At 38.1% G+C, this 144,179-nt stretch overlaps 1 protein-coding gene across 2 annotated transcripts; it reads right to left on the reverse strand.

Annotated features, from left to right (window-relative positions):
* Positions 1–14,733: 14,733 nt before the first annotated feature.
* On the reverse strand, positions 14,734–104,606 carry RSPO3 (R-spondin 3). 2 transcript variants are annotated; one of them, XM_080805676.1, is made up of 6 exons: positions 103,989–104,603; positions 70,506–70,697; positions 68,796–68,942; positions 63,186–63,383; positions 16,621–16,790; positions 14,734–15,244 (listed from the first exon to the last, which is right to left on the reverse strand). In XM_080805676.1, exons 1-6 carry the CDS (start codon positions 104,083–104,085, stop codon positions 15,209–15,211), a joined length of 840 nt encoding a protein of 279 aa, XP_080661802.1. In that variant the 5' UTR covers positions 104,086–104,603; the 3' UTR covers positions 14,734–15,208. The 2 variants fall into 2 exon arrangements, with proteins under 2 accessions (XP_080661802.1, XP_080661803.1); XM_080805677.1 differs by lacking the exon at positions 14,734–15,244 and having other exon boundaries at positions 15,586–16,790; positions 103,989–104,606.
* Between the last annotated feature and the right edge of the window lie 39,573 nt (positions 104,607–144,179).

Genomic DNA, 144,179 nt, shown 5'->3' on the forward strand with positions numbered 1-144,179 from the left:
AAATCCCACCTCTTATGCCGGGATTCCCTGGCCTCACATTTCCCAATAAAGCTCAGGGTTAAACTTGAGCAGGCAGTGGCCTGAGGATATAAGTAAACTGTCACTTTTCAAGATTCCAAACTAACTGTTAAAGGGATGTTATCATGGGCCTGTGAGAAAATGCCCAGACACTCAAATTAGCTTGTTCCCAGGACCTGAGCCTAAGGTGAAAAGAGCAGCCTTGAGGGACTGGCAAGCTGTCTACAGGACCTGGCCTCATGAGCTCCTTTAAGCTCCTTATCAGATACTCAGCTCCCATTCAGCTTGCGATCAAGTGAAACTTTCAGGGGCTGATATTTTCCCCCCCATGCCAATAGCCATTATTTCCCTAGTTACTGGGTAGTTCCTAAAACTTTAATGTGGACGGATGCTTTCTTTTCTTATTGATTCTATCATTTTGGTCCCAGTCTATCATTCTAGACTGTTTGGCTGTTTTCCATTTTTAAATGTTCTCATCCAAAGTATCAGCTGTTTCTCCTAGTACTGTCTTGTATTTTTTTTTTTTTTAAAGATTTTTTTGTTCATTTGAGACAGAGACAGAAAGAGAGCTTGCGTAAGTTGGGGGGGGGGTTGTGGAACAGAAGGACAAGCAGACTAGCTGCCTACTGTGCAGAGCCCTATGGGGCTGGATGGTAGGACCTGGAGACCATGACCTGAGCCCAAGGCAGACACTTAACCATCTGAGCCATTGAGGCGCCCCATTACTCTTATTTTTTTCAAATTTAGGTAAGTGCGCTTTCCTTAGCTTCATCTAAGCTACTGAGATGAAGTAACAGTGAAGAATAAAGGACAAAGACTTTGGTGCCCCTTTATAGAACTTGTGGGTGACATAGAAAATTTGATCACTGTTCCTTACGCAGTTGCTCAGCCAGATACAGAGACATCTCATTGTAGCTTCTTTTGTAAATCTTAATCATAAAAATATTCAGAGAAACTCTATCAAATCCCTTGTTAAATTCAAGATGTGGTCTATGAAATGTCCCTAATTTATTACTTTAAAAACTCTTAAAAAAAAAACAACAAACACCTCCCAAACCAACCAACCAAACAAATGAATAAACATGATAGGAAAAGTGCAATTTTGAAGGCAGAGCCTGATCTCTGAGACCTGTGGACATTCCAGGCGGCCTGTAGAGTCTCCTTTGACTAAAGTCTGGCCTTGCAACTGTATCAACAGCTTAATACTAGCTTTAGAATTTTGTCAGATATAAACATACAAATTTAGAGCAGTCTTCAGAATCTACCTTCGTTTACCAGGGTAGGCCCTGTTATTCAGGAGAAAAAAAAAAAAAAGTTTTGAAATTAAGGGAATTAAAAAAAAAGAGCAGTTTTGAGATAGTGATAAAAGGTAATTCATTGCTTTAAAAATGTACAATAAATATGGGAAAATTGCTTGATTTTCTGATCCTTGTATACCTGATTTTACAATTTGGGATCTGACCTGAAAGCAAGTACTTCCTTCTTTTTTATTTAGGAGGAACTGTGAAGATAGGAGATTTTTACTGGTTATCTGAGCTTCTATTGGGCAGGAAACTTCTATATTTATCATTGGATCTATACTATATGCATTACGTTAAGTTTCTGTTTGTAGACATTAAATAAGTTAAAGGAGATAATTTAGCCCTATTTTTGCTGAATATGCTAAGCACAAGTTGCTTCCTGTCAGCAACTAAACACATTAATAAAACATCTAATTTTTAATAGCAGAGCTGAACATGTGCCAATAGGTAGAAGATGGAGTTATAAACTGTAACAAAACATAACTGGTTTCATTTAATAGGACTGCATATAGGGGTGTGCCACTGCATGTGTTTGAAAACAGAAAAGCAAATATAAAAAAAAAGAAAAAAAGAAAAAAAAATTATGCTTAATATGAAATAATACTTCATAGACCTTAATCTTTCCTAGGAAAATTTTTTTTCTACCAGGTCGTCATAAATTGCCGTAAATGGTTTTCCTTCTTGTCAATGATTTGTATGCATGATTCAAACACTGGTTTACAACTTGATTGAGGAGGAGATAAGGCATCCTCAAATTGATATTAGTAATATTATTATACTTTATATTTTTATACTTTATATTAAATATGTATTTGATGTATTTTATTATGGTACTTTGTATTTTACATTTTTAAAAGGGCAATTACACCCATTTTCATTTTATCTGTAATTTATTTCTAAAGTAACATATACAAAAGTGGAGATTCATTAAGTACAGGTACGTTCTGGGCAAAAAGTTGAGTAGGCAATATTGCCGAAAAGTTGAGAAGGTTAATCTAGGTGTTAAGGAGTGCAGGAATGTAGATTGATTTCAGATAGGCCAGTTATGATGAATTCGCATGACTGAATTCATTTTAATAGAAAAGAAGACAGCGAGATAAAGGAAAAGGTAAAACCAAATTATCTTGTTGGGAATTATGAAGGGATACAGGCATTTGAGAGAGAACTGGAAGATGTGTTGGGAGAAACAGGTTAGAATGGCAATTGTTTAAATCGGTATTTGTTCACCGTGCTTAATATGGTTTTTTTAGTTACACTTTGAGTTTATTACCAGTTTACATGATTGTACGCCTGACAAGCTGGGAAATTCCTTTTTCTCCTTTGTGGGTTAGCATGCTCTCGTTTAATTTCTTTCTTCATAAAGCCGACCCACGTCAATCACGCCTTGACTGTGGGCGGCTCTGGGCGCCCCTCCCCTTGCACCTGCCAGAAGGGCGCGCTGCTCTGCGGTGTGCGACGTGTTCCGCCTGGGCAGCTCCCTCTCTCCCATTCTGTTCTCTGCGTGGTGGGTTGAACGCTGTCCTCACAGCTTTTTGGAAACAAGCTCTGAAAGAGGACCAGATTGGCAAATCCCGGGAACACAGGGTTTTTAGATCGATTGATTTCGTTGTGGCATTTGGTATAATCACTCATTTGAATTCCCAAGGCCTGCATTTACGTGTTATCACTTTCTCTCTTCTTTATTTATGTCCCAGTCTGTCTCTGTTTCCTTCCTCACTTCCTTGTCCTCCGCTCTCGGGTTAAATGTTGTCAGTTGTGTTCAGTCTCCTCTCCTTAACGGCATTCTCCCCAGGCCCTCTCACTCGTTTCCTCAGATTTATTTATTAGATGATTATTCTTCAGTTGGTATCCCCACAATGCATACATTTTAATCAAGACCTATATTTCAGACTCCCTTGAGTTCATCTCTGCTGATAAATATAAATATAAATCTCACACATCTTAAAAAGAACAAAGCAACAAGCAGTGGAGTCTCTGGGTTGTGACCCCGTCCTCCTCAGACCCACCAAACATGGGATTCGCTTCACTCACCTGCTTCCTCCTACCGGTCACCACGTTTTGTGGCTACTGCCTCCAGATGACGTCTATCCCCTCCTCTCCTTCGCCTCTTTCTCTGAATTAATTCATGCTCTATTTATTTTGAAATTGAATAATATAATTTTATACCCAATATACTTAAAAGTGCTGCTCATCTGAATCTTTTCTTTATTCTTTAAAAAATTGCATCCTTTCATTACCACTTATCACTGTCTTCAGGATAAAGTGCCAAGTTCTTGTGCATAGCATAGGAGGCCATTTGACATCTGTGCCCAATCCACACACCTCCCAAATCTCTTGCCAGAGAACACAAAATCTACTTAGAGTTCCCCAAACAGCGTATGCTCTTTCCACACCAGACTCTTCTCATGGCCGGTGATGCCATGAATCTTCTCCTACTTTGTTTCACTGGCAAAGAACTACTCATATTTGAGGAATTGGGTTATATAGTCTGTAATAATATTCATTTTATATAAGAGGTTACCAAGATTCAAAGAACTTAAATTATTTTTCTAAGGTCGTTGTACAGTTAGTGTATGGTGGAAGGATTTATTTTTATTTTGGGGGGATCTGGTGGTACTGTGCCTTTATTCTACATGTTCAGAATTTTCTGAAATAAAGTTTTGCTTTTTAATGGCTCCCCCATCCAACCTCTGACTGTTGGACACATACTGGAATCATGGGGCAGACACGGAAGCAGGAAAATACTGACCATCATCTAGGAGGGAGAGGATGGTGAGGCAGGAAGGAACAACAAATGTCCCCATCTCCTTCTGGCAGGCGCTAGGACTGGGCTGTATTTCCCAGGTTTGGAAGATGGGAAGAATCCCTACTAGATTCCATCAGGTGTCTAAGCCCAGAAAGCCAAGCTAGGGCACATGGGTCAGTTCAGTGTTCAAATCCTGGCTCTGTACATGAAGCTGAGTGTAGTCTTGGGCTAGCTTCTCCAGCCACAATTTTGGGCCTCAGCTGTCTCCTCTGGAATATGGGAGCACTTGGTGGGTTTCAGGGAGGGGAGAATACAGAGCTCACTGCATATAGCACAGCAAATGAGCCACACGTTTCTTAATATCACATCATCATCGGGACCACCTTGGAGGGGGGGACACCTGCAAGGGGGTGCTGCCTTGTTACCCCATTTTATAGAATGACATCCCTTCTTGTTTGGTCACTGTGAGGAACCAGGGAGGTGGCCCCCAGCAGACAGGCCCACGGAGGAACAGTGAGGAAGAGGCTTCAGGCACCAAGTCTCAGGGATCCCACTCACCCTCCAGCAAGCTCATTGTGGCTTTAGTCCTTTGGTGGTCTTGCTCTGAGAGGCTGGCAGATGAGCTCCTTTTGTGGTCCCAGATGCCACAGGGCCCCTTCCTCTGCCAAGAGGCTGGAGTGGCCAGCTGGCTATGGGACCCTCCCGACCAACCCATTGGGGCCCCAGCAGAGAGCCAGTGCTGACCCACCTCCCCACCCATCTGTGGTGGAAGGACTTATGAGTCTTCCGTGGTGCCTGGGTGGCTCAGTTGGTTGACCATCTGCTTTTGGCTCAGGTCATGATCCCAGATCCCTGGGATGGAGCCCCATGTTGGGCTCAGCGGGGAGCCTGTTTCTCCCTCGCCTTCTGCCCCCCGCCCCCTGCTTGTTCTCTCCCTCAAATAAATAGAAAGTCTTCCTATCTCCAAAGCCTGGGCTTTTTTCACTACCTTTCATTCAATAAGGCAACCCCAGTGGTGCCTGGGTGGCTCAGTCGGTTAATTAAGTGTCTGCCTTCTGCTCTGGTCATGATCCCAGGGTCCTGGGATCAAGTCCCACATTGCGTTCCTTGCTCAGCAGGGAGCCTGCTTCTCCCCTGCCTGTCATTCCCCCTGCTTGTGCTTGCTCTCTTGCTCTTGCTCTCTCTGTGTCAAATAAATAAATAAAATTTTTTTAAAAAGTAAGGCAACCCCAGATACATTTCCTAGTGTTTTCAGTGTTTCCATTTATTCAACTTGTTACAAACTGTAGCCTTGGTAAATTTGACCTACCTCCAACCTTTGCAAAACTGTATCTGATAAAAGACAGACTAGAATTTAGAAAAACCTTTAACAACTGGCATCTGGGTTAATCAGAAAAAGAAAGAAAAAAATACATAATGAAATGTTTGTTATTTTCTTTTTAAGATTTTATTTATTTGACAGACAGAGATCACAAGTAGTCAGAGAGGCAGGCAGAGAGAGAGAGGAAGAAGCAGGCTCCCTGCAGAGCAGAGAGCCTGATGCGGGGCTCAATCCCAGGACCCTGAGATCATGACCTGAGCCAAAGGCAGAGGCTCAACCAACTGAGCCACCCAGGCACCCCAGCCCGTTAATTTTCAAAAGATAAATTTTTAAAAGGAAAAGTTCCCCATTTTGCTGGTATACTGTAGGTCATATGTAAGAAATACAATGAATATGTGTCATCTGGAGCAGACTGTTAGCAGATGATATTGTATCTCGGACCATGTCTCATCATTTTCCTCTGCCAAATACTACTGCTTATGGAAAGAGAAATAAGTACACTTTTTAAAACTGCTTATATGAGATTGAATATTCTTACATACTTACTTGACTAAATGAGGAATATTTATTGTCCCACTAGTTATTACCAGGTTTGTTTCATTTGTTAAAAATCACTATGTATAAGCTGGGAACAAGAAATAATAGAGTATGTAAGTTTGGAATAATTTAGCTGATTATTATTATTATTTACTATAAATTAGGCATAAAGACTTTTTAGGAGGCATTACAATTGACTCACAAATGACATAAGTTTCTAATGCTTTTTTTTTTTTTTTAAGATTTATTTATTTATTTGAGAGAGAGAGCAAGCGAGCACAAGCAGAGGGAAGAGGCAGAGGGAAACGGAGAAGCAGGCTCCCTGCTCAGCAGGGACATGGGGACTTGATCCCAGGACTCCGGGATCATGACCTGAGGCAAAGGCAGACGCTTAACCGATTGAGCCACCCAGGTGCCCCGTTACTGCTTTTGTTTCTTTGGCATTGGGCATGCAACACTTACTATGTGACCTACAAACATTTTATCAGAACATTACAGAAAATAAGCAAAGTGACTCTTAGGCAAGTACCTATCTAAAAATCCTTAAATTTATTAGGAGAAGTTCAAGCATTCCATGTAATTATTTTACACAGGAAGAGGGCCTGATCGGTTGCTGTAAAGTCTCCGTAAACAATTGAATGGGATCACCACATCAAGTTGGATTTATATTAGAAGCACATGAAACATAGTCTTTTTCCTTGTCATTGGAATGAATAGCAATTAAACATAATCATTACAATAATATTCTTTTACAATAGAAGTGTTTCATTTTTCTACTATATTACATGGGAGGTTTTCCAATGCAAAAAGATGGTAGTTTTCTTGTTTGCCAGTATCAATAATAATTAGGGCTAAAAGTGAACCATTTTCATGTTAAATGTACTGGCTTGGTAACTGAGTACTTATCATCTTAGTTTCAAATAGAAAAAAAGGAATTAAAATATTGTGAAAATTAGCACAAGATTTCAACTTGTGAAAAGATGTTATGGACAGAAAGTATTACATTCTTTGGGATTTCAAATAGAAATCAGTAGGTCCTTGGTTTGTGTTTGGTTAATAATGGAAAGCACCTCTTAACTTTAAGAAAAAATGAAATCTATATTTTATTACTAGAACGAAGAAAAATTAGCATCTGTCTCATTCTACCCCATCCAAAGCTTGGGGTCCAGATGTCATTTTGTTATTTATTTTGCAATGTTTATTGTGATAGTCCAAGACCTTTATGTTTTCAAGAGACACAGACAGTTTCTTGAAGCAAAAACAACTTTTTTCCTTTGGGTTTGGGTGAAGCTACATAAGACTAGGAAGAATGTGTGTGTCTGGGTTTCTCTAGTGTGTTCTCTGTGATTCCTTTTAATTCCTTTCATTATGAGGACCCTTTTTCCTTTTCTTTTTCCTTTACTCTGACAGGGTTTTACATGACTTACCCTGTGAGAGAGAGTTGAGTTCCTGGAGCTATTACCCTACACAGGAATGAAGGAAACACAAGGTGGACTGGGTGGCTGGGCCTCTCATATGTTTGCTTACAAACCAGCCTCCTGTTAAAGGTGAAAGGAGATTTTCCCAAGGCTCCCAGGATACTGAGAAGTTAGTTGAGTTTTGATAGAATCACTGGTGTATCTTAAACCAGGCTGAGTACTGGCTGTTGGGCAAGGGGAGGGCAGGATATTAGGTGTTTGTCAAGGTCTTGGAGGCCGCCCTCCCCACTGAAAGATTCTGTTATCCTTTTCCTTTATGTGTTGCAAAATAAAACAATATTAAACTGTAACACCAGTATGAGAAAGTTCAACAAAGTTCTCATTTTTCCCATTGTGACTAATTCAATAACACTTTGGTAATATTGAATAGCATTTTTTTTTTCAAAAATTGTTTTGTAATAGAAAAACAGCAACCGCCCCCCCCCCCCAACCAAACACACACACCAAATTGTTTCCTTACCTCTGCTTTGTGGAGTCCCTTAGAGCGAGCTTAGTCTTCCTGTTGGGAAATCCAGCACTGAGTCTGTGGTAGTCCAGGCTGGGGACCTTGCAAAACAGAAGCTGGGAAAGTGGTATCCAGTGAAGGCTGGGCAAGCACTGGGGACAGTTTTGGATTACGGCTGATGTGGCATCTTTAGAACCATATGTGTAGCACTTTCCTGTGAGATTAAAGCCTCTCTTGCAAATTGAAACCTTTAAGTAGGGATTCCTGGGTGGCTCAGTTGGTTAAGCATCTGTCTTTGGCTCAGGCCCTGATTCCAGGGTCCTGGGATCCAGCCCTGCTGTGGGAATCCCTGCTCAGTGAGGGATCTGCTTCTCCTTCTCCCTCTGCTCTATCCCTCTCCTCATGCTCTCTCTCTCACATAAATAAATAAAATCTTTAAAAAAAAATAGAGGATTTCACTTTTAATTATTTTCTTCTCCTTTAGTATTATTTTTCTTTCTACATTTTAAGAAGTGATTTGGGAATGAATTTGTTTCCTGAAGCATTCTTCTCAATTCACTTTTAACTTTGTGATTGAGTTTTGTATAGTTTTGCTGGCTAGTTCCATGGTTCAGTCATGATTGCCTTTACAGATAAAGATGTTTTTCTTCAAACTGATAGTTAAATCACTTTATTTCTGCAAAGTTAGACTTCTGCAATTTCACATTTTCTCATTATTTTTGACCTCAAAACTAATAAAGTTCCATAATTACAAATGCAATACTATTGTTTTCTCATAATTTGTACAGACTGGAAAACATTAATATTTACTATGGATGCAAGGGTTGGCAAAGTGATTATTACAAAACAACACAAGGCCTTTAACCTCTACCTAGAAAACTGATACAGGATTTTAGGAAAGTGCTTGTGGAGTGTATATATATGAAAATACTAAGTCTAATTGGGTAGCTCTGTTGCTATTTAGCTATACAAGAAGGATGGCAGAATCTATACTTTGATTATTTATTTATTTAGATGATAGCTCACTAATGGATGGTGCTATGGTCTAAATGTGTCCCCTCAAAATTTGTATGTTGAAATCCTAATGCCCATTGAGGAATATTAGGAAGTAAGGTCTTTGGGAGGTGTGTAGATCACGAGGTTGGAGCCCTCATGAATGGGACCAGTGCCTTTATAAAAGAGGCTCCAGAAAGATCCCCAGCTCCTTGCACCATGCAAGGACACAGAGAGGTCCCGTCTGTGAGCCAGAAAGTGAGCCCTCATTGGATACCAGCTCTGCCAGCACCTTGATCTTGGACTTCCAGGGACATAAGTGCTGTCTACAAACTAGCCAGTCTCTGGTATTTTGTTGTAGGAGCCTAAACAGACTAAGATAGGGAGGAAATACTTCTCCTGACTGGTTTTATATTCATTTCCCAAAGTGATTTAGTCCCCAAAACATTAAACTGAAACAAATAATGCTCTTCTATAGTAATTTCTCTTTAAGTTTATTCATTTTTCATTATTCTTTGTCAATTTGGTCTTTACTTTTGATCTAATTGACTGGTTGCTTTGGAGAGTGGAAGAGTAGAGGCAAGGAAGTTCATACTGGGCCAGAATTGCAAATTGCTATGGATTGCAAGGCTACCTATGACCAAACAATCTATTTTCATGATTGCAGAAAGGACAATTTTCGTAATAAATTTGGAAATCTGGAGACCTAGAACAGCACTTTCTAATGATCTCTCTTTTCTATAAATAATACTGTTCTAAATTTGATTGGATCATATGGATATACAAATTAAGCTCTATTCTCTTGGCCCTTTCCCAAGTTGCATATTAAGCTATGCTTTAAATATTCCACAATCAACAAGTGGAATCTTGGTTTACTCCAATACTTCATTTCTCCCTCTCCCATTCTAAAAACTCCAACATTTAAAGGGGTGCTAGGATGGCAACCAAGAAAACTAGAATTCATGTGCATGAAAATGACTCCCTTTCCTAAGTGGATTCTGCTTGTCTATGTCTTTTTGGAATCATAAATTATTATCACTGCTGGTTTGGATAAAACTAAAATCTATTTTCCTGTAGTATTTGGTGTGAATGATAACCATTTTTTTGTACTATGGGAGAAAGATCAGTAGGAGCAAACTTAGTGAACTGCTTCTAAAAAGTTACCATACAAGGAAACGTCCTTGGATGTCAAATACCAAGTGCTTTTATTTGTTTGTTTGTTTTCTTAGTTTCCTTTTGTTTCATTTTTAAAAATTATTTTTATTAACATATAATGTATTATTTGTCACAGGTGTATAGGTCTGTGAATCATTAGACTTACTCACGTACTCACCATAGCACATACCCTCCCCAATGTCCATATATTTCGGTTTTTTTTCAAAACTACTGCTTTAAGAAGTGTAAATAATATTGTTTCCTTAGTTTGATATTAAGAGTAGAGGAATTTACTAAATTATTTCCCTTCCAACTTATTCTTAGATTAATTTTTAAATCATTAGGTATTATTTTTTCTTCTCAAACTAGTCAGCCAAAAAACATAAATAAGCAAAGTACAGGGCCAAAGTAGGGAGAGAGGCCAAAGGCTAGGTTGACATTGCCACCGGGGAAAACCCAGCCCCTGCCCACCCTAAAGGCTAGGAGCATGGCTTCCCCCCCCCCGCCTTTGGCAGAGCATTCTAGGGGAGAGGCAGTGAATGGTTATCACAGGCTAGCTAAAAGGATAAAAGTAAGGGCCCCCATTCTTCTCAGGATCAGAAATTTTTCTCTTCTTCTTCTTTTTTTTTTTCTTCCCCCCAATCTTGAGACTGTCATGGCCAGATGGTTGACTGGGCTGTTACAGAGCTTCCTCTCTCTTGGGAGCTTGGGACCACCAAGGGTATGCATGATCTGGGCAGAGAGAGCATGCATAGTAGCATCAACAGATTCGAAAATGTCCCTGATATAGATTCAAAATTTAGTAGTAGCTTATGTTATTATGTCTGGGCACGACAAAATTTACAAAGTGAAGTGGTGTCTCCTGCCTTATTTTTGATGTAGCTCCAATGATAACAGCCAAAGAAAATTATGCCAGAAGGAAAGGCTGCATGCTGCATTCTTATACGTGGTTACCTCAAGCATTAGGGCTTTTATTAACTCCTTCTTTGGAAAGGTATGTATAATTTTCTTTAAGAATAAAGTTTCCATTGAGATCAACAGTATGAGAAATGAGGAAAGGCCATCTGCTCGTCATTGGACAAAAACAATAGTGGCTTATAGTATTTATTGTGTTTACAATTTCATAGCACTTATAAATGTATTTATTATTTTGATTTTATTATAGAGGCAGATGCTCCTGTATAATTTTTACTGAGTTATTAAACCGGCTGAAAAAATCTATCTCTTGATTAAAATCTATTTGTGATGGAAATTTGATAGGGATAACTAAAATAGTAACTGGTATTGACAGTATAAAATATAGTATATCAATGAAACCTCAATTAGCAAGAAAACTTTGGTAATTAAATTAATTATTCATCTTTGCTTACACTTTTTTCTACTATGTATCTGCCAGTTCTTTATTTTTAAAAGTAAAACATAATCTTTAGTAGATGATTCAGTATCTTGGATTGCCTCAACATGGTTTTCAATAATATTTTTCATTGCATACCGCTGTAGCTATAAAAGCACAAGATCATTTTTCACGCTGTTGATATATCAGATTATTGTATGGTCAGGTAATTCTGTCTTCTAAAATTATCATGTACCAATTTTCCAGCTAATGAAATATTTTTACTAGTTGAGGTTTTCTTACAACTATATTTTAATGACTGTGAATAAAAGTGGTTACTATTTTTTGCTTTTTTCCTTCCCTCCCTCCCTCCTTTCTCTTCCTTTCCTTTTTCCTTTCCTTTTCTTCCTTTTTTTTTTTTTAACCTGTTAATATGATGGATATGTGGATCTCTAAAATGCTTAAGAGACAGGATGGGCAAGAAGAGGTTTGTGACAATTAAAATATTGATACTGAATGTTTGAAGTAGCTGGGAGAAAATGAAGCATAATATTGTTGATGTTTCTTCCTATATCGTTTTAATTCTGACCAAGGACTCAAGGGCAAGGTGGTCCTGTTGGTAAATACCTTGCTTACGCTGAGAAAGAACTAAGCCGAGCACCAGTCCACAGTAGCAATCCAGGACTTTCCCAAGGAGCCATGCCTGCTGTTCCCCTTCTGTTTAACGTTGGTTTTCTGCTGATGGCACATAATTCTCATTTCTCCTTTACCCTCTGAACACACTTGCCTCCTCCTATCCACTGCCCCACCAGTCAGTCCACAGGATGGACTGGTGCTCACACACAGCTATGGAGAACAGATGCAGGTACACACACACATTTACACACACATTCAGAGTTGAGTCTTATCCTGGGTTAAGGCCTCCGTGATTGGACTTCCTAGCTTCTTTTTCATGTGGTGCTAATTCGGATCATAGGAAAATACTTCCATAATGTGTGTCATGGACATTCTTGGAATTAGTAATAAATTTGATTTTAAAGGGATATGATGTAGGGGAGAAAGCATGGGCTTTGGAGGCAGCCAGAGCTGAGAGGGACCTTCAGCCCTACTGGTTGCTACTTGTGTAACATTGGGCACTTCCCTGTGCCCTAATTTCCTAATTTTTAAAATGAGGAGATCTGTAATTCTCTCAGACTGCTTTTAGGAGAATTACACAATATAACTTAGCCAAATTGTGAGTGGATAGCAGAAAGGAGGTACAATTTTCTCTTGTTTCCTTTTTTTTCCCAATTTAGAAAATTGGTGAGATGAAGTGTTATGCTTGCAATGGGAAAAGTCTCAACTGATCTGACCATCAGCTTTATTTAATTTTATTCTTTCAGTGGAGGATAGATTTGGCTTCCAGATGAACTGTGAAGTAACATATCAGCCTTAGAAAGAGGACTTTCCCCTCCTAATTTGCAGACAGTATTTGCCATTGTTTTGAGAAAGAGTCTAGTTAGTTCCTCTGCTATTAAAATATATCCATGGGAAAGATAGAGTATTTTTCTTTATGTTCATTGGTAAAATGCATATGTATACTTTAAAGAATGAGTAATTTCTCAATTGTAAGAGGATTTAAGACAAAACTAGTGTTTACATTTTAGTTACTATTATTGATTTCATTTTGGTGATTCTCACTATATACCTTGAATTTATTACATGTGTAAAATTATAAGGATATTTTCACTTATCATTACTCAAGAGATAAAATTGATTTATATATGTGACTCGTGAAAAGATTCATTACTTTTTAGTGATACTTATTTGTATACAGAATAATCACTTATAATGAGTGATGAGCCTTTCAATTCTCCTAATAACTTTCCAAGGTAGGCGTTGCCATTTCCATCTTGCAGGGGAGGAATGGAGGCTCTGAGAGACCACACAACTGGTTCAAAGTCACACAGGTTATGACATTTAAGTAACACAACTGGGATGTTAACCCAGACTGCCTAACTTTAGCTATAGAGAACTTCTGGTTTTCTTTGAGGTCTCCCTTTGTGAGGATATTCTGAAACCTTCCTGGCATTAGATGCATTTACATATTCCTTTTTTCCTTCTCAGTGCTATTTGTTTCAATATTTTAATAACCACTAATGTGAACAACTTTTAATTCAGTAACATCAGAGTTCAATCTGTATCCTTTATGAACTTATACATTTTCACGTTTGGAAAAAAGCAGGGTTGAGGAGCCCAGAGGACACTGCCGCTGATGAGAACTCTGTAGGGGCATCACCCTGAACTAACAGAGAGGTCACATGCTCCCCTGCCAGTAATTATCTTCAGCCCACCTTTCTCATGTTGCACTTAAGAAAATGGGAACCCATGGGGCACTTGGGTGGCTCAGTCGGTTAAGCGTTTGCCTTCCGCTCAGGGTTCAGGTCATGACTGCAGGATCCTGGGCTGGAGTCTGGAGTCTCCAGTCTTGCATAGGGCTCCTTGCTCACTGGGGAGTCTGCCTCTCCCTCTTCCTCTGCCTCTTCCCCCGGCTTGTGCTTGAGCTCGCTTGCTCTCTTTCCCTCCCTCCCTCTTATTCATTCTCTCAAATAAATAAACAAAATTAAAGAAAAAAATGGGAACATAGAGAACCCAGGTGATTTGCCAGTGGTTAATATCTGGGACTAGAACCTTACTTTGACTATGGAAGACAGACCTCCCCTTAGTTATAAAGCAGAATTTGAAGACGAGGAGTGTGGATTAGACATAGATTTCTGTTGCTGCAGTCTTTTGACTCTCTTTGAATCAAGAATTTACCAGCCACTCATTACCGTCAATAGTTCACCAGATCCTAGAGACATAATCATAGCAGAGAGTTAATGCCTTCTGTGACTACTGTGGGAAATTTACCAGAGTTGATAATGAGATTTTGCTCAAAGTTGAGTAGGCTGCCAGTTTCAACATCATAATGTTTCCACATGCCTCAAGATCTATTACAGGAACATTTAAAATTGATGTTATCTGTGTCTTCACTTATGTTTCACTCAAAGTATGAATATTAATGCTAATTGTCATTTTTTTCCTTTGTAATAATTCTACTTTTATTTTAAGTGCTGCATCAAGGATTTAGATTATCTGCTGTTTTCTGGAAGATCTCAGGGTAAAAGTCTTCAGTCAAAACACCTGGGAAGACATGACAGTCATTGCCACAGCTGTTGTGTCCTGGCTGATTTAACCATTTTTCAGCACTGCATTTGCACGCCTAGACCCTCCCAGTAACTGGCTTTTTGGAAGAATGGAGACAATGACCAACACAGAAAGAGACAAATAATTTGGCTGCTACTGCTGGACTAGATAAGATTGAGGACAAAGATAAGTCTGAAACCATCCAAAAGTCCTAGAGCATGGGAATATACTTCCACTTAATATAGTTTTGTAGGAAAAGGTTTATTTCTCCTTGATGATATAAGCTGTAGTTGAAAATAGAATTATTTTCGTACATGGGGAATAGATCTAGTTAGTTGAAACACTTATCTCATGCAGACTAGGGAAGAAAACACCAAAGTAAGAAACAGAAATGCATCATTCAAAAATTTCATATCTTGGAAGACAACAAGAGAAGTGAAAAACGAATTAAGCCAAGCAGTCCACATGAACAGTACAGTTGGAGGAAAAAAAGTGACCAGAGATAGGCAGCCAGAAGCCAGACTCAATTGCCAATTCTTCCGAAAGCACTGATCTTTAGAGGGCCAGGAAGTGTGTGGTGGGCAGAGCAGCCTTGCATCCGGCCATTACGACAGGAAGGCTAAGGTGGGCTGCGAGATTCTGTGGGCTTGCTCAAAGATGCCTCCTTCTGTCCTGGGCTGGCTGTGTCCTCTGTGAAACACTGGTAAGGCCTTCAGCTAGGTTGACTTCAATCCCCAAAAGAGATCCACAGACTGAGAAAACATGGAGAAGAAAAGGCCAAATGTTCAAAATGCAGGAGGAACTGACACACAAGGAAAGATGCTAGTTTCTAAGCAGTGAAGGGGGAGCTGTGAAATCATTTCGGGAGGCCTATGCATCTAGAATTAGAACTTTGTTGATTAAGGGAAAAGCTGAATAAATATCACCTAATATGCTATAAGTAAATCTCTATCTACTTACAAAAGGTGGATTCCAAAAGCAAACATCAAGAAATGTGGTATGTTCAGATTACATAGGATACAGAATCCCCTTTCTTAATTCATGAGTCTGTAAGAGTAACAATTTTCCAATAAAACAAAATGAACAAAACGTTAAAAACTATCAACAAATATATTTATTGTGGTGGCTTTCCCCCCTACTAGATACACCTTGTTAGAAAGTAGTATCCCCTTTTAGTTCCAGGTGGTAATAAAATTGTTTTTCCTGCAGAAAACACATGACTTTGCAAACATGTTCTAGTCTCCTTGCTCTAGTTTTTGTTTTTCTGTGAAATCAGAATTTTCTTCTAATAAGTATGATTTTGCTTTTGGAACTTACAAGTACATGTTTACAGACTTATATAACCCAAGGGGTAGCAGAGGCTGAACCACACAGTGCTGACATCGATTAGAGACCTGTTCCAGGTAATCACAACCCTTCACAGTTTTGTAAAGCACAGAAGTCATCTCCAACGCTATGGTTTCTTCCACATTTTGCCTTTTTCCAATCCCACACAGTATGCTTAACTCTGGTGTACACTCTCGTGTTTCTTGCCGAAGGACAGGGTGAAGGCAATAGAACCAATCTGAAAACGGTCGTTTCGGTGGTGATAATTCCTATGATTCCAAATGCCGGGCCCTAATGTCTGAGCACTCTCTAAATCTCCTGGACAAAACAACACTGTTCTTTGAAAGATGTTTCTCTTCCCTGATCTCTTATTGACTTTGAAGGGATATTGCCTCTTCGAATTTGCAGAACTATCTTTCGCTTCTTAAAGCAATAGCTTGAAAAATTATTTTTATAGGGAAAAGATGTCGCTCTCCAGATGTCATCATTATGTTGTTACATCTTATAGCCTATTGATAATTATATACAAAATTTCTTGTCTCTTAGAAATGCACAGAAGCGTGTTAGATAACCATTTGAAAACATCCCTTCTTTGAACTTTTGGCTCTTTGTTGTTAGCTATGCTTGTACAAAGAATATAGCAACTATCTGGAATGTTGTTGAGACAGAGCAGTAACTGACACGTTGTCCATTTGTGGTCCTAATGGCTAGAGCACCTGTCCTGGGCATCTGGTTAAGATAGCAGCATCATGAGTTTACAACGATCTCATGGGACCCTCTAATGTACAGTGCTGACCGATACCGATTTCTGTTGTTTATCTTGGACCTTTCGCTTCTTCTGCTGCTGTTTGTCTTTGTTTTCTCGTTGTTCTGGAATTTCTCTGCTGGGTTCCAGACCTTTGTTATCAGGTATGGCATCCTTAATTTCTTCTTTATTAGGTTTTTTCCTTTTCCTCTCCCTTCCTTTTTTTCCTGAAATGAAAGAACACCTTTTAAAAATACGTTCAATCATGTTCTATTTGGTTATTCTAAGTTTTAAACAATGAGTTAAATTTCTCTTAGGTTGCATATCAGACCACAGATACCAAGTGTCTACTCTTTAAATCATTCACTCAGATACTTTTGATTAGATCTGTACCATATTTCAAGAAATGTGAACACGGAGCGTAAAATATAACAAAGCAATTAACATATGGTAGTTTTGGACAGTAGAGAGTTCTATAGTTATAAGAACTTATATAGTTATAAGTTTGAGAATTAATTTACATCATGGTTACTTGAGAATATTTAATACAAAGTTTTGAATAGATTTTGTGCCATATAAGACATTCCTAATCTGTTTATGTTATCTAACTCCTACTGAAGGCACTCCTTTGTATTCAAATTTTTCCAAGTAACAGTTAGATATTTGCAATGTCCTGCTATAACTGCATGCCATATACTAAAAGAGACTTGATTTACATAACACATATGCAAATACCAGGAGAAATGTACTTTATTTCAACACAAATGTTTGTATGTTGAAATCGATTTTCTTTGCAATCCCCAGCCAGGTGCTAACCATAACTTATCAATAACCCTATGGTATCAACTATACAGGCAGGAACATTGTGTCTCTCTCACCCAAATGAGCAAATATTTATTGGATATACACTGGATTCCATGGAGGTCCCTGATCTTGAACTGGGTTTGAAGCACAGATTTAGTTCAGATTCACAGTATGGGGTATTTTTAAAAAGTGGAATCAATAGGACCTTAAAGGTTTTGATGTGGAAAGGCATTCTGCAAGGTAGACTGGAGCCAGGGAGAAGAACTGAGTTTCCTTCTGTTGGCATTGGAAAATTGCTAAGAGTTTTAGCGGAAGAGAGTAATTTGAGCAAAGTAGCAAAGTGCATGAGGCTTGCACCAAATTGGATGGGCTGTTTTTATTTATTTAGTTAGTTAGTTAGTTAGTGAGTTTTTTTATTTCTATACAGTGAATTATCTAGGTATTTTATTATCATGTAAACTATATATATATGTGTGTGTATATATATACACACACACACATATATATATATTTGGTCTACAGTGCAAAATAATTTCTGAGGGCATGGTTTTAGTAACATCCATGATTATATATATCCCAATGAGAAATTACTGAATTTAATCAGCATCATAGGAAATGAAAACTAGGACTTACTACTTCTTGGTGTGGGACAAATTCTGATAATGTGCATCCCCAGAAACTAAGCCATGTAAAATTTGAAATTAGTATCTGTCTACAAAAAAATCATTTTAGACAAAGTATTTTGGAGAATTTATCTGTATGAGAGAACCAAAATATTTTATGTCCTGAAATAGGCTGCAAATATTGAATTCAGTGGTTTGGCTTTCTTCTTCTTGAGCTCTGGTTACAGACTCCTAGGGAGCAATATTATTAATACTGCATATGTATCCTGGGCCAACAAAGTCTCCTTGGATTAATGATTTTATGCCACAACTAGCTTGTCTGAGACTATATTTATAAAATCTTCCAACTACTTTACGAAAACTTGCCTTTTTGGGCTAAACATAATGCACCTCCAAAATCTGGACTCTAAAAAGACAGTTAATAAAAATAAGAATTCAGGCCACTGTAAGACAAGTATCAGTCAAATTGTTTTGGATATGTAGTGATGAACAAAAAAACATGTTAGGAGTGACTGTTATGCCTAGAGCTGAACTAGTTGTATACTGACTGACCGATTCTATAACTCTTTGTACTTGAAAGAATTTGCTGGATAGATAAAATTTCTGAGGAAGGAATCCAGGTTTTGTTTTTTTCTCATTCTGGCTTTAATTATTACACATTTGAAGTGTTGACTTGAATTTGGTAATTAAAGAGAGAAAACTGAAGAGTATATTTACCTTTCTGAATATGCAGCACAATTTAATTTTCATGAAACTGTACAAAGTAAAAGAGATAAATGCTGGTTTTCATGATATGTGCTTGGTTTTCAGAGGGACCTGGCCGTAAATGTTAGATTACATAGTATTTCCATTTTGAGGAGCATTTTGGAGGTGTTCGTGTTCAATTCTAAAAAAACTGTCAGTGAAAATTATTCCAAAGTTCCATAAAAACTACTGACCCCAAACAAAATGTTATTTTTATGGAAATTATCCAAAAGTTCAGTGTTTGACATTGTTCTTCTGATGATGGTCCAACATCTTACAGATGTGATCTTAACATTCTGAACACATAAGAAATATATTGTTTCTTTCTTGGCCACAGATTGATTTATATGTTTTTTTAGCCACAAGTGACAACATACTCAACTTATAGTGCATTTCTGTTTATTAGAAAACTGATATAATTATTTCTTAAGACAGGCAGAAACATTTTTGGAAGTAGCATGAAACTCAGTATTATAGTTTTATTATCCAAGGAGTAACTATTTAGTCTGGGCGGTGAGTGTAAGGGGAGGCTCTAGTAAAGTAACAGGAAACTAGCACATTGTACATGATTGTTGCCCAACAGAGGGCTATTGCACAATAGAAAAATGGGATTATTATCTTTTACACACCATGTGTTAGTGGTTGGAAACACTAACTACCCTTTTGCATAAATAATATATTTTCCTCTCGTCCAAGAAATAAAATAGAAATGCAGGGGAGTGGCTGAGGTCCACTAAAAATCACGTGCAATTTGGGAAACCCTGTAAGGTTTTCATTAAAGGGGACTTCTTTTTTCTATTCTGATGACTTTTTATTGATGTGGTCAATAGTTGTTTTATACTTTGGTAAGTTTGCAAACTAAGCAAACTTACCACAATCTTACATACACGTCTGCGTTTCAACATTCACTGATTATGCATGTGTATATGTGCACCAGAAGTGAGCGGTAAAGTGTCCTAATGATCGTCAAACCCTGATGTTCCAGGTACGAGATTGATGTTGGATAGAGACCATCCGAGAGAAATTACTATTAGCAATCAAGTATGACCTGAGCCTTTATGGTGCAACATTTGTTTAAGATTGCTGTTTTTAGAATCAGAAAAACACAGTGCTCAAATTCTAGGTCTGCCAACAACTTGTTGTGTAACTTTTGGCAATTTGTTGGCATCTCTCAGGATTAGCTGGTATTTAACATGTGGATAATCATTACTACTTGCTAAATGTTGTAAAGATTACACGAGATGCTTGTAAAGCACTTAGCATAGTGCCTGGCACACATTAATCATGGAAGAAATTAAAGTTAATGTTATTAACTCATTACAAAAACATGAATTCAGCTTCTACTCTATGCCAAAAAGTGTGCTAAAACTTGGGGATACAAATGAGACATGGAGACAGGCACAATAATTATAGTTACAAGCTAATGCTAAAATGGAGAGAGGCATGTGCAAGCTCCTAATGGGAGCACAGCAAGGAAAGCACTGACCTCTGCCAATGGAAATGAAAAAGGACTCCCCAGATGGGGTGATGTTTTTAAGCCTTAAAGAATGAATGAGCTTTTGCCAGGCCAAAGAGGGCAAAAGGGGATGTCAGGCAGTGAACAGTTATGTCAATGAAGGCACGCAAGGACATGGTCAATCTGGGGAACTGAAAAAGTAGACTTCCTTGGTTTGATCAGAGTCTAAATATAGGACATTACTCAGAGAAGCTGGAATCATGTACAGGACTCAATTGCCATGTTGGGAGTTTGTCCTGAGGATCAGTGATATTGAAAACCGGAAAAGGGCAAGTATCAGAATCTGACAGCAGGGCAGAGTTTGGACGTGTCTGTGACTAGTTTAGAAAAGGCCAATAGGATATGCTGACATGTGATCTTATTTCTGATTTCAGGAGCACTTTTGTAATTAGAATCCATAAAGGGAGTGTATGCAGTGATAGGTATTTATTTTTGAGCCTTAACTTTTTAAAAAACTTAAATTCAATGAACATATAATGTATTGTTGGTTTCAGAGGTAGAGGTCAGGGATTCATCTGTCTTATATAATGCCCAGTGTTGAGCCTTAACTTTTAAAAGGGTAGCTGAAATTTTTGTGCTGATCGGTCTAGTCACATTATTTAAGATTTCATTGCAAACCAGAATCACATAATTGAATAGGTGGTATTTTTGAGATATTGAAATTATTTCCTATTAATACAGAAACATAGTCCTTTATCTAAGTACCCCCTAGGGTCTTCTGCAGGCAGGTTTCCAAACATAGGTGACTTTGAGAAATACATATTCCTAGGCCCCACCCCTGGAGCTTATGATTCAGTAGGTCTTACGAGTGGCCCAGGAACCTGTAGTTAACAAGTTCACCCCGAGTTCTATCAAAGAATAAGAACCATAGCTGTAGACCGATAGAAAATCCAACTTCTTTAAATGTATACTCTCAAAGTTTATTTCACATCATATAGTTTCTTATTCAATTTCTTTATATATACAAAGTATGTTTTTTGATGTACCGTAGCTACTAATGTTTAAGTCAAGTTTTCTGACTAGGTGCATTTGAAACAGACAGCTAGATACAAAATGAAAATCAGTTGCAGGCTGTCTTTTTAAAACTTGTTCAAATAGAAATATGAACTAAAAGGAATAAACATGTAAAAATGAACAAAGAGAGAAGGAAGCAGTCCTGAATTATTTTTCCTAAATTATGTATTATTTAAATTCCAAGTGAAAAATGAAAACTATAGAAAATGTTAAGTTAGATTTTAAAATGTAAGAGAGTTATAAAAAAAGTTGCTTCCATAGAATCACAGATAGGATTTATTTGTTGGGAATTACTCAAATTGTGAATATCAGTTCACAATTTTGTGAATGTTTAGCAATGTTTGTGCGGAGGTCTTTATGGACTTCCTGGTGAATTTCTTTCATGCCACCACTAAGAGGAGCCATTGAGCTTTCAGTAGGTCCACTTCCAAGACAAGCGGTTTGAATTTTTCTCAAAAAGCTAAAATGTATCCCACACTCTAGATGGAAGACTAAATATTATTGAATCTATAACTAAGACCAATTAAATAAATATTCCATTAAAATGCAAAATGTATGGCTAGGTGTTTTCTCTTTATTGGTTGTGGAATGAAGTTCAATTGGAAACGCATGGCTTTATACCTTCAAAAAAGCACAAATCATGAGAAAATGGGGTTAATCTAATGATTTTTAAACCTAGAACTGACCTGACTTTAATGTATAGAGGATGAAAATTCCAAATTTTATTCCTTTTAGTTAATATATCACTTGGGAAATTTTGCAGAGGAGGGGAAATTGCTACAGTCTAACTTCTTCAGCAACTATGATCTGGTACATAGATACATATAATATATAAAGGCTTTTGAATTGTGGGCTATACAAACACAGAACAGCCTGACCCAATGGTAAAGAACACAGCTGAAAGTCGGAAAGGCCAAATTTCTTTTCAGCTGTATTATTACCATGTAGAATCAGGAATGCATTCAAACCTTTTTTGTTTTTTAAAAATAAAATAGAAATAGAGCTGCCTGGGTGGCTCAGTTGATTAAGTGTCTGTCTTCCACTCAGGTCATGATCTGGGGGTCTTGTGATCGAGCCCTCCGTCAGGCTCTCCGCTCAAGGGGAAGCCTGCTTCTTCACCCTCTCCCTCTGCTTGTGCTCTCTTTCTCACTCTCTTTCTCTGTCAAATAAATAAATAAAATTGTTAAAGAAATAAAAATACTTATTTCCTTGATATTACTCTGACCTAGGGATTTATAATAAATATAGTGAAAATATGAAGAAACGGATTTGTAAATAGACACTTAATTTCTCTAAAGTTTAAAACTATCTGAATTATTTATTCTGTAGTTTAATACCTGAATTGATTTAATTGTATTTCTATTTAACTTCCAAGATGCTTCTGATTAATTATTCACAGAAAAATAATTTGGCATAACATTACACACTCTATGCCAAATGCTGTTAATTTGGGAAAGTACCTTGAACCATTTTTGCAAAGATAGCTCTGATCATTAAAACATATTAAGATCAAAATAGCATTTTCCCATCAGTTGAAAAGGACTAATATAAGAGATGCAATCTATTTGTGTCACATTCTTTTGGGAATTCAGAAACAAGACTGTCCTGACTGTAAGACACTGAGTGTAAATTTTAGAAGGTGAAAGCAGATATACCCAAGTGTCTTAACATGGCACTCAGGGTCCTGGTCCTCTGTCCAGCCCCTGCTCACTTTGTCACTCCCTTCAATGGCCTCACACTTTTCTTTCTAGTCACCCCTGCACTTCATTCACCACAGCCCACCACGTTTACTGAGTCCATGTGTTTGATACATTCACTAGAATGCGTTCTCTCACATCCCTTGCTCTAATGCAGACTTTGTGTTTAAATCTCTGCCACATGTCACTCCTTCAGGGGGGACCTTCCTCACTTGCTCACCTTTTCCTAGATTAGGTTACTTATATTTTCTATCCTCTTTGCTCAGTAAGTTCCCAGTTAGTAGCCTGTTGCAGTAATCCTGGTGAAGATGACTAGGGCGGTCTGTTTCTAAAAACAGTAAGACTAATGGTAATTAAAGGTTAATGGACACTTAGGTATACCAGTCATACTACTACTTTTTTTTTTTTTTAAGATTTATTTATTTGAGAGAGAGAGAGAGAGCTTGAGCGAGCAAGTGTGGGGAGGGGTAGGGACAGAGGGAGAGTGAAAGAATCTCAAGCCCACCCCTGGCTGAGCGCAGAGTCCGATGAGGGGCTGGATCCCACAACCTGGAAATCATGACCTGAGATGAACGGAGAGTCGCCCACTCAAATGACTGCACCGGGCAGGCGCCCCTGTAACAGGTATGCTGCCAAGTGAGAGTGCCAGGTCTACAAGCTCTACTATACCCTCCACCTAACACTGGGGAAAGGAGGCTCTCAACCACATTATGCCCTTCTGCCTCTGCGTCGCATCTCAATAGAGCACACTGTTGTAGCGCATCCTTGTTTGAGTTCACGTTGAAGATACTTAGTCAAAAGAGGGGGGCAAGGAAAGTGCATGGACTTACCTAATAGCACAGAGAGTTTTCTAAAAATTATGGTTTAGAATATACTTTCTTAACCTCTTGGAATTTGAATTTTTGTTTTATTTTATTTTTTAAAGATTTTATTTATTTATGTGACAGAGAGAGAGATCCCAAGTAGGCAGAGAGGCAGGGGGAAGCAGGCTCCCTGCAGAGCAGAGAGCAGAGAGCCAGGTGTGGGGCTGGATCCCAGGACCTTGACCCCAGGACCCTGGGATCATGACCTGAGCTGAAGGCAGAGGCTTAACCCACTGAGCCACCCAAGCGCCCCTGGAATTTGAATTCTGAGCAGCAAGTGGCTCCTCAGATCCTAACAGTATTTTGAAAGAGATGTTTTGTGTCAGGACCAGCCCGGTCACTTCATTCTTTCTTCTTTCTTATTGCTGCAGTCCATGTATTCTTCAGTATTTCCATTCCCTTCCCAGTTGTAAAGAGGTAGAATGTAGTATACGTGAATTTTGGAAATTATTTACCTATTGTGTCATTTATATATAATTTAGAAACTTTGTTTTACTTTAAACTACCACTGCTACATTTCTGAAATCCTCATAAAATTATCAGAGATTTTTATTTTTTGTTACACTTCACATCCAAAGAGAGAAAAAAACTGCACTGATTTAGATTTAAAAATCCCAGTGAGTCATGAATGCAGTCCTATTATACATCATTTCATTTTATAGCAAACATCATAAACATCAACAATGACCAATTTTTAGAACATCTATTTTCATAATCTGCTTTTGCATAATAAACTTTCTTTTGTCAGGTCAAATACTTTCCTTATGGATTACTTTCAGTTCACCTTGACAGACTTTTTCCTCTGTTGTTTAAATAATTTCATCACTCACTGAAGATTCAGGATCTGAAATTCTGAATTTTAGTTCTGTGCTGACAGAAATTTCCATGGCCCTTTCACCCAAGGTAACCCTATTCCATCTCACTGCTTCTGCTGCCCAGAATCTTAGCCTGGACTCTGCACTCAAGAGGGACTTTAGTTAGAGTCCAGAAGAAACTGTTAAAGATGCTGGATATTGAGTACTGGCATACTAACATGCCTTCCTGTTGTAAATTATCAGTGTTAAAAGAATAGTTAAAAGCACAAAGGAGAAAGTGCCCAAAGATTTTTTTTACTATTTGCAATATTTACAACCTACTCATTATAAAAGTAAAGGGTATCCTGTATTTTATAATATTTTAAAAACACAGCAGGGCATTACAATTTAGATAGTTATTTTATATAGGTAACCATTTTAAGTTTAGTATTCTTTAATGTAAACTTATTTCTCTTGAATCAACTACATTTTGATAAAAGTTCATTTGAAATTAGTAATTTCAGTGTTTTGTTTGAGTGCAAAATCTCTTGACTTTGAAGTTCTATCTACCACATTAGGTTAGATTACAAAACCCTTGGAAACTTAATCATGCACATTAATTTATATGTGGAAAATTTCTTGGTCTAAGCATGTTTGCATAATGTGTTTTGAACTAGATCTTGGGTCTTACACAATTGTATCTACTGGATTAGCTTGTAAACTTGTTCTGATTTTTACTTGTCAATGGGTATGCTGGTAAATTTCACCTACTAAATCCAGTCAAATTTAGTACATTACTTCTGCCATGAAGTTTGTAGCTAGTTTGTGAAATGAGTATTAACTGCTCTCTCAAGGAAAAAATGACTCTGCATATGATATTCTGATTGTTTTATATACTATTTATGAACTTATACTAGGGGGATTTATGTGTATATGGCTTTTCTTTAGAAATTTAGATAATGGCGGGGCTGGCTCCATTATTTCAAAAATCACCGAAGCCTGCCTAGTTGCACTGCTACTTGTCCTCCCTGAAGTTTTCAGTTTAGATCAATCTCCTCAAAGTATTAAGACTATTTAAAAAATGAACTGATGTGTTTATCTTTTTTTATAACACCATACTCTTTTTATTGCCCATCTCAGGCTCATGCTGGCTGCTGCTATAGACCATCAGCTTATATCTCAAGGTACAAAATATGTGTGTGTGTGTGAGTCTGTGAAATGTTTATGTCAAGTATTTCTTTGACATCATCCTTAAAAAAATCTATTGTAGTACACAATAGCTAAAATATGGAAAGAGCTCAGATGCCCATTGACAGATGAATGGGCAAAAAAGATGTGGTGTGTATATACAATGGACTATTACTCAGCCATAAAAAAGAATGAAATCTTGCCCTCTGCAACGATGTGTAAGGAATTAGAGGGTATTATGCTAAGCAAAACTTATGTCAGTCTGAGAAAGACAAAAACCACCCGAATTCACTCGTATGTGGAATTTAAGAAAACAGATGAACGTAAGGGAAGAGAAGGAAAAATAAAACAAGATGAAAACAGAGAGGGAGACAAACCTACATAAGAGACTCTTAACCTCAGGAAACAAATTGAGGGTTGCTGGAGTAGAGGGGGGTGGTCAAAGGGATGAGGTGGCTGGGTGATGGATACTGGGGAGGGTATGTGCTATGGTGAGTGCTGTGAATTGTGTAAGACTGATGATTGACAGACCTGTACCCCTGGGGCAAATAATACATTATATGTTAATTAAAAAAAAAAAAAGAAAATTCCTATCCTACACATATTGCCAGATTCAAAGTACGTAAATAGTATCATGAAGAGGTTTTCTTATAGCGTTATTTTAAAGGAGAATACATAATTGTCATTCAGACTACCTATTTTTTTTTAAAGATCTTATTTATTTATTTGACAGACAGAGATCACAAGTAGGCAGAGAGGCAGGCAGAGAGAGAGAGAGATGGGGAAGCAGGTTCCATGATGAGCAGAGAGCCCGATTTGGGGCTCAATCCCAGGACCCTGGGATTATGACCTGAGCTGAAGGCAGAGGCTTTAACCCACTGAGCCACCCGGGGAACTCCCAGACTACCTATTGAGTGATTCCCTTAAGAAGTCTGGAAACAGTATTTCTTTAGTATTACATTATAATTAATTCCTTTTTAAAATTTTTCATGTTCTTGTGATAAATCAGGTTGCCTAATTCTGCATCAATTTAAATTTCAAATGTGTATTTAACATATCACTAACCAGCAATTAAGTTGAAAGTACTGCCTAAAGTGTAGGTTGGTTTGAAAATCTGAGTCTTAAATATTTTTTCCTGGTTAACTTTATTTTCTTGCTCTAAATCTTTCTGAGTTGATAATCATGTTATCCCTGTCCTCAAAACACATTTTAAAGTAACACAATAAAGAATGCTTAAATCTGTGGCTTACCCAATTAATTTACCTTGGAAAACCATAACCCTCAGTTGTATCAATATTTGATTCTGAAAGTTAGTGTTCTTCAACTTTTTTTTCCGTCCTTACATATTCCTCTCAGGAGGGAGCACAGTATAATAGCAAGTTTTCATGCAGAGCTTAGAATAACATTGGTATTTGAATTTCCCCATTTTTCTTTAGTTAGGTATATAGGCTCACAGTTCAGTCCTTCACACTTAAAATGCATGTTCTGGAATTTGTTTAGGTTAAATATCCACCAAATGTCTTTTTTTTTTTCCTTTTTAAAGAGAATCACTAAGCCAAGAGCACTGTCTTTATCTTTGATGAAATATAGCTTTCCAATTAACAGGAAAGTCCTTCATTTCAAAAGGCTGAACAAAATGCTACTTGAAAATTCATTCCAGCTGGTTAAGTCGAAGAACTGAAAGAATTCCAGAGAAAGAATATTCTCTTGGCATTTATCATTTGATTTTCATTTGGATAAATTTCTGTTTGTTCCAAGAACTTGCCTCAGAATTTTGTTCTTCTGAGACAGAAAGAGAAGTGTTGATAGCCATGTTTGACTGGGCTCTACTTCCTCCCTTACTCAAATTGTCTACTCGGTTTTATTGACAGAAGGGGATGGCCTCATATACTTGCTGACACATTTGCAGTGATTGATTATACCAGAAATGTTGATATTATTCTAATCTCTTTTATCATTTCATGCACTAGTTGATCCTGATGTCTAATTCTCATTCTATCACAGCGCACTCTTCCTTTCTTTGAAGCTTTTTACTGTTCTGTGGGGGGAAAAAATGAAACTCTAATCTGGAATTATATCACAGAGGGAAAAACAACTACCAAGTCTATTTAGCATGTGCTACTCCGGGATATTTTTAGTAGAGATGTCACAAACATTTATAGCTGTAATTTAATTTTTTCAGCTATTAATTGATTACCTATGTAAAGTTCACTTTTTTAATGGACCTTCAGTACATTCTCAAATGTTTTCACCTTGGTTCAGTATTTAAACAATTTTTTGAGTTACACACGCTATCTCAAACTGTTGATTTCTTAAACAAGGATGGAAAACAGAAAAATCTCATTTAGCCTCTACTATATTAAAATTTGCAATAAATACATTTCATTCATAATGATAATAAGATCATAAGTGGCATATTTCACTTGTGGCAGATGACGCAAAATGTTTTAGGTACTTTTTATCCTGCTTTCTTGGTGCAAATATCTGTTCTTTTATTAGAAATACTTTCCACATGCATTTTCCAAAACCAGCAAGATAGCTCCTTATAATTATGTCATCCATACTGGTTACATATACTTGAGTGGAATACAACAGGTTTAATTTCTTTAAAATATATTGTCAATTGAATGTTTGTTAACCTAAAAATACTGGTTGTATAATTAAGCGAGATTAGTGAGATCTGAGCGTATCTCATTTTATGGCTTTCACTGTCCTCCTTTTGTCATTGCACTCATGCGCATTAGGGTGGGAGAGGAGAGTCAGGAGGGTAGGCACATGTGTAGCAAATGTGTGTGCATGCTTGTGTGTGTATATATAATTATATACACACATATATGTCTTTATAGGTTCCTTCCCACCATAAGTGGAAAAGTTCTATTTTTCTGGTGGATTTAAAATATAAGCTCAAAGACAGAAAGCTTGTTTTGCCATTCAATTTTCAACCAGTCTTACAAGGAAATTCATCCTCTTAGGAATGTTCTTCAGAAGACTGATCCTTTAAAATTAACAGACTCTGCCAGGCTGCATGACTTCTAACTTTCTCTCATCAAAGGTTATTTCCCATATGTCAAATTAACACTGGCATCCTTTTTTTCCTGACGAACTTTCAAAATGTTGTGAGGAAAATGAAATATAGGTCCTCTAATAGGCATCTGATTAATGCAGAAGAAATTAAAGAATTACTCTCATTCTTCAGATACACAATCTTCTTTCTGTATGTGGACTTTCTCTCTCAACACTGACATGATCATTAGAAGCCCAATTTCCCACCTTTTTCTTCTAGTTCATTTCCTACCTAGTTCATTTCCTTCCATTGTTTTTTGACCGGGTCCCTAAATGTATCATAATATATTATCACTGAATTTTTAGCTATATTCCTAGCCATTTTTATAAAATGTCAAGGTGATACTGAACTATACTATTTTTTGTAATATTAGGAGGAATATGTAGTAATAATTGCAAAAATGATGAGTTATTTTTGTAGAAACACAACCTTAATCTTGATTCCCTATAAAAATATTTCAGGATGAAACATAGTTCACAGAACATGTTATTTTGGTGGTAGGTAGATAATACTGGGGCTTCTAGCAGTGGGTTTCAGATTCATTTGCATCATTTTGTACACAGAGAACCTTGAGGTGTATGAGGCCCACACACCAGTACACAGGGAAGCATCACTACCATTGCTCCAAAGAGTGTGGTAGGTTTGCCTTTTTTTGTTTTGTTTTGTTTTGTTTTGTTTTGTTTTGTTTTGGGCAAGAACCTGTATGCAGTAGCTATTAAGTAAATATTTGTTGAAAAACTTAAATGGAAGATAAGTAATACTCTCTTTCCCTGATTTTATGGCCATCATTTTATTTGAGGGAAGGTTGGGGAAGGACAGTTATATGGAAGGATGCTTCTGATGTTATTCTCACATACGCAAATATGCCATGATTTCTCACTATTTCAATCAAACAACTTGTTTTTTTTTTCTGAGAGAGAGAGATTGGGGTGGGGGTGATGGGGAGAGAGACAGAGGGGGAGAGAGAGAGAGAGAGAGAGAGAGAGAGAATCCTAAGCAAGCTCCAAGCCCAGTGCAGACTCTGACACAGGGCTCAATCTCATGGCCCTAAGATCATGAACCAAGTCAAAATTAAGAGTTGGATGCTTAACCAACTGAGCCACCCAAGTGCCCCTCAAACAACTTGTGTTAACAGGTTCCATTTATTATTGTGCAGTACTCAGCCAGTAAGTCACTTCTGTTCCAGTATCGGCTTCAAGGGGCAAGAGCCCACTCCAGAGAGCTACACCATGCTCTCAGGGAAATAATCTTGACTGACCATGCTCTAGAAGATCATCTTTAGGACCAAACCAATGATGAATAACTAGAATATCCCTAAGGCTGCTTCAGGAAGGGGCCTTAGAAGCCCAGATTGCAACAGGGAGGTATCCTACTCCCTTCTATTTTGAGAAGGAATTTAAACTCTAGGACAGTTTCAGAGATTTGAAGGTTCTAACGTTTCCCTGAGGTGGGAAATGTGGACCATCTCCCAGCTCCAAACTGGGAAACAGCGACCTAATAAAAAGTTTCTGAGACTGGAGAATAAGTAGTCAGGAAGAGAGAGGGAAAGGAGAAGTGGAGGAAGAGAGGAAGGGACTTTGGATGACTGTGAAAAGTTGAAAGACGGCAAATTAACCTTTTCTTCCTTCAATTATCTTGTATAGCAGGCATAAATGATGCTTTATTTGGAGGAGTTGGGAATGTAGTCTTCTTTTAAAATAATGAAATATGATCCTGGCTCATCTTGACCCAATCTTGGGGCTTTTGAAGTGGAACTCCACAGTCTCAGAAGCCTGATTTTCCCCTTGATTTTGAGTGACTGTGGCTTTTGTTGTAATTTATTGAATTTTGCTTTCAGTGGAATTCCACCCAAATGAAGTGCCCTTGGATAGTATGATGAAACTTTCAATTTAAGAGGGTGTAGCAAGGGCAGCAAATGGTATGTGTAATGCAGTTAATGGAGAGAGAAAGTTCTAGGGAAGACTTAAACAAGTGAGCTAAAAATTAAAGAAATTGTGACACTTCCTGAAGGAATGAACTCTGTCTTACTCAATCTCCTTGAAAATGAGTACTTATTTGAACAGTTAAGAACCAAGTAAGATGATCTTTGAAATAAAAAGGTCAATGGAAATAGAAAGAGTTTTAAAGGAATATTTTTTGATAACCCATGTTTTTGGTGTTTATTTTCTGAGCAAAGTGAACAGTCTTCCTGTGTGCCAGAAGACATACTGAGGTAGAAAGGGGAACATGTAATCACTGACTGTGTATAAATCCTTCTCCTATCTTCAGGGACTTTTTAAGAAAAGGGGTAGTAGTCAGGAGGTGATGAAAAATACTGAGCTGTAGAAATACTGAAGGAAGGCAGAAGAAAGATCAGCAGGTTTGCCTTTCTGCTGTTCTGAGGGTTAGGAGGGTGGATAAGAAGGAGACTCTTCTCCCTTACACCTGAGTCACCCTTAACCAAACGCATTTTGGGGCCTTGCAAACTCCATTGGTACTTTTTAACTGTAGCAGAACCTTGAGGAGTTCAGCACACAATGTCTCCTGGTCAGCTTTCCTTGACTATGAACACGTCTGGGTATGGGTGTGCGATTCTGTCCAAACAGAATATGATACCTGTGATTTCTAAAAATCATCAAATAATTCAGAGATCACTCAAATCAGAGGTGATTTTCACTATTGCTTACAACACATAGTAAGCAGTTGCATTCTTTCTGTGTGTGTATTTGACATTTTTGATTCATACATGAATTGATACATTAACCCACTGCACCGTACTTGCAGTGTTAGTGTTTTGAAAATCCCTCCTTGCTTGTATATATCCTTCAAGATACATTTTGAAGGCTGCTTTCTCTATGAAGTCTTCCCCAATAATTCTCCAGCAGGTAAGGTGGGAAGCAGTAAGTATAGCTTCTGTGACCTTGGACTTCGAAGGTGGATCTGAGTCTGATTCTCTGTCAAACCACAGAGCCACTGTCTATTCTTGACTGATGTTATTTAAACTCTCATTTTTTTAAACGTGTGCTTAAAAATATGTGTGGCATTAAATTAAATATAAAAAACAAAAAATATAAAATATAAATTAAATATAAAAATCTGAAATAGGTATCAGAAAATGTGCATTTTAGATAGATTTAGCCATATTACTTTTCAGCTATGTGACATTAAATGAAGTACTTTCGGTGTTTCAGTTACTTCTAACTTATACATTAGAGAGGATCTTTCCTATTACTCTGTTTGCGGTAGGCATGGGGAATAAATGATACATAAGTACTTAGAAAGTGGAAAAGATTTATGAAGTTGTAACTCCTAAAATAATGATGATGATTTCTGTGAAAATACAAAACAGCTGAGTGAATCAACTCACCTTCAAAAATAAAACAGCCTTAATCTGACTAGGGTAAAACCTTAAGGGAATTGAATTCTTTTAAGACTTTTCGTGGCCGTCCTTAACCCACTCAAATCCATCTGCTTTAGTAAAATTGTGAAAATTTTACCTCTCACAAATGTGCTCTTTTCATTCTCATTTAGTTCTAGCCTCTTATCCTCTCTAGAATGTATTTTTGCAAAACTAGGGACATTGCTTTTCTTTGCTTCCAGATACTTTGCACCGTGCTGACAGGCTGTCTTCTTATACCACAGGGTGCTGGTCTGTTGTTCCTGATAGTCTCTTGCTTTTAAATCTCCCTAGTGCCTGTACTCCAAAATTTTATAGAGCATTATTTATTTCCCTATTTACTATTGCTTCAGCCACACTATATATCTCATGATTAGTTGGTCACATCATGCTCTTTCTTGCTTTGGTGCCTTAGATGTTCCTCTTCAATGGATAGCTTCTCTAGCTGGAAAAATTCTAATTGTTCTGCAACAGCCAATAACACTTTACTTTCTTCATTCCCAGAACATAAGGCCCATCTGTCTATTTTGCCATTGCTTGCTTATAATTAACTTTACCATTAGATTATGAACTCTCAAATGAGTCTCATACATACTTGTATATCTTCCTTAGCATTTTTGCTTCAAGCATCTAGCACAGGTCCTGTCATATAGTAGTTACTTAATATATAAAATCAAGTGAAAGGATGAATAGACAGAATGTTCAGAGCCAGAATCATTCAAAACAAGATGAGTGGTGACATCGTAAGGCTTAAACTGAGGAGTTTAATGACCATTTTATTCATAAACACTAGTTTTCTAGTAGGACAAGGTATTTTATTAGACTTACTTTTCCCATGTCACGATTATATTGCTTTTTCAGTTTCTTTATGCTATTTTCAGTAAAGAAATCTTTTCTTTCTGCTGATGCTGTGATCTAATAAATAAAATCGCCCTATATGAGTCATGGTATCATTGCATCACTCCAGCTGGGAGCAGTGAGGATACAAGACTTACAGTACCCCTGCAGGCAGCTTCCAAACTCTGGGCTCCAATTGTCCTGATTAATATGCAAACACAATCATGCTGAGCAAGAGGGTCACAGATTTAGTCATAGGTTTCTACAGTCTGTTTAAGAGAAGGATTAACTTCCTCTTTAAATCAGTGGAAGATAGTCAGAGGGGACACACAGACAGAATAATGAAAGAACTGGGCAGACTTAGCTGAATCTGTCAACAATTTCTCATGAAGGAAATCATCACTATTGAGTGTTCGCTTCATAAGGATGAGCAAGGCCAGTTTGTCGTTGGCTTGGTGACCACTTACCTAGAGTCCATTAAGAGAGTATTATGCAAATTGGGGGCCCTTCAGAAGTATGACCTGTTTGACCGTAACAGCCTTGTGGTATCATTCTGTAGGCAGAATAGCTTTGAGAAGATGTCCATGTCCTAATCCTGGAAGCTGTGAATATGTTACTTTACATGGCAAAAGGGAATTAAGATTGCAGATGGAATTAAGGTTGCTAATCAGCTGACTTTCAGAGAGTTTATCTGGGACCATCCAGGTGGGTGCAATCCTTAAAAGTGGAAGAAGAAGCAAAAGGGAGGGTCAGAGAAATGCTATGTGAGAAGGACTTAATCTGCTAGTTTTTTACTTTGAAGATGGAGGAAGTGGCCTTGGGCAAAGAAATGTGGGCAGCTTTTACAAACTGGAAAAGACAAGGAAATAAATTCTTACCTAGAGGCTCCAGGAAGAAACACAGTCAGGTGGTCACCTTGGTTTAGCCTGATTAAGCCTGTGTTCGAACTATAGTTCCACCTATGGAACTGTAAGATGATACATTTGTGCTGTTTAAGACGCTAAATATTTGGTAACTTATGGCAGCAAGAGAAAACTAATACAGGCCCAAACTTTGTAATGGTTTTCTTATATTTAGTTCATAAATATATGCCAAAGACATTTTTAAAGACTGCTGGCCTACTATTCAAACGCTCTAGGTCACCTGAATGGATCATCTTGGTTATGAACAGCACCTAACTTGTCTACACAGACCATTAGAAAGCACAAGTACCTTAAATTCCTTTCTGGAAACTCTAATCTAGGAGATTTGGAGAAATTGAATTTATTGATAATAGATACAAAATAATAAATTAGTCAAAGGCAGCCAAGGATCAAAAAGAAACTAATTTTTTTAAAGTTCGTACCTCCTCTCTTTATCCAACCCATATGAGAACCAAAAGTGTATTTTTCCTAAAAACTATCTGATAAATTGCAAGCGAAATTGTGAAACAAGATGGGTCCTTACCATTTTATTATGTACATATAAAGGGAATGCATTTTCAGTGTTAATTTGTGAACAAGAGTTCCTATGAAGCAGAAATCCATCTGGACTGTATCATCTGCAGGATCAGCTTTAACAGAAATGAAAGAATGTGAAAACAGGGAGATTCTTTGAGAATGAAATTATGCCTTCCTCCGTGCACCCACACCAATGTGGTTACAGAACTTTGGGGAATTTATTCCAATGTTTTCTGTACTCTTGGTGTTCGCTGCTTCAGTTCTTCCTATCAGAAACTCCTGAGGTCAGAAAGTTTTGCCCTTTTCAGAGACTTTTTTCAGCTGGTGAAGGTTTCTGAGCTCCCCAGAAATCAAAATGGGATGCTGCACTATGTCAGAACTGCATGTTTAGTCTGCCTTCCTAAAAAATAATCAAGAAAAGTTATATGTGAAAAGACACAGATGCTTCTTTCTCAGCAATATTTTCATACTTTTGAAGTATAATGTGAAAAAAATCTAGTTGAAATCTAGGATAATATGTATTTTATTTATCCACATATTTTATTGATTTCATTTATAAAAGTTCACAAAGGATAAACATCCTTTGGAAATGCTGAAAATTATATAAAATGTAATATAACATTATGTTATATATAATATGTAATAGAAAGCAATAAATATTGTATCATGTGGATGTTGACTCTTAGCCCAGCATGTTTTTCTTTGAAAATTCCTAAGAAACCGATATTCTACACTACTAATTCTGACTTATAACCGAACATATTTATAACATGTTTTTATTTAGCAGGCTTTCAATCATTTTAGGGAAATATTTGAAGGGATACCTAAAACTAAGTTGCTCCCAGTTTAATCATATTAGTTATCTTTTACTTTTATGACTATGTGAAAAAATAGGGCTCAAATTAAAAGTGTTTTAAGGCATACATTTTGTTATGAGGTTAGTAATTAAGAAGCTTGTGTATATATCTCAGGGAGACTTGTCTGTAACTCTTGAAGTTGTTGTTCAGTCCAAATTCTATAAAGTGTCTCCATTTGTCAACTATAATATATAATCTATTGTTTAAAATCTATATAGTGAAATAGAATTTAGCAGTTTAAAATCTGAATTTAAGATAACTATAAAGATCTTCTCATAGGACGAGCAGTCCTGGGAGAGCAGCTAAGTAAATATTTACTAATATTAAATGAATATCAGGTTTATGTCACACTTCATTGTTATTTCTGAAATGAGTCAAAGGATTGTATCCCACAGATTATGAGACTGATACTAGTGTGATCAAATTTATTATTTTATTCCATGAAACAAACAAACAACAACAGAACCCCAATAACAAAACCAAAAGACCACTGTTTGGCTCTCTCTGACTTCTTTTCCTGGACAGCCATTAAATAATTGACTTTTGAGGAAAAAACAAACACATCTGTAACAAGTTTGGCTTCTTGTGAGTCTGTCCTCTCTTTGTTTTCAAGTTATAAAAAGAGAGAAAGTGGATGCAAATCTTTTCAATTTAGAATTCTTAAAACTTTTGGGTTTGTTTCATCATTTCAGTTTTTACAACTTGCTCTTATTACTCATTCCTAGAGTGTGTTGTATACTATATTCACACCTTATCACTAATTTTAATGGAATACAGAGTCAAGTTCCTGGGACAAGCACTTATTACTGCCATGGACCATTTGGTGTCAACCTCAAATCAATTCTAGATTATATCTGTATCCACATCCTCTTTTTGACAGGGTACTACTCTGTGGTTTTGAGACCAATATGTGTCTCCCGCCTGTAATGGCCAGCTGGGTTTAGGCGGTAGAGCCTCACAGCTGACATCTACTAGATGAATGTGCTCCTTCTGTACAGCTGAGATATGGAATTGTCACTGGTGAGCACTTAGGACAATTTGGTAGCTGGAAGGCTGAGAATTCACATTTGTGATATTTAAGATTCTAGTCTCATTGGCTTAGTCCCAAGAATTAGGTAACATGTTATAGTTTTTGATGATTTGTTGGTTATTTGTTATTCTTTTAAATTCCCAAGAAATGAGCAAAATATCCAGTGGGAACACTGATGTGAGCAATCGACTTAGCAGTCACTTTTTCATAAGCTAACAGCCATGGCAATCACATAAAACCCCCAGTGGCAGGCCAATTTTGGGTCAGGATTCTTCCCAGTTGGAGAAAGATTCTACCATTAAGGAAAGACCAAGTTCAAAAGAAGTCTTGGCTTATAATGTAAGATTTGAGAATAGTTGTGGATTGGTGGGGGGTGGCAAGTATTGTTTACTGAAAATAAAAATCTGCTGTCTTTGGGAATCATAGGGATTATCAAGAGTATAGTAATTTAGTTACAAGGAATTCATATTTTGCAACAGGTGTCACCTGAGCTAATTTAAGATGAATTTCTACTTTTATTTTAAAATAAATATTTAAACCCTGGTGCAGAATATTTCTTCTTATACTGTGTCTTGAGCTTTCTCATTGTCCAAACCGTGGGTTATTATAAATTTATCCTAAAATACTTTTTGGTGACTCCTGAGATAAGATGCCTTCTTTTCTTTCTCGACAGTAAAACACACTGTGCTCTTTTAAATAAAGCTTGTTTTTTTCCACGTGTTTGATCATATCAGTAATGGTCATGACAAATAGCTAACCTAAATTTAGGACCCAAAGAAGCTGATAGGAAGGAGGAACTACAGAACACTCCTAAAAGAAATTGAAGAAGACACAAAAAGATGGAAGACCATTCCATGCTCTTGGATGGGAAGAATAAACATCGTTAAAATGTCTATACTGCCCAGAGCAATCTATACTTTTAATGCCATTCCAATCAAAATTCCACCAGTATTTTTCAAAGAGCTGGAGCAAATAATACTAAAATTTGTATGGAATCAGAAGAGACCCCGAATTGCTAAGGAAATGTTGAAAAACAAAAATAAAACTGGTGGCATCACGTTACCTGATTTCAAGCTTTACTACAAAGCTGTGATCACCAAGACAGCATGGTACTGGCATAAAAACAGACACATGGACCAGTGGAACAGAGTAGAGAGCCCAGATATGGACCCTCAACTCTATGGTCAAATAATCTTTGACAAAACAGGAAAAAATATCCAGTGGAAAAAAGACAGTCTCTTCAATAAATGGTGCTGGGAAAACTGGACAGCTATATGTAGAAGAATGAAACTTGACCATTCTCTTACACCGTACACAAAGATAAACTCGAAATGGATAAAAGACCTCAACGTGAGACAGGAATCCATCAGAATCCTCGAGGAGAACATAGGGAGTAACCTCTTTGATATCAGCCATAGCAACTTCTTTCAAGATATGTCTCCAAAGGCGAAGGAAACAAAGGCAAAGATGAACTTCTGGGACTTCATCAAGATAAAAAGCTTCTGCACAGCAAAAGAAACAGTCATCAAAACAAAGAGGCAACCCACGGAATGGGAGAAGATATTTGCAAATGACAGTACAGATAAAAGGTTGATATCCAGGATCTATAAAGAACTCCTCAAACTCAACACACACAAAACAGATAATCATATTAAAAAATGGGCAGAAGATATGAACAGACACTTCTCCAAGGAAGACATACAAATGGCTACCAGACACATGAAAAAATGTTCATCATCACTAGCCATCAGGGAGATTCAAATCAAAACCACATTGAGATACCACCTTACACCAGTTAGAATGGCCAAAATTAGCAAGACAGGAAACAACGTGTGTTGGAGAGGATGTGGAGAAAGGGGAACCCTCTTACACTGTTGGTGGGAATGCAAACTGGTGCAGCCACTTTGGAGAACAGTGTGGAGATTCCTCAGGAAATTAAAAATAGATCTTCCCTATGACCCTGCAATTGCACTGCTGGGTATTTACCCCAAAGATACAGATGTAGTGAAAAGAAGGGCCATCTGTACCCCAATGTTTATAGCAGCAATGGCCACGGTCGCCAAACTGTGGAAAGAACCAAGATGCCCTTCAACGGATGAATGGATAAGGAAGATGTGGTCCATATACACTATGGAGTATTATGCCTCCATCAGAAAGGACGAATACCCAACTTTTGTAGCAACATGGACAGGACTGGAAGAGATTATGCTGAGTGAAATAAGTCAAACAGAGAAAGTCAAGTATCATATGGTTTCACTTATTGGTGGAGCATAACAAATAATATAGAGGACAAGGGTAGATGGAGAGGAGAAGGGAGTTGAGGGAAATTGGAAGGGGAGGTGAACCATGAGAGACTATGGACTCTGAAAAACAACCTGAGGGTTTTGAAGGGGCGGGGTGGGAGGGTGGGGGAACCAGGTGGTGGGTATTAGGGAGGGCACAGATTGCATGGAGCACTGGGTGTGGTGAAAAAACAATGAATACTGTTACGCTGAAAATAAATAAAAAATTAAAAAAAAAAAAAAAGGAAGGAGTAAATATTTTAGGTCTATTCACAAAAAAGGAAACAAATTTCTTGATACTGGAGTTTCCAGCCTTTTTCTTACAGGCTTGGACCTCAGCTTCCTTTTCTGCTTAGTCATCACTTTAACTCCCACTCTGAGATTAATTGCATGACCCTTAGAGATGAATGATCTTCCACTTAATCTTAGCCAATGCAATCTGGACAAGCTCAGGGTTGGTAAGGCTCCTCTTGGGTGGTTTTCATTTGTTTTAAGAACATTACAGTATCTCATAAATCTGCATTTATTATATTGGTGAGTAATCTACTATAATTAAATATGAAATGCTCAAGACAATGTCAAGGTAACATTGGGGTCACAAAACTTTTTTTTAATGGTGGTTTCACGGCTGCAAAAATACTCTGGAATTTACTTTTGTCTTTATGTCTGCATCTGTTTAACATTACGAAGAATCCAAGAGCATATCATCTTCAGATGGGTACTTTATAAGTGTTTTAAAATAATAGTGATGATTTTTGATGATAAATATGCAATAGTTTTAAGGAAATAATTTAAGATGAATTTTGGAAAGAATATGGTTAAAAATACCCTCATTCAATGTAATGTTTTCTCACCATTATTAGCCAATTTGGTGAGCCAATCTTAAAGAATACAGTGTTTAGATATTTAAGATACTTAAGAATATCCAGAATTGATACTAAATCTATTCTTAGTAGTTTTCAGACTGAAACTAATATGGAGATGTAGAAATCAGTTTAAGTTCATGAATTTGGAGACTATGATTTGGACTAGACTGTGATGTGTGTGGTGTTAACCTTTGCAGTACTGTCAGGGAGAAGAAAGGCTTGTTAAGCAATTCACTATTGAACCAAATAGTTGTTTAAATTATCAGAAAGCATAAAGTCTTCCAGCACTTTGTACTCATTAACAAAAATAATCATTGTTCTCAAAAAAGTATTATTTGATAACTGAAGCAAACATCTAACCAAGCTCCAATTGGCAGCAAGAGATTAACCATATGCAATTTAAGAGAGTAACACAGCTGAATGTCTTTCAAACATATTCTTTAATTCCCATGAGCAAAGCTCCTACTTCTTTGAATTTCTGGAGTTTTTAATATTCAGGAAGATACATAGTCTCCCTTGCCCAGAAAAAAACTAAATAATGTGTTTTGGAACTTTGATAAAGGTCCTTCAATAAAGGATCTCTATTTTTATTTCTAAGCTAGAAAAATAAACAAAATAAATGGGAATAGTTAAAGATAAGAAACACAAATATAGGGCTAAAACCACAAATCAATAGATGACCACAGATCAACAAATAAGCCTAATACTTGGAAAATGTATATTTTAAAGGACAAATAAATTATAGAATATAAAGAGAGTGAGGTGAGCATCGATTGCTTTCAATAAGCTAGGGAAATCACTTCTCTTCATGTTGAAATGGGCACTAAAAAGTTTTTAAGATTAAATAAATTTTCATGCATCTGTGGTTCGAGTCAGGAATATAAATGAATGAAGTTTAACAGTTCCTTACTCATATGATGTTGTGGCTAGTTTAAAGAGCAAGATAAAGCTGCCCCAAAATAGAAAGCTTCTCCATAAATCTAAGCACTATTTCTATCAGACTTTCTTGCAAACTGGCCTAAGACAATTTTACTGAGTACTTCAAATGGAAATCTATTGTATGCTTGAGAATAAATACAAATAGATCATAAAACAGGCTTTGTTTAAGAAATGTGTTGGTGACTATGTTTCCAGTTCTCTGACTCCATACACACTCTTTTAAATTACTGCGCAGCACACACATATTTAAACTTTGAGAAAAATGAAGACTAGTTCCATCCTAATGGTTCTAGAGAATATGGTGGCAGTGCAGTCAACCGGAAAAGCCACAGGACGTCTTCCCATAAGGACAACAGCAACAAAAGAAAATCCAGCATAGAAGCAGTTTCATATGTTTATCTATTGCTCTCATTTATTAACATTTCATGTTTCCTTTGCCCTCTTCACACCTCTTGGTCTATTCCTGATGGAAGCATATCCACTATTCCAAGACTAGGCTAAATGAAATGTTTGTAAAAATGCACAAGCAATGCCAAAATGGCAACCACCAATTTGTTCTTACTTCCATTAGGACATCCTTGAGTTTGAAAATCTCTAATTATGTTTCTGGTTCTTTAGATGGCTTAATAGACCACTAGTAGGTTTTTACCACATCTTAATTCCAAAAATCTGTATATAATTTAAAGGAGACATATCCATGTGTTTCTGACTAGATTGCCATTAAGCTTATTTTGTGAGTTCAATTTCATGTCTAAGAAATATTTAATAGCCTCTCTGAATTTTTAAGCCTTTGCAAAAGCAAGGTATCACAAACACACCATTAGAAATGGGCTGTTCTTTGACAGCCCAAACTAAAGGCTATAAATAACTATTAATAATACTACTGGAGGAAATAAGTGCTCCCATCCTTTTACAAACAAATAGCTTACTGTGCTCTGCTGGCCTGCATGGGTGAGTATGCTATATATTTATAATGCAAACATGAAATTCTCATTCTATTGACAACGAGTGTCCAAAATTAAGTTATCATATTCTAGAAAAAACCTTGCACCACTTCCTGAGCCTAATCTCACGTGCTTTCAGCAGATGTCTAGTGCAAGTGAGAACAGCACGTGATTTTCCCATATAGTCGTGAGTTCTCAAGGAACAACCCAAAAGTCATGCTGCATCTACTTTATTCAAACATGCACATCGTGTTCTGTCTTGGAACTCTATCTACTTAGATCTTGCTTCAGGCTTGGAAGCCTCCTGGGGTGGGAACTTTGCTCCATGTCTGGCATATCCACTGATTCACACAACACTTGGGAGACCATACATACTTTGTAAATTGAGTCAAAAATCTAAACCTTTGAAATACATTTTTTAGTGAATCTCATTTTATGTTTTCAATGCTCTTTTAGTGTATTTGAATGCGGTATTGATATTCATAACGTTTTAAAAAGCCAAATGAGGGTCTTTATTAGGATCCATATTTAAACATAACCCTGTGAATGGCACAAAGCTCTTAGAGCCTGAATGTTACTGCCACTACTGACTGACAGAGTCTTTGTTTAGACAACATGATGCTGCTCACATAACCATTTACTGCATTTGGGTATGATGTTGACAATTTGTGAAAGCCATTTGGCTTTAAAACATTAGTGTGATTTGAAGCAAAAGGGGAATCATTGGCCAATTTCCTCATCAAGTTCAAGCTTGTTCTTTGAACAACCGAATGTTTGTAAAACAGAAAGACTTAGCAAATTTGGTGGTAGAGATAGAACATTCTCAATTTTATCAGCAACAAAATGACAATAATAAGAAATAATGGCTAATGCCAACCACATGTGTGGTGGGTATAATTAGAAAAGGTCAGACAGATAGAGATAAATGATCATCTTAAACATGTGGGCAGGAGTGTTCGAAAGGGACAGCATGGAATGCAGGTTGGATTAAGAGACAAAAGATCCATGTCCTAATCCTGATTCCCTTACTTACTAGCTAACACTCTGAAGGTAGTTATCAACAGTTTTTACCTCAGTACCTTGAACTCTCACTAGACTTGTCATCAGGTCTGGGTTTGAGTCTTATGTTTCCAATTACTATGTGTGATTTTAAGTCAACTACTCATACTCAGATCCTCAACTTCCTCATTTTAAAAATGGAGTTGATAACAATGCAGAGATGCCTAGAATATTTAAAGGACTACATGAGCTAATTATGCAAAACTGCCGAGGTTTAGACAAATCATTACTAAGTACAGCCCAACTGGAAAGAACCTATGTCAATGGATTTGGCTATGGGATTTGAGTAAGGACTACAATTTAAGCAAATTATTTTCCTGTCTTCTGCCTTTCTGTAACAGGATTTCTGGTCCATTGTAATTCCCGTGGAAAGCCATTTTTACTTATTCTTCAAACTAAAAGTCTCATCTCTATTTTAATCATCTTATCAGGTTCCCAAATAACATAACTAGATAACTGAACTGTTGTGGCCTCTTTAGCCTCCAGAGGTGAATAAATTCTCTTCCAGTTGTCATATTATTTAATGAGGCTTCACGGAATATAAAGATTTAAGCCAACTCAGAATTTTGATATTACTTTTTTAAAAACTTCTGATTTAAGAGCACCACACGTTAAATGATTTTGTTTTGGGTAGCGAGATTGATAGTTAAGAACATATTAATGATTCATAAGCATCCTTTCCAGAGAAATGTTTGTGAAACAGGCATTTATATGTAAAGGAATAGAGTTTCATAGCAAACCAATGCTTAATCTGATGAACTAAGAATATTTTTATGTTTCCTATGAAATCTTGTGTGTTTGTAGTTAGAGAATTCTGGATCACATGTTGGTAGTTTTATTCTTTTCATTATTCCAAATATATGTATGTGTGTATGTATATTCAAGTCCTTTGGGTCTTAAACTAACTTATTTTTTAAAAGTTCAGTATTGCACACACAATTTTAGTTAAGCAATAAACATCTGTCATCTGCCATTTATTAATATTAATTATAAATGGTCAGTGGCTCATGGGATCCAAGTACAGCAGCTGAGATTTTTCTAAAGTTGACCTCCTTAGAGTTTATATAAAAAGTGTTCCTAAGCTCCTAAGCTCGTAGCCAAGTTTAGGCTGACATGCAACCTAGTATTTTAGATTATGCATTTAGCAATCAAAAAGGGAGAGATAAATGACAGAAATCCTGAAAAAAACATTGTGCCAGGGGATTGGGTGGGACCAATAATAAGGAAAGATGTCCAAAATGATCCACTGCCATACACTTATTACAAGTTAAAGGTTATGTGTTCAAGTGTATGTATTAGGAATGTCTCTTTTTCCACAGTTTTGCTGCTTCAGAGGGAAGCTACACTTCTATATGGAATTTGGAAGCTTACACTTCTATAACTTAGTAAAAGTGAATACAAATTTGAGGAAAACCCCAAAAAACAGACAAATACAAAGCCCCTCCTTCATGTTATATTTATATATCATATTTCCTGAAAGAGCTAGTGCTTGTAGCTACTTATCTCTTGTCACCCTACAACATTTTACAGCTACAGCATAATATATATTAAGATGTGTGACATAACCTCTGCATGATATATGCTGGGGGGAACACTGACGTACTTTTCCCTTCTGAGAGACAAGCAATTTTCCTAAGAATAAATACTATGCTTAATAAAGTGTCCATAGCAATGTCAAGTTCAGATTTTACCTAAATCTAATTGGAAAACATAAAAGAGATTTCATAAACCATCTTGTTACTGACCTCATATAGAGTACTCTAGCACATGGCTATTGGTTAGTTAGTCCTACTTCAATACAAGCACTTCTGTATTTTTTAGTTATCTTACATTGCCATAAAATGCACTAATGTAATATTTACCATCTTAATCATGTTTAAGTGCATAGATCAGTGGCATTAGGTACATTCACACTTGTGCAACCATCACCGCCACCCATTTCCAGAAATCTTTTTGTCTTGAAAAACTGAAATTCTGAACCCATTAAATAATAATTCTCCATTCTCCATTACCCCAGCTCCCTGGCAACCACCATTCTACTTCCTGTCTCAATGAATCGGACTACTCTGGGTACCTCATATAAGTAGACTCATACATTTGTGACTCGCTTATTTCACTTGGCACTGGGTCCTCAAGGTTCATCCATGTTGTAGAATGTGACAATTTCCTTCCTTTAAATTTCTTTTTAATTGAGTTACAACTGACACATTACATTGGTTTCAGGTGTACAACATAACAACTTGATATTTGTATACATTGTGAAATGATCATCACAACAAGCCTAGCTATCATCTGTCACCATACAAAGCGAACTTCTTGGATTTACTTTCTTGGCAACTTTCAAGTATGCTCTCAAATATTAATGAAGTCACCATGCTGTACATTACATCTTCAGGACGTATTTATTTTATAACTGGAATTTTGTACCTATTAATCCCTTTCACCTGTCTTGCCTACTCCCCAAACCCCACCCCTCTGGCAACCACCATTCTGTTCTCTGTTATCTGTGATTTTTGTTGTTTGGTTTGGTTGGTTGCTTTTAGATTCCACATATAAATTAAATCATATGGTATTTGTCTTTCTCTGTCAGACTTATTTCACTTAGTATAATTCCCTCACATTCCATCCATCATCCATGTTGTTGCAAATGACACAATTTCATTCTTTTCTTGTGGCTGAGTAGTATTCCACTGTGTGTGTGTGTATGTGTGTTTGTGTGTTGTAAATAATGCTGCAATAAACACGGGGGTGCATATATCTTTTCGTGTTAGTGTTTTCATTTTCTTAAGATAAATACCCAGAAGTGGAATTGCTGGATCATGATAGTTCTATTTTTAGTTTTTTTTTGAGGAACCTCTATACTGTTTTCCATAGTGGCTATACCAATTTACATTCCCACCAACAGTGCATGAGGGTCCCCTTTTCTCCACATCCTTGCCAATACTTGTTATTTCTTGTTATCTTGATAGCCATTCTAATAGTGATGTTGAGCATCTTTTCATGTGCCTCTTAACTATCTGTATATCTTCTTTGGAAGAATGTCTATTCAGATCCCCTGAAGAGGGCTGTAGGAGTTTTTTATACATTGAGTTGTATGAGATCCTTACACATTTTAGATATGAATCCCTTATCAGATATATGATTTGAAAATATTTTCTCCCATTCAGTAGATTGCCTTTTAGATTGATGGTTTCCATTGCTGTGCAGAAGTTTTTTAGTTTGATGTAATCCCACTTGTTTATTTTTGCTTTTGTTGTCTTTGCTTTTGGAGTCATATACAAAAATTTATTGCCCTGACTGATGTCAGCTAGTTTACCAACTATATTTTCCTCTAGGGGTGTCATGTATTACATTCAAGTCTTTAATCTATTTTGAGTTAGTTTTTCTGTGTGGTATAGGACAGTTGTCTCATTTCATTCTTTTGCATGTGGCTGTCCAGTTTTCCCAACACCATTTAATTGACAAGACCATCCTTTCCCCACTCTATATTCTTGCATCCTTTGTTATAAATTAATTGACCACATATGTGTGTGGATTTATTTCTGGGTTCTCTATTCTGTTGCATTGACCTATGTGTCTGTTTTTAATACCAATACCATATTCTTGATTACTATAGCTTTATAATAAGTTTGCAATCAGGGAGCCTGATCCCTACATATTCGTTCTTTCTCAAGATTGCTTTGGCTAGTCAGGGTCATTTGTGGTTCCATATACATTTTAGGAATAGTTTATTTTTGTGAAAAAATCAATGGAATTTTTACAGGGATTGCACTGAATATATAGATCGCTTTTGGTAATGTGGACATTTTAACAATATTAATTCTTCCAATCCATGAGCATGAAATATCTTTCCATTTCTCTGTCTTCAATTTCTTTCATCAATAACTTAGTTTTCAGTGTGTAAGTCTTTGACCTCCTTGGTTAAATTTATTCCTAGGCATTTTATTCTTTTTGATGCAATTGTAAATGGATTATTTTTAAATTTCTTTTTCTGATAGCTCATTGTTGGCGTATAGAGATGCAACCAAATTTTGTATACTGATTTTGTACTCTGCTACTTTACTGAATTCATTTATCAGTTCTAGCAGTTTTTTTGGTGTAGTCATTAAAATTTTCCATATATAAAATGATCCTATCCACAAATAGTGACAGTTTTCTTTCTTTCTTTCTTTCCAATTTAGATGCTTTTTATTTCTTTTTATTGCCTAACTGCTCTGGTAAGTACTTCCAATACTATAACAAATAGTATTTGGGAACAGTGGGCATCCTTGTCTTTTTCCTGACCCTAGAGGAAAAGCTTTCAGATTTTCACTGTGGAGTTTGAGTTTTAGCTGTGGGCTTGTCATATATGGCCTTAATTAGGTATACCCTCTATACCCACTCTGTTGAGAGGTTTTATCATAAACAGATATTGAATTTTGTCAAATGCTTCTTTTGCGTCTACTAAGGTGATCATATGATTTTTATCCCTTATCTCATTAATGCTGTACATCACATTAATGAATTTGCAGATGTTGAACCACTCTTTCATTCCCTGGAGAATTTTCTTCCTTTTTAAGGCTGAATAATATTCTACTCTATATGTATACATCACATTTTGTTTATCCATTCATCTGTTGATGGACACTTGGGTTGCTTCTACCTTTTGGCTATTGTGAATAATGCTGCTCTAAACATGGGTGTACCAATATATCTTTGAGATCCAACTTTCAATTATTTGGGGTGTATACCTAGATGTGGAGTTGGTGGATCATTTAGTAATTCTATTCTTAGTTTCTGCAGAACCACCATGCTGTTTTCCATAGTGGCTCTACCGTTTTACATTTTTACCAACAGGGCACAAAGGTTCCAATTTCTCCATATCTTCACTAACAACAAGCACTTGTATTTTTATCTATTTTATATACTGGAATGTGCATAAGATTTCATTAAAGCAGAGGGTTCTGTTACTAAACTCCATTTTAAAACTACTTTTCTGGGGCACCTGGGTGGCTCAGTTAGTTGGGCGTCTGCCTTTGGCTCAGGTTATGATGCTGGGGTCCTGGGATAGAGTCCCACATTGGGCTCCCTGATCAGCCAGGGAATCTGCTTCTCCCTCTGCCTCTGCCCTCCCCCTGTTGTGTTCTCCTTCTGTCAAATAAATAAATAAAATGTTTAAAAAAATAAATAAAACTACTTTTCTAATCCAGTCTTCTCATTTTGGAAGCATCTATAAATAGCCCAGCAATCTATTACAAGGAGCAAAACAAGACTCAGTAAAATGCTCATTAAAAAGGCCACTCTTCTCCCTATGAGATACCTATTAGAAGCCTCCTTATTTTTTTTTTCCTTTGGTCCCTTTTGGTGACCCTTCCCACACCACATTTCCAAGGACAACTCAGTTCAGTGTTCAAATCTACTTTCCAGAATATCTTGGTCCTCAGTTACCTCAGGCAATGAGAATAAACTCACTGAGAAATACGTATTTCATTAGAGAGAGTCTCTTTCCACTGTAGCAACTAAGTAGGTGGCTTCTTTGGTTATTTAAAAATAGTGCTGATAAGAAGTGATTCAAACAAGGAGAAGCAGGTAAAGTCAGTGCAGTGATACATTATTAAATATCTATATAGTTCCACAAATGGGGTTAATAACATCAACACAGTTGTTAATGGAAAGTAATAAAATAATACTACAGATAAATACTGTGTTGATAAAGCAGCATGATATAGTGAAAAGTGCAATGTACTGGGATTCCCATTCCTCTTCTATCATCACCAGCCTTGTGACATCACTTGGGCAAAGCCACTTACCCTCTTTAGGTCTTGGTGTCATTTATTGCCAAAAAAGGACTGACAAACCATTCATCTCTAAGGTGTCTTTTGGCTCTCTCATTCTCTTGTTTCATATGATACTGCTCTTAACAAGGGGAATAAGACTAGTTCTAATATACACATCCGTTTAATGAATTGCCAGAGGCAAAAGTGAGTTTATGAGGGACAAGGGTGAGAGAGCTTACATGTATATTTATGATTCACCATATGTATACCCTAACACATTACACTAGTGTTTCTAGCAATGTGTCGCACACAACTGCTGCCCAGCAAATGTTTATTGAATACCCACACATTTAAGATTACAGTATCTAACAAGTTTTTAAAACATCAGCAACCCAGAAGGAAAAGTTGTAATTATTTAAAATATAAGAAAACATACTATAAACAGTCAAATAAATAATAGGGTAAGAAAAATATTTGCTATACACCTGACAAAAGGTTAGTATCTCTACTGTACAAAGAGTTCCTACAACTGACTCAGAAATTACTAGGAAAATGGGCAAAACATACAGATAGGTGCCTACAGAAATCCAAATAAATTAATGTCTATAATAAAACAAGAGGATTTCATTTTTAATCCATCAGATTGGCAAGAGTTTGGAGGACTAATGACATCCACTTATGGCAAGGATAACAAAAATAGGTATTTCTGATGTACTGCAAATCTGAACTGTTAAAACCTTTTTGAAAAATAACCTGGGAGAGTAAATTAATATTTAAAATGTGAAATCCTTTGACTTATCCATCCAGTGTTTGGAACTCCATCGTACGTTGGGCCTCACAATTACTGAGTGCTTACCGTGTGCCAGATACAAGTCTAAGAATTTTTTACACACTCACTAACTCCTCACTATAACTTTGCGATATGGTTAGTTATCATCCCCATTTTCCTCATCTGGAAAACAGGGTATACAAAGTCTAAATAATTAGCTTAACATTATAGAGTTAGTTAAAAACACCACTGAGATTTGAAAACAATTTCTGTGGTTTCAGAGCCTATATTTTAAATACTAGGATGTATCCTTCCTCTTTTACCTTTGACGGAAAGTGAGTGCATCAGTTCATTAACATTACAGAGATTTTTATTATAGTAGTAAGGGTAAACAGGAACAAATTTTACTACTACACCATTATGGTATGTTGGTATATATGCCATTATTGTATGTATACATAATGTAGCATGTATACCATTACTGGTATAAAAAAAAAACATGCTTTTGTGAAAAATAAACAAAAACGCAAATAAACAGCAAGTCCAGAGTTGCATTGAGATGGTTCTGCCTTCCTGATGACTCCACCAAGTTGACACCACAAATATTCAATATTATATTCTGAATTCTATGAACATGAAAAGAAACAATTGGAAAGTTGAGGAAGTCTGCAGGGAGGAAAGGATGATAAGGCAGGGGGAAGGGCACTAAAGGAATCAAACATGGTAGGAAGCCAAAGGATGGAGGGAGAGAAATTAAATATAAAAACTCCCCTTTCCTACACAATTCAAAACAAAATTTGACAAATTGGACAAGTGTGAATCCACCAAAGGTTTGCCCATGAAATCCTTTAGTAAGCTATGTTTTAGCTATTGAAACAAACAAGATTTGAAAGAAAACAAATCCCTTTATGATTCTGGTGTTGGTTGGAGATAACATGCATCGTATCAGATGTTTACAATATGTATTTATTATTCTGAGTGATAAAAAAGATATTTAACTATCATATATACATATTTCATAAAATAATTGGCTATCCAATTAGTATTCTGCTAATTGCATTGTGGAAAACTAGGTTATTATGTCTATAAATTAGGATAATAAAGTTGCAATTAATGAGATATTAACTATTGATTCTAAGTATGCATATATTTTATGTCTTCTTTTTGAAATTATTTGCAATTATTCCTGTTTCCCAAGTGTGGGTTTAGTATGTCAATATTTTCTTGTCTAAAATGTGATATTATTCAAAATATCAGTGAAAAATAAGTAGCATTATGCCTATAGACATTAAATGTCATGTAATAAAAAAATAAAAGAATATCTTATTTAAAAGTGTACATGTTTTGCATGGAGATATAAAATGTAACTGGACTCTATTCAGAAACTCTTTCCTAAATCTTATCCTTTTCAAAAATAAGAAAAGCAAGCTTCTCCAGCAGAAACAACAAATAAACAAAACAACCATTTACAAGGCATTATGGCAGTCTGGGCTCACAGAGCCTGGAGTTATGACCGGGTGGTGTACACACAGTATAAACACAAGAGTTCAGTAATTAGGTTTGAGTTAATTTTAAAGTTCCAGTGACCTGGTCCATAATCAAGCAAAAGGTCATTACCCACACTGGTACATTTCACACAGAACACTCAGCAACTAGAAATGGAAATGGACACATCTTTACTTAAGCTTGCATAAATCAATCCCAGGAACCACTCATACGAGTTGTGGCTTCATTTTCTATTCATTTCAGAGCTACTTTACTCACACAAAACTGGAGAAATGGTTTTCAGAAAACCAGAGAAATCAGAAAAAAAATTAGTTAAATTAAAATATTATTAACATTACGCTGATCATGCTTCTCTAGCCTAAAATAGAGGAAGAAAACTAAAATAAAGGGAGAACTTACTCTTCTTCACTTAAATTCCCCCGTCCCCCATGAATAATATTGGGCAATATACAAGCGTATAAACTCAATTTTTAAAATTTTGAATTTTTTTTTTTGGAAGGAGGTAATTTGTATCTGTTGTTTTGTCAGCCCAGCATCCTTATTTCTAGGTAGAACCATCACTCAAAATAGCCCACATGTCCCTTAGTTTCAAGGATGGTCATGCAGCTCAGGCAGACCAATCACAGGACTCCAGTTCCCTCGCCAGTGATTGGTTCACAAGGATGGGATATGCGACCCAAGCAGGGTCAACTTGAGTCCCTTAGTGAGAATGCATGAATGAACACCAAAAGGGAGAACACATTATGCTTTTGGATTGAGAGCAACATGGATATAGAATTAGGACTGCCCAGAGCCAGCTTTCCCCCTGAGTGGAGAGAAGTGTTGCAGCAGAGGAGGGAAAGGCCAATAAGCAGAGGGAAACAGAAGCAGGATGAGTTGAAATGATGAGAAAGACCCAAATGATATTGTTTCAGCACTTAGAGCAAACTGTGCCTAAAACCAATAGTTTTTCTTTTTGCTTAATTTGAAATCTGTCATTTTTAACTAAAATGTCCTGATGAATACAGATGGGATAACAGTGAGCTTTGTGAAAAAGGATTTATCAATGGGGGATATATACTGATATATTTTTTTTTCTGTTAGATAAATAATTCCTATATTAGCAAATAACGGTTTTGAAGAAACTGAAAGAAAGAACAAAAACATAGAAAACCATTTTCAATGTCGGATATGAGAAATGGGGTACTTTACACAAAAAGCAAAAGGCACTGAAGGTTAAATGGAAAGAGAGATATACATGGAAGGGAGCAGAAACATAGAGGATTAAGATGTTTTGATGACTCTGCCATTTACAGCCATTTTATACATGTCAATAATACCAGCCCACTGGTGCCAGGCACTGTGCTAGAAACTTCAGGCTTGGATTTGCTCAGCATTAAAAATTAAACCTCGTCCTATTTGGGGTCTGATTTGACAACAATGTGTAAAGATCAAACTATTTGAGTGGTGCATTTCCATTCATGATGCTAAACATGATATGGTTCTAATGTAAACAAGTTTGAGAATGTTTCTGTTTCAGTGATGTCACAGAACTTAATTGTAATCTGGTCGTATTTGCCTGATCACACCCCTTGGGAGGCCTGAGTCCTTTCTGCAAGGCTACAACAATCTACAAAGTTATTCTGTAATGCTTCCATGAAGAAGTTGCTGGAGTAGATAAAAAAAGGACAAGATAATGATCTACAGAAAGAATAATTCTTTTGTGCCTTCAAATGTCGGATGTCTTCTCTGCCAAAGAGGTTTCAGCAACAACAGCAGTTTCAAGGAGTGTCTGTATTAGGGAGGTGGGAAGGAGGACAGAAGCATGAAAGGAGAAGTGTCTTTTTGCTGGAGAAATGTTTACTTTGTAATTAGCAAAGGACAAGAAAGCTCTTTTGGAAACTATACTGGGGGGGGGGGTCCAGAATTTAAATTTATGCTGATGCTCTCCGAGTTCTCTCTCTAGGGAACCCTCCATAACTGGCAGGGATCTCCTTTGGCTAGAACAGGCTGCAAAGGAAGCCAAGGTCTTGGGGTCATTTCTCCAAAGGGTCCATTAACTCAGCTCTGTTCCATAGCCACAAGTTGTACCTTTAACCCTACTAAGCCATCTTACGAACACATATTAGCACATCAGTATGGTGGTCACGGAAGAAAGTCATATATTTGCCTTGAGACCACACCAAAATCAGGCAGAGATATTTCATTTTTGCCAGCATAAGCGAATGTCTTTGTGACTGTTTCAGCGAACTCCAGTTAAGACTGCAGCTACTGATGGGGCAAAGCTCGAAGATGAAAACTCAACACAGTTAAATGCTACAAGTGGGCTGATCATTGGCTGTAGCTACCTTGTGAAATGACACATTACGATGCCAGCATCTAGAATAAGAGATCCGTGATGGGAAGGGCTTTTGCCTTTCTTGCTTACTGCTATATCCTCAGCCTAGCACATACTTGGTGCTTTAGTCAATGATCTGTTGAGTGTATGAAGGTACTTTGGCCTGGACTTTCATTTATTCTTCCTATTCTTCCCATTACAAATTAGAAAGTACAATAGAAATACTGTAGATGCAGAAACCACTGAGTGTGTTTTTACAAGGGAAGAGACAGTACCTTAGATAGTAAAAAATAAAAATAAAAATAAAAATAAAAATTGGATGTATGAACAATCACACTCACCTAACTGCAAACAAAAGAAAAACCTTGTAAATGGCAAAAATGGTTGATGCTCTCCAAACATCCCTGTGTATGCACACCACCTTGCCAAATAACTCTGCAGCTTCTCCCACCAAAAGGTGAAGTCTATTTCTCCAACTCTTGAATCAGGGATGGCCTTATGACTTGCATAGGTTAAAAGAATGTAGTGAAAGTGGAACTGTGCCACTTCCGAACCTAGCTTCAAAGGAATTCCTTCTATTCTCCCTCTTGGAACCCTGTTGACCCCCTAGCCACCTTACTGATGATAGAGACCTAGCACAAGTTCCTCAGTCCCCTGACCAGCCATGAGCTGCGCAGTGGATCTCAGCCTCAATTGCCCACTCATATTTATTGTTAAATAGACAGCTGTTGTTTTAAGCTTCTATGTTTTGGGGTTAATTTGTCATGTAGCAAAAGCTAACTGAAACTACGTCACCCTTGTGCACAGGATCTAAACAATGGCAAGACCACTGCTTGCTTAGGGACTGAGGAGTGCTTTGTATAGTACAGTTACTACTCAATTCAATAAACTGACCAGTACGTGCTATGTTACACGTACCAATGGGTTAAAAAGCATTTGTTATTTATAAACATCTCAAAAAATACAGACATTTGCAAGGATAACTTATTATAAAGACTTCTTTAGAACAGTGATCACTGAGGTACACACCAACACAGCAGAGAAGCCTAAAAATGATGCTATCACCATAGCAAGGGACTACACAGATAATGCTAACACTTAACTATTTCCCCCATAAATATGTCCACATCAATTTGACCACCATGAATAATGTCTCAAACATCTTAGACAGCCTACAAAAATGGAGTGATATAAACTTGGCATTATAAAGAGTTCATGACTTCTGGTTGAATAAAAATAGTACAGTGCCTAGGATCGCTAGGCACGAACTAAAAGGTTTCTCATTTTCTGCAGAGATTTTCCTTTAACACTGAGAAGTTTAAGAACATACAATGGGATTACAAAATGTGTCAGAGGCATGAAACCTAGTAACTGTCATTTCATTTTTTTTTCAACCTCTAGCTAGGTGCTGGCTGTGATCTTTCTGCTGCATTAATTACAGAAGGGAATAAACTGTGCATACAGAGGATAGTGGCATGGTCTTCAAACCACGTACCTGGGCAGCAGAGGATCCTCACAAAGATCCTGCCATTGTAATGTCAATGTCAGAAGAAGCAGTGAAAAAGGTTGGGGCCTATAACAGCAGCTGCAACTGTCTTTTATCTGGATGGATAACCAGTTCTGACACTTATCCACTGAGTTTTCAAACTGATCTGATGCTTCAAGGGTTCAGTGGGAGTTGGTGGGAAAGATGACGGAATAAAAGTTAGGTAATAGAGCTAAGGAGAAGAAAAAATAATCAAATAAATTAAGGGAAGAGGCCACGAGTGACCATGACTGAAAGGTTCTGAAGATGAACTGTGCATTTATGGGAGTCTTGAGAGATGAACAGTAGTGTTTATAGCCTCCAAAAACAGTAGTACACCTGTACTATTTTTAAAAGCCTAATCTTTGAATTAGGTTGAGGTATACACAGACTGTAATCTTTCAATCAGTAACAACGACACTCTGGGTCTGGTTCTTTAGAGAGATAAAATTCTGAAGTATTAGGTTGAACCATATGAAATTGCTAATATTTGGCCGAATTTATGACCTAGAAAAGTGGCAGTTTCATATAGTTCAACATGATAGGAGAGGGCTTAAAGCAAGAGATGGCTATAGCCACATGTTTAGTTTTGGTGAAAAGATGGGAAAATCATGGTTAAACAACTGCCAGCCTTCTCCATTGAGGACCTTAAATGAAAAATTTGCCTTAGCTTTTAAGAGGAGGTATATACATTTATACTAATAAACATCTCTCTGAGAGTGAAGGATGTTATTTACTGCAATGGACTACTTTTCTTGGAAGTTTTAAATATACCTGAATATTTCTGTGCTGCAATATTTAAAATTAAACAATATTAATTTTTGATAAAGTTGGTTATTCCCTTTATATTGGGGAGGAAAATTCCCCCTCTGTTCCACCATCTGGTCCTTACCAAGGATTCATACCTTTTGAGTGTTTTCATTGGTGGCAACTGGTCCGCCCCGGAATTTGAACAAACAACCCATTTCAGTAGGGGCTGGGTAGGTCCCAAGAAGGGATTAATAGAGAGATACTGTTGAGTTCTGCTTGCACTATTAGCAGATAGTTTTTGTTGTCTGCAGCTGCCCTGTGCAAGGTCGTGTATTCAGCAGCACCCCTGCCCTACCTAGATGCCTGTAGTATTCCCCTCCCCCCCAAGTTGTGATATTCAGAAATGTCCCCTGGGGAACAAAATCACACTAGTGGAGAACAACCATCTCTAATGCCATTATTATTTCTGCTCTGTATTTTCTCAAAATTTCTCTGACCTATCTCAAAGGGCTAGTCTATAAATTGGGTGTAGGGAAGGAGCAGAAAGCTCGCATCCTCCAGGGCTCACACAGGATGAGTGTCTGTAGGCCAGCTGGTCTTCCTCCATGAAGTGAAGGTGGGGAGAGGACATCCAGCCAACTGGCATACGGCAAATTTGAGCTAATGAATCCATCTCTCTGGATTCAGAGGAACTGTTCTGGGAATCTTTGCTAAATGTCTTATTTTCAATTTGAATGAATATCTAATATAAATCTTTCCTGTAGAAAACTGGACAATCCTTTACTGGAATAGTTGTTATAAAGATTTTAAGAAGTAAACTAAAGGAGAAACAAGCCTAGGAACAAAGCAGACTTCATCATTTTTTAGTTGCTTGATTTTTAAAAAAACTGATAATGCTGTAATTTTAAATAGAGTGCTATTTCTCAAATACCAGTATTTGAGAAAATGATTCATAGTGATTATTAATTAACATATAATTCTTTTCCTTATGTGAAACCAAGATAAATTTTACAACTTTGCCTTTAATTTGGGGAAAGCACATAATGTGACCTATAATATATTCCAATAATGCAGTAATTTCCACATTTATCTCTTCCCTAGAAATATTTCTGGACATTTTATTTACAATCAAACCTCACTTTATTGCACTTTTCCTAGTTATCTTCACAGATACTATGTTTTTGTGTTTGTTTTTTATAAATTGAAGGTTTGTGCCAACCCCGCATCCAACAAGTCTACTGGCACCATTTTCCCAAAAACATTTACTCACTTTGTGCCTCTGTATCCTATTTATCCCTGTGATATTTCAATTTTTGTCATTATTGTTGTGTTTTTTTTATGGTGATTTGTGGTGAGTAACCTTTGAGGTTACTATTGTAATTGTTTTGGGACACCCACACAAGATGGTGAACTTGATGGATAAATGTATGTATTCTCACTGCTCCAATGACTGATTGTTCCCCCATCTCTCTCTCTCTTCTTGGGCCTCCTTATACCCTGGGATACAACAGTATTGAAATCGGGCCAGTTAATAGCCCTACAATGGCCTCTAAGCATTCAGGTGAAAGGAAGAGTCACACATCTCTCACTTTAAATCAAAACCCAGATATGATAAAGCTTAGTGAGGAAAGCATTTTGAAAGCCAAAATACACGGAAAGCCAGGCTTCTCGTGCCAGGTAGCCAAGTTGTGAATGCAAAGGAAAAGTTACTGAAGGACACTGAAAGTACTACTCCACTGAACAAATGAATAATAAGAAAGCAAAACAGCCTTATTGCCAATACAAAGTTTTATTGGTCTGGACAGAAAACCCAAATCCACCAGAACATTCCCTTAAGCCAAAGCCTAATATAGAGCGAGGCCCTAACTTTACTCAGTTCTGAGAAGGGTGAGAGAGGTGGGGAAGCTGCCGAGGAAGAGTCTGAAGCTAGCCGAGGTTGGTTCAGAGGTTTAGGGAAAGCTGCCGTCTCTGTAACAGAAAAGGGCAAGATGAAGCAGCAAGTGTGGACGCAGACGCTGCAGCAAGTTCTCCAGAAGGCCTAGAGAAGATCATCAAGGAAGGTGACTACACAGAAAACAGACTTGCAATGCAGACCAAACGGCCTTATCCTGGAGGATGATGGCACCGGGCTTTCAGAGCTACAGATGAGAAATGAAACCTGAAAATGTGACTGAGTTGCTGCAATCTCATGATTGGACTTGAACGGACAAGTTGCTTCTAATGGATGATCCAAGAAAGTGGTGTTTTGAGAGGGAATCTACTTCTGGTGAACAGTCTGAAGACTGTTGACCCGACAGCAAAAAGGACTTAGGTTAGTACGCAAACGTAGTCGATCAAACAGCAGCAGAGTTTGAGAGGACGGACTCCAGTGCTGAAGGAATTCTAATGTGCAAGGCTATCAAAGAGCACTGCAAACTACAGAGAAATCATTTGTGGAAGGAAGAGCTGATCAATGTGGCAAACTTCATTTGTGTCTTAGTTTAAGAAATTGCCATAACTGTCCCAGCCTTCAGCAACCACTGCCCTACTCAGTCAGCAGCCCATCAACATCGAGGCAAGACCCTCCACCAGCAAAAAGATAAGAACTAGCTCATGACGATGGTCAGCATTTTTTAGCAATGAAGTATTTTAGAATTAAGGTATGTACATTAATTTTTCAGACATAATGCTGTTGCACACTTAGTAGTCTACAGTGTAGTGTAAACATAACTTTCATATGTCCTGGGAAATCAAAAAATTAATTTGACTCATTTTATTGCAATATTTGCTGTATTATGGAGGTCTGGAACCAAACCCTCAGTATCTCTGAGGTATGCCTGTATTTATATTCTAATGGATCCTTTTCTCTTTCTGCTTGGAGGGATACTATTTCTTCTTGAATCAAGAAAGTAGACCCTGCCCCATTTCTTCCATGACTCTGCTCTGCTTTCTCCTTTCTATCCCAAGATCACGCACTACATGTAATTAATTAGTATGTTCTTCACGCAATTAGCTAAAGAACATCATTTCTTTCATTCTTTGTGAATTTCCTCAAAACCCAATAGCCACAAGAAATTCTCTTCAGTTAAAGAAATGTACAAATGAATAAGAAACATATTCAGTGGTTCTCCTTCCTCTGACCCCCTGTACCTCTACACATATAGTATCAACCTTTTGTATCAAATACAGGCACATATATATTTCCTTGTCCTGTTTCACACTCCTTTTATAAGATGGTGATGTCCAGTATATCAAAGGAATCAATAAATATAAGTTGAAAACTGTTGAACATGCATTTTTCTCCTTGTTTACTTCCATTTCAATATTCTGTTTTAATGCCCATGTGAGACTACTCTATATGTTAGCCTTTATACTCTCTTAAAATATATGTTATATGTTGGACATCTCAGATATATAGTTCTACTAAGATAGGCTCAAGTTAGAAAATACTGCAATAGTACTAATTTCTTATTCAAACTGGCAATTGAGGGAGCAATTAAGACTGATTAAACGGTAAGGGAAAAAAATCTAAAATATGCAAACAAATAGGACCTCAAATAAAAATGTAGGGGGCTACAAAAATTACATTTATAACCTCGTATTCATCTACTCTATTCTACATGAGAAGGATGTTAGTAAAAAAAAGTGCATGTTTATAAGATTTTGCGACCAATTTTTTCAACATATTTATTAAAATACATCTCACGACTTGAAGAACTCATTCTGTTACTAAAAACTACTTCCATCAATTCAGCTTCTTCTTTGTGTATATTTTGGAAAGTCACTTCTGGATCTTATCATTCTTCCCTGGAGACCTTGCCTTTGGCAATTACAACACAGCAGAAAAAAAATCCTGAACACATGCGCCATACCTTTTCCAAATATGAGTTATCTACCTCTGTCTTTTGTGAGCCTCTTAGACAGGGATGATATACTTAAGTTTAAATTCAAGATTTTCAGGCTAAATTTTATTTTAAAAACATAATCTTTTAGCTCATTCTTCTAGAAATGCTGAAACCATGAGCCTGAAAGATCTTATGAGTCTATAAGCATTTAGGAACCACTTGTGTGACGGCTATTCCAGTGGTAGGAGAAATCAAGCTTTTATCACTTTATTGTATTTATCATGATACATCTCCATGAATGTTTATGATATATATCTCACAATCTAAATGAAAAGACTCCAGGTAGCATTATTATTTTGATATGATGTTTGATATAGTGGCCTGTCCAGAGTTCATTATTATTTTTCTATTTGGTTTCTTTGTGTTCAGATAGCATGTCTGGTAAGTTATCATCAAGAGAAGTTAAGAAAAATATTAAGTTAGGGAAGTAAGAAATGAAGGGAGAAGTGGTTTCCTTCCTATGTTAAATTTCTGGGCCACTTGAGAAAAACTTTTTGAGACATATACAAAGATGAATAAAGATTAAATAAAAGTGGAACTAATCTGGAATTATAAATGTGATCTACCTAAATTTTTCCAGTTGGATGAAGTTCTTTTAGTAAATGTAAATGTCACTATATCCTACTCAGAGAGGACGAAAAAACACCAGAAGAAACTTTTAAGCCAAGTTTATGTCACAGGTTATTATTTTAAACTTCTTGTGGCATTATTTATCTTATCTATAGCTAGTTTTAAAAACTGACATTTTCAATGTTAATATTTAAGTCAAGTCCTAGCAAAATATACTAGAAGACAACATTCTCAAGTGAAATACTAGTATCATAATTTAATTTTTCTATTGGATAAGGTTTTCTTCACTTATATTTTAAAAGTCAAGTATGCTGAATACCGATTAGTAATGTAGAATCTTTGTGAAAGAATAACATGAGCAAGGACCACCTGTAAGTCATTAAATTTCAAGAAAATGTAGCAAACATAAGTAAATGTACGGCTATGGGAGTTTACCAACAAGTCGAGTGATGAAATATTTGATTTCCAAATCCAACTTTTAAAATTTAAGATGTTTTAAATTAATTGGTAACAAATGCCAGAAAGACCTTTTCCACTAGCCAATTTTCATTCCTTAAACCTAATTTTAATGAAAACCTCTTATAAATTTATGAAAGCTTGAAGGTCCCTTTAAAATCATCCATGTCTTCAAAAATTTTATCACATTAACTATTTGATTACTAATAGCAACAGCAGGCTGGATACATTCTGATAATGGCCAATTCTTCTGGTATAGTGGAAGACATTTTGCAAAGTACCAGTGATCCACATTCTTTCTTAAATGATCCATGTTCATGTTCGCACAACACTCTCCTCCCTGTTCCCACTAAGTTTTGTTCAAGTATCTATAATCTTCCTTTCCTATATGATATTGTGATTATCTATATAAATATCTCAACCTTCTACTGGATCCTAATTATACCTTCAGGATAGGGGTAGTACCCTATTCAGTTGTGAATCCCCAAGACTTAGCAGTGTGTGTGGCCACAAAGTAAAAATTCAATAAAACCATGCTGAATGAACGCATGAATTAAATACAGCACAGGAAGTTCAACTACAGAGGCACCCAAACTCCTTTCAAGCTGCAACTCATTGAGAGGATCATTTATTGACTCAACAGAACTACCAATAGGTACGTAAAGCTACATAACTTTCTTTGTAGGCAGTGGAGTAGAGGACATTAGTGAGGAAGATGGAAAATTATGTTTTAAAGGACAACAATTGCAGGTCTCCTAAATGGAAACTTAATTACTCTAAAACACCATATTAAATGGTATATTTCTTGGCAATCATAAGACTTCAGAACAAGCTCTAACACAGAGTTATTAATTTTTAAAAATATTTTATTTATTTATTTGAGACAGAGAGCACAAGCAGGGAGAGCGGTGGAGGGAGAGGGAGGAGGCGGCTTCCTGCTGAGCAGGGATCTCAAGATGGGGCTCGATCCCAGGACCCCAGGATCATGACCTAAGCCGAAGGCAGATGCTTAACCAACTGAGCCACCCAGGTGCCCCTCTAACAGAGTTATTTATTATTGATCTAATAGGTTCTATAATCTGGTTTATAAAGTTAGTGTAAAAGTAAAATAATCTGGGGATCAAATGTCATTAATGCTTGAATTATATGTATAAAATATAGCCTTAATTATTTACTTCAAATGTGAAATCAGCATTAGAAACATATATTGGGGAGCCTGGGTGGCTCAGTCAGGTAAGCGTCTGACTCTTGGCTCCAGCTCAGGTCATGATACTGTGGTCATGGGATCAAGCCCTGCACTGGGCTCTGTGCTCAGTAGAGAGTCTGCTTCAGATTCTCTCCCCCTCTCCCTCCCACTCTCTCTCTCTCTCTCAAATAAATAAGTAACATCTTTAAAAAAATACTGTAGAAACACATATCCATTTAAATATTTTAAAAAATGCTATGTAACCTTTAAAATAGCTTTAGCTACAAAAGCTCACAACCTAATTGTACTATTTTGATTTGTAGGCAGTGAAAAAAAAAATAAGTTTACAGCTGGTGTCACTTCACTACGATCTTGTACCACATGGTATGAGATCTCATGTTTATGAGGCTTCTCAAAAGCTTTTTAGGTACTGGAAAGGATAAGAAAGATAATGACCCGAAGGACAAATATAGGCCTAAAATCTATAATGCATCATTTTCCCATCAAGATCAAATTAACACACATCTATAGCAGTTTATAGTTTTGATATCAGACTCTATTTTTAAAAACTGCACATCTAGAGTGCTGTGAAATGTGTAAACCAGACGATTCACAGACCTGTACCCCTGGGGATAAAAATACATTATATGTTTATTAAAATAAAAAAATTAAAAAAAAAAAACAAAAAACAAAAAAACTGCACATCTATAGTAAATGGAATTGATTCTTTAATTTCCCTTTCTATATTTTCATTGCTAGTGTATAAGAAAACAACTGATTTCTGTGCACTCATTTTGTATCCTGTCACATTACTGAATGGCTGTATGAGTTCTAGTAGTTTGGGGGTGGAGTCTTTTGGGTTTTCCATATAAAGTATCATGTCATCTGCAAAGAGAGAGAGTCTGACTTCCTCTTTGCCAATCTGAATACCTTTTATTTCTTTTTGTTGTCTGATTGCTGTTGCTAGGACTGCTAGTGCTATGTTGAACAAGAGGGGCAAGAATGGACATCCTTGTCGTGTTCCTGATCTCAATGGGAAGGCTGTCAGTTTTTCCCTATTGAGAATATTTGCTGTGGGTTTTTCATAGATAGATTTTATGAAGTTGAGGAATGTTCCCTCTATCCTTATACTTTGAGTTTTAATCAGGAACGGATGCTGTATTTTGTCAAATGCTTTTTCTGCATCAATTGACGGGACCATGTGGTTCTTCTCTCTTCTTTTATTGATTTGTTCTATCACATTGATTGACTTGCAAATGTTGAACCACCCTTGCATCCCAGGGATAAATCCCACCTGGTAATGGTGGATAATCTTTTTAATGTACTGTTGGATCCTATTAGCTAGGATCTTGTAAAGAATCTTGGCATCCATATTCATCAGGGACATTGGTCTGAAATTCTCTTTTTTGATGGGGTCTTTGCCTGGTTTGGGGATCAAGGTTTTGTAGCAACATGGATGGGACTGGAGGAGATTATGCTGAGTGAAATAAGTCAAACAGAGAAAGTCAATTATCATATGGTTTCACTTGTGGAGCAGAAGAAATAACATGGAGGACATTAGGAGAAGGAAAGGAAAAGTGAATTGGGGTAAATCGGAGGGGGAGATGAAAGATGAGAGACTGTGGATTCTGAGAAACAAACTGAGGGTTATGGAGGGGAGGGAAGAGGGGTGGGTGGGTGAGCCTGGTGGTTGGTATTAAGGAGGGCACTTATCGTGTGGAGCACTGGGTGTGGTGCATAAACAATGAATCTTGGAACATGAAAAAAAGAAAATAAAATTAAGATGTTAAAAAAAAACCCTGCACATCTATATTCTGTGATTTATAGCCAACATACAGTTTGGCTGGTATACCTTTCAGGATGTTAGATACAAGCAATAGTATTAAATATTTCCTAAGAAATAAGTGAAATAATTTGCATCAAATTGTGAGAATTCAAATAAGCACATTTTGCTAGTATGATTGTACCTCGTTCTCCCTTCTGACACTTCTTTCTTTGCACTGTACACTTTCTTGTCTCACTGGTGGGGGGACACAGGTTACCCTTTGCTGACGGATGCTGTGTTATTTCTCGGACCCGTGTTTCAGTCCCTCTTTTGAAACCACACGTTTTTCCTTTCTTCATGCATGGACTCCAAGGACTCCATTCACTGGCCTCACAGTGCACTGAAACAGAACAGCAAAGCAGGCTCAGTGGGCTCACAGATATTTTCACAATTGTTCAAGAAACAAAAATATTTGCTTCTATCAATACTTGTTCAAATTCTGAGAAATCCTGTAGAACAAACGTGTGCAAGATGACTTAAAGAAAACAAAGAGAAAGGGAAAGGTAGAAATATAATATTCTCATGCTTATAAATATCAGGTAAACTCATTCTTGCATTAGGTTTACTTTTCACTCTAGATTTATAAACCTGGGCACTAATATAATTACTCGCAACTGACCAAGGCTTTATTGATTGATCCTGACCATAACTTGATAGACCAGTCATTATTATGTGCTACAGATCTGCTTCTCAAACTTCAGTGTGCAATAGAATCACCTGGAGGGCTTGCTGAAGCACAGACCATCGGATCCCACCCCTGGAGTTTTTCATTCAGTTGTCTGGGACCAGGCCTGAGAATTTTTATTTTTAACAATACATACGGTGCTGATTTGCATGTACAAAGAACACCCTTGGAGAACTTCTGTGCTAGAGAATGGTTAAGCAAAAAAGGTGTCCACAGGACACCTAGGTGGCTCAGCTGGTTCTGCCTTCGGCTCACGTCATGATCCCAGGGTCCCAGGATGGAGCCCTGCGATGGGCTCCCTGCTCAGCGGGGAGCCTGCTTCTCCTTCTCCCTCTGCTGCTCCCCCTCCTCTCTCTCTGCGCCAAATAAATAAAATCTTAAAAGAAAAAAAAAAAGGCATCCAGGTCATTGACCTGAATTCACTGCTTTTTCCACTTCATGTGCAGTTGAATACTTAAATATTATTTATTAACAGGAATGCTTCAGGCATAGTGGCATCTATTTTAAGTGTATTCTGGGTCAATTTCAGCTGAGAAACTGCTTCTAGAATCAACGTGAAGAAACGATTTCTTAGGTGAACAGATGTAATTTTTCTAAAGCTTCTTCTGTAGATGTTCCCCCCTTTTCTATGTGTATTAATCTCTTCTTTTCAATCATGGCTTTCCAGAGTCTTATAACAGATTTCTGCACTTCTAACAAAAATAAGTATCTGCAAGATGCTATTATTCTATTTTTGTTCATACAACTTCCTAATTTACAGTAACTGAAACAGCTTGCAGCAATAATTCTTAAATGATATAAGATTCTTTCCACAAAACATGTTTCCATTAACCTTTCTTGCTGCCTACTGATTTAAAGGATCTTTATTTTAGAGCAAAATTCTTTCATGAACCTCAAAAAATATAACCTAAATGTTTTAGAAACTTAAATTCTTTTGCCACACATTCTTTCACATGCTTTTATAGTTACCCTCGGGTATCTGAATGTAACACAGAGTTAAATGCTAATGACTAAATTAGTGAATTTAAGTTTCTGTAACTTAAATGAACCTTACTGAGCCACTCTTAGTTTTCATGTTCAGTTCTAACATAATGATGTTAGTCAAAGAACAGAGCAACAGGGGTGCCTTGGTAGCTCAGTCAGTTAAGCATCTGCCTTCAGCTCAAAGCATGATCCCAAAGGCCTGGGATCAAGCCCCCACAGTGGGCTCCCTGTTCAGCAGGGAGTCTTCTCCTCACCCTGCTCTCATACTCTCTCTCAGTCTCTCTCAAATAAATAAATAAATAAATAAATAAAATAAAATAAAATAAAATAAGTAAAATCTTTTTTTTTTTTAAAGAATAGAGCACAAAGTCACTTAATGATATTGTATCTTTTGCCAATTAAGGACATATCTTCCAACCTGATATTAATGATACAAAAGCAGTGGGTTTTTTGCACAAACAAATAAAGCCATCTCCAAGAAAGCAAATGGAAAAATAAAAATCAAATTTGGCAAGCTGTCACTTCATCTAATATTCATTTATTGCCCGAACCAAGAGGACTAAATTAGAAAAAAAAAATTATGTGATGTGAAAATGACCAGAACATTGGTGTTTTTTCACAATTGCAAAGGTGGTCTAGGCAAATGTATATTTAGACTTTAGAAGAAAAGATTTTTAAAATTACAGCTAGGAGTCCTTAGTCATATGATAAATGGTTCTAAAAATGAAATTCTTTTTATTTATTTATTTATTTTTTAAGTAGGCTCCATAGCCAGCATGGAGCCCAACGTGGGGCTTGAACTCAAAACCCTGAGGTCAAGACCTGGGCTAAGATCAAGAGTTGGATGCTTAACTGACTGAGCCACCTAGGTGCCCCGAAAAATGAAATTCTTTTTTTTTTTTAAGATTTTATTTATTTATTTGACAGACAGAGATCACAAGTAGGCAGAGAGGCAGGCAGAGAGAGAGGAAGGGAAGCAGGCTCCCCGCTGAGCAGAGAACCCGATGCAGGGCTCGATCCCAGGACCTTGGGATCATGACCTGAGCCAAAGGCAGAGGCTTTAACCCACTGAGCCACCCAGGCACCCGAAAAATGAAATTCTAATGACAATCTTTATAATTCCATTGAGGAAGAAGGAGGGAAAATACTGAAAACTTATGAGTTCAGATATTAAAAAGCTCTAAAAAAAAAAAAAAAAAGGATAGTTAAAAAAAGCCTTGAGAGGAAGAGAGTTTTTCATAGAGAAATACTGTAGAATGAATCTATAATATTAGTTTCTAAAAGTATTTCTGGAAAATTGGAAACTTTGGAAAACATGTAAAGATAATAAAAAGGATTATAATTTAAGTTACATTCAGGTCATTAAATGAACGATACAGAACTGGAGCATCATTTGGTTAAGGGGTAACTAAGAAAAAAACCAAAATTACTCATTTTCTCTGTTTCTTCTATTTTCTGTATTAAAAACAGTATTAACAATGGAAATCTGTAACTACTCACTAATGAAGAAAGTGTTTCAAAGAAGTCATTAGCTTCCTGTCCCTGGAAGTGGTCATTTTGTGATAGTCTTAAATGCTCTAAGAGGGATTCTTCAATTGGGAGAAAAGCTGAACTAGATGTTCCCACCAGTACTGACCTTATAACACCATTACTCGTTTGCTCTCATTCTTGTTGACCAATTGCATGGTTCCATTAAGAACATAGCAAAGGGCATGTTCCTTGCTACTCACTGTTTCAAGTTGGGTATCTTCCTCTGTGAATACTTGAACAAGGCCAACTCTCCAAGAGGAGCAAAAAGGATGACATGATGACAGTGCAGAAAGGACGCAAGTATCTAGAGCATGAAATAGAACTACATTCTCCTAAAAAATGGGTTCAATGGACATTTATGCCTAATTTGACAACAAACCACGAGGAGTGGGTATGTTGAAACTTAAGTTTTTCCCCCTAGCTTTCTATCAGGGTGGCATTTTCTCTGTACATGACCTTTCCTCTAAATAATAATCTGGGTAAGAAACAAGTGACACAATGTCGATTTCAGCAAAGGGAGGGACACCTTCTTCAGTATCTTTGGTGAGCACCAGAGAGCTAAAGTCAAGATACTAATAATAGCACTGACAATAACTCACACTGTGTCCTTGGAATCATTATTTCAAGCTCTCGGTCGTAGTTTCATCTCTGTTAAAGGAATAAGCTTTAATGTTTCTTTGTGCCAAGCAAGCAGGTCATCATTTTTCATGAAATTCTGGGGCAAGCTCAGTCATGGTTCACCTACTGCTTGTTGGCTAGAGAGCACATGACGGGAGGCATCCGTTACGGCAAGTGACAAGAGAGAGCCCTGAACAAAAGTCATGGATTTGCACTATTACCATGTCCTAGGTCACTTACACCTAACTGTTCAATGAGCCAGATTCACTAAATGGCTTTTAGATTGCTAACCCCTGTTCTTAAACATATAAATTACTTAAATTTAACTGTGTTAAGAGATAGTTTTTGTCTAAATAGTAGGATAAATTACCAGTCAGCTTTACTAGTTAATCCAACAATGCCAGGTGCTAAATGCTGTCTATGATAGAAAAATATTAGTACATTTATGATAAACAGCCTTTCGAGGACTGAATGCTACACTTTCAACAGCAAAGATAATCTAAACATGTGCTCCTTTTTCTGGGTTGATAAAGACCACAAACTTTCTGCAACTCATCCTGAATTTCTGTCCTTGAGTACTCCACAGAACTGTTTCCTATTTCTTCCACAGTTTGGAACTTATTACCTTTAATCATCAGCCCTCAGGACTTACAACGAGATGGACTTGAAGTGCTTTCTCATGTATGTTTTTCCCTATTTCTAAGTTGTTTCTCTGTGTCTTTACTGACTAGAGGGGGAAAAAAAGACTAAACCAAAATGAGCCATGAACTGTTTCATGCTTGCTGTTTTCCAGATGCTTCTGAAATTATCTTTAAAATATCATCTATTCGTTTCATTCTTCTACAAAGTTTGTTTAGAACTAAGTGTTTCTTGTGGACCTGAAACAGGTGAACCACCATGTTAGAGTTATTATTCTACACTTTTGATTCTAATAGATCTATCTTTGGGGACCCCAGGGAAGTCCTGGAGACTATCTTGTACTGAATCAGGAGAATATTTGCGTGCATATGCCAATATCAGTGCAGCATCAAAGCTTCTTGTAGCTCTTGCCCAGGGGATTTTGAGATTTAGTATGCTGTTTTCCCTTTTGACTTAGCATCTGCTCCCCAACTGTTCATCAAACTCCTAACTGTAGTAGCTGTGCAACACTCAAAAGAGGGAAAATAGAGCCTGACAGTGGTTCATTATTTAGACAAACAACTGGTCTGAGGGACGTCACTCCTAGGAAATTCAGCCTGCATTTAATCAGACCCTGTGACTTGTGTCCTCCTGTCAGTTTGATTCCCAAGTCCTCTCCTTGTTTCTGAATACCTGTGCAAGTAGGGCATTTCAGCAAAGCAGTGCAAGAGAAAAAAGTCATATTTTCAACTACATCAACTCCAGTTCTGTAGATCTTTGGCTCATCTACTGAGTGTCAACGGGCCATACCCAGAGAGTGATTTCTCCTCTTGGAAAACAACATTACTCATGCTTGACATCAGACCTAGGTGTTTTGTGAAACTCTTGTCCTAATGTGGAAATTTAGTTTAAGACCAAATATATACGTGTGTGTGTGTGTGTGTGTGTGTGTGTGTGTATGTGTATGTATTATATAAGACATATGCAAGTATGTCTATAATAAATTAAGTAGAACTTCACTGTATCATAATGATATAAAATAAATATGTAATGATCAGAATAGCTAAAACAGTTGCCAACAGTCTCTCAGAAATAATGGGGCACCCATGGGGTGTTAAATTATACTGTGATACATGCTGGGTAAGGCTGTGGGAACTCTGCTAAGATGGTATCTTTGTAAGGAAGGATGAAGAAAGCCTCTTGGAAATAGTGTCTCAGGTAGTTGTGAAATAAGACTTTAAGCAGCACTTCCATGGAGACTGACATTATCATCTGAGGGGTTTCTCCTCCCCTATAAACCTTAGAGTTCCTTCTCACCAATACTGACGCACTCCATGGTATGGTTGTTGGCTTCCAACCCTTCTGGGCAATTGTCAAGGCACTTTCCAAGGTGTAAGTAAAATCCACTTTTACACTTTGTGCAGAAATTTTTGTTGAAACAGGTATCACAGTCAGCTTTGCATTCTGAAATAGAAAAAAGGGAAAGAAATATGCTTTCACTATCTTCACTTATCTATTGCTGGTCCGGGTCTGTATGCTTATGTTATAGGCACAGGAGACTTTTGTGTCAAACACGCTTAGGATTCAAAATTAATTTGCCAGGCTGAATTATGGATTCTTCCACAGTCATTCAGTTGATATACATCAGCCATTGATTTTGAAATTATTGTATCGATAGCCCTATGAAAAGCTTTTGGCAATGTGTCTATTGCCAAAAATGTTTATAAGACCAAGTATTTATTTATATTAAATGAGTAAAAAGTGTTTCATCAGAGCTTTAACGAAATATACTAGATACTGCTTTTGGGCTGTTTTGGCAGTCTATTCATTTGTTCAATAAATATTTGATTGTCCACTATGTGCCTAGCACTATTCTAGATATTGCTTGACAGCAGAGCATACAAGAGAGATAAGGACTTCACAGAGCTTACACTTTAGGAGGGGAGACACAATAAATAATAACAACATCTGACCCTTATACAGTGATTACTGTAAGTCAGATACTGCTGCGAGTATTTTATAATATTAAGTCACTTAAGAGGTTTAAGTTGTGGAGGTTATTGTGAGGACAATAACCCAGTGAGACAGCTCCTATTATAATTTCCATTTTATAGATAAGGAAACCAAGGCTCAGAGAGATTATGTAACTAACCCAGGACCACAGAGTAAAGTGGTTCCAGAATGGTAAGTGCTCTGGAAAGAATAACTATGGCAAATGACTGATAAGGGGAAAAGGTCGATTATTGTGAGTAAGCAGGTCATGGAATGCTTCCCTGAGAAGGTGACATATGAGCAGAATCTTGAATGAAAGAAGAGAGCCAACAAGCAAAAATGTAGGTAGACAAAGAGCTTTCTAAACCGTCAGAACAGTGAGTGTAGAATAGTAACTGCAAAGCCTTGAGGTGGGAAGATCTTGCAAGAAGACCAGTGATGTCAGTGGAAAATGGCTGAGATGCATTCACAGGAGAGGAGCTGGAGAGAAAGGCAGGGCTACGTGTGGTGTATGACAGAGGAATGATATTTCTGAATTTAGATTCTAAAAAGTTACTGGGTCTACAGTGGGGAGAGTAGACTTTCAGGGTCCAGAGGAAAGGGGATAATGACAGCGTTTTCAACATTCATTTCCAACAGATAGATAAATGTTTCACTGGCTATACTGGAATCCTTCTTGAAGCAAAAACAGCTGAATTTATTCTTTAAGTCATTAAATACTTGGATGTTATGATCATAATGGGAACTCAGATGGCATTAATGGTTACTGTACTTTTCTATACGTTCCATGAGTAATAACCAGGTTCTCAGTTTTTGCTTTTATAATGTAAAACAACAATAACACAAAACTTGAGTGCTTTTTACAAGAGGTGAAAATTTTCCTGCTCTGATGGCTAAGTCCAAGGATGGTTTAGCCTAATTATCAGGTAAATATCATTATTTCCTGAACACTGAATATCACAAATACTCTAGAGGCCAGTAAATCTGGGAAGTCCCCAAGGATGAGATAAAAACATAATGCCGTGTAGCACTTACTTGTACACTTATTTATATCTGGATATCGAGTTCCATAATATCCACTTGGACATGAAGAGAGACACACTCCAATCTGCTTCATGCCAATTCTTTCCAGAACAAAAAATAGTCTGGGCTTACATGACAAACATCCATTGTAATCTGAACACGTTGCACAGCCTCCTTGGCAGCCTTGACTGACGTTAGGATGCACTGAAGGGACAAATGCAGAAAGATAAAAACAAATATTAAATTATAAATACAGAAGTTCAATGGCATTCTCTAGGCAGACGGTACACTTTGTTTCATTAGGTTTCAATTGGTGATAATGGGTGAATGAGTTGGAATTTTCATTTCCCTTTTCTATGATCTACTATTTCCCTTTAATACATACATAGTTTTTAATAAAAAGTTCTCAGAATTTGGGAATTTGGAAACTAAGAATATACTGCCTTAAACTATTTATAGATCACACACACACACACACACACACCCGTAATGAAAATATTCTCATTGAACCAGGATCCTGGAAGATTGGAGACTGGGTAATTTTGCACTGAAATCAATGCGCATTAGTTTGCTTGTCATTTATGTGGTGGATGAAAAGCATGCATCTAATTTCTTCAAGCAAGGATGACAACATAGATGAAGGTTTAACTTGAGCAAGGATGCTTCCTTTTAGGATATCTTTTTTCAACTGTGGTCTATTAGCGAACACAGTTTTACCCTTTGTTCCCGTGTAAATTGATTGTGAAACTATGTAGTTCCTTGGAATCCATTCTCCCATGCTTTCTTAAAACATTTCCTTTCACAGGAGTTTTATATGTATCAGTTCAAATTGATACAATGAAGAAAATGTGATATTTATTTTACCAGAATTTCCACATGACCATATGTGGTTATTTACATTACTAATTATAATTCATAATATTTATAATGTTCAACATTTTATCTTTGGGGAGAGAATTCTTTTTTTTTTTTTTTAAGATTTTATTTGTTTGACAGAGAGAGAGGCAGCGAGAGAGGGAACACAAGCAGAGGGAGTGAGAGAGCGAGTAGCAGGTTCCCTGCTGAGCAGGGAGCCCAACATGGGGCCCTGGGACCATGACCTGAGCTGAAGGCAGATGCTTAATGACTGAGCCACCCAGGCACCCTTAGGGGAGAGAATTCTTATAGTTCTTTTGTCTTCATCTTCCATCTACTCAAGTAAAATATGTATTTAGTGAGGACATGACACTAAAGACTAGAGCTACACATATTCCTGTGGTGGTGAGATTATTCATTAGCAAGTCTGAACAGATATAAACAAACATGTGCAAGATTCGTGTTTAAAGATCTTCACAACTTTAAACCTTCTTATGACCATTAACTGGTCATCAGCACATACATACGAGCTGAGGGAAAAGGGCTGACTGAAGTACATCTCTCATGTATCTGGTGCTTGGGATTTTTCTTCTCATGTACTCTGTGTTCAAATACAATATAAGTAGCTTTACTGTCCTTCTAGGAATCTGGAAGGGAAAAATTGTGACCTTTCTGAGAAACAAAGGTTGATGCACAGGAGTGTAAATGTATCCCAATGTATTCTGACTTCTTTTGTTGGTGGTGGTGGGATTGGGCTCTGATGAGCCTTGCCATTATCAGTTCTGACTTCAGAGTGATGTTTGGTTCTTGCTAAGTTCTTTACCACAAAAACAAATCCCACCAGGCTTAGTTAGAAGGGGGTACCCATAAGCCCAATCAGCCTTACCACAGGGGTGTAAGGGTTAGCTACAGAGAGGTCATTTGGTTGACCAGCATCCTCTGCCTAGAGGAAACCATCCCTGAATCAGCCACAGGAACCACAAGCAGCTCATTCTCATTCCAAGACGTTTTGTAAATAAACTGAGGAAATATGTGGGGGAAGGGAAGTTTGCTTTTCCTGTACATGCTCCTCTATGGGGTGGGACGGACATATAAAATGGCACAGGAGGTTTAGACATTACAGGACCTGGGGGACTCGTAAGTGAAAACTGTTTTCCAAGTAACAGGATCATTTTTCATGCCAGTAAGTCAGCATTGGAGACTTACAGAAAACGTGTACATATATTTTAAGTAGGGAAAGACCCTAAAAAAGAAAAGGGATGAAGAAAGCGTCCTGTGCTCAGAAGCTGGTTTGGCCCATTTTAAGACACCAGAGATATAGGTAAAACCTTCTCATAAGAACTGTCTATGGAGAAGTGGACCTCACTTTGAAAGAAAATCACTTCAATCCCAGGGCAGTAAGTGACTCTGAGTTTGAATGCAGATGGGTTTGACTGGTCCACAACAACCTATCTCTAGCTCTGAAATGCAGCTGCTCAAAGGAAACAGAATTGTAATTTCAAGCACCTCAAAACTTCTCTCAACTATGATATAACTTTAAATCAGTTATGAAAAGGAACATGATTTAGAGGTGCAAAGCCTCAAAAAGGATATACCTTAAAATACATTTCATTTTAAATTTTGGGTTTAGGGTGTTTGGAAACTTCTCCAGGAAAAAGCCCCATAAAAGGATCCATAGTTGGTAACAGTTCCCACCAAAATTATGAGATGTGTCAAGGTACTTTGCTCAATTCTTTAAAACTTTCACTGAAGAAATCTAACAATCAACTCATAATGTTGGGCTATATACTTCTTGCTTGTTTTTTTTTTTCATATTTTGCCTTTTTAGAAAAAAGTGTTTGGCAAAGTAGATTTTTGAAAAAGTAAAGAAGACATAATTGCCCTAATTGGCAAAGAAAATTTCTATTTGTGTTTAATCAGGAAGTTCCAGTTATGGGCAGGCACAAATAATGGCAAACTTTATTTCTTCAGGAAAGTTTCAGTGTTATGCTGTGGGAAGTGGGAAAAATTGAGACTGTGAAGCTCAGATTCTATGATTCTAGGTTTTTTTTTTTCACAGTTGAGTAGTAACTGTTCTTTGAATGCTGTATATGGGTCACTCAAATTATACAGTCAGTATTACACAACTAGGTATAAATTTCCCAAACTTCATCTTAAGGCAAGTTTTTACTTTTTATATGGAAACCACAGAAAACTTTGGTCTGGATTGACTGTAACTCTTTCAGCCTTAAAATCTTCTGATTCTAAACTTAGAAAATTAAATTCTATTTTTTAAAAAGATTTTATTTATTTATTTGATGGTGGGGAGCAGGAGCAGGGGCAGAGGGAGAAGCAGACTCCCCGTTGAGCAAGGAACCCGATGCAGGACTCAACCCCAGGACCCTGGGATCAAGACCTGAGCCAAAGGCAGATGCTTAACCGACTGAGCCACCCAGGTGCCCCTTAAATTCTATTTTTTTCACACTTCTTCTTTTCCATTCTAATAATAACTTCATTTTGTATTTCTGAATCACCTTTTTTTTCAAACAGCATTTGGACTATTACTTCATATGAGCAATGGAGGTGTTAGTAGTGATGAGGTTTCATAGAATACTTAAGGTTTAAACCCAATCTTAGAAAACAAGTTGAACAAAACTAAAAGGCAACCTACAGACTGGGAGAAGATATTTGCAAATGACCTATCAGATAAGGGGCTACTATCCAAGATCTATAAAGAACTTATCAGGGGCGCCTGGGTGGCTCAGTGGGTTAAAGCCTCTGCCTTCGGCTCAGGTCATGCTCCCAGGGTCCTGGGATAGAGCCCTGAACCGGGCTCTCTGCTCAGCAGGGAGCCTGCTTCCCCACCCCCTCTCCGGCCTACCTTTCCGCCTACTTGTGATCTGTCAAATAAATAAAAAAAATCCTTAAAAAAAAAAAAGAACTTATCAAACTTAACACCCCCAAAACAAATAATCCAGTCAAGAAATGGACAGAAGACATGAACAGACATTTCTCCAAAGACATACAAATGGCCAACAGACACATGAAAAAAATACTCCACACCACTTGGCATCAGGGAACTACAAATCAAAACCACAATGAGATACCACCTCACACCAGTCAAAATGGCTAAAACAAACAAGTCAGGAAACAACAAATGTTGGCAAGGATGTGGAGAAAGGGGAACCCTCTTACACTGTTGGTGGAAATGCAACCTGGTACAGCCACTCTGGAAAACAGTATGGAGGTTCCTCAAGAAGTTAAAAATAGAGCTACCCTGTGACCCAGCAATTGCATTACTAGGTATTTACTCCAAGGATACAAATGTATTGATCTGAAGGGGCATCTGAACCCCTAATATTTATGGCAGCAATGTCCACTATAGCCAAAGTGTGGGAAGAGCTGAGATGTCCATCGACAGATGAATGGATAAAGAAGATGTGGAGTGTATATATATATATATGTGTGTGTGTGTGTATATATATATACACATATGTATATATACATATACATATATATATACATATATATGTGTATATATATACATGTGTATATATATATACACACACACACATATATATACACACACACACACACAATGGAATATTACTCAGCTATCAAAAGACGAATACTTACATTTACATTGACATGGATGGAACTGGAGGGTATCGTGCTGAGTGAAATAAGTCAATCAGAGAAAGACAATTATCATTTGGTTTCACACATATGTGGAATATAAGAGACAGTGCACAGGACCATAGGGGGAAGAGAGGGAAACTGAATGGGAAGTCATCAGAGAGTGAGAGAAACCATAAGAGACTCTCAACTATAGGAAACATACTGAGGGTTGCTGGAGGGGAGGGGTAGATGGGATGGGGTAACTGGGTGGTGGGCATTAGGGAGAGCAGGTGATGTGATGAGCACTGGGTGTTATATGCAAATGATGAATTGTTGAATTCTACATCTGAAACTAATGATGAACTATATGTTGGCTAACTGAATTTAAATAAAAATAAGAAAATAAGTTGAAGTTATCAGTATTTAAGTGGCCATGGTGGGGCTAGAGGAGGGGACACTCCAATTATCCACATCAGGAAGGAGATGGCATGAGTTCAGTGCAACTGATGCCTAAATAGTGGTTAATGGAAAAATGATGAATATAAAAAGATTGGAAGCGCAGGACAGATCTAGATTGCGGAACACTTTGTGGGCTGTGCCAAGGAAATTGTTCTGTTCATATGGGGGATTTCAATCTGGTGAGTGATGTGATCACATTTGTATTAGAATGTAATACTAATGTAATGGTAATGTAATGGTAATTTCTCTAGCAGTATGAAAGGCACAGAAACTGGAAGACTAATGTCGCAATCAAGGTAAAAGACCGATGAGAGCTTAAAATATAGTAAAGGCAGTGAATGTGTTCGGGAAGGTATGAATACTCCCAAGGACATTTAGGAGGTAGACTCAATCGAAATGGTGAGTAACAAAATGTGGACTGAACAAGAAAGAGGATTTGAGAAGGTGTGTTTTGAGCTTCTGTCAGTGAACAGAAAAGGTGAGGGGACAGATGGGGGGAGTGAAAGCCTACGGTTAGAGTGGTAGGGCCAGTACATAGAATAAAAAAGTCTAAAAATAGAAACATGGCTTGGGATCACTGCTTTTGCAGATTTTATTAAATATCCAGAAGTGATGCTTAATAGATGGAACTTAATATTATAATGGTTGCCAGAGATGTAAATGAGAGTCCCTGGCTATAGCTACTTAATTAGAGAAGACACCTTGAAAGAGGAGATGAAGAATGCCAGAAGAAGGAAACACAGTCCAAAATAAGGGACATTTGGTAAGAGAAAAAGACATATTTTCAGCTGATTTTTAACGATACTTTGTATTTCTACACCACTTTTGCTTTCAAAGCATGCATCTCACAAGAAGCTAAATTAACTATAGTAACTATTGTTAGTAAACATAGAAGCCATCACAATTATTTATTTCGAAACCTCAAACTAGGACTCAAAGAAAGGCTAAAACTGTAAGGCAAATAGCAAGTTTACATCAAAGGTTAGAATCTAGATCTTTGTTATCTGGTAACAATTTCTTTACCAAGGATAAATATGAGTGGAACAATGGAACATTCATGGAAACTTTAAGTTAGAACTTCCTTTTTTATAAAAATGTGTCAAATACATGGTAAAATTAGTGTCTCTTTCCCTAAAATTGGGAAATAGGAAAGCATCTTTTCCTAACTGGTATACAAAGGTTAAGTATGAAAAGAGTATATATTAATGCATAATTTAAACCAATTTTCAGTGTCAGAACTGTCAATACTCCCTGAGTGACTTCAATTTCTCGAGCTGTTGAGCCTTCCTCCTATTTCTCTATTTGATAATCTTGTGATGCATAACTGATGCAACATAAAGGCTACAGTCATGAGAGTTAATCCATTTTTTAAAAAGGTTTATTTATTTATTTTAGAGAGTGAAAGAGCCGTGTCGGGGGAAGGGGCAGAGAGAGAGGGAGAGAGAATCTCAAGCACACTCCCTGCTGAGTTAGGAGCTAAAGGCGGAAGGGGGTTCGACCTTGTTCCACATGGGACTTGATCTCATGACCCTGAGATTATGACCTGAGCCAAAATCAAGAGTTGGGGGTTGCCTGGGCAGTGGGTTAAAGCCTCTGCCTTCAGCTCAGGTCATGATCCCAGGGTCCTGGGATCGAGCCCCGCATTGGGCTCTCTGCTCGGTGGGGAGCCTGCTTCTTCCTCTCTCTCTCTCTGCCTGCCTCTCTGCCTACTTGTGATCTCTGTCTGTCAAATAAATAAAATCTTAAAAAAAAAAATCAAAAGTTGGACACTTAACTGACTGAGCTACCCAGGTGCACCTCAACTAACTTCTTTGATATAACATCCAGAACATAGAGTTTTAAATGGTAGAGCATTTGGTAAATATACAGTCTTTGGCTATGCTCTTCAATGCTTATGATATACTGAACCAACTGCAGCATTGACATCTAAGCTCCGTTTCTGTAACAATTTTAGTGTAGGTTTCAAGGATTTGCCTTAGTTTAATCCTCTTCTAAAACCCAACTGCAAATATACTCACATCTACTGTAAATTGCTGTGTGGAAGAAATCCAATATTGCATGCTGCCAATTACCTCTGATGGTCATTTATTTGTGGCTAGAGAATTCCCAGAAGTACAAAATTTGGTAGGCTTTAGGTTTATAAAAGGTTTAACTTAAGTTTATAGAAAGTGATAAATACATCAAAGTAATGTAGTGATTTTATAATTCAAAGAATAAAAGATAAATTGACACATTTGATAAAATTTTTTTAATAATAATATTTTAAAGACCAGATTCTTCCTAACGCATTCTTGTCTTCACAACATTAACTTCCTGCTCTTCTCCCTGTAGTGACCTTAAGTGATAGGGTAGGGATAAGAGGCCAGTGGAATTCTGTAAATTCTGTAAATTCTGCATCTGTCCTTTCTTCCATGTCCTCTCCTTTTATGAGGATGTTCACATTGACTGGAAGCTTCTTGAAAGTTGGTCTTGATAATGTCTTCATAATCTTCTTGATAATTCTCAGCTTCTACATAGGGCAGCTACTTATTAAATGGTTCTCAATGAAGAGTTTTGATTATTGAACAGAAGGCACTAAATATGAAAGATAAGCTATTTATTTGTTTTTAAAAGTAATAAAGATGCCAGACAGGTAAATACTTAATAGAAAGCATAATAACTGATTTTAAGTTGGCTATTCCTATAAATATCTGGCAAAGGAATAAAGTTTCAAATCATATACACTGTGAGATGCTTAATTATGAAATAAATAATTTGAAATTTAAAAAAAAGAAGTTTTTCTAGGTACCATTTACTACAGTTCTCTGTTCACCTAAAGGAAATGTAGACTTACATTTGCCTAAGAAAGGACAGCATATTTCTATCATACCTTGGGTCTTGATTGTTATAGAATAATTTTTAAGTTTAATATAGTGTTATGGTCATGGAAAGAGATGTTTCATGGGTCCTCTGGAGTGTCTGGCATTATTCACTTTAAGAAAAATCTAATGTTAAAAATTTGAATTACTTGGCAATCTCTTTCAAATTTTATTGAATCAACCCCAGAAAATATTGAGAGTCAATGTTTCTTATTTATTTGTAAGTTAAAGCAGCCAAGGCAGATCAAACAGTGGCCAGATCTTCACAACCATTTGTTAGGTACAGACAGCAAATTATCAAAAGCTGTTTGAATGAATATAATTACCTACTGGCATGCAATGCCCCTTTACATTCTCAAATGATGATAGCTGGATGAATAGAGGCCTATCATAGTCCTTCACTATTATTTCTGACTAGTAATTCATTGAGAGAGCCACATGTTTATATATAAAAACATACACAGATTTTGCTATTTTTGTGTGTAGCATCTGATGGTGTCTACATATGTTTATTGTATATGTGTATGTATGTAATTAGACACAAAATGCCCAGATACATAACTAGACACATGATACACACACTCTACTTAGTCTTTTATCAAAGTCAGTAGCACAGACATTAACTGACCTGAAGCAGTTAGGATAATAGCGTCTGCCACATCTTTTGTCCCACTGAATCAACCTTGAATATTCTGAAAGTTTGTGCCCACACCAATGGGTTCACCAAATTCCTAAAGTCTCAGAGAGGAATGTATTCACCAGCTGCTGAATACAGCCCCATTAGGGCTCCACCATTATTATGTGGGGAAACATACTGTTTTTAATGGAAACTATTTCTTTGAGAACTTGGAAAATCTTTCTCTTTCTCTTACTGAATAATAATTTCCTGAAGGGAGTCTAATATTTATATTCTATAAATACTTTAAAATAAAACCACAGCAATAAAACAGACCTAACATTAAATAGCAATTAGCTAGACTTTCCACTAAAATCAAGCCAGCTCAAAATATTATAAAAATGGCTAGCAAATGATGGCAGATATAGAATTCCTGAAATCTAAGCTATGATGAATATTTGGTAGCTAGATGCCAACTTGGTGGCCAGGGGCTGTGCTCTGTCTCTCCACAGGCTACAGAAGTTAAGACTAGAAATGAAAGACAGATGAAAGTGGGCTACATCGTATACACATTGTGAAAACCATGATTAAGGTTTTCAACAGAAATTTCTGGTAACTCACCATGTACCCTAACCCTACACATGATGTAGTAAATGTAGGAGTGAACAAGACATTTAGTTCCTGATTTCATGATGTCAATCAGTTAATAAGCAAGTAAAAAATTAAATGCTTAAAGATTGTGATAGATATTGAGTGAAATAAACAGGTGAATAAGACAGGGAATAATTGTGGGTAGCTACTTTAAATACAGTGGTCAGGGAAGGCACCTTTTAGAATGTCACCCTTTAGCTGAGATTGGGAGAATGAGAAGGAGTCAACTATGAAAAGCTAAGGGAGGGAGAGTACTCCAGGTGGAGCATCAGCCAGGGAAAGGATTTAAAGCCTATGGGAAAGAACCAGGCATAAGCAACAGCACAAGGGGAACCGATGAAGCTGCAGCACTGTGAATGGTAAGAGATGAGTTTAGAGAGTTTAGAGAAGGAGGGTAGAGCCAGGTCCTACAGAACGTTGTGGACCAGGGTAAATAGCTGGGATTACATGCCAACTGTATTTAGATTCTGCATTGCTAAGTGAATATCAGAACGAAAGGAAAGAACACATTTTGCCCAACATAATCATTCACTTTAAATTTTGTTAATTTTATGGATCGTGAAATGGAAATACCATCTTGTATTCCTTGAAAACATGTTGCTTTATCAAATTTTATATTAGAGGAGAATGTTCTGACTAGCCTGACAACATAAAGTTTTATAGTCAGATTCTAATCTTTGAAGAAACTGTGCATCAATCTACATGTTCTTTGCTCTTGGAAACATTTCATTTCTCCTTTGTTTCTCCTTTCTCGAGCAGTAATTTTAGTTTGCTTCAGAGTTTTACATTTTTGTTCTCTTTTCCTGGAGTGTGTATGTGGGGGGATAGTGGTGGTGGTAAAGAGACACAGGAAAATTATGAAATATATAAGAGGTTATAAGAACAAATAAGGAGAATAAAAAATAAAACATTTTGCAATCTTGCATATAATGGTTTCTGTATTTTCCTGAATTCTTGCCATTAGTGATGAACATTGACAAAGTCTAAGTAATTTAGAGCAACAACATTATTGTTTTCATTTCTAATCTTCCTTTTAGAATGTCTATGTTATGTTCTTTTTTCCATTAACTACATTAATAGCTTGTGGGCTAATTCCAAAATTGATTCTTCAAAAGTAGTGAAAACCATATTAGTTTTCCTGTGACCTACCAGATAGCTATAGTTGATTCTGTTGTTGACACTGCAACAGAAAGCATTTTGTACAACCAAAAAATAGTGGTTTTTTTCCTAACCTCAAGTCGAAATTTATCACAAGGTTAATGCACCCTGCTACGGGTGTAACATGTAAGTTACTGAATCAGCACTTCCAGCTGTTGCTAAGGGAGGGAAAGCTTCCCTTTTTCCAAGTGGCCATGTTCCCAAGTGGAGGTGAATAGAGGACAAGAGGGAGTGGATAGGGGTAACGAAGACCCAGATGCCATAGAGAGCCAGGACCTGTTGATGAGTTAGTGGGTGGTAGTAACAGCATTTTTCATGAGACAGATCCAACAGTGTTCATCCAACAGTGGGAATCATTATGTGCTCTGGTCTGGCTGAGTGAGCCATTCCCTTTTTTTTTTTTTTTAAGGAGAGAATTAATTAGAAATCAACATAAACAGAAAATGTGATAGTTTAATGGTAATGAACCTGCATGTGTGTTATTCCATAACTACTAAGTTTGCATTCTTGAATGAAACAAACTTCAGTTTGTGCTAAAAACAAACTCGACTTTGTTATATGATGAATAAACTCGGATATTCTTGCCACATAGCATGCTGAAGTAGCATATTGATGGCTGAGGTCTTAGCATAAGCAGACAGCAGGCGAAAGACTTGCGGTATTTTAACAGGCACAAGAAGATGTGAAAATAGTGGGTATACCATTAAATAAATCCAGCTTTATGCGACCCATCTAAAATCCTGAGCAGGAAAAATAAGTGGATGTTTCTCCTAGAGTCACAAAATTGCTGACAGAGCAGAAGGTGCTGATACACACCTTTGTGAACTTGATTCATTTTTGTACTTCATGGGCGTGGTTTACGGCATCGCCGTCTCATTTAGAAATGGGTCCTGCACACTTCCCCGAGGAGCACAGGGACTGGGAGGTGGTGAGCTGGCTTCGGACTCAAATAGAGTTTTGAGATTTACTAGCTGAATCGCCAAAATTTATCTCTTTATTCAGCTACTCATTTAGACAATTAAACTCTCCAACATCCACACACAGCGAATGAGCACCTGAAGAGGAATAAAACCAATCATCTGTATCAAGGAGTTCACAGTCTGGTTAGACACAAGTTGCTTTTTGAACCTAAGCTTTCTTATCTGTAATGTGGGAATATCTATTTGATAGATACTGGGGGGATTAAATGGGATCACATGTAAGCACCTAGCACTCTTACAGGCACTCGTAACAAGTCAGTATGCGTAAGGCATTTCGTTTTACCCAGGAAGTACTAAATACAACCTTGTACTAGTTACACTCTTATTCAAGGCAGTTGTGAAGCTTCAGTCAATAATGACTCAAAAACCTTCAAGCAAAGAGGCTGGAGAGAGGGCAGATGCTGATGCTTCTTCTAACACAGATTTGGGGAAATTTGGAGAGCCAAGGACTCACTAACAGTCATAAGAGACTACTTTTTAAGGATCACAGATGCAGCTTTTAGTGAGCATCAGATATGGTGCTCTCACCCCACATTCTGGGCAAGAAGTCCTCTGGGACTCTAGCAACCCGCTGAAGACAAGGATGTGCTCAAACATACCAAAAGAGGTAAGGTGTGCCATGGAAATGATACCAGAATGGTATAAAGAACCTGACAGTCTTTGCCAGTAAGGGTCTAAAATTTTACTGTGTATCAAACTGAGCCAGAGTATTTTTTAATAATGTGGATGCATAGGTTTCATTCTAAAAAATTCTGATTCAGGAGTGAAGTGGTGAGCCCAGGTGCATTTATAATTGCATCTATAAGAAGCACTTCAGGTGAATGTGACACAGGTGATACAGATACCCTACTTTTAGTTATCACATCTTTGCCATTTTCACAAATAAATATTTATTCAGCGATAACTCTTCCAGGGACTCAGAAACAAAACATGGTCTCCAAGAAGCCTACAATACAGTTGGTGAAACAATCTTTTTATTTTTTAAGGCCCATCAACATACAGACTAGAAATCGTAGCACAGCAGGAATTCCAAGGCAGGGGCCGTGGAAGGCTAAGGTATGTGAAGATGCCAGACAGCAGTCAGGAACAGTGATGGGACTTGAAGGAAAAGAACTTTGACGAATAGAAAGGGAAGAAGACAGTGTTAGGAGCAAGAGTGTTATGCATGAATACATAAAGAAGATTTGGGAGAACGGTGAATATAACTGTGGAATTTAAAAGGATTTTAGATGACTTAAGAATCATATGGTAAATCCTAGAGTAACCACTCGGAAAATAACTAAAAATAATATAGTGAAAAAATCATTTAAAGAATTAAAATGTTACACTAGAAAATATTCACTCGGGGCACCTGGGTGGCTCAGTGGGTTAAGCCTCTGCCTTCAGCTCAGGTCATGGTCTCGGGGTCCTGGGATAGAGCCCCACATTGGGCTCTCTGCTGGGCGGGGAGCCTGCTTCCCGCCGCCCCCCACCCCGCCTGCCTCTCTGCCTACTTGTGATCTCTGTCTGTCAAGTAGGTAAATAAAATCTTTTAAAAAAAAAGAGAGAGAGAGAGAAACATGGAATGGGGAAGGGAAGCAGTGAGATTAAAGTGAAATAAAAATTGAATATTAACTATGTCTGTAACATGTTAATACTTAAGATCAAAGCAAACACAAAAATATTAATAAGTGATAAAACTAAATATTGTTTATTAATGATCATTTTGATACTCAAACCTTCTAGATTAATAACATTTCTTTTAATATTGTGAAATATAGAATATGTTACATAAAGAAACAATTGGAATACTTTTGTGTACTGTGAATTGGGTTCTACATTTTAAATTAATTATAAAATTCAGTGAGAAAAGATGAAACTATTTTCTTGGTATTATGGATCCAATAAGATACCCCACTTATTAAAACTCCAAATCCCAGAATTATGAAGGTTTAATAAAACAAGTTACCAGGAAAAAAAAAAAGGATTTTAGAGCTCTTCCTTTTCTAGTTTCAGATGAGAACACTGTGGACCACATAGTTAATTAGCTTCTAGTTACAGAATAATAAAACTTTGGAAGTTTAGAGGGATTTAGTTCAGCCTCCCCAGAAGAGTCCATTTAATCATGTCTAGTAAAACAAATCTTGTGTTTTGGGGGGCAGCCAGTATAATTATTTTATAGCATCTCTACATACTGAACATCTTAAAACATCTCCCTATTTTGAACATAAACCTGCCTGTCTTTCAGGAAGTTCTAGTACCATAAAGCACACCCAATACATTTTCTCCTTTTTCCTTAAGAGAGTTTGTTAAATAGTGCTTGGTGCTTTGGATGGAAAGATGGATAAAACCTAAGAGTCTGAAGTATGGTGAGAGACCATAAACAGAGGAAAGCCAGTGTGGTAAATATTATGTACAAGGCCTCAGCAGAAAGGAGACAACTAACCATCTGGAACCACCTACTTGGGAATCCTGACGTTCGAGCTGGATTTTGAGAAATATGCTTGAATTTAATCTTTCATAGAACTTGAAGGAACTGTTTATAGACAAATCAGCAACATGGTTTAATTTGGTTTTAGGCAAATACTCTGATGACAAAGAGAAGAATTTCTGGGGAGGGGAAACTAAAAGTTAATGGGGTGTTATGTTATGTTTGATACCTGGCACTGCTGTTGGCTGAATTAGAACAGCACTAACGGGAGTAATGTGAAAAGAGGGGATGGATTTTCAAGTTTTCTCCAAAGAAGAATGGGCAAGTTTGACAGGATTTGACAATCAATTTTAAACAGGCAAATGAAAAAAAAACTAATAAATGGGTAAACGAAGGAATAACAAATGTTGATTGTGTTTCTAAGTGGGGAGACCAGGAACAAAACGATGTAATTGATTGAGATACAGGGATTCAGAAATACCCAACTAGAAGGGCAGGGGCCTGAAGGAGAGAAAAAAGCAGGTAAAAATGACTATATTGAGGTCCTAAGGGCTGGATTTGTCTTTTCTCCCTTTTTATCCCAAAGAGATAGCCCAGGACTGTGCATATTGATGGGTTCATAATAAATCATATAGAACAAATAAACCCCTTAGTTTTATAAAAAATGAACCCATCCAAAATCAAGAACTGAGACTTATGGAAATTTGGTGCCTTCACAAGGAAGGATCACCTAGCCTTGGTGGCACTCTTCAGAGGTTTTTTGATTTCACTAAAACATAAAATTTATGGACAGAAATAAAGGGGAGCAAAAGTTAAGACCAAACATCAGGAACATGAATAGCAGGCTAGGGAGTTCACTGTGAAGATAACAAGGAAACATTACGGTTTTGAAAGATGATGGAATTTTAGGGAACGTTCCTATATTATAGGAATTCAGAAAACAAAGTTGGGGGGATTCTTCTAACCCAGCATTTCAGCCATCACACCTGAGCATGCATGAATTTAGGTGTGGAATCTGAGTGCTTTCCAAAGCCAGAGAGCCAAATGCTGGAGCTAAGCTTAGTTTCTTATGGCATCAATATCCAATTACATTTTCCAGAGTATGAGATCCCTGATGTTCAATTCTGGTGACAGTCACTGGGGAGACAGGACCTGTGAAGTTAGTCAGGAAAACTGCCCAGAGTAGGAGCAAAGACACCTGCCAAGTATTCCTCTGGCTTTCTGCCTTCCTCACGAGATAAAACATATTTTCCTGTGGTCCATTATAAATAATCACTCTAGGGATGCCTGGGTGGCTCAGCTGGTTAAGCAACTGAAACTGCCTTTGGCTCAGGTCAGGATTCTGGAGCCCCTGGACTGAGTCCCACATTGGGCTCCCTGATCACCGGGAGGCTGCTTCTCCCTCTGATCTCTCCCCTCTCATGCTCTCTCTCTCTCTCTCTTTTTCTCAAATAAATTCTTAAATAAAAACAATCACTCTACATTGAGACTACAGAACCAAAACCTTTTGTTACAAAGAGAGGCACAACATGGCTCATTTTGCTTCATACCCCCGACAGGCATGCTGGTTTGGACACTGTACCACCAGAAAGTGCACTGATCAATTTTTATTAGGGAGCTGATTTCAGAATCCTAATTCGTTATTCTTTTTTTTTTTTTAAGACTTTATTTATTTATTTAACAGACAGAGAGAGGGAGATTACAAGTAGGCAGAGAGGCAGGCAGAGAGAGGGAAGCAGGCTCCCCGCTGAGCAGAGAGCCTGATGCGGGGCTCGATCCCAGGACCCTGGGATCATGACCTGAGCCAAAAGCAGAGGCTTTAACCCACTGAACCATCCAGGCACCCCTCATTATCCTATATCTAACAAAAATACTAATTATAGATGGTGAAATAGCAAAATAGGAACAGCCTTTTTAAAATCATCTAACAGAATGTTTTGGTGGTCCTCTCCCTTATCCAAAGTTTTGCTTTTCAGTTTCAGTTATCTGTGGAAACCATATTTTGGGAGCAGACGATCCTCCTAACATAGTGTCAGAAGGTCTATTGTAGCCTAATGTTTATGTTATTCACCTCACTTCATCTCATCATGTAGGCATTTTGTCATCTTACATCATCACAAGAAGAAGACAGGGCATAGAGTAGAATAAAATATTTTGAGGGAGAGCACATTTACATCACTTTTATTATAGTATGTCGTTATAATTGTTCTATTTTATTATTAGTTATTACTGTTTAACTTCTTACTGTGCCTAATTTACAAACTTTAACATAGGTAGGTATGTGTAGAAAAAAAAAAAAAACAGTACGTATAGGGTTTGGTACCATCCCTGGTTTCAGGCATCCACTTGGGGGGTTTTGGAATGTGTTCCCTGAAGATAAGGAGGGACAAATGTATATCACTACAAGTCTCTATTTTTAGTTTCTTTTAGTTTATAAGGACCATTAGGGGAGCCATGAGCTTAGATTTTATTTTTAGATTTGATAGCATTTTTGTTCAGTCTTTAAAATGGCTTATTTAGCAGTCTTTTCCCTCAGCATCTATTTTCCCGTGGATGGGCTCACACATGGATATTTAAAGGGAAAGGACCTTAATGATGCACCAGTTCACCTTGTCAGCCAGTAAGAATATTGTAATCCATAACAGAGATTTCCCCTAATTTACATGCTTTTATTGTCACACACCAAGGAAATCATACTAATAGGAGGAACTTCACAGGAGATAAATAGGGATCGTGGTCACAAAAGAAAGGCCATGGACTGTAGTAAAACAAAACAAATATGCCCCTTTCAGAAATTTGAGATTGAGTTCTGCTCAAATTTACTAGCTTTGTGACACTATACAAATCACTTAACATCTTTAAGCTTGATCTATAAAATGAGAATGGTAAAACCTGCTCACCCATTCCAGGGGGGTATTTTAAAACTCAAATGAGACAATGTTCATAAACTGTGCAAAATTATATTGATATGTTATAGTTAACCATGGGTGTAAGTGATACTTGACCAACTAGGGCCAGATTGGAATCTAATCATTCCCAAGAACAGACTAGGAATACATTTGATGAGAAAACTGACAAGTGTATTTGACGAGAATATGTGTGATTGGTTTGTTGTTTTAAACTGTGCCCTGTCATGAGTCATGTTAGACTAGGGTAACAGGTTATAGTAACTTTTTAGATCTGGATCTCATGGAGTAAGGAAATAAGGCGATTGTAAGTAAGTGTTGATCCAGCGAGCAGAAAATTCTCTTTGAAATGACCATTAATTAAACAAGTAAGAGTCAGATTGCCAGAACAGCCACAGAACACTTCTCTGGAAGGCAATCCTGCGAACCTATCTGCTCTGAGGCCTTCGGTGTTACAGAATGGCCAAAGGAGTTGTTTCTACTCTCCGGTCTACTACAAAACGACTACAGTCAGCTACCTACTTCCCTGGACTCCTTCTTCCTTCTTAAGTAATTTGAGGTGATTATGCTGCATACATGACTCACCAAAATCTTCCTACCTACTAAAACATGTTGCACACCTAATCCACACATGCTCTTTCTCTAATATTTTCTATTGACACAAATGGCATCAATCCATTGTCAAAGCTAAGATTCTAGAAGCCCCACTCACCCTCAACTCCAACCACTCCTCCCTATGGATTCTACATCCTTAGCTCAGAGAGCTCACATCTTTCCACTTCTCACCAAGACTACTGCTACCGTTTAGCAATTAGAGCGATCTTTTAGGAACAATAGTTAAGATTTTATCAGGCCCCTGCTTTCAAAATGGCTTAAAGGCTTCTCACGGCTCTTCCCAAGTAACCACTTCTGTCAGTTAGCTCAGTTTACTCTCTCTCAACCTCATTTCTTGTCTAAGGAGCCATTTGGAGTACCCTCTCAGCTGCAGAGAGAACTCCCCCTCATTTAAACCTCCAGCACTGTCTTCTTGATGAAAAGCAGAGCGTAATGAGAAAGCTGTCCTTTGAGTCAGAAGACCTGGGTATATTCTTATGTCTACCATTGCTGGCTGCCACTTTGGTCAGTTGCTTAATGGTTTGGGGCCTCAGTTTCTTCATTTATAAAATAGTTAAACTATATTGTGAGGTTTTTGTGAGGTTTACAAGAGATAATACACATAGAAGCACCTGGCTTTCCCAAGTTAGTAATAACATACAGAAAAGAACTGGAACATGCTATTTTCAAGGCTCTGAATTCGGGCAACTGACCTCTTTAAAGCTATCAGTTGATGTTAGGAAAGGTCATCAACAGACTTACATAAGAAATCCAAAAACATGTTGATATGTGTTTGCCAAAGTGGTGCTTCAAGCAGACTGGAAGCTATGTCCCATGTAGTGGTTTGAAAAATGCCTCCGTGAGATGGACAAAAATGCACTATTTTTAAACACACAATATTTTAACATTTGTTTGGTAAAAGTAATTCCAGTTAGTGAACTAGCATGAAAGTTCAACTATAGAAATGAGTCAATGTGCTGAAAAGGGAAATTTGCTCAGCCAAACTATGTCATTCCATTACAAGCTTTACCTAACAATGCCAACTACGTTTATAGTACGCATAGCATACTTCCTATGATTGTCACAGACGTCATGCTGAACGATGACTCTTATCCATTGGTCATAAATTTTCAGACAAGATAATACTGGGAGGCCCAATAAATTCCATTGTTTTCTGTTGATCTTCCTTCCACCTTCCTGCCTCATCCTCACGTGCTATCTGGTATCCTTGTTTTCCAGAGAAAAATCTGGGTGTGCATTGGCTCATTTGTAAACCATCTCATTAATTTCCAATTCTGTTTAAACAAGCCTTAAAAAGAAATGTTATGCAACTTAGAAAGAATATCTAACAGCTCTGATTTATTTTCAGCCGAATAATGTTTAATTCTAGGTTCATATGTTCTTTCTTTAAACACCGTGACATGTCCCAAAGGCAGGTTTGATGTGGGCTGTGCTGACTTATGTAATCTTAGCACATACTAAATGTTCAATAAATCACTGCTGAATGAATTTATGCTGTTCTAATTAGGACCAAGTTTAATTTCAATTTTTCCTCATATTTTTCTCCCAAAAGAATTTCGTTTTCACTTGTTGGCTTTAAAAAAATACGGTCTAAAAAACTCCATGAAAGTATAAAGAAAAACTCACACTTTTGAATTGAAGCCCTAACTCCACATTCTTGAAGTTCTGACTGACAACTATCTAAGGGTACAGCACGCTACAAGAAGGAAAAGGAAGAGCTCTTTGATTTTCCTGTAGGGGGGATTCTGCGATCAGTCTCTTTCTTTTGGATAAGTAAAAGATTAGGACTCTCATTTTATAGTGGGAGCAATGGAATCACAGACTAAATAAATGGTTTATGTAAAGTATACAGTAGAATGTTATTAGAAATCAATCCATCTGCCCCCTAACACGGGATTTCTTGAACTATAGTTCAAACTCCAGAAGATCTGGATCCAAAAAAGGCAATCAGGAAGATGTTATTCTTCTGCAATTAAGTTTATGAAGTTTCCATTTCTTCTCCCTTAAACTTTTTTTTTTTTATTATTTTCTTTGGTAAATTGTGGATAAATTTGGGATTCAAATGGGATTCAACTGAAGACTCAGCAGTGAATCATTGTCATTACACATTTAAAGCAAAACAAGGAAAAGTAAAATCTCATTGTAGATATTTTAATAACATTATTTACATAGCACCTTTTTTCTAGACTGCTTTTCCACAGGGGGGAAAAATCCTATGTAAAAAAAAAAAAAAATCCCATTCCTATGAAGAAAGCAAACTGCATATAGTAATGAGAAGTCTGAGATAGTGACACCAATAAAGGAAGTGAATTAAAATTCAAGGCTTTTTAGATTTTAGTGTAGGCTCTAAATCATCAAAGGTAGGGAGAAATAATAACTAGTCAAAAGAATATACACCTTTTCTAGTCAAGTATCACAGTAATCATTAATAGTGTATAATTAATTTTAAATTCAGTCAATGAAGCCTCTGATGCTTTCAATTACTTAGCTGTGTTATCCCCTAGTACATATAAATACCTGAAAATACCATGCAAACAGGAAGGGGCAGAGTGGAACATGGGGGAGCTCTGGCCCCTTGAGGCTAGGGTACTAAACTATTTTAACGAGTGATATTTGATGTAAGCACCAGAGCCTAGGCATTAGCCCTCCTAATAGTCTTTAAATAATAATAGAGAAACAAGAGCCTATATAAGGTAGGATCTCAGATGTATTACTTTATTTTGGAAGGAACGTGGAGAAATAGGTAAGAACTGCTTTGGAACATGTTGATAAAGAGAGCTGTAATCACTGATCCCCCATCTTTTTAAACCATGAGAATACCAGTGGCAAATTTTTATTATTTTTAACTTAAATTAACTCATTTCCCCTATATTCTGTGCAAATGAAACCACATCTCTATAGCGATAAGTTAAAATAAAATTTTGCAGTTCACATTTGGTACAGTTATATGTAATTCCTGTCTTGATTCTTTTACCCTTAATCTTTTCCAGTATATTGGAATCTGTACATCAGACAGCATAAAGCCTGCTGTTGCAAACATTAATAAGATCTATCATTTAGGAACAGCTACTTACACTTTGTTTAATTTCTAATGGAAAGGATTTCTCTAAATATTTACACCAGAACAGTTGTCAGAATGAATCCTGCAAACTTGCTGGCATGCTCCCAGGAGCAGGGAACTGGCACGGGGGAAGGGAGATTCCTGGTCCCTGGTCCTATAATTTTAAGCAGTCCTAGAATTTCAGGGAGCCACTTGCTAGAATATGAAGGGTTTGTATTAACAAAAAGGTACTTCAGTGTGTAGCCCAATTCAAGTCAAGTATCTCAACAGCCACTTTTGTTTATTCTTCTTGTAAAAATGACTCTCCATTTGCTTCAGGTTTAAAGGGATTATTTAGGTTTCAGCGACCCAGCAAATAAATTGTGTATGAGAAAAGAAATGTGTACAAGAAGTGTGAAGAAACACCAAACTTATTTTGTTCAATGGCTCCCAAGGTGCTTAATATATAGAAATGACTTGTTGCTCCCATGAGCTGCTGAGTAAGAGTTAACATGCAAGACTTAGACAAGAGAGAACTGAAATCTGCCAAGATAAATGCAGCAGTGTTTTATAAATTAACTCAGCTGTGTGTGTATTTATTTTTTTCTTTGGAAGATTCTAAAATTAAGACTGTTCAACTCATCTTCGTATTGGTTTGGAATTTGGAGAGTATTTGAGGAAGTGATTTGTGGCTAGGAAGGGTGGAGAAAACATCCTGCACTGGAACATCTTGGCAAGTATCTGAAACGTGTTCTTACCTGACGAACGGTAGCACTTTTGCCCCTCAGCCTGTTAAGAGGTTTGGTTAAAAACTATTACGTAAAGCTTTGTGGGATTAAAAGCTCTCCATTATAGTATGGGCAATCTATTAAAATCAGAGGCAGTTTTTAATGAATTTCTGAAATGTCAGTGAGATGTCCACATGGGTGCTGAAAATGGCAGTGGTAGCCTGAAATGGCTGGGAGCTCCTTCTTCTAGAACTCTCCTCTATTAGAAATTAAACTTTGAGGTATGGACACATAATGCTCACAAGTCTGAAAACACACATGAATCAGGGCTGGGTCCTAGAAGCGCAATGCTGGGTGGAATGGCACATGCTACTGATTATTGATACTAGGGTCAAGTATGCATCGACATGATCCTGCAAGTGTAAATGGCTTCCAAGGGAATCCCACTGATTTATGTTTACAACTTGGATCTGCATCAAGCTCTGAACAGAACTGGAAAGCTGGGTGGATGTCTTGGAAATGTGCTATAGGAAAGAGAAATTGCCCTTTCTTTGTAGAAGGGGCTTATGAGTTATCTTGAGGATGACATGAGGTGACTGGGGAAATGGAGGGCAGAGGAGCTGAAGATGCCACCTGTGGGATTTTTCTCTTGTTACCAAACAGTAATGAAGGTCCTTTTGGACTTAGATCAACAAATACATCATAGACTGGAAAAGCAAGACTGAATTCTGTAAGAAACAGATCTTTAGCAGCTCAGTATGTGCTCATATAGTTTGTGGCCAAGCAGCATTTTTCTGTATCTTTTGTATTTCCTGGCAGAAACGACATGCCACCAAAAAGTAGTGACACAAGTAAATATAGGTTACAGACTTTTTTTTTTTTTTTTAAAGATTGTACTTGTTTATTTGAGAGAGAGAGAGTGAGCATGAGCGGGGGGCAGGGGCAGAGGGAGAAGCGGGATCCCCACTGAGCAGTGAGCCCAACGAGACATGTAAGACACGCGGGGCTTGGTCCCAATCCTGACCTGCGCTGCAGACATTTAATCGTTTAACTGACGGAGCCACCCAGGCACCCCTAAAGGTTACAGTCTTGCTGCTAAGTCTTTAAAAAATAAAATCTTCTTTTCTTCGTCTGTCTCATGGTCAAATTCAAGACCAAAGAAAATCAAATATACAGTGCCACTAAACTGGTGATATCATATTGACTGCCAGTCATTGTAACTCTTCACTGTGCACAGCGCAGGAGGTCAGGGTTTGTTAGCCAAATGTCACCTGGAGATTGCCAGTTGCCCCAGAAGGCTGGTCAGAAAAAGAATCTGACTGCCTGCCTCTCTGCGGACTTAAGATAAACAATACCACCCAGCCACATGTTTAAACAGAAAGAACTAGTGACCCAAAGTCATAGGAATATTGAAATATACTGAAATTATTCTGAATTAGAAAGGAATGTGAGCCTACCACATTTAAGGGCAGTGAACAGTGGGATCCATCACATGAGGTAGACAGCGTATCTTTTCTGGATGTTTGAGGCAATGCCAGTAGTTTCAAAGGCGGGCTTTCACTTAGGTTATTAAGCACAGATGCATTTGTACTGTATGAATATATTCCTATAAAAAGGTTTAACAATCTTCTAATTTCTAACATATTCAAAGTTTAAAATTAGAGCACCACTTACTGATAACTTCTCCTTAGCCACTTACAGCATCATGTTTCTAAATGGTATTCTTTTCAGTACGAGAAATCCTAAGTGCACTCTTGGCCCTTTCTGAGCTCTGGAGGTTTTAGAACCCTTGTCCTGGAAATGTACTACAATTTTCTTATTTCCAAATGTTACTTCAGTAATACTATATCTGAACTGACTTTAGGATGTTTACAGGGATCTCTTCCCTTCCCATCCTAATCAGACACCTCTTTTACAAAGCCTCAGACTAAACCCCTTAGGTTCTTTTTATCTACTGAGGGAGGGAGGAGAGAACTTGCAGGTGGAGACAGCAAGAATTTTGCACGTGTGCATTTGCCCCCCCTGCAGGCAGACAAAGTGGTTGTTAAGATGATGGTGACATGATCTGTGCATGTATACCAGGGGCCTATTTTGATCTCTTGCCTGCTTAGGGTGAATAATCTATTGAAGAAAAAAAATTGGTGGAAAAGCATTGTTTTCTGGTGGATTTCCTGCTCTCCATAACTCATGATTGCTCCCAATCCTTAGGGACAAGTAACTAGGTCTGACCACGGGGCAGTGGCTCAAGTGTGCTGTGATGACCCTCCTCCCCAGGAGCCTGGCTTTCCTCAGTCTAATTACTTTTGGCAATTGTGGTTATTGGGATTTGGCCTAGTGACTCACTAGAACCCGAATTCTCCCAAGGAGCCCCCTTAACAAGCAGAATTAAGTCTGACAGGAAGCCCAGACTTCCACTTTGCTTTTACATGGAGATTTCCCTGGTTTATGACAAGGTTTGGAAATCCTTCATGGACTAGGAAAGAATAATAAATGAGACGTGATGAAGATAACCACCCAAAGGAGAGCACATTAGGAGAGGAGTAAAAGCAGTAAGTTCACAAATAAACAACCTACCACAAAACTTAACCCATTGAGATGGAGTTAAAACTATGTTATTTATAGTAGTTTTACTGATCAACAGTAGTCAATCTGGAGTTAGTCAGGAATTGTAGAAACTATAAAAGAAAAGAATGTTTATTTCTTGTTAGGCAGTTTTCTAACCATTACGTGTTTTCTGAAGACAAAGACTACTCTGGGGCACATTACCAATCATCTGGTAAGACCTGAGAACAGTTGTTTATCATTAAGTAGCTTTGAAAAAAAAATTTGGTATGGCTGATACCCCATCTTTTATCCATTTAGTGCCTCACTCAGCCACGGGAGGGTTCAGCAGCAAGCCCACTCACCTCTGGTTGCACCTTGCCCAGTCGCAATGTTCTTGTCCTAGGAAGTCAGTGTCTGTTAAACTCAGTATCATGTCTTACTGTGTGCACTTTGCTCTCTTTTCTTAGACTCTCTGGCTGAGACAATTCCCTATCAGACAATCTTGTCTGCACTGGTCAGTGCCACAAGTTTAACAATACTCTACTGATAAACAATACGAGGCTCTCAGACTACTTTATATTTTAAACTACTATCTGCTCAGATGATGTTATATCTCATCTCTTACCACACCCCACACCAGTCCATTTTGTTTGTCTAACCCCCATGAAACTGGCATTGTTTTTAACATTTGCCCAGCTGTAATAGTTATTCTTGAATTAAGGGTCCAATAGTAGTTCTCAGTCTTGGGTGCAAAATCATCAGGACTGCCTATGAAAACACAAATGTCTGGGCCACATCCCCAGAGATTGTTTCATTTGGTCAAGGGTGGAGTCTGTCTTTTTGGTGGTTGTTGTTGTTGTTGGTGGTGGTGGTGTGTGTGTGTGTGTGTGTTTTATTTTTTTTGTTTTAAAGATCCCCAGGTGATTCTAATTTGAAATCAGAGTTGAAAATCACTGTACCATAAAGAAAGAATTTGGAGTGGAGGTTACTTTTAATACTCATGGTAAAAGTAATATAAATAGCAGATTTTATGAAGCACCATAAAGATGACTTTTCTGGAAAACAAAAACTAGCCAGTGAAATATCTATTGTGGTTGTAAATTACATAGAAGGATTTTGATATTTAACTGTGAAATTATAGACTTTGCCACATCCTCATGCCTAAGTTAATCTTCTCTTGGATATGCACAGGGCAGATGAGAAGAATAGTCTTGCAGTATTTCATATAAAATGTGCTATTCTATTGCTCCTAAGGAAGAAAATCAGCAACTTCTTATGTTTAAAAACCATCAATAGGGTAAGTTTAAGGAAACAGAGCAAAGGGGTAGAAAAAAAGAAAGAGAAATGGGAGAATGTACTAGAATACCAGAAGCAACCTCTGTAGTAAATGTTTGGGAAACACTTGTGGTTCCTTAAATGAGGAGGAAGAAAGAATGAGCAAAGAGAGAGTAAAGGAAAGAAAAGGTGAGGTGGGGTTTGAGAAAATGAACCTACAACTGCCCTAAGTACTAATCCCAGTAGTTGAACTAATCCCAGTAGTTGAGGCGATGTGACGAAATCAGGGAAGGACACAGGCTTTGGAGCCAAACCTGGGCTGAAATTCCAGGTCCACCACATCTTTGTTGAGTGATCTCAGGTGACTAACATGGGGCTATTGACACCATCCTTACAGGGTAAGTGTGAGGACTAGATGAGATAAACTTTAGCGAAAACATCAAGTACAGGATCTAGCCCTCACAGGTGATTTAAAACATGGCAGCTATTTAAATAATAACCAGTATCTCAACATTCACTTTGACAAATAAATATAAATGAGTAGTAAAATAACATATATATGAATATAACAGTGGCTCTGAGAACCATGAAACTACAGTTTGCCTGGAGGCACTTACACACACTTTGGCATAAAACTTTTGTCTCTTTCTTATCAGTGAAATGTGACCACTACTGCCTTTCCTTTTATGACACCCTTTGTCATGATTACTATGTTCATACCTGTGAGGTTCATTTGTATAGAAAAAAGAACATATTGATGAGAAAATAGGTTCCTTTTTTTTTCTTACCAACTTATCAAGCATATGTTAAAAAAACAGTGTTCTAAAATAAGCATCTCACAAATTCTGTTATTTTATATTGTGTGGTGGTGGTTTGTATTATGTGGTTATAAAATGGGGGCTGCTTTACCACTTACTCTCAGGAATGTGCTTTGTATTAGGGTATAATTATAAATATGCTTACCAGCTAGTTTTCTGAGGCCAGATTTTAGGAGTGAATATAGTGTCCCGGATTATTGTGTATTCATTCTAGAAAGATGTTTTAAGGTAACTGAATCTAATCCCATGCCAATGCAAAGTGCTCAGAAGACAACTAGGAGAATAAACACACTAGAAAATATTACCTGCTTCTGATGCAGAAGGCCAAAATTGAATTGGAGGAGAAAGAGGACGTGGGGCCTAGCTGTTACTAGGGCTGGATAATTACTCAGTGGGGATGTTGCAGAGGTAAGATGGATTACCTCTGTACAGTATACACACTGTACAGAATATATACACTGTACAGATGGACTGGATTCCTTCAAGTGCCATCCCAGCCTCAGAACCTCTCATTGTAAGAAAGCACACTTTGTAGAGAAATCTGCTTGAAAGGAGAATGCCACTGTTATGAGTAGATGCTAGATCCAAATGGAATGATTAGGGTCCAGTCTCTTATATAATACAAAGAGTACTATAAAAATGAGAGGCTTCAGTTGAGAATGGTACATTAGACTCTTTAAAATAGACAAAGTAACTTAATGTAATTAATCTTATTTTGATACTACCAGTAAGAGTATCAATGTCAGCTATGCAAACACTTTTAATAATAATAAATATGGCACCATAGATTTTATCTCATGCATTCAACTATCCCCCTTATATGACTCCCAAATACTTATCTCCAGCCCCATACTATGAGATTTTGATTCTGAGTTACTAGATGCTGACCCTCAAAGAAAAGATAGCTCAAAAGAAAAATAAGTTTCTACCAAGTCTGCTTCCCTTAACTTTCCATCTTTTTATCTCCATTGCTTTTCCATTCACCCAGATCTGAGTCCTTACACTACAAAGTCTGGTGCCAAATATGCCTCCATCTCTTTTCCTTTCATATCCATTGAGTTGCCAAGACATAGACACTTGATCCATATAAACACTTGAATCTATATAAATACTTAAATCCATATAAATCACTTGCTCTATATACTCCCTTGCTCAATCAGTCTCTGTTATTATCAGACAGGGCCTTACTATCTTAAACCTGGGTCATCACAGTTGCTGCTTCCGCCCTAGTACAGGCCACTTCTGACAGCCTGTCAGGTGTGTGTGTGTGTGGGGGGGGATCTGCAGCATCTCTCTACCTGGATTCTGAACCAGCTTCCTGAGACTCCAAGCCCAAGGACAAGAAGCACCTGCTAAAGACTGAGTATGCTCACTGATGCAATGGCTATGGTTTTGGGGCACTAGATATTGTGAAAAATGAGAAATATCATAATTAATTCCATCTCTACTTTGATAAAGCTCTAATTAATCTTTATATATATTTCCTTATAATAAAGGAATATTTATATTTGCTTGCATTCTCAATCTTCATCCACTAAACTTGGTTGAAAAAGAAAACTAAGTTTAGAAGAACTGTTTAACTATGACTATTTAAGTCATAGTCGTGACTTATGTTCTCAGACCAAAAGACGGTAAGTTGAAGAGACAGGAATCACTTACATCTAAATTTTTGACCAACTGCCTTATTTCACAGATGAGGAATTGCAGCCAGTGTGGTAAAGGGACTTGCCTAGATTATTTAAATATTAGCAGCTGTGCCAGGTCTTCTACTTCTCAATCTACTTTTCCCCAACAGACACCGGAGATTCTCCCTCAATGTCATCTTAAGTCTCAGTTTCTACCATGAACTTTTGATGCTTGCTACTCATCAAATTCTTAAAGGTCAGATGGAACCCTAAAATAAGGTAGTGTTTTGAAGACTGGATTAGATTCTTGCATAAGGCATAACAACAGTTAAAAGCTATTAAATATATATTTAATTGGGCAATCATATTCTTTGGTACCATTGAGTTTTCTCTATAAAATTTCCAGAAGAATTTTAATGGCAGCAGATAGTAACTAGGTCCCTTGCCAAAATTACAAATAAGGCAGAAAAGCTTTTATCAGATAAGATGCACCTGTAACCATATTTTTAAAAATGAATTTTTGAAATTATTCAAACTTTTCAAATGTGAAAAAAATGTAGGTAATTTTCTTAAAAGTTTCATCTTGTTGAAAACTCTCTGGAGCAGAAAATGGGATTTCATAGCACTTAATGGCATTTAGACAGTAAGCATCCTCAGCACCCCCACAATCCTTGAGAATGGAACATTCCATTCTTTTCAGTATTGCTGGATAAGTACTTTAAGCAGAATGCTAGTAATACTCCTGAATGGAAAGATCTGGTGGACAGGATTAAATAGAAAAAAATGGTCAGTAAATTTTTGCAGATGTGTATTTTATGCTTTACATATTTTGTTAAGGTGTAACTGCAAAGCATTTCCAACTTACTAGGTTGTCCAACAGATGGTAAATTTAAGATAATCCAATCATTTTAAACCTGAAGAAAACATTCACAATCAAGAGTTACATTTTTCCTCAAAATCAAAAGGAAGGTAAAAAAAAAAAAACCTATATAACTTATGATGCAACACTTCTCAAATGCTCATTCTCAAAAGTATGCCAATGTACCATGCACTGTTCAGAAAAGAAATAGTTCTAACCAAGTAAAACACGTAATTTCAACACACTGTCTTGCATGATCCTTACCATGCTCTCAGAACTGAATGATGTTTTCCTAATGATAACCAAAGTTGCTTCTTACATTTCATGAAATATAATACCCACTCTGCTGGCATTTCAAGAATTCACTACTTGGAAAAGGATTTTTGGGGGGTGGGATGAGTGGATAGCGGGGAAGTAGGAAAAAGGGTTAGGACAACATCGAGAATGAAACATTTAGATAAAGCGGGGAAAGATGATTAAAGAAATCACTACATGTAGAATAGTCTTATTTTTTGATACTTCATTCTTAAAATTGCAGAGGGACCATTTGGTCTTAACTCCCTTTAGGGTTCTGACAATCCCACATGATACACCACCAACATTACACAGACTTTAAAAGAACAACTGCATTAAAAAAAAAAAAGATTAACCATGTAACTGGAAAATATTTTTTAGATATTTAATAGTAATCTGGAGATCTCTGTCCAGATTTAAATATTTTAAAATGATCCAGCGACTAATAAATTTGTTTTGTAGTATGGTGGTATGTATGGTTTCCCCATAACTTGAAAATCAAATCTATCTACCTGTTGTAATTTCTATTCATTGCTTTCTGGGGACCTAATTTGTGGAATATTAAATTCTGGGTAAATATTTAATGGAGAAATGATTTTATCAAAAGCTATCTACTTATAAGCTGAAATACTGTTCATTTTTCATGTTTAGAGGAACAATGAAATGATGACATTAAGTCAGTTTCACACTCATTCTTATATTCTCAGTTACTTTACATAGAGTAATTTAGGATTAAAAAGACAATATTTAAAAATTATCATCCTTAATGTTCTAAGTAAAATCCTTCTATTGAAGTAATAAAGAATTAAAATAGTTTAACAACAGGATATGTTAAAAAAATAACTCTGAGGTGTAATAGTGAATATATTAAAATTTACAAAAATAAATGTCTTTTGCTTGTATTTAGATATTGCCATTACTGCCTAAGAGTGTAAATCTCACACAAACATCACATGATATGTGATTCATACAAACATCACATGATATGTTGCAGAATATTCTTTTTCCAGCAAATTTTACTCATATCTTCTATCTATTAATGCTTCTTTCAAAAACAAAGTATACTGGTAACTGAAGTAGACAGGTGAGGAAATGCATTGTAGCCAATTTCCAAACCATACTTCCATTCAAAATTAAATATTACAAAACACGTAGGAGAATGAAAGATTTTTTTATCCTATAGTTAACTTGATATTTACCATAATTGGCAGTGCAATTACCAAGAGTGTATCAGAATCTCAAAGAATGGCTCAATGTCTGAAACAATGTCATGAGCAATGACAATATATTCCAACAGGATTGTTTTATTTTATTACCATTAAAATTATTTCCCTTATTTTCTTACTCCTTTATTTCAGACATTTTTATGAAGGATTTTTAGAAGTTTCACAGATTGTGCAATGACAGCTTTGTAATTGCAATGCACACAATGGCTTCTTAAAACTTGTGTGTATCTAGAACCCAGATAATTAAAACCCAGTTAATAGATGGCATCAGATAAAAGGATACTACAAAGACATCTGATATTTCTAACAATAATCTTCTGGAATAATATGATCCTACAATGTCTTCAGAATAATTGAATAATATTATTATATTTAGCAATCTGCACTATTACTATTCATTATTGCTGTTATTACCAGATATTTAATTATTTGACTTGGTCACTAGTGTACAATAATATAAATATCAGTTCAGAAATTTCCAGTCAACCAGAACAGCTTATTCTTCAAACAAAGTGGATAAATGATGGTCTGGAGACCATCAGACTTATTACTTAACATTCCCGACATCTTCTCTCTGACGGATCAGCAGGTAGTGTAAGCAGCAGGAGACAAGCTCTACCTACTAGCTGTATGGCTTTGATTAAGTTACTTAGCCTCTGTTATTCGGATTCTTCCTCTGTAAAATGGAAATATAAATACCCGCTCTTCAAGTTACTATTTAGGGGTCTGAAGGTATAACTCAAGGGAAATTCAGTGCAATGGTAAGGTACTGTGGTTATTATCATTATGGCAAGTATGACATTTACTTTTATTAGCAGATAACCTGGAATTCAGAACCTGACTGTACTAAGTTGCAAAGACTGACCTGGAAGTGAGTTAAAAACTGGATTTGGGGTTCTTGATTCAACGCTGTACTTAAAGCCAAATTTTGCTTCTGAAAATATTGCTGGTTGGGGAATTTTCAATAAGGGTTGCACTTCATTTTTATCTTAAATAAGTTCAAGTTAGTCATTTCTAGGAGCTATATTCGAATCCAAATAGGTAAAAAGTTATTGTATATTTACTCACACGTAACTCCACAGATAATTTTTAAGGTGCAAAATTTATGTTTAAAATGCTCTAAGATCACTAGTTTTCACAAAGTATGGACAAATGTATAGCAGTTGTTTCAGGAAAACAGGACAATAGTAATGTGGCTTTTGCTACATCTGAGGATTGGCCATGATTCCTTAGACTTGACAATAGTGAACACCACAAACAAATTACCTTTTTTTTTTTTTTTTTGCAAGAAACGTTTCTACTAAAACATTCAAGAGACCATTTGAAAAAACAGTTCTTACACCTTAATTTTCTACCTCTTGCATTTTAGAAGTTTAGGAAAGTGAAGCTATTTAACTACAGGCCAAAGGGGGGTACTCTTAAATGTTCACTTTAGTTGTCTCTTTTAGGAAAAAGTAAAGACAACTATTTTCTGAAATACCTTTGACTACTACCTTACCTTTCATTAATTTTTTTCCTAGGCCTCATTGGAGGACAAAGTTCTTATACGTTTCTTTCAGAAATTTCCAAAAAACAAGTATGTGCACATGCAATTTGGCCTTGAGTTTCTGGACATTTAACAAAGATCTCTCCTTCCCATTCTCCAAAAACCACACTGCACCTGCCAAGAGCCTGGTCTGTCTCCTCGAAGGACGCAAGGGGTCGCCCCTCTCCCAGGATTGTACCAGCAAACCCAGTCGCAAAGGCGACTCAAGGGCGAAGCAGCAAGAGGAGCATCCATCCCTTGCTACGGGAGCTCTCTCCCAGCCCCACTCCCACAGAATAATTGGAATTTCAACCCAGTGCCATGCACTCCCTCCCTCACCTCCACTACACAATCAGAGGGCGCCTCTGTCTTGGCCTTGAGACAGGTGGAAAAGCAGTTCGCCTTTTGACTGCGATTTCTCTGGAGTATGAACCCAGAGGTATGCCATCTCGCTGGTTCCCGCAGCCTTGGGGCAGCATCACCGGGCAGTTGGGGCTGGTGGGAACGAATGGCTGGCCAGGTTTCTTTCGCGTGTCTTCCTTCAAAAACAGGGGCCCCCAACTACAATCCGAGGCACCTCTACACTGTTGCTCAGGACCCTGCCCCCCTCCCCGGAATTGTGCAGCTACTGGCCCTGGGGTCCTCAGTGGGATGAAGGAAGTAGTGTGTCAGAGCAATGCAAAGCAGGAGACTGCCCTTGGACCCGGCATCCTTCTCCCCACCGACTTGAGATGAAGTGTCCGCGGGCCCGCGAGGTGAAGAGGCTGGGACCACCAAGGCGCAAGGGCAAGGCTCAAGCCCCAGGCCGCCCCTTCGGTGAGGCGGCCTCTCGCCTTGAGTGAAAGGGTGGATGGAGGAGTTAGGAAGAACACAAACCATTCAGAAGCCAAGAATAATAAATCGGATGCCCTGACATGTTTAGTTAGCTTCGGCCCTCCTGCCCCCTGCTACGCGGTCCCAGGGGTGGTGAGACCCAGCCGGAGCCTCTGGCGCTTGGGCCCAGCTACTTTTTTTAAAGGCAGTTTTCAGGTGACTTTGTCTGCCAGAGGCCAGTGGCACAAAGGGAGCTTTCAGGGGACCCTCACGTCCAGGGACAGGGCAGAAGCAAACAGCGACGGAGAAGCGATTACTAAATCTCCATCTCATTCAAGCCTGGGCTGTGTCCCCGCAGCTGCCCCCGCGCCCGCCCCGAGGGGCTTCGCCCGCCGGCGCTCCGAGACTGGGTCCGTGCGCCGGACCCGTTGCCGCCAAGCGTCACTGGCTCCCCCGCGGCGGAGGTCTGGGGGGCTACGGCAGTAGCCTCGTTCTCTGCGCCCCGCGAACTCCGGGTGCAGCTGCGGGGACAAAGTCAGCTGAAAACTGCCTTTAAAAAACGTAGCTCCCTCCCTGACCCCACCAGCGCCCCCCGCGCCGGAACCAGGGTCGCCCCCAGCCCTGCTACTGGCGAACGGACTGCCCACGCGGGCACAGACGCCAGCGCGCCAGGCTCCCCGGGAGCAGGGAGAGGTGCCATTCTCGCGTCTGTCTCCGAATCTCTAGAAGACGCGACCTTTCAGATAAACCAACCCGGGGTTGAGGGTGCCCTGGGGTACCCACCCGTTTAATCCCAGCTAGGGCACTGTTTTCAAGACGACTTCGCAAGCCAACCTTCCAAGTAACAGGAGATACGAAGCAGTGAGGAGGCGAGCCTGAGTGCTTACGGGGAACCCCACCCTCACTCTGTGTCTGCCCCAGGAGACTCTTGAAAGAGCCTGAGACGGTGCAAGCGCTCACGCGTGACAGGCAAGATCGTAACTGGAAACTGGGCATCTCCGGATCCCAGCGGCGGGTTCGGCGGTCCTTAGACCCTCCCCGCAGTGGGATCGCGAGCGGCTCTGCAAGCGCGTATACACGCGAACCCTGAGCGCCCCGCGTGCCCTCCTGCTCCATTCGTGCGTGGTTGCGAGTAGCCGCCGCGCAGGCGCTCGCTCGCTGGCTCCCCGGCTGGCCCGCGGGCAGTTCGCAACCCGAGCGAGGTCTTCCTGAGCGAGGCAGCCACGCGAAGTGAACCGGAGCCGCGGCCGCTCCTCCGCCCCGGCTCTTCCTTAGCGGTCAGGGACATCTCGCGGGTCGGGTGTCTAGGATGCCAGGGGCTCCAGCCGCCCGTCCCAGTCACGGAAGCAAAGCACAAATAGCTAGAGCTAGTCTAACGAAAACCCGAACTCTTCCTCGAACCTTAAGTAACGAGGGGGCGGGAGCCACGTTAACGCCCGGTCCGCCCGCTTTGGCACCCGCGAGGATGCGGAGGAAGAGAAGGGCGCGCAGAGGAAGGCGTGAAAGACGCGGTGGATCTCGGAGGCGCGGGTTGCAGGGAGGGAGGACCGCTGACGCTGGGAGCCGACGCGGGACAAGCAGAGAGACCCTACAGGTGAACGCGGCGGGAGGGAGCAAACGTGTAGAAAAAACCCTGCACTTACTTCTTCGCTGGCGCCTTCCCCTGGAGGCGTTTTGGCTGCCGATGTATTCCATAAAGTTCAAAATGATAAAAAACCAAGAAATCAGTCGCAAGTGCATAGTAACCCAGTAATGTTTCCTTTCCTTTCCTCCTTTTCTTTTGTTAATTATATTAAATGTTCTAGAAATATAGGTAAGTGTTAGGCGTACAGAGAGGGAGACCCCAAGCAGCGGACAACTTCTCCACTCAGATCCGATAGGCGTGCTGGGATGGCAAACGAAGCGGGTCGGGTGCAGGGAAACCAACTACTGTATTTTCAAATTGTCCGAGCCCTCAACCGCGGCGGTTCCGCAGGGGTGGCTGTCAACACCGCGAGTGAGAGTTCCACGAGCAGCGAGCGGCCTCGCCGGGGCGGCCGCAGGTAGCATGGTGAGGGGTGGCGGCGGGCGGGATCCGGGCGGGCGGGTACTGGCGGCGGCGGCCCCTGGGGCTCAGAGGTTGCGGCGGCTTCGGCGACAACGGCGGGGGCCCGGGGATCGTAGGGGAGCGGGCGCCGTCGGCACCGCGGCCATGGCCAAGGGGTTGGCGGAGAGACCCCGAGCTGCTGCTGCTGTTCGCGAGTAGGAGCCGCTCCAGTGGTGGAGGGAGGGAGGGAGGGAAGGACGGGACGAGGGAGGGGGAAGGGGGGGATGGCTGCGGGGGGCGGGGGGAGCTCGGGGGCGGGGAAGGAAACTGCTGGAGCAACAACCCTGAGCGACCTCAATAACTTTCAATTTCAAGAGGGAAAGAGGGAGCTGGAAAAGTACAGGCGTTGCGATTTGGCAGAGGGACGGGAAGAGGCGCCTAAGGGGTCTCGGGTCTGCGACGGAGCATCTCTGGACACTGCAAAGAAGGCGGAGAACGCGAGCGGGGGGAGTGGGGGAGGCAGAGCGTGGCGAGAAGAGCCCCTCAGAAGGCAGCTTTTGCGGGGAGAGGTGGGCGCCCTAGTGCCAGGAGTGTTGAGGCCGAAGGTCCCGCGGGCGCCAGACGCCCGCCCCCCACTTCTGAGCCCGGCTGGTCTCCACCGCCTCAGGCTGGGCGCACCAGGCTCTCCCGGCGGAGCGCCCCTGCTACCTCGCGCCTACACCCCCAGCACCGGCGCGCAACGACTGGCCCCAGGGCAGCTCGCCCCTCGCCACCTAGGCAGATCGCTGGAGGGTTTCTGTCTGCGAGCTTCTTCCCGGTTTTCCTGAGCACCCACTCCTTTGCTTTCTTCCTTTCAATAAAGGTAGCTGCAGTTGGTTCCCGGGCGACTGATCCGGAGGAGCTCAGTGGGCGCTGACGGTCACTTCGCGGGCGGGTTACCTGCCCCGAGTGGGAAGGACCCAGCCGTGTGTGCGTTCAGGACCGTCCCTTTGAAAATTCGGTTGTGCTGCGGCTTTCGTCCAAACTGAGCCTTTGCTGCGGCTCTGGAAGATTCCTCCACTCCTCAGGCAGTGCTCTCCTTAGTCTGCCTGCCCTCGCTCAGCGCGCGTTCCCTCTCGCCCGCTGTCTCCCAGTCTTGAAAAGATCTGTTGTGCAATTTCGTTTCTCGTCTAGGGAGCAGAGAATGATATTCGGAAAGATTTTTCCCAGTCTTAAGGGAGATGGGGAAGGTCCATTACTTCCTGTGTTCCTAGCGCAGGTAAGGGCCCCATGGCAGTGGGAAATAAAGGCCTCTTGTCCACCCAGGGATGGGAGAACGGAGGGCCGGCATTTCTGAGCGGTGTACACTCTGGCTGTTATTAGTCAATGGTAGGCTTCCCACCGCTTTTCTCCAGTAGCAGAAGTCGATGAGCTTCCAGACGTTACTGAAAAAGTATTATTTGAAAGTCACAAGCCCCCGAAGTGATTTTAATATGAACTAATAGGTAGCTGTATTTAACAATATCCGAAGGACTATATAGCATTACAGTTTTACAGAGCCCCTGAGAAGTCACTTTGAAAAAGTCCCTGATTCATAAACACCTTGCTAATTCTTATGCTCAAATAATTTAGGTTTAGATGATAGCCAAAGCCCTGCTGGAAAGCAAGTAAGATTTGTACTTCTCTCTTTCTCCTCCATTTATAATTCCTAAACTGGATTGCCTTCTATTTATGTGTTTATTAATAACGGGGACAAGAAGGTCACCACTCCTACCCATCCCATTTTGCAAGCTTGCAATGCTTCAAATTGTATTTCTCTGAAGTCTTCAATGGTGTGGTTATACAGCTCAGAAGAGAGGACTGAGGAGATGAAATGGCCTGAAAGCAAAAGGAAAGGAACATGAATACACCTTCTTGTTAAAGCGCTAAAAATTAGAATCTGAGAACCTGGCCTTTCCATGTTAATTCCTTAATTAAATATTATTAATTACTTTGCATACCTGTGTTGGAATTTTGAAGGTAGGAGTAGTTTTCTTTAGAGTTTATATTATGGGAAAGACAACAATCCCATCAAGGATATGATTTTTTGGCTTATTTTTAATAATTTTCATTTGCAATTATTTCTCTGTGGTAGAATGATATTTTCTGTACATTGCAGGCACAGACACGCGCGCACGCGCACACACACACACACACACACAAACACACTCCCTGTCTTTATCTGTTGCATAATGTCCAGTTGCAAATGACTGAGTTTATCACTTTGAACCAGAAAAATTTCAGATAACAGGACAATTCCAATAATGATTATCCAAAAAAGAAGCTACTCTATTTTTCTGTGTCTGTCCCAGTCAGCTTTGCTTTCCTTCTTACTTAATACCTCAGATCCTGAATATCTGCACCATAAAATGTGGGGGATTTAAAGGCTGTGGGAGGCTCCCTTTGAAAAGGACTCCAGAGACTGCCTTTCTAATCCAGGATACTTGAGCCGGATGGGATGAGATTGCAAAAGGGATGTAAAAAAAAGCAATTTAGTGAACAACTTCAGGGAAATAAACATGAAGAAAGACATTTACTTTTCACTCTGTATTGTGCAGACATACGTTAGTTTGGATGAGAATAGAAATGACAGTGTAAATAAATAAACAAGCAGAGCCAGAAGCTGTAGCTCTTGAGCCATCCCAGGAAAGAAGTACTAGATGCAGTATGCAGGAAAAGCTTGTCAAGGAATAAGCACGGTTCTGAGGAAACATAAGGAAAACATTAAACAAATGAAGAGTGTATTCTTTCTCTCTTGACACTATGCTTTAGAATAACTTTTTCCTGATCCATGTAACCATACTATTAAATGTGTGTTTACTTGCTTGGCTGAATTGTCCATCCCCTCAATTGTTCTAGCAGCTTAAGAAAAGCATGCCATGGCCTACTTTTGTGCAACATAGTACCTTTTAAAATTTTTAATCAATAAAACAACACTTATAGAAGCCTGTGCCTGCCAGAGGATTACAGGGCCCAAGCCTAAAGCAAGTTAAAAACCATAGGCTCAGCATAGAAGTCAACATTTGCTTGTTGTTTTTCTCCAGAAAACGTGAAAATCCCAGGGAATTTGAATAACCGGGAACTTAAGAAAGTCGGGCCAGGAGAAAAGAATACTTTTGGATAAAGATGGGGGCTTAAACACATCCAGACTAGTTACTACAACTTCTCATCTCCCCTTTACCACCTCCCCCACCAGGCAGTGACAACAGTAACAAGTTATTTTTGTCCATTGCAGGAGTGGCACTTTAAGGAAAGAAAATGATTGTCATATTGTTGAATCCATACTCAAATATGTGAAAGGGGGTGTGCTCCAGAAAGAGAGAGCAAGCCCAGTCGTTTGGAATGGGATATAACTAGCAGTGATGAGAGATCTTTGGCAAAGTTCAGGCTGACATCAGTCATTATACCACAGAGCTAACATGCAGATCCTGAAAATGCTCAGCTCTCTAGTTACTCAGATGTGGAGGCATCTGAGTAAGTCAAACAGGGTATTGCTGGCTGGGTCTGTGTAACTGACGCAGCTAGAAGTCATCCTTGAAATATAGAGCAGACAGCAGTATTTAAAAGCCATTGAAATTAGCAGATGAAGGACAGCTACTATTTTTAGAGTGAGAAATAAAGGAGATAGAATTATTATAGCAATTGAAAAAATGATTAAATGGTTATATAGCATTAAGAAAATGAGAAAGTCAAGACCCATGATGGATTACTTTCTGTCAACAAGAAGGAATGTTCTTCCTCCCAGATGAAGTTATGGGACACTTAGTTATTGTGGTGAGCCCTGTCTGGTGTGCTTATTTTTAAAAACTTCTTTTTTCACAAATAAGCTAATTTCTGGGCTCATCTAAAACTGAATATCTGCTAGTATTTAATATAAAGAATTTAATACCTCAGAAATTTTTGATTATAGAGCTTTAGTATAAAGAGGCTGTGTGTTGTGTAAGAAGATTGACTAGCAATCTAGGGATCAAGGTGAAGTTCTTGTTCTGTATTTATCATTGTGTTTCAGATTCCTTCATCTGAAAAATGAGAAAATTCAACTAAATGATCTCCAAAGTGCCTTTTAGCTCTGAAAATAATGGCAACATATCTAAGAAAGAAAGGCAGAGTTGTAATTGCAAATGTCAATGCTATTTCTAGTTATGTGACAACACAGCTTTCACTTACAGGATTGTGATTAATTGAATAGGCCTAGATTTAGAAATCTTCTCACAAACTTGTTGATTTTCTGGAAATGCCTAATCCATTAAAATCCTAGATGACTCTGGCCTAGTACAGTATGTCCAGAACTGGTTTAATCTCTCTAGATGTCTCTAGACTTTGGGACAAGGAAGAACAGATTTTAAACCTCAGGTTGCGGGCAGACGCCTGGAGTGGGTAGGGAAAAAGACTTTTGAACCTCCTACAGATCCCACTCAGTCTCATTTCCTGTTTTCAGGAATTCTAGGTGAGGAAGGAATAGACATTTCATTGAATAGGACTTTCCCTTTTATTTTGTGTTATTCCATTCTTTTTTTCTATCCATATCTTTGGGTGAGGGTTTATACCCAGGCCTCAGCTTTAGGTTGAGGGGTTACTATCAAAGATATAAAAGTACTGGAAGATGGGGTGTGCAAGGCTAAGTGAGGGATAGTTTTAATGAGCATTTTTTATAGTTGTTTTTGCATATGTTATCTCAATAGAGCCTCAAAACACTTGTTTCGTAGAGGAGACAAGCCAGCAAGGTAAAGTCACTTAACTTAAACTTATATAGAAATTATTCTTGTTATTTTATATTACCCCAATATCTGTTTTCTCTGTCCTCCCTGACCCTAGGATGTTGACTTCTATGGACCAGTTGTCAGAGATTTTGTCCTCTGCTTTCTGGTTAGGTTCAGTCAATGGGGACAGCAATGGGAGCATGTAAGGAAGAGAGATTCTGCTCCCTGCTTTGGTATCATTCTGGAGATTGATGTATCCCTCAGGGTGACTGTAGCTTTGACAAGCGGCCCTATTCCCTGGCTCTAGCTCTTAACCAGTTTTCAATAACACCATCTACTCACCCTGCCTCTTTAGGCCTTGGAGTAGAAATGGTCTCCCACTATTCCCAGTCCTTGGGTTCCTCAGCATCTCCTGTCAGAGCCCTTAACTCTGCATTATCATAAGTCGTCCTTCTATAAAAGTACCTTCCAAGATCTCTTGCTGGGTCTTTAAGTGACACATAAATATCAGAGCTGGGACTTGAAACCAGGTTGTCTGATTTAAAGCCAGTGATTTAGGCCATGTTTCTCTGGCCTTTCCAGAGAATGCCCTGTGATTAAAACTGAGTTGGGTGAAGGGAAGGATGATCAGGGAAGGCTGGAGGGTTATAAGCCAGGAATGCTTTTCAAGTAAGGAAGATGGCATACAACAGCCATCAGATTAAGGTCATGCACTAAACCAGAATGAGTAACTAGAATCAGAATGGCAATGAGCAAAGTTCATGTTCAAAATTGTAACCAGGCATTAGAAATAAGGTGAGAAACAGGACACTGCATCAGTAAAAGATGAATGGCATTGATTGTAAGGCTGTTTTGACTAAGTCACTTTTATTTATTTATTTATTTTTTCCTGTTAAATCTAAAGCCAGTCTTGAGCAATCCATAGGTAAGTAAGGGTACCTTATTGGAAATGACATAGTCAAGGGTAGCGGCTAAGGTAAGTTGGTTGTGCATTCATCCCACAAATGTTTGTTGATGCTGCCTGCTGTGGGCGACTCCAGGCTAGACAAAGAAGCAGAGTATTATTTATGATCCTTAAGACAAGAATATTGAAGAGATGACTTTATCATTTTGTTGATATTCTGGTGAATAGCAGTGTTATAGTTTATGACAGAAATAAAATGACATGTAGAGGCATTATGGGCATGCTCAACAACAGGCTTTTTATATTTAGGAACTATCTCTTTAAAGCATCTATATTAAACAATAAAATGCTTTTCTCCATCCATATAACTACCTATCATTTATGGTTTATATTTGTTACTACTGACATAGTAACAACTACATGAGTTGCCACTTTTGGTCAGTTGATTACTCTTCCTTCAACATTCACTGACCATGTGGCAAGCACCATGCTAACTTCTAGAGATACAAAACCATGAAGACTAGGGCCTTGCCCTCAAGCAAAATACCGTCAGTGAGGGAGGCAGGCCCCTCAGCAAAATACCATCAGTGAGGGAGGCAGGCACAGAAACCACTGACACTTACATGAAATAAATGCTGTGTGATAAAGGATATGTGGTATTTGTGGGAAGAGGAAAGAGAAACAAAGGTGGGGGCGGGGGGTGGAGAAAAACTCTGTATATAAGATGTACAGCATTTGAAGGACTTGATGGTGAGTCTTAATGTGGATAAGGAAGGATTCCTTCCTCTGCTCTAGGGGGCTACTGATTCAGAGGTGGAAGTAGAAGCTCTTCTTCTGTCTCATTTTCTGGAGGTCAGTGGTCACAGTTGGCTGCCTGCTTGCTAGGGAGGCAGCCATACTCTGGGAGTGGTATCAGGCCTCCTCCTCCTCCCCCAGCAATTCAGTGTGGCTCAGTATTGACCATGTGGGAGTGTTGTTAATGGCTGATACCTGTGTGGGGGTCTATGTAGGTTAATGATTTGACTAGTTTATTTGTAGATACACTGTGGGTAGATTCTTCTCATGTGAGAAAAATGACACTTGATTTCTCCTATAGGTGTTTGAATGTATTTAGAGTAACAAAGAAATGAGGGTCAGCCTTCTAGGTGCTTTTGTTCTCCTACCCCAGCCCCATGCTTCACCATTCCCCTGCACATTCTACAATTCCTCTGCAACTTGTTCTCCCCAGTTTTTTATGGCCCCAACCTTACCGGGAAGTCCCCTGCTGAGTTTCATCCATTTGGCTCTCTAGCCCTCTCCACATTAGGAGATCCCAGCTCTGAAACTTAGCCTTAACTCACATAGAACTGATAAAGGGTTGGCCTAGCTCTGCCCTCCTCTCTTTCTTCTTCTCTTCCATATAATTCTTTCTTTCTAGAAACATATTTTGATTTCTCATTGACCTGTGGATATGACACAGATGTAGGGAGGGAGTTATAACCATTATGTGGAATAGAAAGGGTTGTCACTGGGTGGTGCTTCTGGTATTTGCATGCTAACTGGCTTGCCATGCTTTCCAATTACCTCAGTGAGAAGTATTCTGCAAGAAAATGAAGGAAAACAAAGGACTTTCCTCCCAGGCAGATTGTATTCTGTTACATATTGCTATAACGATCCCTAAAACTTAGTGCCTGAAATTATTGGCTATTCATTGCTTCTCACAATTTTGTTAGTTGACTGGTTCTCCTGTTGGTCTCCCTGCCTATGCTCAGACACTTCCATTTCTGTACTGAATTCAGCTGTTGGTCACTGAACATGGGCTCATCTGAGATGCTTGGGAAGGTAGGTAGCTCTCCTCCTGCGGTTTTTTTCATCCTCTGAGCATGGAGCCCTTTGGATTCTAGATGCATAAAAAGGGGAAACTGCAAGGCCCTTTGGAAGTCCTCCAGTGTCATTTCCAATACATTTTGTTGATTAAAGCAAGTTACAGGGCTAGCCCAGATTCCACAGTTTACCCAGTAGACTCCATCTTTAATATGAGAATTACTGGCTGTTTTTAACCCATCACAGAGCTGGTGAATAGGTTACTGATCTTTGTATAAAGCCAAGCTTTCAAACCCCTTGGCAGGTTGGAAAACTGACACTGAATTGAAATAAGAAAGCAAAATGAAGTTTACCATATATTCTATCTGTAAAGACTGTTCTGGTTCTAGATTAGTTCTTTCTCTGGATTAAGTTTAAATTCTAGCCTGGAGACCTCAGACTATCAAGTTAGTACAAAGTTCGAGACTACTTTTATGATAAAATTTTGGCCTTGAGTCCACTAATAGAGAGCTGTTATGATTTGGAACTCACAGAAAAAAAAAAAATACTGGGGCATTCTGATTGTAGGGGAAGTCATAAGGGCTTCTTCATGTAGAGGTAACTTCATCCTTTTATTTTCCTTCCTTTCTTTCTTGTCTCAAGAGCTAAGATAACATTACTTAAGATTTGTGAATACAACATAGAAGTCTCCTCATTAAAAAGAGCCACTGTGTAAATGCTTTCTTGCTGGGAGGCCTTTCTTTTGTCTACTAAAATTGACTGAAAGACTTATCATTTTCGTGCATATGAACATGAAGTAACTATCATTACATTCCATAATTCTTAGATATAATGAAATAGGTGCACTCATTTTGCTCTACAAAATAGATAAACCTTCAGGGTTTAGGAAAAGAGGCAAGTAAGTTAATGGATTTACTCCTTCACTGCTATTTAATTCTCTAACTTTCTTAGGAATGATACACTGATTTTGCATGACTCTAAGGTGAATTTTCCTATTTGTAATCGTAAGAATCAATGCTTTTTGAGTAACATTATAAATTACATGAAATATGGTCTTCCACATTTTTGTTAAAGATACGTAGCCTAACTTCTAATAAGTAAGTAAGAGCTTGAGGATAGTTCCCCCAAATAATGATACTTACACATATTGCTTGCTTTCCTCTGTGTATATGAATGTGTATATCTATTTTTCATCTGTTAGTTCTCATTGATGAAATAATGCACATCCTTATGTATACTACTTGCAATTATCACAATTAGAAATTTATATTAAGTGCAAATATTCTCAAGGAAGTTCAGAACTAGTGAATTATTTTAATTAGATTGTTTTCTTTGTAACAGATCTCCTATATTTGGTAAGGGGAGAAGGTTCAACCTGTGCAGGGCATTATGAAATGTAAGTATTTGGGAGATTTGTATCTAATAAGGATGCTCAATGACTATGGGAGGTCAATACTGAGGGCAGAAACTGCAAGAAAAAGCTACAGTAGAAGGGAGGTGGAGTTCAAGTATGAACTTGGTTTTTCTATGAATGGCCAATAAAGCATTAATAAAAATTTGGATTAGACACTTCACTGCAGTCTCCTTAATGTAGGAGGAGATTGTGTTAGTATATAAAATGTATTGCTGTAAAAAAAACCCTTAAATTTCCTGATGCAGATTCACCTGTGTAGGGATATCCTAGGACACAGGAAGGTTATCCAGAATGTACACTGAAGTAGTGTAGATCTAGAAGTACATGAGTACGGATGCACATCAGAACCATAATGAATTATCACCTCGCAACAGTCAGAATGACTAGTATCAATAACAAGTGTTTGCAAAGATATGGTGAAGAGGGAATGCTTGTGTACTTTGGTGGGAATGTAACTTAGTATACTGTGAAAAAAAGGAGGTTCCTCAAAAAGTTAAAAATGGAAATACCCTATGATCCAATAATTCTATTTCTGGGTATTTAACCAAAAGAAATGAAAATACTAATTTGAAAATGTATATGTACCCTTATGTTTACTGCAGTATTATTTACAATAGCCATATCAATATGTCCATTGATAGTTGAATGGATAGTTGAATGGATATAGAAGATTATGAGATATTTATATATGTTACATATATATAAAATAGATATACAACCATAAGAAAAGAATGAAATCTTAATGTTTGTGAAAACATGGGTGGACCTAGAGGGTATTATGTTAAGTGAAATAAGTCATACAAAGAAAGATGAATACTGGACGATTTCATTTATATGTGAAATCTAAAAAACAAAACAAATGAACAGACAAAAAGCCATACACTTAAATACAGAGAACAAACTGGTGGTCACTAAAGGGGAGGTGGGAGAGGGATGGGTGAAAGAGGCCAAGGGGATGAAGAGGTACAAACTTTCAGTTATAAAATAAGTAAGTTATGGAAATGAAAAGTACAGCATAGGGAATATAGCCAATAATATTGTAATAACTTTGTATGGAGGTCTAAATATAGAGTTTCATTGGAAGTCATAGTTAGTAAGATCAGTACTTTAAAGATTTCCTTATCAGATGTGTAGAACATTTCTGGAACTGAAGGAGAGAGGAAGGGAGAGTAGGACAAAGAAATCACAGTCCAGTCTTTAACTGACACAATCATTCATGTTCCTTTTCATATAGTAGGGGCAGAACTGTTGTGGATACCTAGGACCTTGTGCAAAATGTCCATAAGGAACTTATAATCAAAGGTTAGAGCAGGAACAAAATTCCTCTCCATGCTGGTGGGACCTGGTGTAACCTGGTGTAATAGTTCAAGAACAGATTTACATGGGAGCCAAAGACATCTCATACAGCATTCAAGTATTGGTGAAAAGTGACCAAAAGAGCTTTTTCTATAATACTGGTCCTGACATAGCCTTGTGTGGTAGCCATGGGGCCATTCAGAAAGTTAGGTTTAGAATGTATACATGGAAGGAATGAGAGCAGAAGTGATACTAAGTCACTTGAAGAGAAAAGTTTTAAGAGTCAGGGATGCCTGGGTGGCTAGTGGGTTAAGCATCTGTTTTCAGCTCAGTTCATGATCCCAGGGTGCTGGGATTCGCTCCCACATCAGGCTCCCTGTAAATAAATAAATAAATAAATAAATAGAGAGGAGGAGTCAAGATGGCAGAGAAGTAGCAGGCTGAGACGACATTGGGTAGCAGGAGATCAGCTAGATAGCTTATCTAACCATTGTAAACACCTACAAATCCAATAGGAAATCGAAGAGAAGAAGAGAAACAATTCTAGAAATAGAAAACCGATCACTTTCTGAAAGGTAGGATGTGCGGAGAAGTGAATCCAAAGCGACGGGAAGACAGACCGCGGGGGGAGGGGCCGGCTCCTGGCAAGCGCTGGAACAACGGAGTACAAAATCGGGACTTTTAAAAGTCTGCTCCACGGAGGGACATTGCTCCAGAGGCTAAACCAGGGGGAAACCCAGGCGGGGTCAGCGTAACCCCAGGTCCCGCGGGGTCACAGAAGGACCGGAGGTATTTGAGTGCCGCAGAGCTTGCAGCGGGGAAGCTGGCTACAGCGACACAGCCAAGGAGTGAGCTCTCAGCCTGGGGTTACCTTGTGCTGGTCGCAGGCAAGGTGGGCTCAGAGCGCGGCCGGAGGCCACGGAGACGGAAGCGAGCTGGCGCTTTTCTCCAAGTGCCAGCAATTGACTGCTTTCCTCCAGATGTGACTGCAGGCCAGGGAGGTGGGGCGGTTGGGTGCTTTTCTCTGAGGGTGCACTGAGGAGCAGGACCCCGAGCTCTCAGCTCCTCTGGGCCGGAGACTGGGAGGCAGCCATTTTCATTCCCATCCTCCGGAACTCTATGGAAAGCGCTCAGGGAACAAAAGCTCCTGAAAGCAAACCCAAGCAGATTACTTAGCCCGGCTCCTGGCAATGGTGGTACAATTCCACGTGTGGCAAAGACACTACACTACAACAGGCCCCTCCCCCAGAAGATCAACAAGAAACCCAGCCAAGACCAACTTCACTCACCAAGAACAGCGGGATTCTAGAAGAGGAGAAAGCAAACCTTATCTGGACAAAATGACAAGGTGGAAAAACTCACCACAGAAAAAAGAACAAGAGGCAGTACCAAAGGCTGGGGACCTAATCAATACGGACATTGGTAATATGACAGATCTAGAGTTCAGAATGACGATTCTCAAGGTTCTAGCCGGGCTCGAAAAAGGCATAGAAGATATTAGAGAAACCCTCTCTGGAGAGATAAAAGCCCTTTCTGGAGAAATAAAAGAACTAAAATCTAACCAAGTTGAAATCAAAAAAGCTATTAATGAGGTGCAATCAAAAATGGAAGCTCTCACTGTTAGGATAAATGAGGCAGAAGAAAGAATTAGTGACATAGAAGACCAAATGACAGAGAATAAAGAAGCTGAGAAAAAAAGAGAGACAAATACCGGACCACAAAGAGAGAATTCGAGAGATAAGCGACACCATAAGATGACACAACATTAGAATAATTGGGATTCCAGAAGAAGAAGAGAGAGGGGAGCAGAAGGTATATTGGAGACAATTATTGGAGAGAATTTCCCTAATATGGCAAAGGGAGCAAACAGCAAAATTCAGGAGATGCTAAGAAAGCCCCTCAAAATCAATAAAAATAGGTCCACACCTCATCACCTGATAGTAAAATTTACAAGTCTTAGCGACAAAGAGAAAATCCTGAAAGCAGCCCGGGAAAAGAAGTCTGTAACATACAAGGGTAAAAACATTAGATTGGCAGCAGACCTATCCACAGAGACCTGGCAGGCCAGAAAGAACTGGCATGATATATTCAGAGCACTAAACAAGAAAAACATGCAGCCAAGAATACTATATCCGGCTAGGCTATCATTGAAAATAGAAGGAGAGATAAAGAGCTTCCAGGACAAACAAAAGCTGAAAGAATTTGCAAACACCAAACCAGCTCTACAGGAAATATTGAATGGGGTCCTCTAAGCAAAGAGACCCTAAAAGTAGTAGATCAGAAAGAAACAGAGACAATATACAGTAACAGTCACCTTACAGGGAATACAATGGCACTAAATTCATATCTCTCAATAGTTACCCTGAATGTGAATGGGCTAAATGCCCCAATCAAAAGACACAGGGTATCAGAATGGATAAAAAAACAAAACCCATCAATATGCTGCCTACAAGAAACTCATTTTAGACCCGAAGACACCTCCAGATTTAAAGTGAGGGGGTGGAAAAAACAATGTACCATGCTAATGGACATCAGAAGAAAGCTGGGGTGGCAATCCTTATATCACATCAATTAGATTTTAAGCCAAAGACTATAATAAGAGATGAGGAAGGACACTATATCATACTCAAAGGGTCTGTCCAACAAGAAGACCTAACAATCTTAAATATCTATGCCCCTAACATGGGAGCAGCCAACCATATAAACCAATTAATAACAAAATCAAAGAAATACGTCGACAGTAATACAATAATAGCTGGGGACTTTAACACTCCCCTCACTGAAATGGACAGATCATCCAAGCAAAAGATCAACAAGGAAATAAAGGCCTCAAATGACACACTGGACCAGATGGACATCACAGATCTATTCAGAACATTCCATCCCAAAGCAACAGAATATACATTCTTCTCTAGTGCACATGGAACATTCTCCAGAATAGACGACATCCTGGGTCATAAATCAGGTCTCAATCGGTATCAAAAGATTGGGATCATTCCTTGCATATTTACAGACCGCAATGCTCTGAAGCTCGAACTCAATCACAAGAGGAAATTTGGAAAGAACGCAAATACATGGAGACTAAACAGCATCCTTCTAAAAAATGAATGGGTCAACCAGGAAATTAAAGAAGAATTGAAAAAATTCATGGAAACAAGTGATAATGAAAACACAATGGTTCAAAATCTGTGGGACACAACAAAGGCAGTCCTGAGAGGAAAATATATAGCAGTACAAGCCTTTCTCAAGAAACAAGAAATGTCTCAAATACACAACATAACCCTACACCTAAAGGAGCTGGAGAGAGAACAACAAAGAAAGCCTAAACCCAGCAGGAGAAGAGAAATCATAAAGATCAGAGCAGAAATCAATGAAATAGAAACTAAAAAAACAATAGAACAAGTCAACAAAACTAGGAGCTGGTTCTTTGAAAGAATTAATGATTGACAAACCCCTGGCCAGACTTATCAAAAAGAAAAGAGAAAGGATGCAAATAAATAAAATCATGATTGAAAGAGGAGAGATCACAACCAACACCAAAGAAATACAAACAATTATAAGAAGATACTACGAGCAACTCTACGCCAACAAATTTGACAATCTGGAAGAAATGGATACATTTCTAGAGACATATAAACTACCACAACTGAACCAGGAAGAAATAGATAACCTGAACAGACCTATAACCAGTAAGGAGATTGAAACAGTCATCAAAAATCTCCAAACAAATAAAAGTCCAGGACCAGACGGCTTCCTAGGGGAATTCTACCAAACATTTAAAGAAGAATTAATTCCTATTCTCCTGAAACTGTTCCAAAAAATAGAAATGGAAGGAAAACTTCCAAACTCATTCTATGAGGCTGGCATCACCTTGATCCCAAAACCAGACAAGGATCCCACCAAAAAAGAGAATTACACACCAATATCCTTGATGAACACAGATGCGAAAATTCTCACCAAAATACTGGCCAATAGGATCCAACAGTACATTAAAAGGATTATTCACCACAACCAAGTGGGATTTATTCCAGGGCTGCAAGGTTGGTTCAACATCCGCAAATCCATCAGTGTGATACAATACATTAATAAAAGAAAGAGTAAGAACCATAAGATACTCTCAATAGATGCTGAAAAAACATTTGACAAAGTGCAGCATCCCTTCCTGATTTAAACTCTTCAACGTGTAGGGATAGAGGGCACATACCTCAATATTATCAAAGCCATCTATGAAAAACCCACTGCAAATATCATTCTCAATGGAGAAAAACTGAAAGCTTTTCCCCTAAGGTCAGGAACACGGCAGGGATGTCCATTATCACCACTGCTATTCAACATAGTACTAGAAGTCCTAGCCTCAGCAATCAGACAACAAAAAGAAATTAAAGGCATCCAAATTGGCAAAGAGGAAGTCAAACTATCACTCTTTGCAGATGATATGATACTATATGTGGAAAACCCAAAAGGCTCCACTCCAAAACTGCTAGAACTTGTACAGAAATTCAGTAAAGTGTCAGGATATAAAGTCAATGCACAGAAATCAGTCGCATTTCTTTACACTAACAACAAGACAGAAGAAAGAGAAATTGAGAAGTCAGTCCCATTTACAATTGCACCCAAAACCATAAGATACCTAGGAATAAATCTAACCAAAGAGGCAAAGAATCTATACTCAGAAAACTATAAAGTACTCATGAAAGAAATTGAGGAAGACACAAAAAAAATGGAAAAATATTCCATGCTCATGGATTGGAAGAACAAATATTGTGAAAATGTCTATTCTACCTAAAGCAATCTACACATTTAATGCAATCCCTATCAAAATCCCATCCATTTTTTTAAAGAAATAGAACAAATAATCCTAAAATGTATATGGAACCAGAAAAGACCTCGAATAGCCAAAGGAATATTGAAAAAGAAAGCCAAAGTCGGTGGCATCACAATTCCAGACTTCAAGCTCTATTACAAAGCTGTCATCATCAAGACAGTATGCTACTGGCACAAAAACAGACACATAGATCAATGGAACAGAATAGAGAGCCCAGAAATAGACCCTCAACTCTATGGTCAACTAATCTTTGACAAAGCAGGAAGGAATGTCCAATGGAAAAAAGACAGCCTCTTCAACAAATGGTGCTGGGAAAATTGGACAGCCACATGCAGAAAAATGAAATTGGACTATTTCCTTACACCACACACGAAAATAGACTCAAAATGGATGAAGGACCTCAATGTGAGAAAGGAATCCATCAAAATCCTTGAGGAGAACGCAGGCAGCAACCTGTTTGACCTCAACCGCAGCAACTTCTTCCTAGGAACATCGCCAAAGGCAATGGAAGTAAGGGCAAAAATGAACTATTGGGATTTCATCAAGATCAAAAGCTTTTGCACAGCAAAGAAAACAGTTAACAAAACCAAAAGACAACTGACAGAATGGGAGAAGATATTTGCAAATGACATATCAGATAAAGGGGTAGTATCCAAAATCTATAAAGAGCTTAACAAACTCAACACCCAAAGAACAAATAATCCAGTCAAGAAATGGGCAGAGGACATGAACAGATATTTCTGCAAAGAAGACATCCAGATAGCCAACAGACACATGAAAAAATGCTCCACATCACTCGGCATCAGGGAAATACAAATCAAAACCACAATGAGATACCACCTCACGCCAGTCAGAATGGCTAAAATTAACAAGTCAAGAAATGACAGATGCTGGCGAGGATGCGGAGAGAGGGGAACCCTCCTACACTGCTGGTGGGAATGCAAGCTGGTGCAACCACTCTGGAAAACAGTGTGGAGGTTCCTCAAAAAACTGAAAATAGAGCTACCCTATGACCCAGGGATTGTAGTACTGGGTATATATCCTAAAGATACAAACGTGGTGCTCTGAAGGGGCACGTGCACCCGAATGTTTATAGCAGCAATGTCCATAATAGCCAAACAATGGAAAGAACCTAGATGTCCATCAACAGATGAATGGATAAAGAAGAAGTGGTATATATACACAATAGAATACTGTGCAGCCATCAAAAGAAATGAAATAAGTCAATCGGAGAAAGACAACTATCATATAATCTCTTTGATATGAGGAAGCAGAGATGCATTGTGGGGGGTTTGGGGGGAGGTAGGAAAAGAAAAAATGAAAAGATGGGATTGGGAGGGAGACAAACCATAAAAGACTCAATCTCAAAAAACAGACTGAGGTTTGCTGAGGGGAGGGGGGACGGGAGAGGGTGGTGGGGATATGGACATTGGGGAGGGTACGTGCTATGATGAGTGCTGTGAAATGTGTAAACCTGGCGATTCACAGACCTGTACCCCTGGGGATAAAAATACATTATATGTTTATTAAAATAAATAAATTAATTTAAAACATAAATAAATAAATAAATAAATAAATAAAAGCTTTAAAAAAAAACTTTTAAGAGTCAGGGTCTGGTTTACCACATTCTCTTTTTAATGCTGTGACAATCCTGGAAGCACTGACAAAATTAAGTTTTCATCAGATTAGGTCACTGTGGAACTAGGTGCACAGCCCTCTCACTCACTAGCCCCTCCTGACTATGCTGGATATATTACATGAGTGAGAAACACACTTTGTAGTTACTTGGCTTCTGAGGTTACCCTTAAGTCAGATTCTGATTCTTTCCATCAGCATTTGACTAGCGTAAGTAAACCAAAATGAGTAGGAAGAAGGTGAGTAAATAAGGGAATTAAAGTAGACAATTTGCATTAAGGTAACAAAGGGGGAAGTAATGGATAATTTACAGGGGAAGAGTCATTAAGTCTGTACAGATAATGGACAAGATTGACTGAAAGATGGAACATCCGAATCCCCTGGAATAAAATATATTTTCTGTTGTTGAATTAATTGGTATTTAAAAGTTAAGTACAAGAATGGCTTCTTTTGTTTTATGTACATTGTTAAAGAATGATTACCTTTAATACCAAGTTGAAATACATGTATTTTAGAGAATTCGAAGGATTTGGGAATTAATTTAATCATTCCTGCTTGGCAAATGCTTTATTCTGGTACCAGGACTCCTTCCCTGTGAAGTGCACAGCATTGATGTGATCATGGTACTCTGAATCACAAAGGGCTAAGGGGCTTTAGGATCTTTTACAAACCTGTTTGCTACTTAAACTTGAGGTAGGAGAAGTTTAAACATCTTTGAGAGAGGAAATCGTCTACTGTTTTTAAAGACCTGGGGGGAGGGAATTTTCAATGTTCTTTTCAGGCTTTTAAAGTTCCAGAACAAATTTTATTTCCCACTAATACAAGCAATGCCAGCATGAAGTTTCTGTACTGAATTGAAATTTCTCTTTTTAAAAAGATTTATATTTGAGAGAGAGAGAGAGAGTGTGTGTGTATGCGTCAGTGTGGGGGGTGGGGTCACAGGGAGAGAGGCAGAATCTCAAGCCGACCGCTGAGTCTGGAGGCTGAGGAGGGGCTCATCTCATGACCCCGAGAGGGGCTGAAGTCGCAGTCTGACACTCAGCTGAACCAACCAGGCACCACCTGAATTGAAATTTCAAAATCAAACTAGAATCTTTGCCTGGAAGCTGGTAAAACTTTGATTGTTAATGGAAGTTTCAGTTTAATTTGGCTTGTAAACTTCATAGAATTATAGAACTGTAAGGACTCTTAGAGATCATCTAGTATATATTATTTTATTTTGTATATGAGGAAACTGAGGCCCGAAAACTTAAGAGGCTTGCCTAAGGCCATCCTGGCTAAGCTGAGACTAAAACCCTCTCCTTTTCATTAGGAGAATACTTTTGACCCCACCAGGATTCTGAATGCCATTTCATCACTCATGCTATACTATTTAAAAAATTCATATCCTTTTGTTTCATATCAATGGAGTTTCAGAACAGCTCATTCATTCACTAGTTCATTCATTTACTCCCTCACATTTATTCAGTATTTCTTTAGTACTGTCTCTGGGCATTGACCTGGATCATCATTACCATTTTCAAATGAAGAATTCTTCACAGAGTTTAAAATAATTATGAATTTATTCATATCCTTGGGTTAAACTCTTTAGTTTTTGTTCTTTTAATAATTCTTCATTGATATCGATATACTTGTGTTTGTAATGTCTAGGGTCAGGTGAATTCTGAATATAATACAAGGAAGTTCTAATATTTCTGCATTTACTTTTGGAACTGAAACCCATATTTCTTTTTATAATAGAGCACTCCAACATGAATTTGCTGTACAAGTGTTCCTGTTTTTATTTTTTCAGTCATATTTAAAGAAGGAAAAGTCATAACCTGCTCAAATAAATAAGGCACTGTGTTTATTCCATGTATTAAACTAATTTACACTGTTGACATTTATTCATTTATTTTCAGATTACTGCAATGTATAAAATCACCCAGACTCCACTTCCACAATGCCAGTTAGTGAAAGTGCTGAGTGTCTACTGTGTGGGCAATAAGTGCAAATTTATTAAATGTTGTGAGAGTAACACTGGAGAAATGAAGGGCATAGGTCTCCAGGAGCTCATAATTTAGTCTAGAGAAGAAACAGAGAAATATATGAAAAATGAAGATTTTATGTTGTATATTTTTATTATCCCCAGAAAAAGATTACTCTTTAGCCTACAGATAAATGAGCAGTTCAGTCAGGATACCAGTCTTTGAAGACTTGAGTGAAAGCCATATTTTGAAGCAAATTTGAGGGAGTTATAGGGTAAGGGCAATTTAGATGTTAAAGTTATTACTGTTCAAAGGAAAGATTAAGGCTCAAAATTTCTCTCTCTTTCTTGAGACCAGTTGAATGACCCACTCTGTGCATATGCCCCCTCACAATGTTCAGATTCCTATTCAGAGGCCATTTCTGAGAGCTCCCATTCCAGGCCCTAGGTCAGGTTCCAGGGCATGTTGTCACATTCATTCACCTAATTCTCCCCTGGAGGCAGGTTGGTGGGTTACTCTCCATCTTCTCTTCCATGACATTCACTTCACTCACTACTGGAAAGAGACTCAATCTCAGGAAACAAACTGAGGGTTGCTGGGAGTTGAGGGGAGGGACAGGGTGGCTGGTTTATGGACATTGGGGAGAGTACGTGCTGTGGTGAGTGCTGTGAATTTTTGTAAGACTGACAATTCACAGACCTGTACCCCTAAAGCAAATAATACATTATATGTTAATATAAATAAGTAAGTAAGTAAGTAAGTAAGTAGGAATAATGTGTGTGGGAGAGGGAGAGGGAAAGGGACGGTGAGTGAGCGAGCACTAGCTCTAGCTCTGGCTCCAGTCCCAAAGATAGCCGTGAATAGTCCTGGCTACTCACATGTGGTCCACAGACCAGCGACACAGACATCACCTTGTTAGAAATGCAGACTCTTAGGGCCCACCCTAGACTTGTTGAGTAACAATCAACTGAATCATTTTAACCATTTCCCAGGTGATTTGTATGCACATTAAAGCTTGAGAAGTGCTTCATGAGATAATCATTTGGGAGAGTTTTTAGAAATACTGGTGAGGGGCGCCTGGGTGGCTTAGTGGGTTAAAGCCTCTGCCTTCGGCTCAGGTCATGATCTCAGGGTCCTGGGATCGAGCCCCACGTCGGGCTCTCTGCCCAGCTGGGAGCCTGCTTCCTCCTCTCTCTGCCTGCCTCTCTGCCTACTTGTGACCTCTGTCTGTCAAATAAATAAAAAAAAAAAAAAAAAAAAATACTGGTGAATGGGTTCTGTTTCAACACAATTAAATTATAATCTCTGGTGATTGGGGCATCTGTATGATTTAAACACTTTACCATGTTAGCATGCTAACAGGGTGAAATACATTCCCTACTCTTTCCCAAATGTGCCTAAAGATAAGAATCGCCTAGAGCCCTTATTAACAAAATAGAGTCTAGAGTCTATTTTCAGTGTATTGAATAAGCAACCCAGGTGACATTTATTAACAAGAAGGCCTGGAAAACATTGGTAATCTTACGATGTTCCATTCCTTTTATCTAGTAGCCTTGGGGGAGATAATTTTTGTCTCGGAGATCCTCTATCCTTGTTCTAGGTGACAAGAGGGAATGGACTCACAAAGTGGGGAGGTCAGCATGGAAAGGAGAGAATGTGGGATGAGATTCCAAAATATCTGATAGGGTGGGAGCAGAGGTGCAGGTGGGACTCAAATGAGGCATCCTTTTATCCTTATCAAGAGCCATTGCTCCTCCTAGATCAGTGAACAATTCTCAACACCTCTAAGTCTCTTTGTGTGGGAAAGGGCTGGTGCTCAAAGGGAACATTTCAGACAAGATAACCACAGTTTCTACCGGAAGAGGGAGAGCAAATCAGAATGGTTAAACTGACTCTGAGTCTTAGCATTCATTCACTCTATTTATTTATTTATTTATTTATTTATTTTTTTTTAAGATTTTTATTTATTTATTTGACAGACAGAGATCACAAGTAGGCAGAGAGGCAGGCAGAGAGAGAGGAGGAAGCAGGCTCCCTGCTGAGCAGAGAGCCCGATGTGGGACTTGATCCCAGGACCCTGGGATCATGACCTGAGCCGAAAGCAGAGGCTTTAACCCACTGAGCCACCCAGGTTCCCCATTCATTCACTCTAAAGGGAAGGGGTAAGGACTGTTCAGTACTGAAAAGCTATCCTTTGGATTCCTTTTACTCTTATTTACACCCCAGGTGGAAGAATACAGATTTCAAGAATATGTAGTCTCTTTATTGATCAATGTGACACAAAGGGAAAGAAACCATTTCTAATACTGGTGTGGATAACGCTTATATTCAGTATATCTGCCATCTTGACGTAAAACACCAGGTTGGTTTGACAGGTTTCTTCTTCAGAAAAATTTGTCAGTTGTCATCCAAGATCTTTCATTGATTTATAGAATTATTTATATTTTTACTTGTTATATTTTGTAATAGGAAAATACCCTGTATTTTAAGTATCTATATAGAGAAATGTGTAGAGCATTCTTCTAGGTGTTGCAGATGAAAAATATTAGAAGAGGGGCCCCTGGGTGGCTCAGTCGTTAAGTGGCTGCCTTCCACTCAGGTCATGATCCCAGGGTCCTGGGATCGAGTCCCACGTCAGGCTCTCTGCTCGGCAGGAAGTCTGCTTCTCCCTCTCCCACTCCCCCTGGCTTTTATTCCTTCTCTCTCTCTCTCTCTCTCTCTGTCAAATAAATAAATAAAACCTTTAAAAAAGATATTAGGAGATAGCCCTTGCCTCTGAAGGACTTAAAATTTACTGGCGTGGGTAGTGGGGATTGGTGTCAGAACTGTATGCTCAACAAATAAACAACAGTGTAGCAGAGCACAGACTGAAAGCCAAATGGGAGATTCAGATCATCGGTGCAAAAGAAGTTGAGAGTGCTGTTAGGCTTGCCTGTGGTATTGTGCCTTGGACTCTCTCTCTAAGATGCCAGTGTTAACTAGGAGACTATATTCTGTTTCATCACCTATCCTCACTTACAACTGTAACAATTATTTAAAGTCTCTGAATGTTAGTTAGCCAAATGCAAATGCTTCCTGGATTTCCTCTGGTGCTAAACTTAAAGGTACTTCAGGGACACTTTGAGTTATCTTATCGAGTTTGACTATCTAGGGAAATTACAAGACCCTAAGATAATTAGCCTTTGTAATATGCTCACAAACTGGACATTTGGCAGATAACTATTGTCCGGCCTTCTCATTCTAGCAAGCCGTTGTGATTTCCCAACAAAGGCAGAGGAGTTGCAAAACAGCAGGACTTTGCTACAGTTAGTAATTAATGAGGTGCTAAAAGTGCCAGAGCAGAGGCTCCCAGACACAGTGTGTGACTCAAAGGGATAAGAAGCCCCCAGAATTTCAAACAAGAGTGTCACTTAAATAAACAGAAAGTCAAGTGAGTCTAGTCTGTGGGATGGGAAATGGTCTATTGACATCAGAAGTCATCATACAACTGTGTAATACAACATAATAAGGATTAGTCACTACATTTTGCAACTTGTGAAAAACTGGAATTTTTTCTCAGTCCTACAGAAAGTGAGCAATTATCTGCTTTGCAGTATTCAAGGAAGTCATAATGAACTCTTAATGCCCCGTAGTGTCCAAATAAATAACCAATCTGTTACAGGTTCCCACCAGCATGACTTTCCTCTGCCTCTTCAATGTATATGAATCAATCAAGTTAATTATTAATATTAGTAGACAAGTAAAAGCACTTTACTAATCAACTAATAGCTGGGGACCCAAGGCCTAATGAGAGCTTTATGTATTGGTGGGAACATTACTGAGAAAGAATGACATAAGAGTAATTTTGGCCATGAACGCTGCCTAAAATGGAATGTGTTTTCCAGCAGAGTGGAATTGCTGCATAAATTCGGATGAATGTTAAGGTATTTTCAAATTAAGATTTTATGGTTTCTTCTCCCATGTTATATTCAAGTTTCTAAGTACACTATTTAAATTTGGTGGTGGTAGGTAGTAAAATAACACTGTAATTGGGTCTACCAACATAGGCTAGCAGCAGCTCACTAAACAGAGCTCACTAATATGCATATATGTCCATAACTACTGTATCTGTATATATTTATAAAGTATATGTATGTGTATGTATATGCTTTATGTATGTTCCTTGCTAGAATGGGAAAGGACAAGCAAGACTGGAGGTAATTTGACTGTCTTAGTGTGGATGTTATCCCTGTGAAGGATTTCATAAATACTTCCATTATTATTGATGTATCATACTTAAAGCTTCAGTGACATTGAGAAAATTTTTATGTTGAATAAGTTTACCTTAGACAGAGAATGCAAAACATGTGAAAGAAGTCTCTTAAATGTATTCAAGGATTAAGATTTTAGGAGAATTAAGCAAGTTCTTGAGTTTCTTTTTTGCAATATGAAACTAATGCATTCATATCCCGCCATGCCATAAAAGAACTTATGACATTTTCACATTTACAAATGAATATGCACTTTTTATATATGTGAAAAAGCTAATCTCACTGAATTGGGTTGATGAACTTCTGTTGAAACTGTAGGAAGAAAAAAGGTTTCACAATAAGTTTATTTGATTTGATAGCAGTTATTAAATTCTAGCTCATTAAAAAGAACACAACCTGCCCCATACTAAAGGTATTACTGTGAATTTGGAATTTTAATACTTTAAATCACAGAGCCAGTATTTAATGATGTACTTTAGAGATCTCTGGTCCTGGTACCAGTAAGTGAATTAGTTAGAGATATAAATCAGTAGTTTATTCAGCAGAAGCATTTTAGCTCCATCCTTTAAGAAAAACTGAATTGTTTCTGCTTTTTTTTTTTTTTAAGAAAACTTATAGATTTCATAGGAGAGAAGGGAGTATTGCATCAAGAACGTTCCATGTTTTAAAATGTGTATTGAAAAAGAATTCACTGGAACAAGTCTTTTCCTCCAACATACTCTAGAGGGAGTCAAATCTAAGAAAGTTATGTTTAATGCATTTCAACTGCTATTGGTTCTTTTAGAAATTTTCTTGGTGACAACGTTGCCTTGACCTTCTTGGTTAAGGTGTAGTCTAGGAGTTAGTTAGAACCTGGGAGCTAACAAGGCCAAGGGAGAGATGGACTCGACTCACTATATGAACCAGTTAGCATCTTACAGAGAAAATATTCTCTCCCCTGGTCATAAACTGCATGGGTCAGCCTGTGAACCAACGCATGTATTGGCAAGAATAAGGAGAGAGTGGGAGATAGGGTGTGGAGCAAGAGAACATTTATGGCCTGGGATAAATCCTTCCTCCTGGACCAGAATGATAAACTCCACACTACGAGCCACCATTAATTAGCTGTGTGAACTTGAAAATGCCATTTATCCTCTTTGAAATTCAGTTTTTCAATTCAGTTAAAATTCAGTTAAAATGAAGGGTTGATCTAGAAGGTATCAGATGTAAATGTAATGGGATTATTCCAACAGAAGACAGTTTATGGTTTGTATACAAGCATGCCTTGTAAATCTGAGTATGAGCCAGTAGCTCCTAAAATCATGGAAGTCTAGCATTTTGTTCTTAATATACTGAACATATACACTAAACATACACAGCTAGACTACATGCTCTTCCCCCAAATACTTTTTGGGCTTTCTCGTGTTTGCTCCTAGTACTGCATTATTTCATTTGGAATTTCTTCAGTTTTTAGCTATAATTCTAGAAATTCTTTTTTTTTTTTAAAGATTTTATTTATTTATTTGTCAGAGAGAGAGAGAGAGAGAGCAAGCACAGGGAGAGTGGCAGGCAGAGGCAGAGGGAGAAGCAGGCTCCCTGCCGAGCAAGGAGCCCGATGTGGGACTCAATCCCAGGACGCTGGGATCATGACCTGAGCCGAAGGCAGCTGCTTAACCAACTGAGCCACCCAGTCGCCCCTATAATTCTAGAAATCCTACATGTTCTTCAGGGCTCTGCTCTGCTGGTGTGTGCTCCATAAAAAACACCTTGCCTCTCCCAACACTGTGCGAATGTTTTCTGCATTCCTCTAAACTATCCTTGGATTTTGCTTTAACATTTAATTTTTCTTCTGACATCTTCTGCTTTGCATTATAGTTGTTTTTCTGGACGCATCTTACCTCTTCAGCAAATCTTCAAGATCCTGAAGTGTAGGGATCAAGTGATCTAAGCTTTACATTTTTCATTTTAAGCAATATGGCTTGCCCATAGGAGATGCTCAACAAAAATGTGCTGACAGAATGTATAAAACAAAGCTATTGGGAAAGAATAACTAGAAATAATAAAAGAAAAAGTGATTGAAGGAGACATGGACTCTATTTTAGTGCCACTAACTGCTTCATACTTGAACGGTGAGACAGCTCCTGTGTTTATGAGGAAATTAGTTTAAGGACATTTGCTCTTTAGAAATTGAGGGAGGAAAAAATATTTTATATATTTTTTCTTTAATACTTTACATATTTATAAGAAATCATACAGCTTCAGTTTCTGGTCTGTGGCAATGATAAGCTGGTATTTACTCAAAGCAGATTTTGAGTGAATGTCTTTAAGATTTGCATAACATTTTCATACAGTCCATCTTCTGTAGGTATAACCCTTGGAGATGAGTAATAGCCAGCATTTTTCTCATCAGATACAAATTTATTTCTATATTTCATTAAGATAAAATTTCCAAATAGAGCCAACATGAAATTAGAAATTCTTATATTTAGTACAAGATGTGTTTTAGGATTTTGTTCATGCTTTCTTAGTTATTGTTGTAACTTTGATTTCTGTTTTTATTCTTTTTTTTCTATCTTCCTACTTGCATTTCTACATTTTGTTTCTTCCTTGTAGCTCACAGCTACAACAAGGCATTTGTAGACAAAGTACCCAACGCATACTTTGTTTCCTTTGACTCTCACTGATCCTTTTTCCTAACCAAGTACTGAAAATTCAGGGAAAAGAGTGACATATGTGAAATATTTGTCTTTTTTTTTTTTTTTTAGTTGGTTTGTTTGACAGAGAAAGCATGGGAAGAAGCAGAGGGAGAGGGAGAAGTAGGCTTTTCACTGAGCAGGGAGTCCAATGTGGGGCTCAATCCCAGGGCCCTTGAGATCATGACCTGAGCTGAAGGCAGACACTCAGTCATCTGACTGAGCCACCCAGGCGCCCCTGTCTTTTCTTTTTTTTACTTACAGTTACCTACACTCTCTGTGGTATTTTATCACCAACTTTTCATACTATATTTAGCTTTTCTGTATTTCTTTTTCAAGTGGCTAGCGTTCTAGTACTTTTGGGTGTTAGCTTGGGTAATTGCAAAGGCATAAATCCCTGATGATAAAATGTCAAGGGGCAGGGTTGAGATTTTTGAGCAGAAACTCCTTGTGCATCATCATATCATCATGCCATGAACATATATGGTTTTACCAGCAGGTGTGGGCAGAGTGTTCTTCCCTCCGGTGATGTTGAATCTTTCTGGTTTTGTTGTGGCTTCCTTACCTCTCAGCTCAGCTCAGGCCTGGGGATAGAGCTCTTGCCAGGTTGCTTAATTTTTCTTTCCCTTACCCCTTCATGCCTTTCTGGACTGCTGTGATTGGGTTAAGATGTCTTTATCCTTATCTAAAATATATATCTGAAAATAGAATCTTATTGTTAGTGGTTACATAGCAAAGTAGGGTCATTGACCAGTCACAGAGTGAGAAGTGTCAAACAGATTGATGTTAAAGGTCAAAGAGAAATACAGTGTTAGAGAGGGAATAGATGTCATTGCAAAGATGAGCTCTGGAAGGAGTTTATGGCAGCCTGGATTTTAGCTCTGTCCCTTGGATCCATGTTCTGTTCAACGGCTTTTTTTTTTTTTTTTTGGAGTTGCATTGAACTGAGTAGTATGGAATGTGAAATCTAACAGAAACGTAGACTGCAGACAACTTGAAAAAATTTCCCAGCTTAATTTCTAAGTCTTCATTGTAGAATGAAGATGTTTCCATATGAAATTAAGCTCCTGATGGGACAGAAAACAAGGATTTTTATTTTTTACAAGAAAATTTTGAGCAGAATTTCATAATAGAGATAATTAGTATCATCTATGATTTTAGAGTCTTAGTTTCTGTATCTTTGGCAATTCCTCTCACAGTCTGAGGTGTGCCTTTAAATTACGGAGGAAAGCCAGTGTGACACTAAGAAGCAGCTGGCTGGCTGTCCTTCTGGCATAGTTGGTATCATTCTTTTCTCTTGGCTTCCGAACTGACTTCAATTTCAGGCTGGCTCCTTATGCCATTGGTAATGATTGTAAGTGGTGGTAAAGCATAGCATATATATGGCCAATATTAATAGAGAGGACTTAAATCTTATCATAGAATTGATCTGCTGTCAGTGTTTCAGGATTTTAGACTGTGTCATCATCCTCTTTTCTCTCTTCTTTCCTTTCTTCTGTCTTTGGTTTATTTCCCTTAATAGAGAATGTAAAAACATATTAATAGCTTTTATCTGTTTACTCATTTTTAATTCTATAGTTAGCATATTTACGTAATTTAATATACTGACGGTGGAATTAAGCATTCACATACCTTCCTGTATTCACTTGGCCCCATCTGTTTCCTGGGGTCTTGGGCACTTGTTCAGTGGAGTCACCTTATTCCCAAATAACACTTACTGTCTTGGGTTTCCCGGGCAGAAAGTTAGGCTTTACAGTACCTGATGACGGGAGACCTGTGGCAGTATCTAAACCAGGCTCGAGTCCACCAAATACATGACAAGTCTGTCTTTCCCATGGGTTCTGCATTCAGATGAGCACTGAGTACTGCACTTGAGATCTGTCTTTCCCAAAGATTCTTCACATGCAGTGAGTAACACAACCCAGAAATTCCGGGGAGTTAACTTGTGGGGAAAAAGTGGACCACTGAGGAATAGGAGATGAGAGAGAGCTGATTCTGTAGTCTACTCCCCAGCCCACCCCCATCTGTTCCAAGGTGCAGATGTTCTATGTGGCCTGCCAGGACATGTCCCCAGCTATGCTTTCCCGGGAAGCTGTGCCAGCTCCTTACTGCCCCATGTTGTTTTGCTTTCCTTACTTCCCTGCCTCATTTTCTGGCTTTTCTCCCTCCTGCAGCCATTGACTGCACTCTTCCCCTCAGTCAAACATTAAGAACCAAGCTTTCCCTTAGCCTCTGTGTTTTAGGAAACCTGGGTTTTGGCAGATATATTTTTATTTTAGAATAAATCCCACAGAGAATTATAAAATGTAGGAATTTTAAAAAATAATTCCCATTCTTTCTCTACTTTTCAAGATTTTTAATAGACACTTTCATGCACTTAAGGCAGATAATAATATATATCTTTTTGCTTTGTAGAGTTTTTTTTAAATAAATGGAATAATCTTATATGTATTTTCCTGAGATTTGATTTCTTCATAAACTATGAATTTTGAACAGTGTTCTATGCCAGTATATAGTGTTCATTCTCATTCTTTTTATTTTTGTAAAAGATTTATTTATGTATTTTTAGAGAGAAAGAAAGAGCACACACACAAAGGAGCAGGGGGAGGGGCAGAGAGGGAGAGAGAGAATCTCAAGCAGACTCCCCACCCAGCATGGAGCCAGAGTTCAGCGCTTCATCATCATTTTTAATATTATGATTGCCTAATTTTTATTAATCTGTTTCCAAAAACATTTTTTATTTTAACTTTCATTATTCTTATGGCATAAAAATTGCATACTCCAAATATGGAAATGTAAAAAAACCCTTCATACATGATAACGTTTTGCCATGAAAGTTTATAAATATTTTCTATGAATATATTTGCAAAGATACTTTTTTTTCTTTCAAAAAATGGCTTACATAATGCTTATTGTTTTATAAGCTGCTTTCCTCATTTAACGGTGTAATGCAAACATTTCTTGAGTATATGTGTTCTTTTCATAAGTGTTGTAAGGGAGGGATGTTTCTGAACATTTGAATATCTTCGGTTGCCTTCATAGATGAATAATAACTTGGCTGAATATTAAACTATTGGGACAAAAAGTTTTCTCTCAACTCTTTTTGCCAACTATTATTACAGGGGGGAATATGCTGCGCAAGTGATTCTTTTTCTTTATAGTCATCATGTAAGATTTTCATCTAGGTTATTTTGACCTTTATGGATAATAAATCTGTAATGTAACTTTTCAAATCCTTCATTAGTTATTTTTACCTTTATGGATAATAAATCTATAATGTACTTTTCAAATCCTTTGTTAGTTAATTTTTATTTGACTATTTCTTTTCTTCTAGATACTCTTTTCAAGAGCTATTATAGTATAGTGACTAATAGCTGACCTTGATGTCTGATGGCCTTGGTTGTAATTTTCTCCCTATTAGCATTGTGAGCTTAGGCTAGTTATTTTTCCCAGTTTCTGTGTCTATAAATATGCGGACGGAATATTGAGAGAATTAAGTGGGTAGAATGCATGTAAAGTGCTTTAAAAGATGCTTTGTAAGTGTTAACTATTGTTGCATATTTAAATTTTTCTTTTATCTTGCCCACATATCCATCATTTAGGTCTTTTTTCTTTTTCCACAGTATTTTGGGATATTTCAAGCATGTCCACTATGTCACCGGTTTCATATCACACAGTGTTACTATCATCACATCTTTCAGTGTACATTTTAAATGTTACTGCATTTTTTAGCCTGAGAAAAATAATCTTTCCTTATCTGACCTATATCTTTGATTTGTGATTCTGCTGGTGTTTTGGCTTTCTCTTCTATTCTTAAAGTTCTAACTTCGTGTCCTAATTAGAATACCAAATATACACATATTCAATTATTTTTTTCAAAGTCCTCTTTCTTCCGTTCGACCTTACATTTGGTGTCACCTTTCTCAGGTGCCATTTCTTCTTTTTCCAGAAGTCCAGCTTCCTTTCTTTATTTTTGTTTTATTTTTTGATTTATTCACTCTTGGTGTTTGCCAACAGATTGGGTATGTGTCTTGCTCTTTGGCTTCAGAGCCTGTTGACTTTAGTGATGGTTAAGTCTACTTCTCAGACTTAATGGCTGTAGTGACTGATTGGTCCACAGAATTTGTTCTCAGTTTTTACCATCTGCAACTGTTTATCTAATGTCACTATCTAAGATATGATTTTCCTTTTCATTCTATTGCCTGCTATGTCATTTTGAGCACATACATACCTTTAAAAAACTACAATCCTCAATATATCCTGCTTTCACAAATCTTGTCTCTACCTATACCGTAATGACTTGCTTGTAAGAAGTATACTTTCTAGAAATAAATGTGCCATTACTACTGTGCCCACACCCTATTCCCTATCCAGTTCCCTGGAGTCTGCAGGATTAGACTAGGTATAGAAAGGGAGCTCCAAGTTGTGGGTTGGAAAGTGGAAGTAGGAAAAAGCCCTCCGCCTGCTTTGAGAACCTGTACCTATGGTGAGGGCGATATTGCTTCTGGAGAATACACTTCTGATCCAGTTGTGATGAATTAGTTTCTTACCTAAGCTCCTACTATAGTACTTGATATAAGGTAAGTACAAATGTACATTATTTCTTCTTTATGGTGGGCAGTGTCACTGACTTTGCCTTTAGTGAGGATTCTTCCCAAATGCTTCCTAAATTCTGGCATTAGTTTACTGTTAGTCTTAATTTCCAGGCTTATGTCATCTTTTCCTTTCCTTTAGATGGTGAATAGTAAGATTTATTAGACACTTCCAGCCTTTTCATACTGAATTATGTATGTATGTTTTAGAAATAATGCTTTGGTATCAGGGAGTCAGGTTGGGGAAACAAGAGTTGTTAGTAGGCTACATTCATTACTTTAACCCCAAGTGAAAAAGACTTGAACATTAGTAAGAGGATTTAAGAGAAGAAGAAAGATTGAAAAGATAGTTGGGTGGTACAGTGACAATGCTTAGCAGTCATTTATTTGTGATATCTGGGGAGATTGGTGAATAAGAAGAAGGGGCTGATAGCGGCTAACAGATTCTAACTTGCGCTATTGATTTAGTAACAGTTCAGGGAGAAGTAGGTTGCAGGGCAGGAAATTTAAAATTTTAATTTTGACATGTTAAGCATACAAAGTCCACTGAATGTCCATTTGGAGATATTCAGAAGGTAGTTGTAACTGTGGATCTGTGGTTTAGGAGATCAGTCAGGACAGGGTTTGGAAGTTACCAGCATATGGAAGTAGGATTAGAATGAATGTTGTATGCAAGGAAGCAAATGATATGGAAAAGCAGGAGACTATGGGCAGGGAGATCAGTTGGAATGTGCAGTGTTCCAGGAAAGAAATTATCACTGATTTCTCCAGAACAGTAACAAAGTAAATAGAGGGAAGGATCAAATTTCAGGAGGCTTACTTTGAATGTGCAATTAAGAACAAGGTAGGGAAGTTGACTGCCTAACTGGAAGAAATCTTCTGTTTGGGCTGTGGCAAGTGCAACAGAGCATAGAGCCTGAGGAAAGAACTGAAAATTTGGAATCTCCAACAAGAGAGAATAGGAGGCAAGGATAAAGACCCGGGCTCAAATGAGACATTACAAGCCCCACTGAGGCCAGAAACCAGAAATTTGTAGGGGTCACAATTTTTACATTAAGTGATTCCCTTTCTATCTCTTGGTTGTTAAGAAGGAAGAAGGTAGACTTGTTGCCTTGGTAAAAGTTTGGAATTTTCTAGATAGGCACTACGAAAGGACCAGGGACCATGAAATGGCAAAAACATAATAAAAATATGACACTGTAGGGGTGTAAGTTGTATACAGAAGCAACTGAAACAATGTATGTTGGCAGTGGGGGGAGGTAATTAATATTCTAGAAGAGGAAAGATAGGTAAAGGGATCAGAGACCTAATTTGGTTAAAGACTATGTGTCTTAGTTCTCACAAAAATTTGGAGGGAGTTAGAGTTGCAATGAATGGTAAAAATTAGGTGTTTTTATTTAGATTTCATTCACTCAGTTTCTTTCCACCTAGGGCAATGCCAGATATTAAGTGCAGACCACATATGAATGACTTAAGGTGGTTTTATTGTCTGAAGCAGAGAACAATAGGATAGTGGTACATTCTAGAATGTGATATTTCCATTTTTATACATGTGGCCTAGGATCATCAAATAGATCTATGCATATTTCTTGGTTGCTGTTTGCCTACGACCTGATAGATCAATGTCATAATTATCCTGTGTGCAATAGTGGAAGTGGCTGTCATGAGAATGAACCCCAATAATAAATAAATCAGATGAGTGCCTGATGCTGTTTGAGAGCTGTAGGAAGAGTCTTCCACATGTATATTGTCTCTCTTGACCATGCTCTCTGAAACTTCCCTTGGATTACTTTCCCTGGATTCATTTTCTCAAAAATGCAAACCTTATGATGGCAGTATATTCGCAGATGGGAGTAACTTAGCAGCACCTATACACAGGCAGAAAAGAGTGACCAAGTCAAAGTGCTGGATGCTTGACTGGAGAATGAGGATCATGGTGGTTACAGAAAATGTTTTAAGTTATTATTGCTATTATTTTTTAATATAGGCTAGTTTTTTAAAATTTCTGGTACCTTACAATTTAATAAAAGTGAATTACAAGAATGAGTCTAGCTACTTGTAATTTTGCTTCACTTTCAACTTTGCAAAAGTATAGTAACACTTACATATATGTAAATACATATAAATATATTTTATGTAAATATAATATTTATAAACTTTTTATTTTGATAGGTCAAATCATTTAATAAATGTAGTAAGTTAAACCAATTAACAACCTAAATATTTTTGTTGGAGTGGCAATCTGAGTGTGTTTCTATGATGGTCTGTTTCCAAAGATAAGTGCCTGCTTTAAGTTCCTTTAGGGCAGGGATTTTGTTTTATTCATCATTTGGTACTCTGTGGTGAGTAAAGTGCCTTAAATATAATAGGTGATTGGGGTGCTTGGGTGGCTCAGTCATTAAGCGTCTGCCTTTGGCTCAGGTCATGATCCCAGGATCCTGGGATGGAGCCCTGCATCCAGTTCCCTGCTTGTTGGGAAGCCTGCTTCTCCGTCTCCCACTCCCCTTGCTTGTGTTCCGTCTCTCACTATGTCAAATAAATAAATAAAATATTTTAAAAACTATTTATATATAGGGAGAGTAGGTGATCAATGACTTTTATTTCATGAATAGGAGAGAGTAAAAAAATATAAACTAAAAAGAAAATTAGCTTAAAATGTAAATTCTAGGGGCACCTGGATGACTCAGTTGGTTAAGCCCCAGACTCTTGATTTTTGGCTCAGGTCATGATCTTGAGGTTGTGAGATCAAGCCCCATGGCTGGGTTTGCCCTCAGCAGGGTGTCTGTGTTTCTCTTTCTCCCTCTCCCTGCTCTCACTGCTCTCTCTCTCTCTCAAATAAATAAGTCTTTGAAAAAAATGTAAATTCCAGGGGAAAATTTACTTTGATAGAAAGAAGAATCCTGCTTATTACCTAGGGCCCTATCATGCAGTCTTGAAGAAAATAAAAACTGTGAATTCCAATATATAATTATTAAACATTTCGTCTTTTTTGTGACACCAAGTTAAGTAAGCACATAAATCTGGTCTTGGCCAGTTTGGTGTAGCCAGAAGGATAGCTTGATTCTTAACATAGATGAGTTGGGATGGGCACACTATTTCCCATCATCTCTGAATACCCAGTCCTTTCGTCTGTGCTCAAATAGCCTTTTTGGCGATAATGCCTTTGCTTTTGAGTAGGAGGACTTGTTAGACCACAAACTTCCAGACTCAATTTTTGTATATCCTGATGAAAATTCTCAGATTTCTCTACTGAATATAAACAGATGTGTGATGTGTTTAAATTGAAACTTACTGAGTGTTGGCAAAGATTTGCTCACGTGAATAGGGTGGTATATTTGTATTGGTCGAGTTGTTTGGAACATTAAAGTGATAATAATCTAAATAAACACAATAATCTAAACTTGGGGTATACTAGTATGTCTGCCTCAGGTCACCACTGGCTCTGTGACTTCTGCCTCTTCTGGATTTCTCTGGAATTTACCCTTTTGCCCGTTACATCTTGCTTCTTTCACATTTATATATCATGACCCTTTATCCTCTCCACTTGCATCTTTCTCAGACCCTATTCCAGGGTGACTGCCCCAATCTACATATAAGGCTGATAACATTCAAAAATGAATTAAATGCTTTTGTTTGGACTGCCAACATGCCATCCAGACTGAAGAAGATCCAGAAACTTTGAGGCCATGTGAGCCAAGGACGCAGTGACACTGGCAAGCACAAGAAGAACCCAGGATGCTGAGGTAATGCTGGTGGCAAGCATTACCACAGGATCGACTTTGACAAATATCCCTCAGATTGCTCTGGTAGAACTGGTATGAGGCATTACTACTTTAAGAGGAACCAGAGCTTCTGCCCAACTGTCAACCTGGATAAATGTGGACCTTGGTCAGTGAGCAGACACAGGTTAATGCTGCCAAAAACAAGACTAGAGCCACTCCTATCATAGATGTGGTATGATAAAACTACTATAAGGTTTTGGGAAAGGGAAAGCTCCCAAAACAGCCTATCATCATGAAAGCCAAATTCTTCAGTAAGAGAGCTGAGATGATTCAGCGTGTGTGTGTGTGTGTGTGTGTGTGTGTGTGTGTAGGGAGTAGCCAGAGTATCAGCATTTTCTTGTGCTCATTCCCCATACCTCAGTTCCCACAAGACAGTGCAAAGATTGGGTAATGCTTGTCCTTGTAGCAGCTGGTGTTAAACTAGAGGTGTCTTGAGATTAAGGAACCTGAATCTTTTATAATACGTGTAACTATTCCTGTCTTTTACTCTGAAGATAAACATGCATTTTATTATACAAGACAGTAGGCAAACTTACCCTTTGCTTTGGGAAACATGGTCTTCATCTTTCAAGGTTCTTCGTTTTACAAACCCCCATGAAAAGATAGTCTGGAAAAATGATAGAAAGTGCCTCTGTGCCCAAGATGTGGGAAAATGGAAGAGATGTATGAACTGTCTCTTGAAACAAAATTTGACAAAAATGGCTATTCCTCTGTAGATAATCTACACTTAAATTATTGAAGGGTCTGAGAAGACTTTTCCTTTTATTTTCCCAGAAAAATGGTACCAAGGTGACCTCAGACAGTCTAGAACATCTTAAGAGGATTTGACATTTTTGTCTTCTCTACTGGATAGCTACAGTGGCAAACAGACAACCGAATCCTCCTTTAAGCTGACTAATCTACCTATCATTCAACATTTAAAAAAAAAAAGGGATTTTGGCATCCTTGCTTCATTCATTCACAGCCAAGATAGCAATATCATAAATATTTCACTGTATCCTATCTTCCACTCTGATTTCTGACCAGTTCATGATTCCTTTAGCTCCTGACTTTTTGCTTTCTTTCCTGTATCATTACATTTGCTTCTTGAGTATTCTGTTAATAGTACTTCTTTGGTAGTGACTGGTAATCCCTGAGATAGTACTAGTGCTTACTCCTTGGCTTACATCTGTTGTCCAGTGCTCTGCAAAACATATCCGATCCAGCCAGGCCTCCTGGATTTTATCTCATCATGCCTGAGAACTGGTCCACAGGGTTGAAGTTCACACCAAGTTTTCACCAGCTTTTATGAAAAGAAGCCAGACCCTGCCCAAAGTATGAACACCTTCTGTAAGATCTCCACCAGATGGCCATCAAGGTTTTACTTGATTTGTGTCTTCTGGGTTGTTAGTACAGTCAAAAGAATCAAACAGTAATGTACATTTGGGAGTTATATTGTTAAAAACAACTCAGTAAAGATCCAGACCTTGGATTTAAAACCTATTTCAGTGTGGATCAGATATATATGCATTAAAAGGTATAGAGAATACATTATTTTCTTTTTTATTTATTTTTTTATTATTATTTTTAAAGATTTTATTTATTTATTTGACGGAGAGAGAGATCACAAGTAGGCAGAGAGGCAGGCAGAGAGAGAGGGGGAAGCAGGCTCCCTGCTGAGCAGAGAGCCCGATGTGGGGCTCGATCCCAGGACCCTGGGATCATGACCTGAGCCGAAGGCAGAGGCTTTAACCCACTGAGCCACCCAGGCGCCCCCAGAATACATTATTTTCACAAGCTATGTAGAATTGTCCAATCATTAAATATGATCTAAGAAAGACCTAAGAAATACATGGCATGACAGGACTTTTCCTGATTGAGATATATTTTTTGTAAGGAAAGACCAGAAATACTTGAAAATATATGACTTTGAATATAATAAATATAGTTTCACTACCTCATAGAAAAATGTGTGATCTTTAAGCATGGGGAAAACAGTAAGGGTGTACATGAATGTCAATGTTAATGACAATATAGACTTTATCAAGCTATACATATTTTTGTTCTGCCTTTCCTTATGTCTTGACCTTCTGTTCTATTCACAATTTCCTTATTTTAATTTTTTGATATTGTAATTTTTCCATATTATTTTATACATTCTTTGTAGTTGTGAGTTAAAGCAAGATATGAACATATACATAACATATTCATTGACTTTGTTTCTGTTTATTTGATTCACCTGGATTGGAATACTTTGAAACAAAACATGGCTTTAGCTATATGTTCTGTAGACTCTAGATCCTTTTACTCTCCTATCAGAGTGCAAGGAGAGATTGTACTCAGAAATACTACCTCAGTTTGGCAACATAAGAATTCCTGAGGATTGTTTGGAAGTCAGGAGGTCATAGAATTATAGAAACTATTAAAGGCTTAGAAATTAGAAATAAACTTTTTTTTTGAACAAAGGAGAAAACTGAGCTCCTGAGGAGTAAAAATAGCCTGATATAATCAAGCTTGATACACCTGTACATTTAATGAATAACAAAGCCAGGACCTCAATTCAATGTCCCTATACTAAATTCAACATTTTCCCCCTATAATCTTCTGTGATTATTTTATCTGGATATTCAAAAGTGAATTAGAATTGAGGAATTAAAAAATGAAGCCAGTGTTACTTAACAAAAGACAAGATAGTATCCTTAGGGAATGTGGAGCTAATAATGCATGCTGAATTACTTGCAGGTAAATTGAACTTACAACCAGTATGTAGAGACACGTCACCAGGTTCAAAAGTGAGTCACAGATCTTTAAGATGCTGGGTATTTTGTGATCAATAGCATTTGAAGTTGGAAAAATCAGATAAAGATAATCAAATCTCATAGTCCAGCACATGAATTGATTGCTCCAGGGATCCAGCGCCTCCTTCTCTTTCTCCCTCCCTCTCCCTTATGAAGTAATTTCTTGGCCCTTAGAACTGTTTTTAGGATTTATTCAAAGTGTTGCTGCCAGAGTCCCATCCCATTTGGCAAAAGGAAGGGAACAAAGCCCCCAACAACTGCACTGCTTTCTACAAAGAACTTGACTCCCACTGTCTCTTCATTTCTTGGCTTTGAGCAATGACAGATTGCAGAATCAGATGTTGCACAGAAGTCTTGATAACAACTTAGAAAGATGACCATTGCTTGCTTGCTCTGTCAGGTTTCTTCTTTTTCCACTGGCAAGTTTACTATGTATGCTTCTAAGCACAAAGAAAGATTCTCAGCTCTGTCTTCATAGGTACCTAATTCTCCCTGGCAGCAGAGCAACTACTGACCCTCCAGAAAACCAGACTGATGTTTCTGTAGGTTTACCAACTTTTTTCATAAGATGACAGTGCATTTCAGTTACTCTAAGAATTCTTTTGTATTTGAACCTGATCTGAAGATAAAAATCACTCTATTTTGTAAGTAATCAAGCTGAGGGCAGTGTGCTTTCTGAAGCAGGAAGAGCACATATGCACTTCATATGCACTTGAAGACAGAATATCTGAGTTTCAGTAGACAGGCTCAGCTGCTTACCAACTGGGTCACCTCAAGTATGTCACTGCTTAGCTTTATTGTCCTCATCTACAAAACGAGGTCGTAATACCTTGTCTTTCTAATGCACAGCATTGTGTGCAAATCACATGGGAAGATGTGAGTGAAGTTTTTCTTTTATTTTTTTATTTTTTATTTAAGCAGGCTCCCTGATGAGCAGAGAGCCCGATGTGGGGCTCGATCTCAGGACCCTGAGATTATGACCTGAGTGGAAGGCAGAGGCTTTAACCCACTGAGCCACCCAGGTGCCCCAGTGAAGGCTTTTCTAAAAACTGTATAGCACTGAGCCAAGGAGAGTTATCATTGTTACCATGCGAAGGCTATGGGAGGATTAGAGAGCCACTGGGCCACAGACATCCAGGCCAATGAAAAATGTCAACTTCAATTTATTTTCAAATGATTGTGTATTTAATCATATCAGCCCTGTAATAGTGCTATTTGCACTTGTGATGAAGAAGTACCATTGCCTTTTCATCAGGACATTCATCCTAATTGGCTGTGGGAAGAGCGGGCTTGCAGAAAGCACATATATGGTGATGTTCATGAAAACAGACTCTCCAGTGTTGAGGGAAGTACCCACGGAGAAGGCATTCTTCAAACCCTTCTCATGTGCAGTATCATTTACTTAAAATTCTGTGCAATACCTTGAAACTAAAGTGAAAGAATACTGAAATAGGACTCACGAGACCTCAGTTTGAGTGTAGCCTCTGCCTAGGCCTGGATAACAAGGCTGCGGCTGACAGTAGTAATAATAACAACTTTTATTGAGCAGCTACTCTAGGTCAGGTATTGTGGTAAGGGCTTTATATACATTAGATGATTTAACCATCTCAATTACTCTACCAGATAGGTATTGTAATTATCTCCATGTTATAGAGGAGTTGACTGAGAATCAGAGAATCACACAGAAGCCATTGCTATTAAAAGTTAAATTTAGTCTTGACAGTCTCATTCCAAAGCCCATGTGTTTACTGAATACTTTATTGCCTTAATGTTTCTGTAGCTTGGTTATTTCCTCTGTAAAATGCAAGGATTAGGGTAGATTCTCATGAAATTTCTTTTAATTCCATAATTTTGTAGATATGATTTATTATTAAAATTTTGTTGCAGAACACAAATTCCTGAAGCACTACTCTAGGTATTTTATTACCCTGGAGTAAAAAAAAAGAAGTAATATTACCTGAATTTTCCATTTGAATCATTTCTCATTTAATGTCTAACCCTGCTAGTCCTTTTCACAGAATAGGCAAAGATTCAGACAAGGAACTTTTTTTCAAAATTAAATATGATGTAGTTACTGAATTAAGGATGCATTTTTAAATAAAGGAAGTGTGAAGATGAGTCATTCAGGGAGAAAGTGAAGGAAGTAGGAAGATCAGGTATGGGGAGTACCAAAGTACCCATTTTTTTAAAAAAAATATTTTAAAAAAAGATTTATTTACTTATTTGAGAGAGAGAGAGAGAGAGAGAGAGAGAGTGTGTGTGTGTGTGTGTGTGTGTGTGTATGGGAGGGAGGGGCAGAGGGAAAGGGAGAGAGAATCTTAAGCAGATTCCTACGCTGAGCATGATGTTTTACTGACATCGAGACACCCCCAAAGGGCCCATTTAAAAACGCTGCTTCACCAGCAATGAACAAATAAAGTGAGTTGTCCATACACCAGACTCATGGGGCCTCTGGGTGTTCACTTACATCATTTTCTCAACTGAAAGTGTAATTTTTTTTTTTTGGTGATGAGTTATTTTTTATTTTTTATTAATATATTTAAGACTGTATCATATTCATGGCTCTTTGCAGTTTCCAGATCACTTCTGCTGGCATTATTTCATTTGATCCTTCCTATAATTATAAGACATAGGTAGGTATTACTGTTGTTCCCATTTCTCAGATGAGAAACCTGAGGTGCAAAATGGTTAACCAGCTTTCAAAGATCTCAATTGACCCAAAGTCTTGTGATTTAAAAAAAAATGATGTTTTTTATTTCTGAACACAACTTAGCATGCTTTCCACAGCTCATCATCTTTCCATTTATTATTCAAAGCCCAACTAAATTTTCTTCCTTAAAGTTTCTTACGGCTACAAAATCCTGCCAAGAACTCATCTCGTGTCAGATGATTATACCATAAGATGGCTTATAGATATATTTATTTTTTTTATCTCTTAATATTTCTTTCTTCTCTGTTAGACCATGAGTCTAAAGTGCTAGGGGGGAGTCTTTTTTTTTTTTTTCCTTCTTCTGAGTGCCTCTTGTGGTGCTTTGATGCTCAGATTATTTTTGTTGAATGAATGATTCTGCTCTGTTTTGTAGGTCAGAGTTCTCTATGCCTACCACATATGAAGCACGAGTTCACCCTTGTCTTTAATTGTTATTATTAATTACTATTTAAATAAACAATAT

This window comes from Martes martes (genome assembly GCF_963455335.1).
Source record: "Martes martes genome assembly, chromosome: 6".
Lineage (NCBI taxonomy): Eukaryota > Metazoa > Chordata > Mammalia > Carnivora > Mustelidae > Martes > Martes martes.

Excerpts from the sequence above, each read along its gene's own strand:
- RSPO3 (XM_080805676.1), bottom strand. The coding sequence starts at position 104,085 with ATGCACTTGCGACTGATTTCTTGGTTTTTTATCATTTTGAACTTTATG. Across the intron at positions 16,791-63,185 it reads GTGTCAGAAGGGAGAACGAG|GAAAAAAAGGAAGGGAGAGG; the intron begins GTACAATCATAC and ends CTTTCATTTCAG. Across the intron at positions 15,245-16,620 it reads AAGATAAACAACAGAAATCG|TCTGTGGATCTCTTTTGGGG; the intron begins GTATCGGTCAGC and ends ATGTTTTCTCAG.